Raw genomic sequence first — 144,179 nt, forward strand, 5'->3', positions numbered from 1 at the left:
CAAAAATTTTATTTTTAAGAAAATATTTCCCCTGGAGTTGTCTTCTAAAAATTAGTACATATCAAATATTGCAGAGGAAAATAGGGAACATGTCTTGAATAACACCAGTTTCTTCTCATTTGTGTTTTACCCTTAAATGTAATGCCCTCTGACACTATTGGCTTTGAACTGTATTTCTGTAGTATACAGAAATGGTAGAAAAGTTATTTTGTGATGAAAGTTTAAGCTGCCTTGTGAAAAAAGACTATTTTCATGAAATTGAGGGGGGTCTTTAAAGGTGAAGGTTAGAAGGATACTGTGTTATGTTCCAGAATAATCAATAACCTTAATTCTTACCATTTTAGCGCAGATCTTGAGAATCTTACACTGTCCTCCCCATTCCCTCTTCTCAAAATTTCTCCTTCATGTGAGCTTCAGAGTCCTGCTGTGCTTTATCTTCTACATTATGCATTTTCCCCACAAAATTCTGTCCCAGCATTTACTTCAAATGTATAAGCTTATTTTCAGAACATAATTAATAAAGTATAAAAAATAACATCCTGACAGTCACGTGCTGTCAGCCAATTCGAGGAAAAACTTTACCTCCAATATACGGCTAAAAGCCCACTACCATTTTCCTACAATTTGTGGCAAGTCTCCTCTCTTTTGGATGGTCTCAACTCCTGACCTTCTGTCTCCCCCATGAAAATTCAAACTGAAACAGTCGTTGTCATTAGTCATTGTCACTTTCTGATGTGAAAGGGCCCATGGAGGAGTGAAGCATTCCATGGTGACCTAAATAGAAAGCCAAGATGTCAGTTCTTGTAAAAGAAATTCCTGGAGTTCCCACTTCACATGGAGTTAATGTTTTGCAGGGGAAAAGGTGCACACACCGTCCAGAACGGGGACCAGTTCCTGAGGTGAATTATTATTATTATTCACCTTTGCTTGCCTTCGCTGAAAATCCTTGCTTGATGGCCGCTGGCACCTACACAGAGGAAGAATGTAGGGCAAGACCTAATTCAGCCACCCCTTTTCAGATCAGGAGTGCTTGAGGCCGTTGGGAAGAGCAGACCTCTGTCGACAGCTACAGAAAATGGAACAGAATCTTTAGTGCCCCTTTTTCTGGGCAGGCTATTCTCTTCCAATGAGGTGATCTGTGTGACAAGTCTCTTCCAGTTGTCAGCTCCTCATGTGTCAGAGGCACTACCACACTTGCATTGGTGTAGGATTTGGGCTGCCCTCTTTGAGCTGATGCTTTTCAGGAACAGGTATTTATTTGTGGAATATTCACTAGACTCGGTGAAAATCCAAAACTGTCACTGCCTTCAACATCTGCACTGAAATGCTGCTTTCCTCTGTAGCCTAGTTTCTACATGAAAATGTCTGATGAGACTGAAAACACTCAAATCCTCAAAACACATACTAAAACCTGAAACGCATATCACAAATTGAAAGGAGAATGGGTTTTTGTTGTTATCCTTTTACTGATTGCCAAACTCCATAGTTAACCTAATTTAGACAATTCTTGTCTTACTCTGAAGGCCACCAGAAGAAATTTTTGAGCACTAGTCAGTCGTGACTTCTCCTGAAAATCTGTGGTGAAGTAATGCTGGGAAAAGAGGCTACCCATAAAATAAAAATACTTTATCGACTCTTTTAGGTAAAGAAAGATGGATTTTTATGCCATGGAATTCTTTCTAAAATCAGTGGCTGTTTGAGAAACACAAAGATTTTATTGTGTTTCAATATGAAGAGTCCCAAGGCTCCACTTGAGAAAGGAGGACACTTCTTTTCTGAATGTTGCTCCGCTTTGGGTCCCTATTAATCAGTAAGGAGAAATGCAGCACTTTTCACATATGTTTCATTAAAAATTGTTACCAAGATTTCTGGAGGGATGCTTTTTATCTCTGTCACATCAGTAGCTTTTGCTGCCCATGTGCTGTATTGATCTTCTCCTGAGAATTGTTATGGTATGTTTGATATGACATTTCACTGCACAGATTTTGAGGATAATAAATATTTGTTTTGTTGGGTAACCAAGGTTGAACAGCTTGATGGTCATACTAGGATTGAGAGATAATCTGATTTAATGTGCTGAGTGATAATTTTCTACATATTACCTAACATTTTGTCACTCATGTTCTTTGATAAAAAGAAAATATAGTATTTTTGAGACAGTGAAAATTACATTTTCTGTATCAGTTTAGTGTGTTTTGTGAAACTAGAAGGATTCAAAAGTTATCAGTCTACTAAGCAATAGTAATCAATTAATTTAATCCAGAAAGATAACTGGTTGCATTCAAAGAGCAGTTAACAAAATGAAAACATCTTAAATAAGGATTTGAATAGCCAAAATTGCCATTATAGAGTTGGCTGCAGAAAAAGGGGTGAATGAGTAAAATAAGTATGTATAAAATATAATAGAGCCACAAGGTAAATTTGAAAAGTGGATTGAAAAGACTAGTGAAACACAGTCGGTGAATAAGACAAAGATTTTATATGAACCTGTTTCTTTTTACTTTGGTTTTGCACATAAACCCCACAGCTGATTAGTTTTCATTTGGTGATCAAAAGCAGACCTTGTACGACTTTCACAGTGATTTTGTCCTCTCAGTTGCAGACATGGTACTAAGTGATGTTTTTAGCTTTCATAAGGGAATTTGCCTTGATAGATCCAAGCCTTTTTAGTGTAACCCATTTTCTTTTCAAGCCTGACAACCTTTGAGACATGACAGAACATTTTCCATTAAAAAACCCAAAACAATACAAAAAGAAACAAACAAACAAACAAAACCAAACAAAACCCAGAACTCATTCCTTTTTTGGAAGATGGATTTTTATGTTTACTGTACTTCAGGAGCACAAGGTGGATATCACACCAAGAACTGGCTTTGTTAACTTCACGAGAAAGTTCCAGTGGTGCACTGCCAGGGCAAACTGCACAGGAGAGCTTTTTCTCCAAATTAAATAAAACTGGAGGACAATGTCAGGCCACCAGGGCTGACCCCTTCACCTGCCAGAGAGTTACGCAGCGCAGAAATGATCAGTGATCTCCAGCCAAAGCATGTCAGCTCTTTAAAAGAAGGCCTGCCAGTGCTGTTGATAGACCAGGAAAGATGAAACCTGAAAGCCATGGAATACCAGGAGTTCATTTGAGACATGCCAGGATAATCTCGGAAAGGCTACTGCATAAAAACCAAGAGGAAATCAGTAGCTCCCTAGATATTCCAAAGATATTTAGATATTTCTCTGTCGTATTTATTCCTCAGTGTCTGCTCCAGTGTCTTTCACAGAGCAAATTCTCACTGCTGAACACAGCTTGTGCCATGGCATTAACCCTGCTGCCCCAAACCCGTGGAAGATTAATGCCTTTAACGCTACAGTTTTTCCTGCCATTTCAGTAAAATTAGCCAACAGTTTCTGAGATTATTGGAGGGAAAAAACCAGACATGATTATATGAACCTTGCTCTCCTAGGAAAGCGGATTAAAACATTTTTAAAGGTGCCTGACACTCTGACCTGCAGAAAAAAATTATAGCCCAGGCATCCAATATCACCGTGAACATATTAGTAAGGCATGAAAAGCAGTGGAGAGGAGCCTCTGTCCCACCTCCCACCTTGCTTGGGATTCACTGTGTGATCCACAACTCTAAGAAATCTTGAGTGTTTCAGAGAAGGAAAATTATAAATAAAAATGCCAGAAACCAAGTTAGTATGAGAGGAAGGATTGTCTCAGGCATCTGACTGAAGTCCTGATACATGACAATTAATTGTAGCCATTATTTCAATGTGGAGACATCACTCTGCAGCCCCAAGATACTGATAGGCTCTTCTGAGATCAAACCCCCACCATTCTCCCTTGTCCTATTGTAAAATATCTCATATCTTCATAATTAAAGACATCTACCTATATTAAAACTCTCTACAGCCTTATTGACTTATCTATTGAAAAATAATACAAACGGAATTCTATAAATCCACATGGTTTGTTTTCTGCCTAATCTGTGTAGCCCTTTGTTTAAATTCCCTACTTTCTATTAAGTTCCATTTCACACAGAAACCAGAACTCAGCAGTGTTTGTCTCTAAAAATTCCATATGTGTTCATTCCAGGATGGCAACCAATGTTTTTCCCAGAGCATTGATGTGATTACCTACAATTTATTAAAAAAAAAAAAAAATCACCAAAATGCACAGCCTAAACCAGACCAAATATTTCCACACACCCTTTTGCATAGTTTAGCACTGCAGTTTTATAATCTGGTTTAAGTAATTCACGTGAGACATTCTTGTTCAGACAAGCCCTTCTCAGGACCGTGATTTCAGAACAATATAAGTGAAACAAATAACAAACTGAAGCAAGATTTAAACCTGCACAAAGGATGTCTGCTAGCACCAATCCATTTCTCACCACCAGCAGGTTCCCCTCCAAGGCAGCACACCTGATTTTCAGTTATGGAATTCTATAATCTTTACAGCACCCACCAGATTCAAATCCCACTGGAGAGCCTGAACTTTATTCTGCCATGTGTTGTACTGAAATCAATCTGTTTCCAGGACACACACTTTCAAGAAGAAAATGTATGGAAATGAAATTGAACGAATTAAATACATGTTGAATACTTTTGCATTCAACAAAGTATTTCTATATGAGAAAATTTTGTAATATTTTTAAACGTTCATTCCTCTGTTTGGAATCTATCCCAGCTACTTGCACACATTCACTGTGTCAGAATTTCTTGGCTGAGTCATTTCAAATTTCTATATATTTTCCTAGTTGCAGTCACTTGATCTTCTTGACACTTACAGTAAGTACAGCAATCCAGCTACGTGGATTTACTGTCCTAGTTGAATCTAGTTTTCTAAGAATTATCACAACCAATTAAATGTGTCTTCCCCTTAGTCTCAGGGGTTGTCCAGCTTTGGTAGCTGGAATGGAAGGCTAGAAAGAGAGGAGACTGCAAGCTGAGCTCCTTGCTGGTGGAGGGATTTCATGCAGTGAGGCCCAAGAATGTGGTAAAATACAGAGTTATGTATTTTGCTTTAGAAAATGAGGATGTACACATGCCAAATAAATAGAACAGCTCTGCTGTTACCAGTGAAAAGAATGTCTATGCAATCTGAGTTGAATATGTTGTAATAACGTAATAGAGATTTGTTAGTTCATCCAGTGCTGCATTCTCTAACTCACCCACATTCCTCTTTACCCACTTGGAAAATGCAAGTTCTAATGTCAGTGAAAATCCAATATCCTGTCTCATAAGATCATATCCCATCAAACTTTTCAGGTCTTAGTTGATTTTCCCCTTTGTGCAGTTATTTCCTATATCTTCTGTATAGTAGTAGTGATCTTATCCACAACACACAGCACTGCATTGTTAGTTCCATAACATTTCCCTCTTGATTTGGAGAGCATCTAGGGAAACCCTGAACACAGAAAATACCTTTATCTTCATTCTCACTTTTAATCCTACTCAGATCATGGTTCTGCACTGTCTCTGCACCTTCCCCCTCAGTAAAAAGAATAACTACTTAATAATAACATTTCTATATTTTTGCAATGTTAATACAAACTATAAAGACAGAAACTCGTGTAATTTGCATCACAAGAACAATTTTTGGAGTTAGTACATAACTTGCCTTTATTTTATGCTATCCACTACTACTTCCTAATTTTTACCTTTTTTATTTCCTGAATCCTTAATACCTTTTTTCAAAGATGTTATGTTTCCTATAGTCTAATAGCAAGGCTCCATTCCTGCAATTCATCAGCCTCCATCAGACACTCACGATTTGGGTTTCTGGTTTCCTCGCAGGAAGCAGTGATGAAGGAGTAAAACCTCTGAGGAGAAGGAGTAAAACCAAACCCTCGAGCAGGTGCATATAAGGCAGTGCTTCACCCATGTTTATCTAAGCAGCTTTTAAAAATTCACCTGTTGGGCTCTTGCTGTGTATCAGCTTTGACAGAGCAGGCTCTTTGGTTTCTCTGCAGTCTTGTACAATGTCTGAGGAACTTTCCCTGCCTCAGGAATGCCGTTCATCCATTATTTGTCATTTTTAAAATTGAGAAATATGTACTAGGCAATTGCTTCATTTAATTTAAAACCACAATGTTGACAAAGAAAATAAAAGAAAGAAAATAATTAGTCTTAAAAGTGTGAGGTTTTTCATTGAACACCTGTAACCACCACCCCTCCAAAAAAATAAACCTGAACATGAGATCAATCAGAACTTTATTTTATATTTAAGCCAGAGCAGTTGTAGTAGATTGAGAAATTAGTATAAGTGTTGGTTCAAGTCATGTGCAGAAAGTCAACAACAAGCCTAAACACGATTTTCTCCAGCAACATCCCCAGAGATACTCTCAAACAAATGCATTGATTAATCCTTTGTGAATTCTATATGAAAATTAACAGTGGCAGAAGCCTGAAAGAGTCCTATGTGCCACTGATTTTTCATCAAAACAAATGAAGGAATGTAGAAATAATTTCACCTGCTGCTGTGTTGTTGTTTCTCATCATAAAGGTCCAACAAGTAAAAAGAGGTTTCCTGTGAAACAATACAATGTGCAAAAAGGATAATCCACTGAGTGGACACTGCCAACAAAAGCAGTTTGCTGGAAGTAACCACAGCCTCAGGAAACCATAATTAACATAAACTGTCTAGACTTAAATACAGCCTGATCAACTCTGCATCTCCCCACAAATTTAATTTAGAGAAAATACTTGCTCGTTATATTTACTTCAGGTTATTAATTTATGCAGAGCAGCCAGCCAGGAAGTCTAAAGAGCTGCATTTCTCACAAGGAAAAATCCACCTTTTTTATTCTTTCCCCTTGAAGCTCTGTTTCCTTTTTGGTTTAGACAGGCTGGGTAGAGATGGAGGAAACTCCATGAGGAGTGTTATTTCAACCACAGAAATATCCAGAGCTGGAATTTAAACGGGATATTTTAATATCCACCATGTCTTTTCTGCTGGCATTGTCTGTGGGGTGGAAAAGCAATTATTGTTTTATAACTGGCATGGAAAGGCAGTGTTACTGGAGTGAAGGCCAGCTCTGACAGCACTTACTGTCAGCTCGACATGAGGCCACAGCCAGCCCTAGGACATCTGCACTCTGACACTCTCAGAGTCTCTAATTCCTGCCTGTACTCCTTAGAGCTCATGGAAGGTCTCAAGCTGCACTCAGGCACTGCATTTTCAGCTCAGACTGAAAAGCTTATTATTTCAAGAGGATTAATTTGGTATTAGGACCACGATTACTCCTTGGATAGTTTTCCTTTTTAGTATGCTGAGTATATTTGTGGATTAACCTGATTCTTTATTATTATTGTTTGCTATGGGCAGCACTATTTAATTATTTTTATTAAGTCTCCACCTGAAAACCTCAGAGAATACTGCAATAAAGAAATGACACAATAATAGTAAATCCATATACAGTTGGGAGTACATGATACAAGTTTGGTTTATGTCAGAACAATTAGTAAGAACAATTCAATTCTGAGCTTCTTTCATAGTAGTTTCAGGAAAACTATTAAAAATGGAGTTAAATTATAAAGACAATTACCACACTTTGTGTATTTCACTTCGTACAAGTTACAGTTGGCATCTCACAGCCCAATCCTGGTTTACACAGTTTGGTGCTCTTTGATGGAGACACTCTCAAATTTATCCTGAAATCATCCTTTCCTGCACGGAAAAGTCATCACCTCACTCTGATGAAAGGACTCCTGAATTTGGTGTACTTATGTCACACCAATTCTCTGTAGTTTTTTAATCTTTTTTTACCTTTCAAAAAATTTTAAGGGAATGGGCAGGGAAAATTCAGCAGTATTAGTTATTTGGGTTATTTATGCTCTTTCTGGGAATTTTTACATCTAGTCAGTCTCTTCACTGTGGAAATCCACCCTGTAAGTGCTTTAAAAAGAAGTGGAAAGCTCTGTGATACCAAAGAAAGTGCCTGTCAAACAATTACCAATTAGTTTGGCTTGTGGCTAGACAGAAAGTCATACACAGGCAGGGTGGTGGTCTTTGCCATGGACTCATTACCATGGTTATATAAAAAAACCCCAAATTCCTTCAATTCCCAACTCACAGATTAGGGAAGCGGTTTTGAGAGGTTAAATCTAATATGTGTCACTTTCAAAACAAATGTTTTGAAAACAAAAACTTACAGAAGAATTGCAATATTTCCTTTTATCACAAAACGTCAAGGCAGACTGGAAAAGAAGATCATCCCAGTTTTGGATATTTTGACCAAACTTCAAACCTGGCCTGAAAATCCATTTTGTTTTAGTATCATTTCTGCAGGCATTTTGGTACAAGGGGTCTCTCTTCAGTGAGCTTAATTTTCATTTGGAATGCAAAGAAAGATCTTAATTTCTGAGCAGTGTCAGCAGGAGTTATCACAATACAAATTAAAGTGTCTGACTTATCTTAGGGGAAGAATGGCGGAATATTCCTCTGGAGTTCACACAATGGTTTATTGAATGCTGGCACATCTGAAACTCAGAACCAAAGAGTTTCCAGCTGGGCACTGCTCAGACCTAGCTACAGAGAGAGGGATTTTTTACAGTAGTTCCCTTATGTGGATTCCACAGACACTTGTATCAAACTTGATTGACCATCGTGTAGCCAGTTATCCCATATATCTCCAGAGGTTTGGCTATGGCTTACATTAGCAGAATCTCTATGTCCACAGATTCTGTGATTTCTGAATTTGCTTATTTGACTCCTGAGAAATTACACCATACTCTCAATAAAAATCCTAGTTCCAGAAAAATAAATTAAAGGGAAAATTCTATATGGCAAATGAAAAGCCAGGATTTGCAGCTGATAAAAGACAGAAAATGCTGCCCTGAGGATTGGATGGGACTGCAAGCAGCCTGGTCTAGTAAAATAGATGTCCTTGCCCGTGGCACAGGGATTGGGAGAAGATGGTCTTTAAGGTCCCCTTCCAACCCAGAGCACTCTATGACTCAATGAAGCTGCAGCTGACACAGAACACAAAACACTGTGGGAAATCAAGTGGAGTAAAAGGTCCCAAAGACAGCACTGACATTACAAATTGTCAAAACGTGGCACCCTCACTGCACAAAAGCATTAGTTGCCCAAGTGAAAAACTTTCCCTGCTGGCAGGTGATTTCCTAAAGCACACATTAGCGTCTCATAAAGACAGAGTCCTTTTCCAATCACCTTTCTTATCTTCTTCCCTCTTACTAGAATTCTGCTAAATCACTAAGGGTGTGGGGAGGCAGGAAGAAAACAGTCAAGAGAATGCACTTGTCATATATACCCTTACCTTTCCTTTTTACCTTTGGACAGCACTAATAAAAGAATGTTTGTCATTGCTGCAATAACAGCAGCACTGCAGAGCAGTATCCAATGGTTCTGCTTAGTCAGGTGGAATGTACTGACATTCTAAAGACTGTCTGGACACAGGTCCCCACATAATCTTTGATAATGCTCTCCATTCCATACAGGCCACTAAGACTTGATTGTTAATGCATAGAATCTTCAAAGACAGTGTTTCTTAACTAAAAATATTTAACCATTTATCTTATTGTGTGGTTTGATCTCTGCTGGTCACTCTTCCCATCCTTACTCCCAAGGAAAGTCATTGAAAGGCATGATAAGTTCACTTTTCAGCTATTAAAGTAAAAGTTTAGATCTTGTTGCCTTTACCAAATTTGTATGCAGATTTTATTCAATAAGGTCACTTATACATTTGTCCACCAGAAGAAAATCTGAAACAAGAATTAAATAGAGCAGAGGATTCCCTGTATAGAAACTCCTACTTCATTGAAAACTGTTCTGCTTTTGCCTGTTTTTTTTTTTTTTTTTTTTTTTGTTTTACTGATTTGAAACAAAAGTGGCTTATAACGAGGATCTGTCACAGCCTTTAAAAAGGCTGTCTGTGTTAGTTAAAGCACTTTTTGAATCATGTCCAGCAATACAACCTGTGCAGGAATAAATGCTTGGGAGGGCTTGTTTGACAGTGAATGTGGCACCTGAGGCCAAGAGCGTATCAGCTATCACACTTTCAGCAGCATCAGGAAGCTGGTTCTGTCTGTGAGCATGCTGAGGCTTGCACTCACATTAACAACATAACTGGTGAGGGAAGTTTTGTTCCACCAACAACTCGCTGCTCTGACAAGCTGGTAGGCTCCTATTTTGTCCTGTCCTGGGATCTGATTTCTTTTCTCTGGCATGCACGGGTGCTAAAAATGCCTTGATTGCTTTGTGCCGTGCTAGGTTTACGCACTGACCTCCCTCAGTGCAGACCAACAGGGAGGGGGAATCAGGGGCATCCACAGAAGAAGTTGCACTTGCATTCTACAAGGAAACATTGCCATTTGCTGATTATAGGGCTTATGCACTGAGGAGTAATAAAAAAACCACATAAAGAATGCAGCAGGATCACATTTAAAACAAAATCCAACTTAAATTGTTTATTCAGAAAAGCTGTCAGGAAATAAAACATTTAGCAGTGTGCACCATTAGCAGATACCTTTTCAGCAGCTCCAGCTGACAGCAGCTATAGAACACCAGGGGTATTTTTGTTGCCATTGTTTACTCCCTTTAGGGAGCCAGTAAGCTCAGAATACACCCTGGCCCAGTCTTTCTCCACTTATCCCCCAGAAAACCAGAGTTTGCAATATATTTTTTTAGCTTTGGGCATCTGTGTAGCAACATGGAATATGACCTCCAGTGATACATTTTCCCCTCCAACATCTTGCCCAGGCCATTCTGCTGTAGCTCATTTGTTTCCTGAGAGATTCGCTGTCCACAGCATTCCAGGAAAATTCAGGCAGATGATATCAGGAAAATCTTTCCAAGATTAAACACTGGAAGTCACAGGGAAAATCTGACTGGATTTTTGGGGGGCAGAGGAAGGATGCATTGTTTTCCCTTCTGTCTGACATCTCAATGGTGTGCCAGCAGGTTAAATATCACTCAGGAGTGAAAGGAGGGAGATGGGCTCTGTAAGCCCCCAGTTTTCTATGGTTCAGTATGCTCCCTCACCAAAATGAGAAGTTATTTAAGGATAATTCACAGCTGCTTAAGAAGAATAAAAATTGGTTCTATCTGCAAAACTCAGATCCACGATTCACATACTAGCAAGAGCTAGAGGTAACATGGACAAAGATTCAGAAATCTTTTCCAGGATCCTGCCCTAAGAAAACTTTGTTGGTATATAATATGAACTCCTACAAATACTGGTGTCAGTTCAGTGAAAAACCTGAAAGTTGCAGGTAGTGGATGTGTATTTATGGCTCAGAACCAAGTAGGCAGAGAAATCAAACTATTCCCAGTGCTCCTAGATATAAACAATGAATGAGCTGTACTAATTAGCTTTCACTTACAAGTGCAAAGCAGGTTAATTAAAAATAAACTTTACTACATTACAGCACTGAAGACATCCCTTACCCTAATTCAAGTACAGATGAATGGATACAGCAAATTGGATCTATATGTGTTCACTGGGTTAATTAAAAGTCACGCACGCATCTGCAGAACCAGACAGAATTTTTTATTTCTACAACGGCTGCTGGCAACTTGGGATTAAGAAAAAGATGAAGAAAAAAAGCATCTGGTATCTGTTGAAGTTGAAAGATCCTTTACAACAGGAAATCTAAAACACTGCTGACATGAGAAATGTTGACTCAAGCAAAGCCTTCCACACCCTATCCTCTGCACTGCCTTTTTTTTCCTATGGAAACTGCTGTGTCTATAGCATGATAAAAGCCTGAAGGCATGAACTCATTCTGAATTAGTTTACTGTCAGCCTCTTATTTAGAAATGTCAGCAGCACTGAAAGCAAAATGACTAAGAAAATCTCTAATCCTTAGGATGATCTTGTTGGCAGAGGCTTTAAATACACCTTCAGCAGTATCGGATTCTCCCTCACCTTTCCTGGAATATTCTTTGAAGAGATCACGAATTACGCATTCCTTAATGTGGTATATAATCTCTTCATATGGGAACCATGTGTCAGAAGAAAGTGTTGAGCAGATCCCTTCTGTGTGGGGAAGCCCATAAATGACCTCATTCATCAAGAATTCAAGCACAGCCGTGTCCCGCCCTGCCTCACAGAGGCAGCAATTTTATTGTACTTAATATTCCTCCTCCATCCCCCTTCAGTGGCACGAAATAATGATTTAGATGCAAGAAAACACAGTGTGTATGAGGAAATTATTGTCAAGAATGCTTCCTTCAAAACACTTTTGGCATACAAATGGTTGTGCTTCCACACCGGTGGCCCCCAAGGCAGCACCAAGCAGGATATTGGAATACCTGCCTTGCAGGACAAGGAGGCTGAAGGTGGGAGGACAAACATTTTTACTGCTCAGGGACCCCTCAGTCACCTTCAGTCCAAGGAACCCAATGCAGCACCAAAATGGCATTCACACACTCACACATAGTCAGTTCTTGCTGGATTTCTGCCATCATAATGTGAAAGGACCATCAATGTCCACGAGAACTGCAGGAGCTGAATCCAGCCCGAGAGTAAGAAGCGGGCACTTGTAAACTCCGTGCCAATCTTGGTTTTTCCAGTGACCTATGAAATACAGGTGATGAGGCTTCTCTTCCAACAAAGCTAAAAAGTCTGTGCTGGCTTATTCATAAAGCTGAAGTAATTAAGCAGTAATTCCACTGATATTTCAGCTGCTACTTTTCCTGTAAAACCTGCTGAGAAATATAACATACCCCAGAATGAAAAAAACCCAAACCCGACAGTGAAAATGTGCTTCTTTAAAGTTGCACTCTTCACTTAAAAGAAAACTGTTGGAGAGTATAAAACTAATTCTAAGTACTATCACAAGTATAAGAGAAGAGTAAACTTTATTTATCTCACTGTTATAGTTTTCAATAAAGATTTATTAGCAATCAGTTCCAAATGACAGCAGTTTGAAATCTTCCAATGCTGAACTTAGGAAGAGGAAATATAAAATCTGTTTGATTCCAAGGGAAAGAAGATATTTTTAAACAAAACCACAGGTGCAAAATACCCAGCATAGTCACAAATTGAATCTTTCTGAAATGAAATAATAATAAAAAGGCATGTATAAAACAAAATAATCTAAATAGAGGTGTTACCTCTCAAAGTATCACCAAGGATTTTGCTATTATTAAGGCACTAGAAAAGGGTTCAATATGATTTCAGATAGCTGGTTCGGAAAAGCAAAAGGAAATTTATTTTTAACTCCTCCCATTACTGTCTCTTTCCCAAATGGTTTGATCTTAGTGAAATGGTTGGAGTTGTCCTCCTAAATCATATGCTGGGGGCAATGTCATAAGGTCAAATGAGAATCCTCATGGGAAAAAATCTTTCTTCCCCTCAAGTTCCTCTGTGCAGCACACAGACCCACCTGGTACCTCAGCTCTGCTGCAGCACTTGGGGGAAAGAGTGGGGTGTACTTTCAGATGGCAGAACAGCAAAGATTCAGCACAGGCCATCAGAGTGGGGTGTGCTTTCAGATGGCAGAACAGCAAAGATTCAGCACAGGCCATCAGAGTGGGCTGTGCTTTCACATGCAGAATAGCAAAGATTCAGCACAAGCCATCAGAGTGGGCTGTGCTTTCACATGGCAGAACAGCAAAGATTCAGCACAGGCCATCAGAGTGGGCTGTGCTTTCAGATGGCAGAACGGCAAAGATTCAGCACAGGCCATCAGAGTGGGCTGTGCTTTCAGATGCAGAATAGCAAAGATTCAGCACGGGCCATCAGAGTGGGCTGTGCTTTCAGATGGCAGAACAGCAAAGATTCAGCACAGGCCATCAGAGTGGGCTGTGCTTTCAGATGGCAGAACAGCAAAGATTCAGCACAAGCCATCCGAATTCCCCTTACAGAGCCACTGCTGGAGCAGAGAGGACAGACAGACGAGCAGCACTGCCCTCCTCTGAAAAGGAAGCAGTCAAGGAAAAGGCAGAGAACAAACAGGCAGCTTGCTTTCGAATGCTCTTTTACATTCTGCAAGTGGATTTTTAAAACAGAAAGAGAATTAAAGGTACTCCCTTTCACATGCTACTAGGTTACAAAATAAAGGATTCTGAAGTTGTGAAGGTCCTGATTTTTCCTCGCAGAGTTGCCATCCCTGGCTGTGCTGCACAAGCAGGTCTGATGCAATCCCTCTTGGAAATAGCAATTCCCTGCTGAAATGATCTATGCTCTGAGGCCATGGGCACAGCACAATCCCCTCAGGGACCCCATCCTGACCTTGCCATGGCTCTGAGGGGAGCCTGTTGTCTTCTCTCCAAATACTCACCACAGCAGTAGTGGGAAGACCCTGTGCAACAAGTTTCACTTGAGAGAGCTGATTTCTTTCCTTTTTATTTTCTTCCTTTTTTAAATGGATCTCCTGTTCAGCTCAGCCTGTCAAGATGGAGCCTTTGCTTAGTGGAGGATTTGCCTCAACTGGCTGATCAATGGCAGCTTCCTCAGGAGGAAAACCACCATCACAACACCAGCTCCTCGAGGAGAAGGCCTCACGCCTGTCTTGGCCTCACTGGGTGTCCCTAGGGCTCCTGCAGCCCCTCCACAGGCCTCTGACACAATTCGGAAGAGCGGCCTTCCTCAAAGATACTCTTCAGAGTTTCCCAAAGGACCCCCTCACACCTTCCAGAGGGTTCTGCTGTCCCTGCAGTGAGACAGCCCCGAGGAGCTGTGGCAGGAGGCTCACAGACACCTGTGCTGGCCTGCAGGGTGCCCCCACCGTGGACAGTAACACAGAACTCTGGAAAACCCTCCCTGGAAATTAACTTACCAAGATTCACCAAACACGCTGGTTTTCTGGATGTTAACAACACTCCTGCCTGCCCATGTGTGATGCTGATGATGAAGAATGTCTCTGTGAGGAATTGAGGGAAGTGTCTCTGTGAGGAATTGAGGGAAGTGCTTCAACTGACGGTTTTTCTCCATGGTGGTGCTTCCTCTGGCCCCAGACCCAAGGAGATCTGTTGTTCCCCCTGTCAGAGGGTTTACACTCAGGGCTGCTTTCGTTAGTGGTTACACCTGAAATGTGTCTTGAAGGGCTGCCAGAGAAACAAAAACCCCAACCCTACCTCTACGAAACCCAACCCTTCTACAGTCCCAAGATGTTTAATATTCCCAAGGAGAATTGATTTTGTTTGGAATGATTGCTAGACCCGTCTGTTTGAGTAGCTAATTCTGTTGCAATGACTGAGAAGTAGGTGCCATTAAAAGAGCTTTTTTGGAAGTGCTGACTATTCACTATTCCACTGACAGGCAGCAACTTCTGAAGAGAGAATCGCCCCATTTATCTTTCTTCCTTCAAGACAAAGGGAAGCCATTTTGGCAAGGAGGAGACCAAGGGGTATTTGGGGCAGCCAATGTATTGCTGTATATTTGAATGCCATTGCTTTTTATAGCCATGCAGATGTGAAAACTGCCAGCAAATTTTTTGTCAGCACTGCTGTGATTATTCTGTGATTTCAGTGCAAGTCGCAGCAACTCCTTACATTTCCTCCAAGCTCAGAGAAGCACGTCTCTGCAGAGAGGAATTCAGGATATGGTATTCAAGCTGCTGCTTTATTTGTCAGCCTAATCTCACAATCCAGATGCTTAAAGCAATGTGGCTGTTGGTTCTTTCCCTTGAAATAGCAGTCTTGCATCCCCCTTCCACTGCTGCTCCAGCCACAGGGCTGCCAGGTATTCCACTGATGGCCATACCTGCTGTGCTGTCAGCCTTGCTTTCAATAACAATGATTTCTAACCTTTCCAAGTTAAAAAGCTTGACCTTATGGCTCAGCACAGGCTTTGCTATTGAATTAGCCCAGAGAGAGAGAGAGAGCACACTAAGCCCCTACATGTAGCTGAAAAGTATTTTATTTACCTTTCATTTCAAAACTTCCTTTCACCAAGTAAAAAACTAGATAAGCAATTTGACCAATAGCCAGCTTTCAATATTACAGTCTTGTCTGCAAATAGATTGAGGGCTACAGTCATAAATTACTTACTTTTAATGTCACTGCAGAGTAAATGTTGCTGCTGGCTAAATTCAAGATGCGCTGCTTGATTATTAAAAAGGATTTTTGGTACTGAATTTTGGCAGACTGGCAACATAGTACAGACATATCGAGACAACCCCATGTTCACTTCCTTAAAACAGCATTTATCTTGCTTTTCCACACCTTGAGCATTCTTGAAAAAGCTTTTCTAACACATCTTAGGCTTCTCTGTATTTTTTTAACAACAGCTTTATTTTCCTTTCCTCAGCTGAACAACACTGACAGCTGGCAGCTGCTATGACTAGGATTCAGAAATCCTAACTTAGGCTATAGGTGTCTAATTTAAACTGCTTTTCAGAGCTCCCTATTTAGTCCCTTCCTAACTTAGATAAAGACTAATATCTTTAGAGGACAGGTCACACATTCCTTAAAGAATTGGATTGATGATGTTTCTGGCTGTGGCCATTTTTCTCCTGGGAATGTAAATGACAATTAGACTAAATATAGACAACAGAAGTGACATATAAACCAAGTCTCCACTTTAACATAAAATCCTTGATTATATATTTCAACCTGCTGTTTTTGAATTGCCTGTCCTAAAACTAAGGACTACCTGACATGAACCTAGCATGAACTTGTGGGATTCACATTCTCTGAACAGAGAGAGACAATTATCTCTCTCAGGCTTTTTCCTGGAGAAGGACAGAGGGAAAACAGTTCTTATCTCATGTGCTGCTCCTGTTGTTTTGTGAACGTGTGGAATGTGTTGGAAGATTATTTACCTGAAGGAATGTGGTAATAGGATTCTTGTGTGAGTGTTTTGTTTTCTTTACCAATCTTTGCAAGCTGAGTCTGGATGGTTGGTCAGGAGACAGTCACAAGATTTTGCTCCGTGGAGTTCTTGTTCAGTTTCAGTTTAGATGTAGTGTAATATAGTATAGAATAATAGTATAATAAAGTAATTAATTAGCCTGCTGATATCATGGAGTCCCCCTCATCATCCCTCCTGCCAATGGGGAGAAATTTCCCTGATATGAGCTAAGCTGCACAAGTGCTCCTTCCTTTACCTAAAGGCTTCACCCATTTCCCATGCTGTATAGCTTTGGGTTCACTAGGCAGTACTGGATAAAATACCCACTTCTGGTGAAGAAGAGCCCATGAGAAGGCTTGCAGTGATTCCTCCGCATCCCCCTGAGGAGTCTGTATGCACATGTGGGTATCAGTCACAGTCACAGTCTCTGAGAAGGACTGAACATCCAATGGCCTTTGGATTTGTATTGCTCTCAGGTATATGGGGTTATTTGGCCATACTTTATGAAGCATGGAGGAGTTCATTATTTCTTCTGGTCTCAAGTCCTAGGAAACTCTATTGAATAAAGAAATAGGATCTGACATGCCATAGACCGGCACAACTAATTTTTCCCATATCCATCTATTTGGACCATTGTTTCTCTGGTTCTCTTTGTTATAGTAAGTTCAGATATAAATAACTTGTTATAAAAGTCTTTACAGGGAAAAGGAAGTGAATAAGTTATCAACTACCTATAAACATACGAAAAAATGTGAAATTATAATAAAGACCCATCTTAGTAAGAACATGTCATTTTAAAATGTGGTAGTCTTAATGATAGCTAATTTATCAATGAGAGAAATGCAAAGGTTTAATTTTCTTTTGGAAAACATTTTGATGTGGAATTTATCACAATTCCTCCAGCAGGTTAAATGAAATAAGGCAGCATTAAATTCAGATTGCAGTCTCAGAACTGTGATGGCAATGTGTTACATCTTGCATCATTTGCAAAATCTCAATGCAGTTAGCAACTCAGAAAACTGTGATCCGTTCCATTTTCACTGCTGAAGAATGTATCACTACAGTGATGGTAATTTGCTGTAGAATAAAGTAGAGAGACAAAAAGTGTTATGTCTGTATTCCCGCTGGTGCACAATATATATATATATATATATTTATATATATATATATATATATTTATATATATATATACACTCATTGTTATGAAGAGAAATACATATTACTGTGCACTACACCTTTTTCCCTTTTGTTTTATGTCCTTTTCTAGACAGTGGAAGAGGATGAAGATTATCAGCCAATAAAAACTGTAGCAAACACCAGGCAAAGAGATAGAGGAGTTTGACATACAGCCAGCATCCCAAGGTCAAGCTCCTGGGACATGGATTGCTGCAGGGAAGCACAGAGTAAGAAAATAAGTATGAACATCCAGCTGCCTCAAACAAGAATAGATATAAAACTCTCCTATCTGCTTTGTGTGCTGATCTGGAATTTAAGTTGCCTTAATTGCTATTAGTCTTCATTTTGCTGTTTCAATAACACACTAGAGAAATGGGAGATATTATGACACATTTTCTGTCAAACCTAGTCATGAACTGAGCAGTACACTGGGAGAAAATGATTGAGGAAACTGTTGAAGTGGAATAAAGCTTTTAGTACCATGCAAGAGGGCTGCAACTTCTCAAGTTACCAGATGAGCAATGAAAGCAGGAAGCTAGATTGTAAAACAAAATTCTGGCAGAGGAAAACTAAGTACTAGAAGCTTCCTGTGGTGTCATAGATCTATATTGCTGATAGTGGCAGGGATTTATTGACACAGAGATGATTCAGATCGAGACTCACCAGAGTATTTAATCCATAGAAGGAACTTCTCATGTGTCTGGTTATCTTTTGTAGTATCTTCTTTGAGGACATGAACTCATATCTACTTATGTAGGTTATTCATTAAATCATGAATTGCTAATTAGATCATAACTTAAAAAGGAGATAGGAGGTGCTAGAGCAAAACAAAAGGCCAGCATATTTAGTAGGTCACAGGATTATGACAGTATTTATGATCCATGAGAGTGCAATCACAAACCATGAAAATATCTGAAGGCCATTTGATCCACACAGTTCCCTTCTTAGCTAAGGTGCATCCACCCTTCTCCCTAACACTAAGCAGTGCTCAGCTGAAAAAAGAATCCGTAATTCGGAAATGTGCCTTTCAGAACACTAATCATAGAAAAGAGTTTTGAATTAATGTCATATTGTAATGAAAAGAAAAATCAATTGACTCAGCCCCAAAATGTTCCATTTAAAACCTGTCACATCATAGCAGTCTTCTTCTCCAGACACCTAACAGGTATGGGGGCTGCACCTCAAGCACAGAAATTAGTGGGAGTATTCTGTAATGCTGGCTTTGCAAAAGTCAGGATCCTGTGTTTTGTGTGCTTCATGCTCTTGAACATAGCAGCGATATTTTCTTAACTCTACAATTTTCCCTTGTGCAAATGGCTGTTTGCGTGTCTGTTTGTGTGTGTGAGTGCAGACAATTAATAACTTGACAGGAATTTCAGTGCCTTAGTAGCACTAGAAGTTGTTATATTTTCATTTTAATGGTGTCCAAACAAATTATCTGTTAAAAATAAACTGCATGGTAGCACAATGGGAAGCAGAATTTAGCAGGCGGAAGATCAAAAGGAATTAAGTTCCAGAACTCTAGCCTATGTGCTTGTAAAAATTGATTTGACTTAATAAGTTTAATGCAAAAGCGAATTGCATAGTGTGCACTGCTTTCCTGTTGATTTTTAAAAAGTGTGGGATCACATCTCCCCTGCTGATGTCCATTAACCATGCCATTGAATATGTGAATATAAACTGGGTGCTCCACTTTTTTGTTTTTTGAACTCTTACTCAGTATTTTATACCTAAGTACACTAACTGGATTCACACACAAAAAACCTGCTAACACCTACTACTTCCCACCCATGAAATGATCACTTCTATTTCCCATACTGATATTAAAAAAGCAAAAACCCTGATTTAATTTTTTTTAATTAATTCTTTCTTTCAACAAAGCATGGAGGTGGTGTATCGTGAGGAGGTAAAGGTAGTCATTAAAAGTATTCATTTATACTAGATGATGTTATTTTGTGAGTTTGGGAGTTGTTTTTAATTCCTGCTGAAAATTACCTTGATATGTATCAAATATTCCCGTTGAACAGTATAAATAATTAACCTATTTAAACTTAATTAAAAGTACTTAGAAGCAAGTAATTTATATTTACATTAGGACTTGCAATCAACCTCTAAAATTCTCTTTATCTTTTCTTTATCTAAAATGCTTTGTAACCTTTGGATGTGACTACAATTTTTATCTATCATAAAAAAAGCATTAAACCTTGATGCATTGTTACACTCCTTACCTCCTCAGCGGAGCACTGTCCTCTTCCCTTGCTGTTGGCAGAATGTGCAAAGTGGAACAACCATTTTTCCCTCAAAATCAAGCTCTTGCCTAGCAGAAGCAGCATTTGTGAACACATTCTGTTACAGGCAGCAATGGTCAGCCCAGTGTGGAACCCTGCAGACTGTGGTTCAGAAATATTATGTCACATACTCAAGCATGCTCTGAAGTAACACTGGAAAGGGAATCAGTGAAAACATATTTTTGCTATCATATTATTCTATCATCTCACTTCAGCTGTAGGTTCTTTCTCCTTTTCTGTCTTACATCGTTGTGAGAAGAAAGCGGCTCCCAGTTTACGAGGAAAATAAAATCCATAAACATGCAAAGTGAGACAAAGTAATTTAAAAATACTTTCACTTTTATTACTAAGAGACAAAACTCCTAGGCTCCTGTTAGCTGAATGCTAACAGCTTTTTAATTTATTTCCAAAGAAGCACCAATTCCCAGTGTTTTCTAAAGGTTATCAAGAACTCTGCAAGTAGTTAAAATCTCACTAAATATATTTTAGTAAAACTAAAAATGCTAACATATAAACAGAGATACTAAATTATGCAACCACCTTCTACTCGTAGTACTGACAGTACAGATGAGCCACATTTTATCATATACCCGAACAGAAGATCTGTTTGCTACATTTCAGCCAGCCATGGGGAACTTACCTTTCATTGTGGTGAGAGATCATATAATAAATCCGGATTCCAACAGAAACTCAAGAAAACAGCACAGAAGCAATCCATAATTATTTCCCAAGGAAATAATTTGCTGAGATGGTGAAGATGTGATACCAGACAAAGCATGACACATCACCTTTTTAAAAGTCTTCATTACGAAAAGCCTTGATCCCACCTGAATTAAAGATCAACAGTTATGTGAAAGGGATCTCCTTATGGGCATTGGAATGTTTTGTTTGCTTTGAACTAGAAAACGCATGACCCACCTGGTTCTGAGATGAAAGTTATGGTAAGACTAAGAAGAATATGAACTATAAATTTTTGCCCATTGCCGGCTTTTAAATGTTATTTCAGAACTTTTCTTAAATCCTTGCTCCTAGAGGTGATGAGACCTGTGAGTGGGCTTCCCCCAACTGCTTCAGGAGGGAACACACTCTCATCAGCATGGACAATCCTCCCTCTGGGCAACGCCACCGCAATGACAATGAAAAATGAATAACGAACAGAAAAGTCAGAAACATAAAAAATAAACATTAAATTTATTTAAATAAAAATATACACATAGTGTACAATGGACATGGCTTACAGACAGCAATGAAACAAAACTGATAAACCCTGAAATATAAAAAGCATTGAATTCCTATAGTTGTGCTTTGTTTCTCTGGACACACACATGCTGCGGACTGAGGTCCTGTTAATGTTACTGATACACAGCCCTGTGTGCTCCAGAATGTAAGACAGGAACATCACAAGGAACAGCTACACAAAAGGAAAACAAGTACCAAAGTAATTTGGGATTTTAGAAGTTTTAAAGTCAGGCCATTCATAAACAGAAGTGCTGAAAACTTTCAAGGCACTTTGCATGCAAGGAAGGAGTAACCAAACACCACTGCAGCGTGGTTGAATTCTCACTGCTCTGAACCTGGCATGGCCAGGGCACTCTGTTAGCACAGACTCCAACTGTAACCTTTTTTCCCAGCCAGCACACAAATCCTGTGCCTTATGTTTCAGCTCTTTGGAATAGGGAGACGCTGGTTCACAAGTGTCTTACAGTTCATTTATCCTGAAGTATTTGCTCATATCTGAGCAAATGTAAGTTTTTAACTTGGATCGTGAGTATCATGCTGATAGTCACGGCTGTTATATTACTTATTCAGCAGATGCTATGAAAGAAAGAAAATAAATGTTTGAGTCCTGCAGAGTGCAAGCCAAATGCTTGGCAGCACAACAGTTGAGGTGTTGTACGGCTAAGGGAAAACCCCAGTGTTTTAAGGACTGAAATCTGTGATTTTTTTTCTCTCTAAAAAGCATTTGTATGATTTTTTTTTTTGTAAACACACAATATACAAGGTAAGTTTGTGTTTTCGAGAACAGCAAATTACTTTAAAGCATTTCCACTGTAAACATCTGCTTTTAAGCTGCAAGGAAGTGAAAAGCAAGATGCAAACATGCCTCATGGCACTACCTATACAGCGCAGTTCTTTATAATAAAAAAGAGCATAAATATAAATATCAATAGTTTCAAGTTTACAACATAACCAACTGGCACAATGTACGTATAAGACTGTTAAGTGATTACATACATTAACTCACACAAGTAATTTTGCTGCATAGTTTTCAATGCAATTCCTTTCTTTATTACACTGGTGGATGTTCAGTGCATTTCATGCTTTTTTTTAAATGGACCAAAGGATTTCTTGGAACTTGTGTTTAATCTAGAAATAAAAATAATTTTTTCCTGAAACTTTTAATAGGCATATTATAGAGTAGGCTTCAGAACGGAGTGTTGCACTTCTTTATACCAAAATTACTAATGAAGATTTAGAATATCATTACAAGTTATTCCACTGCAACTAAGTGAATTTTCATCAGGAGAGATTGATTTAGACACAAAATTGTTTGTTCATTTCCTCATTTCACTTACGTAATGGCAAAATTCAGACAGAAAAAAATTAAAATTGCATTGCAAAGGGCTTCCTTAAGGCTACTTCCCAGTTAATATTTTGTTTCAGCTGTCCTCCTAAATTATTTTTTTTTATAACACAGACATTGCTAGGATTCCATCAAAATACATAGCTTCACATAGACAAAAATCACACAACATGATTAAAAATTTTTGCTTTCTAATTGCTCCATAAAAGCCAAAGTATGAACATTAATCAGAATGCATTTTAAATTCCTCAGAAGACTTAAAAAAAAAATACCCTGCCTGCTTAATGTCAGTCATAAACATGTATTATAAACAATAGATAATATAATGTCACTCATAGACATGTATTATAACAATATTACAATCATTTCTGGGGAAAAATACTTTAACATTCCTTTCCTTATGTTTTTAGTTATTTTAGGCTAGCTCTCTATTTAGTCACTACTCTGTGGTACAAAACCCCCATGGAAGTGTGTGATGCATTGTACAAATATTGAAAGCTAGAAGCCCTTATTTCAGGATTCCTCGAGACAGATCCTGATTAGATTTCTACAAATAATATCATCTCTAAGACAAGATTTGGCTTTAGATGCCAGATGTATTTTTGAATTTTCATCTTCTAGCCCTTAAGAACTGCCCTCCTCTAAAAGCAGATTATTTTATACCTTACAAAAGTTTTAAGACAGCATTTATGGAACAGTTTTTGTGGAGCCACCATCAAAATCACTCTGCTTATGTTATCCCTCTGCAAGACAAAAAATGTAGTTTGCTCATAAAAATTAAGTAGTGCACTGAAATGCACAGTGAGCTAGAAGATAATGTGCAAGACCCCAGGGATGATTTAACTCCTCTGTCAGACACTCAAACAACCCACAGGGCTGGGAGCAGCTGCTACAAAGAGTAAATGTACTCCATGTAGCACAACCATCAACCTGCAGCAAGCCCCTCTTTGTTTCTCCATAAAAGGCAAACCAGAAAACCCCAAAATTTTGAATCCATGGCCAGCTGACGGCACAGCCTTTGCCCACAGGGACCACAGTAGCCCCAGCAGGCACTGACCAAACAACAAAATCTTTGGGCCTGTTTTGCTACTGAAGCAACGAGGTTTTTCCAGGACACTTGGAGCGCTTGTGCAGGTTTTACAAAGCTCTCCAGACCTACAACAAGATGTTCCAATCCAAATATCAGTGAGAAAAATTTCAGCACTATTTAGCACAGAGCTCAGGCAACTCTTCTGTAATGGCCCAAGCACGAGGCTTCACGGCAGCTGACTGATGTATTTGTGGTTTTGTCTAATTATCTTTAGCAAATAAGGGATTTATTTAATTTCACAAGAACATACTGTGAATGGTTGCTAAAACAAAAAGGATAGCAATCCAGTGCCATTTTTTCTTTCTCCTCATCAAATCCATGGCTTCAGCGTGAAAAACAATTTCAACGCAAAAATAACATGGTAGTGATAACAGCAATTTAGAGCCTGGGCAGGGCTAAAATGCTGAGGCACAATCTTGAAATACTATTTTCCTGGCAAGAAAATCTAGAATAATTTCACATTTTAATGTGACAGAATGCCAATGGGACTCAGATAAAGAAGTCTAGGTACCTATAGCACCCAGCAAAGAGCACCATCTCCACTGAGATTTTTACAGACAGTTTCAGAATTACTGTGCAATGGTTGGCATTCTCTACTGCATGCCTGGAGGTTATTTCAGAGACCCATAAGGAATTTATCACTATCTCTAAACTGCATATGTAGGGGTTCTTTAAGCTAATAATAAACATGTATATAGTGAGGGTTAGTGCAGCAGCCTGACACAAGAAAAATTACTTTTCTAGGAAAGATTATGTTCCATAAATTCAGAAGAAAGTTTCACACAGATCAGCTACATTATATTAATAGACAAACACTAATTTATGCACATATCCAGCCACCCAATGAGTATTGTCCCCTTCTACTGGTACATGACAAGAAGAAATCAAGGCATTATGTTCTCATGAGTCTGAGCTTATCTGTGATGCATTGTCAACTCTTCTGACATATACTGAATACATTCCAAGAAAAAGGAAGCAATTAATGACAGCATATTATATAATAGAAATAAAAAACTAATGCACCAAAACACTACTTACATTATCTACTTTTCTTGGAAAAAATAGTTCCAATTAGCTAATGTATTGTATAGGTGAATTTCTGGCTCCACTGAAGTCAATGAGTATTAGAACAAGAATCTCTTTCTGATGTTTTCCTACAAACTCCAAAGCCTGATCTTGCAAATACACAAGATGGATTTAATTTTAGGCAAATGATAGATCAGTTCCATGGATCACCCAAATAGAATTTGCAGAATCAGGCTCTTAAATTCTATTATAGTTACAGATTTATACCCAGTAATGAATATTAATGGATTAAAAAGAACTAATTAAAAGTCACGGTGTATAGAGATTTCTTTGACTTCCATAGGAGTAAGCAAACGTCTACTTCTTTATCCATGGCAATTACAATTTCCTACAGATGCTCAAATTCCCAGGGTAGTTTCATTAGGCTACATTTCTCATACTTCTGCTCTAGATATAAAAAGAAGGCATTGCATAAAGGTCAGTAACCAGTGAATACTTGGGAATTTTAAATTGTATTCCTCTCTGGGAGGCAGAAGAAGGTAAATAGAAGTAAATAGACACAATTAGAAAACACAAATGTTCTTTGCAAGACAAATTTCAGGATTAACACCAGCTGGCAGAACATTAACATTCATTTTTAAAGCTGATAGCTCTTCATCCTAGAGTGTCTACCTGCAGCATTACAAATTTGATATAAATCAGCTGCTGTGGCTAACTAGTCCTAGTACAGCAGTTTACTCATAACATTTATTTTAGGCTTTCTAATAACATACAAGTTTTCAGAGTCTAAAGATACATTAACTCCTGTATATACAACTTATTTTCCCTAGCACTAAAGAAAATTTGCTTTTAAGGGTTTACACTAAAGAGGAGGTGAAATTCAAGTCACATGACTTGTGGAATTAATCGCCCTGATTTCAGTGTGATCTATGTGAAAGTGAAATAAGTGGTATTTGGCTGGGGTACAGAAAACCAAGAGTGATACATCCAAATGAACCGCAGGGAATCAAAATGGAATTACTGAAATTACAGTCTGCAATTACTAAAAACACATTATGAAGTTACCACGCTTATGTAAAGAAGCTAATTGTAATTACCAAAATTATATTTAGCCCAGGTATTATCATTAGCATCTTTCATAAACATTTCTGTGAAGGGTTTAATCCTTAGTGATCAAGACCTCAGTGCTCTGCTGGTTACAGAAAACACCTTTTCCAGCAGTAAGATACCCCTTAAATCAAATCTCAGGGTTTGGTTTGGAGTCAGAATGCCACCTTCCAGATTACTCATCTCTGTTCCTACAGCAAATGCCATTTCCCTTTTTAATCTTCAATCAAATGACCCCAGAAACTAATTCCAGCTGGCTTATGAGTCATACTAAGCTTCAATTTCACAAAGATAAGTTGAGTATATTTGATTTTCAGAATATCCAGTCCATTGCTTTTTCATGGTTTTATTTCATGACTAATCAGATTCATTTCAGTGTAAAGTGATAAAACCTGCTAAAAATAACACCTCCACTGGTCATACATTCCCAATTCATATGTCATAAACAGCAGTTGTTATATTCACTAATTAGCATGATACATGCTCCTGATTACACTTTTGTTAAACTTAGGTGTCAGCTTTTCCATATGTCCCCTCTGGAGGTCTGTAGTACTTTGGGAAAGCCATCAGCTGTATCATGTTGAATGCATACTTTCTGCATTTGACATTCTTCAGAACATTCTCTATGCGGCATCCTTCTCTAGTGAAAGGGGGAAAAAGTACAACTTCATGAAACATAGAATAAATAAATATGCTTTATTTGTTCATTGCAGAGTTTCAGCAACAGTTGAAGTAAAAATAACAAGGATTCAACTCTACATTTTTGTTTTCCATGAGTGATGATACATCTTACAGAATTAAATCCAAGGCCAGGCCCAGTACACTTATTGCCCTCAGAAATAGGGGATAAGATTTTCCATCCCCCTAATATATCTGCCCTTGAGGTTTAAAGTTCAGTAAAAAAATTTAATACCTTTAATGATACATTTTGTTCTAATTCCAGAAATATATTTGCCTTTTAAACCTTTTCATACCTTTCTTTTTCAATTGATTTGCTATATATGTGTGAGTATACATTGCCCTAAAATGCACATTCTAGGAATAAGGAATTTTATTAAGTCTGGCCCTAGAGATTCGTGAAGGAAAGTTTCATCTCTGCTTCATTTGCTGTATGTTCAGCTTTGCAATGAAAAAAAGAGAGAATGGCTTTTCAAACAGCCCAATCCACCTCTCTGCTTTATAAAGGAAGGATGTTCGTTCACATACAGTACAAAAGTCACAAGTGCCAAAGTGGTGCATCAAGACATAAACAGGACTTTGTTAAAAAGAATATAAAAGTGTACTGAAAGCAAAAGCAACTAAAGCAACAATTACAAACAGGCTAATTTCATTACAAAACAGAACTTAGTATATTCTATTTACTCTACAGAAAAGGGTTAGTTGTAGCAAAGTAATAATAATTTATTAAACGAAAACAATCCCGTCAGCTAGTTACAATGAAAAAACACAACGGAAGGTAAGTCTCACAAACCATTGCCCTGCCATATTTGTCTAGGGGTTAGTTTGTGTTGTGCAAATTTTTTTTTTTTTTTTTTTTTTTTTTTTTTTTTTTTTTTTTTGTCAGACTAATTACTCTGGAAAGAGGGATTCAAGCATTCAGGATTCCACAACTTCTATACAGTGACAGCATTGTAAGTGGGCTTTCTTTGCGCTAATTACAGTGGGAAAGCTTTACCATGAACAGAAAGAGCAAATCAATTCACTCAATGCATAGTATACTTCTCGGAGTTCAGAAAAAAAGAATGAAAACACAGTACATTTCAGACATGGGAATCTTAAAGATGAATCCTTGGGGTCTGAGACTGTAGAAATATTACAACATGATTCTTTTTTCTAGAGTTAGTTCGTTGCTGTTTGTAGAAAAGAAAGGAACACAAGTAAAGTTTATTGATATTTGGCTAATAGCAAAGCAAGACTTAAAATAAGCCACACAACCAGCAGGTGTGAGCTGACAAGCAGCAAGGCGACAGGATAGAAGTGTCGAGCAGTTGGCTTGTTATCAGTTAGACAGCCTGTTTCGGGATCATCCGAGTCAGTCAGTGCTCCCTGGGTCTGTCTGCTGTTAAACAGGGAAGTTAGGAACAGATAGAACAGCATTTCAGCAGCAAAGAAAGCCAACACGCAGGCATTTTGACAAAATGAAAGTACAGAGCCATTTTGAGGAAATAGATTTATCTAAGTACTTCCAGTATAACTTTTGTGTTCTACAGCTGACACAGGAAGCACCATCACTGGGCGGCTACTAGCATACTAATGCTACTAGGTGCCTTGGAGTAGTATTCACAAGTGAACATTAAATCACTTCCACAATGAACTACACCATCACTAAAATCAACACACACACTGAACAGAAATGAAATAAGGAGGTTGAAAAAAAAAGTTAAGGAAGCAAAGAAAAAAAGATCATGAGTACGTCATAATGCAACACTGAACAAATGATGTCTCCATGGTGCTCACAGGCTTTTCAGTCCTGCTTCAGTATCTATTAGGAAGTTTATTGGCAGAAATGAAAAGGCCTAACAGCTATTCTAAAATAGTATTAAATGATGGTAAACTGACTTCAAAAATTCATCACTGCTGGTGACTCAAAGTCCATAGCAGTTCTTTTTATTCAAAGGCTCGCACCTGCATTCCTGTAAGTAAATCACCTTGTATCTTTATCAGTCAACACAGGGAGGAGCTAATCTACTTAGAAGGAAGTTCTACTGAATCACGCTGGATTGTGTGGTCCTTGTCCTACCAGAGCAACAGGGACACTTCCACTGCCAGGCTTGCCTTTTGTATTCTTGACAGATTCTCTGTAAGTACAATTACTCACACTGCAACCACACTTCTTCAATTCCTCTGAAGCTTACTTGCATACACTCAGGAGTCCTGTTTATAGACTTCCTTTGGGCAGCAAGGACTGGCAAGATTTTTTTTTTTTTTCTATTTACTATGAATATCCTGTGATGAAAAGATAACTTGCCGTTTTTTAATGTGGACTTGAGAATATCCAAATATATCAGATGACAATGCAGTGCCCTTTCAGAAGGACAGGTCACAAGTATGCTCTTGCTTTCAAGAGAGAAAAAGCTGGCAGACATTATCTTTACTGTCCCACAGCTGCAGGTAAGATGAAGAGGATACTCTGAAAACAGCAGCAGCCACATCACCTTACAGAAAGCCTGCCTTCTGACTCGTGTGTTAAAGGGCAGTGCTACATTTCCTAAGCTTGGATAGCAAGAGAGGTGCAAGAGCTGCGTTTGCAGGTGGAACCCTAGGCAAGGGGGGGTTGATCAAAACCTTTCCTTGCCCAATTTCTCTTTTGAACAAGCCTTCCATAATAAGTTCTTAGTCTTAGTCTTTGCTTTGAACTTCAGTCTGTATGTTACACTAATAAAGGGATCAATACATACTATTTTGAATAGCAAAATAAGAGATAAAAAAATAAAACCCCTGCTATTTTCATCTAGGTCAAAGTAATTGCTGGTGGCAGGGTGTTTGCTGCTTTTGTTCTACAGATCTCAAGTGTCCATGGATGGAACTTGGGCAGAACTGAGACTTTGCTGTAGACATTATCTCAGAAACTATCAAGAAATTAAGCTGATTGCATGGTTTATTGGCCTTGTCAGCACTGAAATAAGTAATTCTGTGTTTCTCTATCAGACTGCTCCAGCTATGCCTCTGTCCTAGGGCCCACCTACAGAACTGCCTTCCTCTTCTGCTCACAGTGACATTACTATTTGTGATCAGCTGGGAGGACTAACTTTATTGTTCCCAGTTAATGTTGTCCTCCATTATGTATTTCTATATACTTTTTTAAGAACCTGCTGCTTGCTGGTTTTCCTTTTCTTTTTTTAATCTCCACAGCATCCCACAGGTTTGTCCCTTTGACCCTGTCCCCTTACTCCCTTCCAACTCCTCAAGGTGAGCCTGCAGGTTTCAGCTTACTCCCCTTATGCCCACAACTCACGAGAAGTCCAGCTCAACCCTCCCAGTCCCATCTCTTCCTTCCCAGTCACAGAGTCCGGGTGATTTTTGTTTGCCCTGCATCCCTTCCATCACAGACATCACGTGTGCTCCTATGCACACACCAAACTTTTTTCTTCTGGAGAAATCCATCTGGGCAGCAGTGAAGTTGAGCATTCAGTAGGGTGCACAGCCACTGCATTAATCAGATTGATTGTTTACACCAATCTGGAGAGCCCTGGCTTTGCACACCAATGGTTCATTCCAAGCAGGCTGAGTCACACACTTGCAGGTTGTTCCTACAGGGATGAACCCTCCTGCTTCTGTGGTGTGCCTTGCTCTGTTGGACTCCACATCTCAACAGTGTCTGGCTTTCATCTGCACTGCTACAAGTCACATTAGCTTCAGTGAGATTTATGCGGGAGTAATGATGGAAATACAGATAAAAGCCATTTGTTCTCTTTTTTTTTTTTTTTTCCAACAGAAAAGCCTACAGTACATTTGTTCTTTGATATGCTGAAAAGAATGATCGGTGTCTTTTAACATAAAAAGTTTATCTTCCCCCCAGGAAAGCAACCGTGAACAGCTGATGCACAGGCACTCTGTTCCACAAATTAGTCACATCATTCAATGCATGATTCAATAAGATGTCCCCAAAATAGAGCAAGAGGATCCAAGTCCATTATTAGCTTCCTAAGAACAAGCTGAGCAGAATAGCTACGCATGCTTTTAATTGAGGAGGAATATTTGATCAGGGTCAGATGCCTTGCTATAGCGTGTGCCAACATTTCTCAGTGCAGTGCAGTGACAGTGCCTTCCAACACACCCCAAAGTGTCCTCTGCAGTGACTATTGAACAAAGCAAAGACCTACACCCAGCTGTCAGCACCATAACATTGCTTCCCCTGGCTCACCCCACCCTGGAGGAGTTTCACTGCAAACAGCAGAAATCCCACTAGTGCCCTGTCAGCTGGATTCATGTGGCTTCTGACTGACAGCACAACCAGAACAGAGCGCTAAGGGTGCTACATGCTCAGGTGTGAAGGTACAGCCATAGTTTCAGACGTTATCTCCATCACAAATTGAACTTTAACAGCAAAAGGAAGGAAGAAAACTTGAAAAATAACCAGCAAGTTTCTATTTTACAAATAATTTAAACAGAAGTAGTGAAACCACCTAAGTTCGCAACATCTGGAGTCATGAACACCCCACTAACCTATCATACAATTTTTATTCATTTACTCTCAAATTGTTCATTTGAGACCTCCGGCACAGCACAAACACATTGTAGCAGCCAAGGGTTCTGTAAGTTAATGACAATATAACCATTTCAGCCTGCCTTCTATCTCATTTGATGTTTTATCATCCTAAACTCCTGTTAGGAGTTGCTACATGCTTATCAAATGAGGCAAAGGCAAAACAGCAGGTATTTTTTGTTCTTTTCAAATTCAGCTGATAAATTATTTGGACCTCAAAGTAGTGAAGCAGAGATGATGAAAATGGTGTGAGGAAAAAGCCTCTCAAGTCCTTAAGAGAGTCAAGCACACACATGAGGGCACATTCTGGCTTTCGATTGTCAGTCACACTGATGTCCCTGAGCAACGTTTTTGGAGGAGATGATTTTCACATTTTGGGATGTATGCTTCTTTTTTAGAACTTTTCCAGCTACAGTTATTAGCAACACTGGAAACGTTGAACTCTTCTACACGATTTCTTCAGGTGGAATAAACAGGCAGCTTTCTATTAACAGGTGTCCCACGTGCTAGTGGTGACTACCGTTTGAATTCATGTCCTACTGCACTTGTACTTTATGGGAATTTCCCTTTTTTTTTTTGTAGACAGATTCAAGCAAGGTTTTTCTGGTCCTGATGTGTTTTTCTTCTTAAACTTCGGTGCTGACACAGAAAATAGCAAAAGTAAGTTGCTTCTCTAGAGTGCCATCTGGTAATAGTAGAGACATTTCTTCAAATAGAAAGGATGGCTAACAGTTCTCAGTCTTACACAATTTTGATAACTTACCTATTCCTTTTATTTCAAGACAGTCAAGTTCATAAGCAGCTTTCAAGAAGCAGCTTCTCTTAAGAAGTTTTTGGAACGAAAGCATCCTAATTTCTACATGATACATGTTACTGGGATTGACTGAAACACTTCAGAGAATAATCACCTGTATCAATGTACAGCACTACAGTTCAAGAAGGCAGCCTTAACTTTTTCAAAGAGAAAATGTGGGATCCTTGTGAACATCTCCTAGCCATTACCAAGCTGCTGCACTAGCACATCTAGAAGAATAAAACATCATGCAGAAGGAAATAAACAGGTATCAGCCTAGTCCTGAAGGATTTCAGTATCAGAGCAGAACTCAGATAAAACATATAAAGGAACATCGGGAAACAAAATTTTATTTTGAAATATGAAGTTGATGCAATAAACCTCCAACAATTTTTAAGAACAAAAAATGGTTCTGCATTGTTTCAAAATGGAAGCTAAGGGAGGGGAATCAGCAGAGACATCTTTTGTATCAATGATCTTTAAAATTATTCTTTTTCTGATACGCATTTAATAACTTAAATTTTTTCCCTCAAATCCACATGGCACTAAATAAAGTAGAAGATGCTAGAAATCAATTTTTGCTGCTTACATGATCCTATAATCTCAGCTCAAAACAACGAGAATTGCTGAAACTGATAAGCAGTCTTAGATCCAAGAATACTGAGAAATTCAGTCAGTGATTTAGGAAGCTGCTATTTAAACATACACAAAAACCCCAGACTGTTTATCAGATCTGTTTTATCAAATTGTCACACTAAACTCCCTCCTCCTGTTTTAACCTTTTGTAATGCAAGTTTTTCCCTACTCTTGTTGCTAGAATAGAAATCCTCTATTTCCCCACTCCTTTCTTCTCTCCTTGCTTGGTTATAACACACGACTTTTCTAATGCAATATTTAGGAAATAGAAAGGAAAGTAGATCATACAATATGAGGCTTGACCACTGAGTTGGACCATGCAGCAGATTCATGGTGCAGTCATGATGATAGGACACCTAGATCTTGAAAATCAGCTATTGTGAAGTAACTGTGGGGTTTGGGCTCAAAACCATTACGGAGTTTCAGTCTGTACAGAGCTAAAAATTCAATTTTGAGGAGGTGGTCAGAGACAGCAAGCTACTGGAGGCTCAGTGCTGGACAGGGTACAGGTTTTCAGCACTATTATGAACAGGCCTTAACAGTTCAGTACAGAGCAAGAGATTAATAAAGAAACCCTCTTGCAGCAATATTTAATAACAGGCAAGGAGACACTTGGTCCCACAGCCACACAACCACATCCGGGAAAACCCTGTTGTCTTATGTGCTGACATGGACAGGGATCCTTTGGAAGGAATGCTGAAGTCAAAACTCAATTTACACAGTTGCTCTTTTGCTCTGCTGTGTATGTGTTCTCCTTGAAGTCAAAATAATTATAAATGTGCAAATTTATGACCTATTTTATCAGCTTAGCTGTGTTTGGATTTCCCAGAGCAAGTGAAAGAGGCACACACCCTGCACTGCAGGCAACAAAACAGCACAACTCACTCCAGCTTTGGGCCATGGAAACATCTCCCGAATTGCTGGTTCACACAGAGCAACACCCCTATATTTGTCTATGTTTACTTTTTAACATACAATTAACTCCAAAGAATAGACGGGAAAAGGGCAGTTTCAAGCTTGATATCTAATATGCATAAAACATGCTACTGGGTAATATACATCTCTACCAGTGTTCATCTTAGCACTTTAGAAATCTCTGCTGATTGCAGAAGAATTCATATTTTCCTTTTTGACTGATACAGAATGCCTTCAAGAATGGTTTTCCCTCAATGTTAAAGAGTATCTATGTGGTAAAAAAGTAACATTGACAAACTTATTATAGTGAAAATACAAGAAACATTAAGAAAAAATTCCAGTTAGAATCACAATTTTTGTCACTGGTGCATTTAGGACACCTCCATTAGCAGGCTAAATTCACCCTCAGCATCTGAACAGCAAAGCCAAGTTGACTTTCTGTGCCTGTGTCCCTTAATCTGCCAAAATGGACAGCAGATGCTGCCCCATGGGCACAGTATCCTGGTCATGCCAACTCCCAAAGTGCCCTGGAATCACTTGAGAGCACACTTAATCTGCCAAAACTGCATCCGGAAACATTTAATAATTTCACTGTATAAAATGACTGAGATCATGTTCTAGCATCTGTCCCCAGAGGTTTTCAATTTACAGCTGTGGCCAGAAGCTTCAAGTCCTGCAAAGTCATTGTGGTGACTGTGTGAGAGATTAGCTTCAGAACTGGAAAGTGATGGGTTTGCAGAGGAGATTCTTCTTTACCTGTCGAGACAGCAGAGCAGTTTCTGAAACATGATTTTCACCTCTACTGTACTCCAAGGAAAGGATTTGCTATTTCATTCTGCTTTTTACTGATAGTCCTCTGTAGTATTACACATCAATTTTACAAAGGTTTCTCTGTCTATCAAAAAGTATGGTTCTAATAATCTTCCTAGACACTCTTCTATAAAGTATTAGGATTACATGTGTATGGGAATTTCTCAGGTCAAAGTTGCGAAATCTTTCCTGACAAATTTCTCTTACAAGGTGTCAAATTCAGTCTAATGTACGACCAACACTAAAGCCAATGTGGTCTGCATCTCTGTGCAGGAAAACAACCAAGCAAAACCCCACGGGTTTGACATTCACTTGAGCTCTGAACAGATCCAACATTTCCCTTCCGTAAGGGTAGGGCACTGGCATAATTGGTTAGCGAGTCACACTTGTTTCCAGACTGTTTCTGTCACAGCAAGAGAGTTTTACTGAAGATGTAGTTACACATTTAGCTCACATAGCACAGTGAAACATAAATCCATGATAAATTCTTTCATATGTCTAATCAGGTTTAAATACTTTCTGTTGGCCATGAAAATAAATCTTTGTGAGTCATCCCTTTTCTTTTGGCAAAAATTTTTTTAGTCTTTTTCCCCATGCTGAGGACAAAGTAGCAAAGCTGATTTAAGAGGCAGAAAGGGCTTCCTACACTAGTTAACAGACACGTGTGAAAGATGAAGCTTAAAATCTGTTATTCATTTCGAGATGTCCAAATCTATGGGTAGGATGACAGAATTAAGGTCAGAGAACTGCTGGTGTAAACAGAACATCATTTAATCTATGTTGCATCCCTAATTTAGGTATTTTAAGGGAGGAGGGTGCTGAACAGAAGGAATTCTAAATTTGAATGTTGTGACTTGCTGGGTTTTCACTTTGAGATATATGAAAGGAGGAATGCAACTGCTTTTCATTAATGACACCAAGAGACATAGTCTCTTCATGGGATTAACCAAAGTGTGAGTCATAAACTGCAGACAACTGCTAGTCTCTAAATAATTCAGCTAAATAATGTCAGTTCATTAAAAAAACTTTCACCTAACACACTGATACATTTTTTAAAAACCACAAAACCAGTTTGAGATTTTATCTGTTCTGATCCCAGCTGTTCTTTCAGCAGCACACAGTCTGGGGGTATATTTATACAAGGTGAATTTGTGCACATATAGATTCCCCAGCCACAAAGAAAAATGCATCTAAATCTGATTTTAGCTGCCACCAGGAAAAAAAATGCAGCCCTGTTTTGGTTAGGTAGGGAGCTAACCAAAACAACCTATCCAAAAAATGCATAGGCTGGGATGCACACTGCAGCAACCTGAAAATTGTGTCCCAACATTACTACCAATAAACCATCTTCTCCTCTCTTCAGCAGGTAGATTGTTAGAGAACTTTGGAAAATGCAAGGAAAACTCCATTTGAATCAGAAACACACAATTTTTCCATGTACTTCCTTCAGGGCAAATGACAAGGCTGGATAAAATTCTAATTTAAATGCCTTGAATGCATTTGTCATCTTTTCTGTTAATAGGTACAATGTGGAGACTTAGAGAAATAAACCTTTCTATGAGAAATTAGGAGTGAATGTAATTCTTTCATCTTACTTGTTTTGTTTCAGTATCTTTTTAGAAGATGGCTGAAATTTTGGAGTCTGTTCTTCACTCAAGTACCAAGGAGGAGAACTGAAACTGAAATCTTTTAAACAATATTGAATACAAGCATTTTCTCTTTGGTTGTTAAGCTGCATTTGTAAGGAAATCTTTATTTGAATGCTACTGCAGATTTGTTAAGAAGTTCATTGTATCTCACAAAGACAATATTAGCACAGATTCACTTTTTAAGCAAAAATACCACTGCACTGAAAGGGAAAATAAAGAGATGAAAGCCCATACTATTTTTCCCCCAGTATCAAGAAAAAAAAAAAGGACTTTCAGAAGATTTGAGATCACTAAAGACTAAAAATTCAATAAGCCATTTATTTACCTTCTGCATTCCTAAATCTTTGCTGGCAGAAAGGAGTAAATAATTTATAACACAGGTGCAAATACCTTCCTCTCTGCAATAACACTACATTTTTCTCACTGTTACAAAGAGCTGAAGGACGTGGTTTTGCTCAGTGCAGTAACAGTAATTGTCAGTTTGCCAAAGATCAAAGACGCAGTTCTCAGGATAAGCTCTATGAACTATGCTCAAGACTCCCTGAGCTCAAGAGGAGTTCACTGCACTGTCAGCAGCACTTAACCATGAGCTAAGTCTCTGACAGATGAAAAAAATGGCCATTTATTTCCTGACCTGGACTGAACTATCAGATACATATGAAGTTTCTTATAAAGTCAGTCTTTCCTGCGTTGCAGACTGTGTTCCCTCAAGCGCATGACCAGTGGTGCTGAAACATTATCACCAGAGTTTAAACTACAATGCCTTGGGACCTTCTACAGAACCTGCCAATTCCTGAAACTTTGGAGTCTCTGGGTTTGAGATATTTTAAGTATGAATGTTCCCAAGCACATGTTTAGCAAGCCACATATGCAACTGCCAAGCAGAACAGCAATGGGGCTTTCCACATTTGGTGGCAATTGCAATCACGGGGAAAAGAGGGTGTTTTCCTGTGAGAAATCCAAAACATTAAAAAAAAAAAAAAAGGAACCATCCAAGATTTTGTGGGAAACATTCATCCATTATTATTTTCTTCTGAAGAAGCAGCATGCCAATAGCAATGTTGGAGTATTCCTTCCTTCCTTCCTTCCCCAGGATGGGACACAGAAGGTAGCAAGTGGGTACAAATGTCTCACTGGGATGGTGGAGAGTGACCTTTGTCTGCAGTGCATTTTCCTACTCTATTATATGCACTGCTTATTATGTGCACTGGAAGGAAAACAGCTCAAGGTACATTTCAGAGTTTCATCATCTCACGGTGCTCCGACTTTAGCTAAACACTGCTCCAATTTTCCAGAAAAACCCTGTATTTTGAAATAACTACAAAATATTAGACTACACAGATTGAGGTTGTGCTGGAGGCAATGCCAGTGCCTCTGATTTTACACTCTCTTTATAAGAATACAGTTCTCAACTATATTCTTATACGTATATAAGATTACATTCTTATTACATTTGTATTACATTCATATATTCTGGTATGCTTATGTTTCTGGCCATGCCTTCTTCAGTCACTAGGAAAACCAATAACACTTATTCATATGCTTCAGGTGTTTGGATCAAATAAATATGAGCCAGAGGCCAGGTGTTCATACAGAAAAACCTACAGTGCAGCCAAAAAGCACACAGGTTGTTAATGAGAAACATTTCATCCTCTCCAAATGCCTGTAATGTCAGGCCTTAAGGAATTCCGCTTTCTTTTCAATTTCTAATAAATGCTAATGTCCTTCAATTATATTGCAACTCACTCCACATTAACCTCATTAGGAATAATGCTGCCTTTCCAGGTGAGTGAGGGATGTCAGCACTCACAGTCCTCTCTAGCACTTGCTCGTGGCCAGGGGACTACGAAAAAGGGCAGCCACCCTCCAAAAACATCTGAGCAGGCTGATTCTGTCCCTGGTTTTTAGATAATCCTGAGCTTCTATGTCTGTTGGACAGCACTTACAGGCTTCTGGTAACTAAACAATTTCGGTTTGGTTATTTTTTAAAGATCTCAACAATTCTTATAGCTTTATTCTCAATTACCCTTTATTAAAAACTTATTATCAGTTAACATCATCTTGTCAGAGCCTGGTTTACACATGGAAATTAGTCCACTTGTCCCTTTTTATTAATATTCAATTCTGTGTTAAATGCACTATTAATGTACAGCTACTGATAGCTTAAATAAAATCTATAAAACACAAAAGCTGCAATTAAACAGCAAAAGCAATTTTAAAAAAATTATCTTTGCAGAGCTACAGGCATCTCTTGTTATCTCATTAATGTACACATGGGACAGGGCTTGTGCTCTCTTTGTTGTTCATAATATCCTTCCTACTCTCTTAGAACACTGGAGTTGGTTAAAGCAAGCACTCTGAATTCCTTGAACTATTTCCTTTGCTTTTCCTGCTTGCATGAATAGCTAATGATGGCAGATATGAGATGCAAATAAAGCTAAAGATATGTGAGTGCAGGCCAGCAGCTGCACTTGTCAGACAAGAAGGCTCATCAATGCAGACAGAGTATTTTGATGTATGAAATAATAAATGACATTTTCCCATGTATGGTGCACAGTAATGAAGCACATGCAGAACACTACAGAATATGAAAAATATTATAATCCTCCCCAAGATGGAATTGCTCACAGATAATGGAAATTTCAATGGAAAAGTAATGGGTTTAGATTTGACCAATAATGTTCTCTCGAGTGCAGAGGAATTCAACAACCGAAGAAGCAACAGACAACCTGAGGGCAAGGAAAGAGCTCTCTACCAAACACTTGCTTCCATAAACAGGACATACTTTATTTAGAAAGCTTCCTCACCCTCCCATTCATTCAAATTATTAGCTGCATATTTTTATTAAGGAACACTGATTATAAGTTCTTTTTCAAAAATAAACACATCAAATCACAATGGTAGAAAAACTAGAGCAACATCTAACGAAATACTGAAAAAGTGTTCTTCAGTATAGAAGTATAACTTCTGCACATGTATCTACTCAAAATGGCTAAATATCTGCAGAATTTGTAATGTTGCTGAAGTTATGCAAGCTAAAATAACTTTGTCTGGAAGAGTTATCAAATAAAGTTTTTCTATGAAAATAAACAAGAATTTAGCATAAGGGCACTATAACTACATCACTTGATGGCTACTGCTCTCTATGTAAACAAGGAAAGTAACCAAAGTGGACTTCTACCCTTATTGCAAAGCATGCAGTAGTTATCATATGAATTGAGCAAACAAGCAGCCTATATCTTGTAGCAGCTAAAGTTTAAAGAGTAACTTAACAGTACACATTTCGTTTCTTACCCATTTCTTCTTTCTAATAACTCCTGGCTTCCTTGACCTCATGATAATAAATAAATTAGTGTCTAGTGACAAGCATATGTTTAAAAGCCCATCAGGTTCTGATGTCAGCAAAATTTTCCTCAAGCTAAGTTTTGCCCTCATACCTTTATTTCACCTTCAGGTATTTACCATGACAACTACAGAATACACTTCTGAGACCTGATCCAACTCCTTTAAAAGGCAACATTCCCTAACCATGAGTGGCAAGTCTTTGGGTGCCAAATTTAACAGCCCAGGCTTCCTCTAGTTCTACAGAGCATCCCCAGGATGATTCAGGGCCCCTAAATCAGGCTACTAACCATCCTCCCCAGGACAGTATTGGGAACCTGAGTCCTTAGCTGGGATACAATAGCTATCTAAAGTTTTATGATAGAAATAGCTTGATTATAAGTGTTGCACTGAATTCAGTGGTCTTTGGAAATAACTTCTCCAATGCCAATCGCCCAAATGTTTTTTCCCTCTCATCTTCAAAGAGCTTCATAATCTCCAGTCCATACTTGCACTGCCACTGTATCCCCTAAAATATGAAGCTCACAAGCCTAGATTTTATCTCCAGCACCATAAACATAGTCAAACATGATGGATAACAACATAAACTTTCAAGCTCACTTGACGACAGAGTACTTTTGAAGGACAGACTTGATTTTTGTCTGTAGTGTAAATAAAAGAAAAACCAAGAGATTTATGAGCCAGGAATTGTCAGGTTTGGGCTACATTATGATGTGGTACAGAACATTAGGCTTTGCAACAAGATGAAATGTATTATTTCTCTTTTGGCATTCCATACCCAATGGAGTATGGATAGCGAGCTTCAAGTTTTTATTTTTGCCATATAAGATCATTTGACTTTTTCCACTCCATTGTAGTATATTTTTAATTTAATAAAACTTATAATTAAAAAACCCCTTCTAGTTTATTCAAGGATTACAATTCAGAGGGGGTTCATTTAATTCCAATAGTTTTAACATCTGTGGTTTAAGTTGCAGAAAGCTTCAAAAGTAGCTATTGAAGTAATGTATTGCTTCATTTACAAAGGAAATTGGATGCCTAATGCATTTTGTGGTGCAATAATAACGAAGCTGTAGTATTTGCATAAAGCAGCCCACAGTAGTACCAGGTGTAGGTCCTGTCTGAAGAAAGGCTTTTAGACTTTTCCTAGCCCAGTGTGGACACATTATTCCATCGGGTTACACATTAGCATAGAGTTTTGCATTCCAAATGGCTTTGATTGGTCTGATCAGAGGATCAGCCTCTTCATCTCAACAACCTATTATTTGCTACAAGGATCTCATCCTGATAATCATGAGCCATACTTCTTCTGGGTATGAATTTATGTAGACCTAATTCAAACCTAGGAGGTGAACTCCAAACGGTGTTACCGTATTCGCTGCAACAACAAGCAAAGCAGAAAATGTCAGGGTTTAATCTGCTCAAGAGAGAAACACTCTCAGAAGAGAACTATGTCTCAAAAATATCTGTCTTGTGTTTGAACATCTGTGTAAGCATGCAGGAGGTAATCTGTACTAAGTTCAAGTTCATTACCACCTCATTGCAAGTTTTTCAGATTGGAATTAAGTTAAGACTGAAATGAGGTTTTTTTAATCCCTATTGTGCTGCACCAAAGAAGATGCTTTGTGACAGCAGGAAGAACGATTGCCTTTAGGATAGAAAATATAAAATTTGAGATACATCTGTCACAAAAAGATTTTTAAATAGTCTGCTAAGCCTACAAATACTTTTCTACACTACTGTACCCAGCATTGTCTTGCCAGTGAATACCCTTGGTGTAAAAGTAAGAAAATGTGTCTGATTTGAAAAATGTTACTGCACTCAAGTTTCTCTGAAAACCAAGAACAAGAGCTTGATCACATTGTATGAAATGCCTACATTTTCCTAGAGCTTCTATCCCACCAAAATTTTCATTTACAAACAAAGATCATCACATGAAGATAATAAATCTGGCAGCACATCTTGGGCTCCTTGCACGGCACAGGAGAGAAAATAAACAGCATCATAGTCGTCTGATATGTGCCAAATTACTTGAAAAATAAATTCAAAAAGCGTCTTCACACGGCAAATGAACGTCAAACTAACTTTAATGTGGTTATCTACAAATTTGCTGATAATATCACTGTGATAGCAAATTTTTACAGAGAAAGGTGACATAGGGAGCAGCCTTCTCCCTGAGGCTACCACACAGCAGGAAAGCCAGAGAGGATTTTATTCAGGATGATGTTGAGGGAAGATTATCCATCAGCACTCAAAAGCTTAAACACCAGTTCAGCAGTGTCCAGAAGGCAGAGAGCCTTGAATTGTGCAGCCAGCATTGCTGCATTTGCTATGTCAGCATGAACCCAAGTAGCAAGGAGGAGTGTGAAAACAGAATTAGTACTATGCAGAAAAGTGAATGTCAGTAAGGTAATGAACATTATTTACAAGCTTTGCTATTGCACACTCAAGTACAGCAACAGGACTCTTATTTAAAGCAAAACAGTCTATGAGAAGAGGCCCTTTTAAAGAAAAAGTAGATTCAAATGAAATTTCAAACAAAGGAAGGACTATGATGTCATAAAGGACTTGGCACCTCTGTACTAGTTTTCTCCCACTTTAAAATTGAAAGAGATCCAAGAGCATTTCTTTCTCTTGCCCTTTGGTTGTCAATTATAAGCTTTTTAAATCAAAAAACATTTGACTTTAAAAAGTGCAAGTGGAATAAATACTCAAACCAGTTATAGCCAATATTATCAAAGCAGTCTCTTGTGGATTTTAAGAATAATTTAATGGATCTTTGAGAATGAGATATTGTTGTAGCTGCTTGCCTCTGCCTGATGCTACTTTGATCACTTCAAAACCAGCCAATAATGCCTCTGCCACAGTGCCAGTTTACCCATTTTCATTTGCTTTCCTGAGGCTTTCAATGTAACAACCATTTAGGAGAAATAAACTTAGAACAGAGACCATGCCAGTCTTGGTTAAACACCATGAGCTAAAACCCTAAAGAAACCAAACCAAAACCATATGAAAAACACTCCACAACAAACTACTCTGGACCCTCACATATTTTACTTACTACACACCACAAGGCAGTTTGTTGGAAGCTGCAAACCTTTCTGAGCTGATTACTTTGTATTCTGTAGATGCTCTGCTATCAACAGTTATGAAAGAATTATAAAGGAATTTAAATTAAAAAACCACCAACTTTGGAACGATGGTTGCAAATCAAATATAAAAGCCAACACTATTTTGACAGGAATTATGTATTTTCATCAGATTTTCAGTTCACCCAGGACACAAACTATTAACCAGATGATCCTACAACGGGGTTTTATAAAATACATGACTGTGTGATCAGATTGCACCTCAGTCTTTTCAATGTTTCAGTAATCTAAACAAGTTCCTCAAATCGGAAAAATGCTGAGTGGAGAGGGGCTGAGGAGTAAATATATATATTTTTTAAAGTCAGGTGTATCTCAGTGATCTATTGCAGATAATATGATGCCTTTTTAGCCTGTCTTTCTCTAGAAAGCAAAGGGCACATGCTAGCTCTCGGTGTGAGGGGAAGGAACAGCAATGTGTACATATCCTCTTTGGGCACAAGGACTGAGTTCAGCTAAACTGAAATGTGGGATAAGAAGGCTCACACATTACAGTGTTCCCACAAGGGTAAGGAGACGTGCAGCCAAGGGGAGGCTGTAGCATGAAATTAAAGCTGATGATACATCAGAAAACCCATAGGATGAATGAGAGGGACACAAAAGAAGGTTTCTTATCTATGTACTACACAACAATTTCACGGAGCAGTAAGTGAAGTTCCTGAGCAGCACACACAGAGGCATTGTCTCCCTCAGCAAGAGGCAACCTAACAAAAGAGGCTGGTTCACATACCAAAGGATGTCATCCCTTAACAGAAGAGAGAGGGAGCAGTGATTCCCTTCCCACGCGCTGATCTCCGTGGTCTAAGGGACTGTAGATCTTGGCTAAGCCTTGTCTGGAATCACAAGACTCTGCAGAGGCAGAAACGCGCTCTGGCACCTTCCTGGGGCATTAGGAGCATCTCCAACAGAGCAGAAAAGCCAAGGGCTTTTCCCACTGCTGGAAGACAACACACACATGGCAACTTGCAGGCTGGGGAGAGGAGACAGGCTGGCAGGGAAGTAAACCCAGACCAGGGCACGGGAACAGCACTGCAGATGCACAGCCAAACCAGTGCCCAGGGATTGTGGCATTAGGGGTTTGGTTAGACCCACAGGACAACTGCAGCACCACTAAGTCCCAGGGCTGCAGAAACTACTTTAACTGTTCTATCATTAGGAGTCAGCTGTGGAGCAGGCTGTGCACTTTGGCAGGACTCCAACATTTCCTGTGCATTAACTTCCTTACAAACATGTGCTTTCTATTCATACAAATTATAGCAGAGACCTCCACTACTAAGAATGCAAATTCCCCAAACTATCTCCCAGCTTTATCTCTGGATGATCTAGAGAATAGGATAGCAATATAATACTGCTGTCTCCATTCCTGGGTTTAGTTCCAGCTGACTGCAGACAACATCATGAAAGTAGGAAATACATAATAGGTACATAATGATCCAAATGGAAACTCCTCTGGTCACTGCCCTGCAAACAGCTACCAGGACTTGTATTGCAGGTTAATACTGAGAAACAACTTGTTGCTGCCAGGGATTCCAGTGAAAGGTCACCAGTGGCTGCTGTAATGGTAAGGACACGCTTACAAAATGTCACTCACCAAACCAGAGCTGCCACAGAAAGCAACAAGTAGAAACTACTGCTAAAACTAAGCTGAGAAAAGCCACTGTCAGAAGAGTTTCTATAAAAATACCACACACTAAGATGTTACTGCAAGAGAGTAAGAAACAGGGAAATGCTCATTGGAAAAAGAAAAAGCAGCAGGCTGAAGGGAGAAAACCCCCATACATCAAAGACAGTTCCTCAAATTATGGTTATAAAATACGGGGGCTGATGATGACACACAATTACATCTCTCCTTTTATTTTGGTATCCAATATGATTTTAGATTCCTTCCCTAAAGAACCTGAGATAGAAAAATTCAGATCCAGTGTCTGAAGCTGAATAGGACCCTAATTATTTGAAAGCACAATTGTATAACAGAATGTGCCTGGTCACCTTATGAATGCATCATAATAAAAAATGGAAAAAGATAATGTGGAGATTGAATGCTGAATTCTCTCATGTCATGTACATCTTAAGCACTAGGCTAGCCCCCAGAGATGGTGGCTGGCCCTGAGCCAGTGTTCCATCCCAAAGGATGGGACTCAGGGAAAAAAAACCTGAAACCAGGCTGCTGGACAAGAAAAGATGATTATCTGAGCCAGAGAGCATTCCTACAATAGGAAACTAAGTTTATGAAGGGATCAAGGGAGTCTAAAATGAGAGGAAAGATAAACCTAGAAATGTATTTAGCTGCTTCCTTTACAAGGCAGCCAGAGCTATAGCCTGACACTCCGTCACCTTTCTCCTGAAGGAATGCAGGATCTGCTATCACAAAACCACCTTGTCTGGAAGAGCAGCTGGTTGCTTCATCCTTGTGTGCCCCCTCCCACCTTTGGACAGTCTGTAGGTTGCTGGGACTGCAGACAGGAAGTTATGAGCCCTCCCTGTCCAAGTTATATCACTCTGAGAAGAACACTGGTTTAGAGGCCAGTAACTTCTAGAAGAAATTTCATGTTTGATAGCTTTAACTCGCTGTTGTATGCTACTACTGCCCTCTTACTCTCATTTCCTGCTTCTTTCTTATCTACATTTTAGACTTGGCAGTGTTGTTCTTCCTGAGATTTAGCTGAACATGGCCAAAGCCATGGTAATTCAGCTGTAGGAACTGGATTTTCAATAGCTAATGAACATGCATACAGGACTTTTCCCACACACTCTTCCAGGAAATCTTAATCAAAGTGAAATATAACAGGAAGAAACCTGGTATTACTCAGTCTGGTGATTATAAACATCTGGTTGTTGATTTCTGCTAAGACCGAGTTTTTCATGGAAGCTCTTAATAAGCAATAAAGCACTAGATGAATGAGAAAATTAATGAAGTTTTCCATAAGCAACTAGAAAAACCTCAAAAGTGAACACCAAACAATATTTTACAATAATCTAACTACTTGCATGCTAGCTTTGTCTAATCACAACAGGTGAATTAACTTTTAGAAAACAAGATGGATGGCAGTTCAAAGCACCAAAACTGGACCTTACTGTTACTTAATGCCCAGGCTCCTATCAGCACATCAGGTGATGCAAATCATCTACAGCTTCCACCTCCAAATAGAGATGTTAAGTTTCTAAAGAGCCATAGAATGATGTAAAAATCTATACTGGAAGTCAGGCTTGCCTTTCGAAAGTTTTGTTTGCACTGTGCTTATACTTTTAAAAGAAAAAAGAAAAGGTGGTGGAGGTCAGATATTCCTCCTCCTCAACTCACTCATTTTTAATGTCCTCAAACAGCTCTTTAAAAAAGGAGATATTTTCTTTATAATTGGCTCATCAAAAGCCCAATACTTGTTGTCCAGATCATTCATTCTTTGAACTCGTGCTTCAGGGAGATTTTTGATAGGCACTTTATCTAAGACACCCTGAAATATCCTTAACCGTTTCAAGTGGAAACAGTGTGTGCCACACTGAGTCAAATTTTGTATTCAATGTCAGAAACACGTGACAGGTGTTGTGCCCAGCTCAGAACGATGATAAGGCTGACAGCATGGAGGATTCACCATAGACAGTGGATTTGTCATGGCCTTTGTTACTGCTTTGAGGCTTTATTGGAAACATGCCCAATGACAGGAGATCCTGAGGTTATTCATGACCTACAGCCTCCAAAAGGGATCCTGTCACTGAAACAATAAAGCTAAATAGAGTCAGAAAAGAAATAAATTTTAAAAAGGGAAAAAAATCTATTTTTTTTTACAGAGCTACTTCATTATGCATTGCCCACCAGTCCATCCTCCCTTAACAGCAGTCAGCTCTAAAGACCAAAAAAATAGAACCATGTGACAGATACTGCAATGAACTCAGGCAAACCAGTTTTGTGCCTCTCTGTCTCTTGGAATAGACTTAACACTGAATGATAGGAAACATTCAGGTATGGGTGAAGGGAAAAATAAGAATATTGATGCCTGCAAAAAGAGACTTGGAAGTGGCAGAGACATTATAAACAGGGTTTTAATACGATGTGAATTACAAGCACTTGATACAGAGGGGATGATATATTGATTTTCCTCATTCTGAGCTATGCCTGTCACTAAGATCAATGGAAGTCACAAACCTATATCAAGGAAATTATAATATGTGGAATTATTTATAGAATGGCTGCTCCAGGTACACATCAATTGCAGCATCATAATGGCCCGACTTATGACTGAGGACAAAGCCATCTATTACATATTGTAAATGAGAAAGTGTGCATTGCCATCATTGCTTCATTTTCCACATTTTTCATAAGTGAAAGGAAGAACTAATAGAAGCATTCTTGTACAGCCTTTTTTTATAAAGAAGCAACAAACATTGTAGAGTTTATCACTAAACGACAACAATTCCACTTACAAACTAAGTCATTAAAAGAACAGCTACAGGCAGTATTTTCCAAAACAGAGTTATGCAATGTACACCAAGGCAAATACGCTGAAACTTTGGGAATCACTTCTGGATTGCTCAAAATTCTGGGCACCCTGAAGAAGCTGAAAAGCAGCAGCACACAGGAGGGCAGCATCTCCAAGCTGCTGGTGGCAAGGAAGCATGAACCTGTAAACGCATGCTTCCTTTTTCCACTGCAAAAGCTCTGTCACCACTGGCAGACAAAGAAAAAGTCTAATGGCTACACAGGCACCTTTATAATTTTCATATCTCAAAATTATGGCATTTCCAATAAAGTCTGCTTTTGAATCGCCATTTACTTCTACAGTTCACTTAGTTTCACAGCAGTCTCTACCTCCCACTGTTAACTCTTAAAAGAAGCCTTTCAAAGGTCAACCCAAACTGTTAGGATTCTAGATGGTAAAACTGAATTTTTCATGTCTACTTGTTCTTCTGAAAGGCTTAAAAGCAATTTGTGGCAATCAGCACAAAGGGATTTGATTGACAAACTTTAACAAAGTGATCTAGAGAAGATTCATTGGGAAAAAAACTGCTAAAATTGCAAATTAAATGGCAAATAGTTTTTCTCTGTCTGCCCTTGAAGGAAAATAGGTTCTCTTCTTAGACGTGAAAATTTTGAATTCGGGGGGGAAAAAGAGGAATTTGGCTGGGTTTTTTTTGTATTTTATTTTTAAACCTCTAGTATTGTGTTAGACTGATAGCAACCAGCATAGTTAGAAGATTTATTTCTTTACTATCCTGATGGTGCAAATTATTTTGTATGCTACTGCCACTACTGCAAAGCCTTTGCTTTAGTCCTCAGACAATCCTATTACCCAAGTCAAAGTAACTCATTTTTCACCTACTTTAATTCAGTTCTGAAATTCATATACAGGGCAAGAGCAGGATAAAGCTTTTGTCTGTTTGAAAGTACAGCATAACTGATAGATTTTACATTTTTGTAATGGTGCTTCAACCTCATATACCCATTTGCTTGTTTAATTTTTAAGTATTATTCTGATTTTTTTGCCTTTACAACATTCTTCTGTGACTTCAAATTACTGTTGCCTGCAAATATAACTAATGTGTTAATCTTCTCAACTTTCAAATCACTCACATGACATAAACCCACTCAAAACCATTTATATTTTGATCTACAAAAACCTACTACATTTTTTTACTAACAAGTTCAGGTTTTTTAAAATTATATTTATGTCTGTGAAAATTTTCCAATCTCCTACTCTACTCAAAGCTATTCTAACATTATGGCGATTTTATGTAATTAAATTATTTTCCTGTCTGGTAACTTACTGTAGTTTACATACTTTTGTATTTATTGGAGACATACCAGAAAAAAAAAAAAAAAGCATTTGAAATGCCAAAAAACAAAATTTAACACAGAAAACTCAGAATTCATTAATGATAAAATATGTAGTTATGAAAGACTGCACAAAACTCATTCACTCACTGAATCACTACAGAGACTGAGGGATTTATGCAAGGTGCAATACATCCAAAACAATACAGCTCAGTTCAACACACCACATCTCACTGCATTAGTAGCACTTGTCAACTAAACCTACAGCTAAGCCATCTCAGCTCATTTACTCTTTATAAAATTACCTTTTCTCTTCAGAGCAGCTATCTTTGCCAAAGGACAAAGGGTTTATGTGGGCAAACCTACAGTATTAGTCTACACATTAAGCACCTATTCTGGCAATAATAAATATGAAGGTCCAGAATTACCCATTACAGACCGTAAACATGCTTGTTTACTTATTAGGATCTTTATAAAGCCACCATACAAACAATTTGTGTTTAAGAAAAGTCCAAGATATGATTCAGTTACTTCTTTGCAGGCTGACCAAAATATTTTCTATTAGTTTTGCAGTGACCTTTGTTATATGTTATTCTAGTGTCGGGGATACACATTTTAAAACTCCTCTTGACAATGTGATTAGAACTGTTACTATATGATTAAAACTATATGATTAAGCTCATTAAAACCAATGATGAAAGTTTCTTTAGATAATCTAGCATGTGGATTAATTTTATGATTGACATTTGTTTGCTCAAGAAGGTTTTTTTATTCATCAAAGACTCAGGTAATGAAAAATCTTTACATCTTTTAATTACACATTCCTGATAATATCAGCCTCAATTTCTGCATAGTTGCAATTTAGAATAAAACATGTTTTAATTCACTTCTTCTAAAGCGCAGTAAAGATTTCATCAGGTATTAGTGGCAAACACCACCAGTTCAAACCTACTTGGATGTTTCTTTTCAATAACGTGACTAGTAAGAATTGCCATGCGTAACAAATTTTTCTTTTGCTTTCTCAGTGTTTGTGTAGATGTCGAACAAAAAATTTAATGACTGCGCAAATGGTTTTTAAAATACCCTCAAAATTGAAAGATAACTTTTTTTAAAAGCAACTGCTGCTCAGACTACTGCTCATATTCTACAGTCGGTGAGCTGACCCTTGCAAGATTTCACATATCTGTCTCACAAACTGTTAATGACAGATAAAACACACTGCTGCAAAGAGCCTGCCCTGAGGTGACCCAGCAGCAGTCAGGCTGCTGCTCAGGCAGGCCTGGGCTCTGCTGGGCACTCAGAACCAGCCTCAGACCCTGTGCAGGCAGGCCTGGGCTCTGCTGGGCACTCAGAACCAGCCTCAGACCCTGTGCAGGCAGGCCTGGGCTCTGCTGGGCACTCAGAACCAGCCTGGGCTCTGCTGGGCACTCAGAACCAGCCTCAGACCCTGTGCAGGCAGGCCTGGGCTCTGCTGGGCCCTCAGAACCAGCCTCAGACCCTGTGTGCCCGTGGCCCTGGGCTCTGCTGGGCACTCAGCACCAGCCTGGGCTCTGCTGGGCACTCAGAACCAGCCTCAGACCCTGTGTGCCCGTGGCCCTGGGCACTCAGAACCAGCCTGGGCTCTGCTGGGCACTCAGCACCAGCCTGGGCTCTGCTGGGCACTCAGAACCAGCCTCAGACCCTGTGTGCCCGTGGCCCTGGGCTCTGCTGGGCACTCAGCACCAGTCTGGGCTCTGCTGGGCACTCAGAACCAGCCTCAGACCCTGTGTGCCCGTGGCCCTGGGCACTCAGAACCAGCCTGGGCTCTGCTGGGCACTCAGCACCAGCCTGGGCTCTGCTGGGCACTCAGAACCAGCCTCAGACCCTGTGTGCCCGTGGCCCTGGGCTCTGCTGGGCACTCAGCACCAGTCTGGGCTCTGCTGGGCACTCAGAACCAGCCTCAGACCCTGTGTGCCCGTGGCCCTGGGCACTCAGAACCAGCCTGGGCTCTGCTGGGCACTCAGCACCAGCCTGGGCTCTGCTGGGCACTCAGAACCAGCCTCAGACCCTGTGTGCCCGTGGCCCTGGGCTCTGCTGGGCACTCAGCACCAGCCTGGGCTCTGCTAGGCACTCAGAACCAGCCTCAGACCCTGTGCAGGCAGGCCTGGGCTCTGCTGGGCCCTCAGAACCAGCCTCAGACCCTGTGTGCCCGTGGCCCTGGGCTCTGCTGGGCACTCAGCACCAGCCTGGGCTCTGCTGGGCACTCAAAACCAGCCTGGGCTCTGCTGGGCACTCAGAACCAGCCTCAGACCCTGTGTGCCCGTGGCCCTGGGCTCTGCTGGGCACTCAGAACCAGCCTCAGGCTCTGCTGGGCACTCAGAACCACCCTCAGACCCTGTGTGCCCGTGGCCCTGGGCTCTGCTGGGCACTCAGAACCTGCCTCAGGCTCTGCTGGGCCCTCAGAACCAGCCTCAGGCCCTGTTCGCTGGCAGCCCTGGCCTGGCTCAGAGTTCCATGGAGCCCCACGTACCTCCTCATGCAATCCAGCGCCCGGATGAAGAAGTCTTTGTGCAGCTGGTGCTCGTCCCTCAGGATGGAGCACTGCTCCAGCGTCACTGACATGGATGTCCTGTCTTTGGCACTCTTGCAGCAGGTGAAGCGCACTCCGTTCAGCTTGCGGCAAATCTGAAACACGGGCAGGCCCCACAGGTCAGCCCTTCCTTCCTACCAGGCTGCGCAGCCCTACAGCTCTGCAAGCCCAGCGAGGGCTTCCAGACAGCTACAGCACTTCTCAAGAAGAAAACATCTTCTGGAAGTTAGTACCAGTACACTGAATTCCTGAATTTGACATGGGACTTTCATAACTATAAAAGAAGCAGTTCCTTCACCGTTTCCTCACTGAATGCAGCAGCTGCCCTGTTCAATGAAAGCTAAATTGTCTGAATATCTGATGAATGAAGATATGGTGAGTCTTAACTCACAAACATGAATGTAGCAGACTAACTTCTTGTGAAGGTATGGAGTCAGACACATCTAACTTACATAGTTTTTATTTTCAACAGGTGAACTGTTCAATGTATGGCTCACAATTAATAAAGTTTAACAAATTGCTGCCATGGATTGTCTACTTTCACTTATACTTTGAAAAAGTTATAACACATAAAGGAAACATGACATTTTGGAGGATGATTCCTCCTCTTAGGAATCAATCTGTGGTTGTATCATTCCATTAGTTTATACTATTGTTTCAAATGATATTTTACTAGAAAAAGAAAAATTGAAGGAGAGCTTCTGTGCCCAAATCTACCATTTCCCAGATATAACCTGTCCTGAGAAAAGGTAATACTTTGCTTACACCTATCCCTGGGGAATCACAGCTGTAATGGTACAAAACCTCAAAATGTTTGTGAGAATGCAGCAAGGCAATAAACTACAGCAGGAATCACAAAAAGAAACTTCCCGCATTGGCTATCATGGGAGAGCTCGCAGGATGAACTGGAACATGAACTGAAACATGACCAGTGTCAGTCCAGCAAATAAGTGTTTCTTCATCTAATGCTAATTGCATTCTTAGAAATTCTATTAAACAATAAATACTATTAAATTCTATAAAAATCAGAAAATACTTAGAGCCTTTAAGTTCTTTGTGATACCATGGTGAGGACAATCTCAAAAGTTTAATTTAGGGAACCAATTAAGGGAATCTTACTTAGAATCCAAAGAGGTACAGGATAGTGAAGGAGAACCTATGAGTGTTTCTTCCATCATATAATTGAAAATTTTAAAAGTTAAATCTGTTTAAAAATTTGAACAGTTGCACTGGGATTTAAAACAAGTACTATATGATAATCTGCTTAAATAATTATGTGAAAGAACTGTTTCATTGAAGAGATTAATTCTCTTTGCACTAGTATCTTTGGAAGCCCCCGATTCATTGGGGCTATTCGATGTGAATGAGTCCTAAAAAAATTTTAAAATATTAAAAAATCATTTATAAAATAAAGTAAAAAAATCCCAGGTAATTATTCTGGATGAGTGATGGGCTCATATGTGGAATCTTGTACTTCCACTGCAATAAAAAAGTGATATTGCACAGCTACTGCACTGACAAAGTTTTCTTCTTACATCTTTTTCAATAAATAAATGGAATATAGAATAACAGTGTGTAGATCACTAGGACCAGAAATACACATTTCAGAAAGTTAAAGTAAGGGAACCAAGCAATCGTGTCCCACATCATACCTCAAGGACACTAAAAAATTATTTTGAGTAATTTTATATTATCAAAGAATGGATATCAAACAAATCACTCAAATTCTAGCAGGTTCTACCAGTTTAAAAAGTGAGAAAAAGAAATTGTCTGCAAAAAACTATTACAGCACATCTGCCTCCTTTAACCAGTGAGTTTTCCAGTCATTTCCTTAAAATCCATTGCAGTTACAAAGTCAGCAAGCTTATGAAAATGAGTTTATGGTTAGTTCATCAATTTCTTTGAAACAAGAGAGCTCACCGTTGCAGCCAGCCACATGATTTCTACATTCTTTCTCTTTTTGGCCTGGATATTTTGATGAAGACTTTCTAGCAATCCCTTTAAATCATTTTGTTCTTGAAAATGTGGTAAACCTGGGAAAAAAGGACGAAAAAAGTTGCTCATTTTGATAAGGTTGGTGATATGATTGTCCCGACTAAAGAATGCTCATGGTAAAGAACAGGTCTATTATTTACAGCCTTGTTTTGGAACACAGGATAGAAATTACCAGCTAAATATTTAAGGAATAAGCAAACCTTATGTCTTTTGAGTATTGCCTTGTCCTCCCTAAGATCTTCACGTGGAAATTTGAAGTATCTTCAACCTTTATCTTATAAATGGATGGTGAAAAACAAAACCAAATCTCTGCTGTAGTTCTGTTCATCAGCTATTACAGACATTCAAAAGAAATCAGAAAAATAAAAAAAAAACTGAGTGTATTACAACCTGCTTTGATGGGATGATTATTTTTTAAAATTAAAGTAAAAAATTAGGGTTTTGTTTTCAAATTGAAACATCTAGTTTTTGTTTTAAAATATGCCTTAGATTTTTCTATAATGTAAGATAAGGGTTAAACAGCACTTAGTATCCCCTCTAAAAAGTAACAAAGTATATTTCTCCTGAAATTAAGTGGGGCTTTATTTTGAAGTAGAAAATAATTTCAAGTTTGCTTAAAATCCAAAAATTTACCTGCTTGTTCTGGGTATGGAATTTAAGTTGAAGTTTAATTTATCCTACATCTCCAGCAAAAATTCAAGAGTAGGCAATTTAATTTCCCCCTCTGTTTCATATGTATATAGAGGAGGGATTTTTCTAATGTTGCATTTATCCTTGCTAGTTCTGAAAATCAATAAAAACATGCAGAATCTGTTTTTTGAAATTATTTCTTCTCATGGTGGCAAAGTAAAAAGAATTTAAATCATAGTTATCACCAAATAAAGGGGCCAGAATCAAGTGGAACAAAGTGAAACTAAATTGATCAATGGATTTCTTCAAGCAGAGAAAGTAAATTATCCATCCAGTGAGGGGAAAAAACCCCACAACCCAAGCCCCAAACCCAAGCCCAAAAACTTATACTCAATTGGAAGAAAAAAAATGAGGGAAGTATTAATGAAGGTCAATATCCATTCTCCTAACGTGATCCAAGTTGGAATGATCCCTCTCATCAACAGGCTTTTACCTTTTACATCTAATAAATTCTGTAGTTTCCCTTATCCATGATTCATAGGAAGAAGTACTTTAAATCTATTCAAAAAGAACTAAGTTGCTCCAGTCATACTGTGCTGTCTAAAAAAACTCACAAACAAACAAGAAAAAAAGAAAAAGGGAGGAAAACGTACATCCAGAATCTGTTTTGCAATAATTTTAATGTGGATTGTTTTACCTCTGTATCACAAGCTCTGATTGTACATTAGATAATGTAGAGCACATAAAACCACATCACACTCTGCTAGACTATTACACTTATGGGTGCATCTGTTTCTTTAAAACAGAGAGCACAAAATGGCAAAGATGCTTTGAGATGATGCAAATGTATCACTAAACATTCTATTGCTCCCAGTAGCTTTCCTTTGGGTCACAGCAGAAAACGTGACATCTCAGAGGGATGACTTCAGCACAGGTACAGCAAGAGTCTCCTAATTCACAGTACTGCCAAAGGGGTTGCACCTTGACTGGAAATGATCGATGGCCTAAACTCCTTGGGTCCCCCACAGTACCAAACCACCAAATCAGGCTGATAAGGGGGAGAAGCCTGGAAATACCAAACAGCCTTTTTGTTTTCAGGTACTTACGTACTACTAAACAACTATCTTACGTTTTTGGACCCTTACTGTCTTAGTATTTCTATAAAAGCAGTACCATTTTGAGCTATATTTGGTCAGCATTTTTGGTAGGAACCTTGCTGGAAACATGCTCTTATTTTCAGTTTCTGCTAAAAGAATTTAAGAAGTTAACAAATGGGTAAATGACGAAGTGTATGTTCATCCTAAAGACAGAAAGTCAGTGGATGCTTAGTTACAAGCAAGACTATTATTGCCAAGGAGAAATACAGACACAAGAGGAAAACTAACAGCGAAGGTGGCAATACCTTTCAGGGAGTGGGAAATTGAATTCTTTGAAAGGGAATATATGAATGAGGCAGCAGGCCAGGGAGGCTACCAAGGGTGGATCCAACAGCCTGGCAAATAGGGCTGCAAATGCTCAAATTCTGTTGGGCTTTTTGAGCACTGTTTGGAACTGACAGCTTTGGGAACACAGTCCTGCATTGATTTTGTAGCACAGATTTGGCATTATAGGAAATTATCTGGATAGGTGGGACAAAACCATCAAAAAGCCATCAATATTGAATGCCTCTCACGTGGCCCCAGCACCAGGGTTGCTGCCAGCCTTGTATGGAGGTTTGTCTTCCAGACGAGGGGGAACAGGAGTGGGATTAAGTCCTGCCACAAATGAACAAGTTTGAGAGCTTCCCTTTTTTCCCAGGGGGCTGGTTTAAAAGGCACATTTCTCCAAGGCAAAAGACTGACTCTGTATACTGGCAGGGAGCTACTGGGAAGGGCAGTGGAACCAAAAGATGCTTTATGTTCCACAAAAAATTGTATAAAGAAGAGACTGAGTTCTTAAAGGTAAAGAAAAAAAGCAAGAAAGTTATAATAACCAGAAAATACACGATGAACTAGACACAATTAGTTCTCAAAAGCCTTCACAGTCTGAAAGAAGTCCAGGAACTGTGTGGCTCACTAATAATCCTTCAGGAAGGCAGTACAAGTTTAAATTGTGTTAATGAAAAGTAGCCAATACTGTCTGCATGCAGTATTTTATAAAATAAAATCCATTTATGAGGTAGCAGATCTACCTTAGTCCTAACCTGCATGAGGTTAGTTTTTCGAGGATGTTTTCTTAGCAACATTCCCCTCAATTAATCACCCAACTTATTGTATGAGTTTCTCTGTAGACATCCTGGAAATAAATACTAGGTCTGTGGGGGGATGGATGGGCATCCTGCCCATCATTTAGGAAGGGCTTTTGTTTCTGTCAAAATGATTAACAAATTAAAATCCTCCTGATATAAGAGATAAACATGTATACATACGCATGTGATGTATTAAAGTTTTACATAGCATTTAAACATCAGGCAGTTAAATCTCCCACATTTGGGACTATAGTTTGGGCATTAAAACTAACAGGATTCGATTGATGCAGATGTTTTCTTCAGTCCTTGCTTCTGGCAATCAGAGTAACAGCATTGTAATGCTTATGTTTATAATACAGAAGTTCTACAGAAGTGGAATACAGGGCCTATTCCAATGAAACCTTGTCGTTCATATAATGATGATGTGGCTCATTGCTTGTATTTGATCTGCAGATTTCTCCATGGTTCACCAAACCTCAACATATTTTCAGAATAAGAACAGAGAGTATGACTGAAGCTGATGAAATTGCCCACCAAGTATTTATGTAAAAATACAGTAGGTACAGACTGTCCTCTACATGAAATATTAACAAACTTATTATTTTAATAACTTAAAATAGCTGTTCAGTTCATCATTCCTCTGTTTCATTTTCTCTGTAGTTTCTGCTGTGGCACAAGGCCTGAAATCACTCCTGAGACCAGCAGGGTCATGTACAGGTACAAAATGTTTAAATTTATGGAACAAGTTATGGGATTCTGCTAATATTACTGTCTTATAACCTTCTACCTACTCAAAGCTTTTCAAACCGATTTGGACATTGCATTATTTTGTACTCACAATCAGGAGGCATTTTTTCTGTAAATAACTTGTAATATTCTTTGAGAAGCTCTAAGTTTTCCTGGTTAATGTTTTCCTGCAAAGTGGTATCTCCAAACCTATGAAAATACACAATAAATTATGAAAAAAACCCAAAACCCACAAACAACAACAAAAGATAAATTATCCTTCATAGTTATTTCTTTGCATAAAGAAATAACTTTGGTGCTAAATGCATTAGATTTTGTCAAACATGCAGTAGTTAAGTTCTTGTATGCTTTGGAATTAATTTTTGGAAACGAGATCATCGCTGATGCATACTTCTTCCAAAAGTTTATTAACAAAGCAATCTATTTACAAACATGCAATAAGGCACTTATTCTTTTCCCCTCACAAATCGTGAATAAATGGAAAGGCACTTTGGGGGAATTCCAATTCCAAAAATTGGGTACCACAGGCAGAGAACACCAACTCTCCATCTCTTAGTGCTGCTACTGCTTAAGCATACCAATTTCTGTAAGAGCTGGATAATATGGAAGTGACACAAGATGGAAGAGAAGCTTATCTACAAAATAACTGTAGCTATAAAAACAAATATCTTTCTCTCTGAGACCAAGATTTCTACAACAGCCACATTTCACATGCCAAGAAACTAAATCTCACGGTACTACAAGAGATATGATTGTAAAGACACGAATGTCCCCATGACAATTAGGGCCAAAGTTTTGAAATTCATCTTCAGAATAGATTTGAAACGGGAATGGAGGAGTACAGGAAGAGAGGCATGGGCAGATAAGTGAGAAACTCAGAGAGAAGGGGACACAGATCAGAAGATACCAAATATGCTGCTAAATTGGGAACAAGGGAAGCAAATATTTCAACAGGCCACAGGGAGAAGATGTAACTACTTCCTTAGTAGCCATTGCTGCACTGTCACATGAGAACATTTCTTTTAAATCGGAAACATTCTCAAGTGTATTCTATCAAAAAACAAATTAAAAGATTTTTTTTCTAATACAGTAACATTTCCTAGAAATTTGCCACGAAAGTGTTTTTATATTCTCAGGTTCTTTATCCCACAAACCCCTCCATGTTTTTAGCCATAAATCGTGTGTGGTGTTTTCAGTCTCAAAAACAAATGTACAACTTTAGGAGTTAAGCAGCATTTTGAATTAAGACAAAAGCAGACTGTAACTGCATGCATTAAAGCTGCTTCTGCATTGAACTTATTTTCTTGGCAGATATTAGTACATATCCATATTTATAAATATGCAGTTATTTTGTTTTCTCCTATGGCTTTCTTTGCACACAATGTAAAATGACCACTGGGAACAACACTTCCTGCCACTTCACTTGCAAGCCAGGCATCTTTTCATACCAACTCCTCTACAAGCCCCCAGGTAATGAGGCTATTTCTAAATGTTGTCAAATTTTTCCTCAGACTATTCATAACTCAGTCCTTCCTGCCTATCTCACTCGTGTAAGCTCCCACCAGCCTGCTTCTTGCTTACCACATCATGTCTTACCTCTTATTTTTTGAGTGTCCCACTCAGAACTGTCATGACTGATTTTGTTGGTTTTGCACATTATGAGTTTGGCCACGTCACTCCTCTCAGCACTTTTCTCTTTATGTCATCAGAATAACCTATTTTCATTTTCAAGAAGTTTCCAAGTTCTCTAACCAGCTATCCAGCTCTTTCACAGTAAAATGCCAGATTTTACTGTCTTTAGATTCAGTCTATGTCTCCCATTTCAACTTTCTGCCTAAATTTTCTCACATACCACCACTCAACTTGGAGAAGTGTCCCATAAACATTCACAAAGCTACCTGATGACATTCTTTAGTAGACTTCTTTAAAAGACTGGGTTTACTTGGCTGTCTACAGTGAACAGGAGATAAAATCCTGTGGTGTTTAACTTCTTGCCTATTACCCAGGTTAAGGATTTTCACTGTCTCCCTCCATTACTCCAGCTACAGCTTTGCTATAAGCTTTTGGCTTAGAGCAAATGCAACCTCAAGATAAGCATTAGGTATTTTGGACGCTCTGTTAATAAAAGCAGCTAAAAGAAAAGAAGTTTTAACAAAGTAGCTGTCTGTATTGACATCTTGACTTCTACTTTGCAGTTTTAGCCCTGCACAAATGTGGTAATTTAACATGACTGACAGATACCCTTCTCTTGGAAGAGAAAATTAATACGTTGGTGAATCCATGACTATTTTTATACTAATTAATTAGTTTCCAGCAATCTGTTGCAGAGGAGTACTAATTTCTCTAGCTTATCACTTGTTTGGTCTCTTCAAACCCATCTTCAAGATGTAAGAATTTTGAATTTTCAAACTTGTGTGAGAATTTCAGAGTACTGCATACAACCAAAATTCTGCATCTGAAATAGAAATCCATTTTGCACCTGTATCCAAGAGAAACATGGCACCAACTCTGTGAAACGGAGCCCTGCTTATGATCTTATCTTCATCTGGACTTTTTCACTGTTCTACATTGCTTCATAGCTTGTGTTTATTTCCTTTAATACCTTTGAAAATACACACTGAGTCAATGTGAGATTGTCTAAGAGCAAATAACAAAGAAGATTTGTTTCTAATCCTGAGAGATAGCCTGTACCAGCATGGAGTACTTGGACAGAAAATGCAACGTGACTTTTCCTTACCTCTCTGCCAGTGTTTGCTGCTCATTGATTCCAACATTAAAGAGCACTGGATACATGCGAAGCAGCTTTCCCTCTTTAATCTCTTGTGGCAGCAGCTCAAACATCTTTGCTGGGAGCTGGACCTCTATAATGTAATGTTCACTAGCAACAATGAAAACAAGAGTGAGGATGGGGTTCTTGAATGTCAGGAAAAGTTTCTTCAGCCAGAGAATGGTTGAGCAGGTTGAACTGGCTCCCCTGGGAAGTGTCACAGCACCAAGCCTCACAGAGTTCAAGAAGCATCTGAACTCTCAGGCACGGGGTGTGATTCTTGGGAAGCCCTGTGCAAGGCCAGGAGTTGCACTTGATGATGCATATGGGTCCCTTCTAACTCAAAATATTCTGTGATTCTGTAAAGAATGTTCCAAAAGCGCCTCTAATAAAAGAATGGCCTCTAATAAAAGCATGTGAGCTCCTGAACAGAATTTCACCTCCCCTGGGTGGCTGGTATCTACCACCCACACCAGATGATCAGTGCACTGCTAGACAGTGCCACACACTTTGGATTGATTTGTTTGTGCACACAGAATGTCAGGTTTAAGCACTTTCCTAGAAAAAACAATTACAAGTAAATATGCTGACTCTTCAAGATAAGAATTTGTAGTTTGATTTTTCTGTCTTGCATTTCTACAGTCTTTCACTCTCATTTATTGAGCCATACCATATAACAACCAAAATAAAAATGGAGGGTTTCTAAAAAAATTATTAGAAAATAACTAGATTTTCACCTTTTCATCTTTTCTTTTTACGGTTCACTTCCAATGCTGTTTGATAGGAGCAGTCTTATCACAGCTCTAAGAGGAATGGCACTCCTCCACATAAACCTTGTAGATTTTATTTTTAAAATTTTTTTAATTTTAATTATTCCCATTGTATTGCCTATCATATTCCAGCCTTCCTGTTATTTATTCAATCCCTTCTCAGAAAGCCCATATGATGAGAGTGAATCATCCAGATTAATTAAGTAAATCAGTGGTGAAAGCCCCCTTCAGAGGAAACATATATTTTCTAAAAGTTCCTGCTTTTAGCTGAATTTAATTTACAGTCATCTTAAGAGCAATGATACTATTAAGGAAGTGATTTTTGCAAAATAAAACTATTTGGAGCTTCAGACTAGAATAATAATAAAGATGAAAAATCCATTCCAATCTTGTTAACCCTCAAATAGCCAAAATAAACGGAGTATTGCAGTATATGTCCTGACATTCAGCAGTACTCACGTGAGATTCATAAAGGATAAGTGATTTTGTGCAAGGATTTCTGAGACTGCCTATGTCCTGTGTGATTTTCAGCAGCTAAAAAAGGCTTCCATTTTTAAAAGTGACTACTAAGTTTTTAATACTAAGTGGCATCGGAGTTTTTTGGTTTCCATCTTAAAAACAATCAAGGCCTAACTCTTGGAACTGCAGTTTCATTTCTCATGCTGAAATACAAATTCAGGACATTCAAAAGCAAAGTTTCTCAGTTAGAGACCACATTTGTAAACAATGGCCTTGTCACTTGTCCAGGGTTCAGTATCCATGTGTGAATAATGCACCAGCAGCTCTGCACAACACAGACGCTGCTCAGATTAATCTGTATTAGTAACTGGAACTTCAGCTTTTTATCAGGAGAGTAACCCAGAGCCTACTGGCTTTTAGAATCCCTACTAACTCACCTTCTAAAAAGTAAAACAATGCACTTTCAATAAAACAGAACTCAGCAACAAGAAAACCATTAGACGGGTTTCATGGGCTACAGATTAAAACTGCAGCTCAGTTTCCTGGGCTCCAAGAAACAAAGTTCTTACCGCCTTCCACTTATAATAGGCAAAAAATCTTCTGACTTGGCTTCAATTACTCTAAACATTACTTTCTGCAAATCTGAAATGCCCACAGCCATGTCTTCGAGCATCCCTGCTTCTTCACCTACATGAAAAGATTAAAGAGACTATTAACAGAGTTGGCAGATCAGTCACTGTATAGGTCAGGGCAAAGCAATATATTTTCCAGTCTGTGCATCTAAAAATCACAGTTCTAAATCCACATTACAGTAACCTACATAAAACCAGACTCATTTCTTGAACTGCTGACAATTCTGTGCCCTAAATGGTAACCATGAGTATTAAGCAATTCTGAAAATCAGCCTGCTCTATATAGACATAAAATAACCTCAGAAAAGCCATTTTTGTCTATTCTGAAAGTTTTCAAAAGGCTTTCCTGCTGATGGAGGACAAAGGTTTTGAGAATAAAAACAAGCATCATGTAAAATGAAGAAGACAGCTATCTCCAAATGAGCAACTGCATAATAAAGCTGCACAAATGCTAAATTCCTCTACTTTAGTCAAAATCTCTGATTCAGGGAATGATTCCAATAGATCTAGTTCAAAGTTTGAAACATAAGGCAATTTCTCCCTCCAAATTTCCTTTTTAATACATATCAAATAATGGCATGTATAACAAACTATGAAACTGTTTTCAGGCTATCTTCACATTATCAGCACTGGGGATCAGGGCCGAGGCTGATAAAAGCAGTAAGTGTTTAAATCTTCCGTTTGCATTAGTTTTATAAACCTGCTATTTTGGGTCAGGTCTGCATGGAACAATAAGCAGGCCGTGTTCTCTGAGGAACTCAGAATGAAACAGATTAATAACTTTTGCTGCAGAATTAACAACACAGTGTCAATGACTTCAGCTGTGCTATTATGTGCAAGTCTACTGTCTTGTAAGGACAAGATTTGATTCAGCAAGCCAAATAAGAGGCTTGCTGAGGTTAAAATAAGAACTTCCTGGGTAACTTCTGGGCAGGGAACATAAGGAACTTTGTCCAAGAGCAATACTTACTGTATGTGCTAAGGAGTCCTTCATACTGCACCAGCAATCCAACAGTGTGAAGCTGTTGTAAAAATCCTTGATCATGTAAACCTGTGTGCAATTTGATTGCAAAACCACAGACCAATCCAGCGAGTTGTAAAGATAATTAAAACATGTGCAAGAGTGTTACAAGACAAACAGATACAAGACATTTCAACTGTTACAAGACAAACAGTTAAAATGAGGCTTGCCATCATTATACACAACAGAGGTAGCACCTACATATTTGAGAAATCAGCATAGGTATTTCTGTTTAGTGACTAAGTACATGATTTCATAATAATGTATTTTGATGGGTTTTTTGGGGGTGTATAAAGTAGTGAAATATTCTGTTAAGGTATATTAGATAAGCTTAATTTGTTTTGTATCATTGTGTGTTATTTACACTGACATAAATAAGACCAGAACCTCACTTGTCAGGCTTCAAACATGCAAGACTGTGAATTAAACATGTGAATTCTGATGGATTTGAAAGTGGTTCAACATCTAATGTAACTGAATCTCCTAGGCAGCTGCCAACTTAAGAGAGAAATTAAGTGAAATGTTTAGAAAAAAAATCTATCTGAAAAAAACATGATATACAGGAGAAGACATAAAGAGCTTCAGTTATTTGCCAAGAAAAGACAGTTCTAAGGAAAGACATGCTAATAGTATTTAAACACTTAAAACACTGCCACAAACTGAAAACAAATTGTCTTCTCCCTATTTCCAAGGTGACCAGGAGAAAAAAATCTCCCTGGCTTGGATGCTGCCTAGCCAGTACCATGGATTTCTACTTCCTATTTAATTTCTTACCACATTATAAATTATTTAGGTGAATATAATGGAAAATAAATGAAAAAGCTGTATCAAATTGTAAGGAAAAAAAAAAAACCCAATGAGAAAGAAACCCACAAACACTGGCATGAAGAGTATGCTTATAATTAGAGCAAGAGAAGGAAGTGAGCGACACAAGACAACCTACTGCTTGGCTGAAGACGATGTCTCTCCTCAGGGTCAGCATCAGGCACTGGGGCAAGCCACAGGCAAGTTCCTGGAGCAGGACAAAGGCCATGGACTGCTTGGCCCTGGTCACCACCTCTGCCATGCAGGCCTTCAGCGTGACCACCAGCGGGTACAGCTGCTCGTACCAGTCACCTACAACACGACAGGTCATCTGCTCCAGACTGGAAAACTCGCAGTGAAAAACCCTTCTTCACTAGGAAGGATGGCAGGAGCAGCTGTGCACATCACCCTTCCCTTTAAAACAACCCCTGCAGCTCTCCCCAGACCACTGTGGGACCACAAATGCCACTGGAGAACATACTTATAAGCAGGATTCCATCTTACCACTGGGAATGGGGTTAAATCCCTGGCCTGAATCCAACTGCACTCTGAAACAATGGCCTTTTCCAACAGTCCCAGCATCCCTGTAAAACTGGTATTCAAGTGTCACAAACAGAGTACACAGGGAAACACATAAAACCTCATTTAGCACACAGAGATTAATACAGTGGCGATGGAGTCTCCTTTCAGGACTCAGAACTGGCTATGTAAGAAATGAAATAGCATCAAAAATGCAAAACCAGAGAGAATAACCAAATATTTAAGAAAAGGTGGGTGCTGGAGGGTAAAACACAATAACAAATAGGTAATCTACAGGCTGGAAATATAAAAAGCTTCAGACCATATTCCTTTTTTTTTAGATTCTATGTTGTTCTCTTTAAACATTTAGAGATTTTGAACTCATTTTAGCTATTTCTATCAGAGAGATGCAGAGTATTTTGAAACATGTTTTTCTCTATGAAAATACACGCTAGGCATATTAAAAAAAACACTCATGAAATGATTGAAAAATGTGATTCCTTAATACATTACAAATGAAACAGTGATAACTAGGAATGGAGGAGAATTGGAACACCTTACACAAACTTGCCCAATAATCCCAGCTACTCCTGAATTTTATATGATTTAATAAAATCAGACCTGCCTGGTAGTTGCATATGGCTTTGCCTACCCCTAAGTTGAGCAAATAATAAAAACAAATAAATAAATCCCCCTCCTTCAGAATCTACATCTCAGTTTGATTGTACAGTTTGAAATGAGGGAAATCAACACTCTAGAAGAATCTATATAAAAGTTGGGAATGCAACTGACAATGCAACAGTCTATAATTGGCTCATATTTTCTGTAGGTCAGTGTAATTAAGAATCAATGATAATTAAAATCTGTTGTAATTAGGTGCAAGACAGCAGCGTGTTGTTTCAGGTAACATTCTGAGTCAGGCCAGTAAAACCTCATTAGAACTGAGGAAGTTCTTGAGGCAGAAGACAGCTGCCTGTTGCCAGTCAATTTGGCTGAGCTCCAGAAAAACACACAAATTAATAAAACTGCAGCCAAGAAGACTGCAGAGAGCTTTGAAAGCTGGGAGAAATTAGAGAAAGCAAGGAGCAGGAAAGGGGAACAAGGACAGAGCATGCACAGAGAATCGGATGAGCTCTTTGTTAACTTTGTGGTCAGACAACATGAGTTTTACCACAGTCATACATATTTAACCATGAGTAAGTAACACAGACTGAGGAAGCATTCCCTGGAAAAAAGCAGTTCTGAAGCGAGTGTCATCCTGACAAAACAGACCATGAGCCACCCCCAGGCACAAGCTCCAGGTGATTTTATACATGTCATTGGCTAACAGAGTGATGACACGCTGTGTGCCAAACGCTGGTGTACACGTTTTAGAGAGGCTGCTGGAAAAATGGAGAGCTTGCAGCGCAGAGCTACCAAGATTTAATCTCCTTAAGCTGATGAAAAAGACTGAGCAGCAACTTGATTTCCCCTCTTCCTGAGGAGAAAATAACAAGAACTAACTGTGGTGTTTATTCCAGGGAATAAAAGCAAAAGAACAACCAGAGGCTGCTGCAAAACACAGACGAGTTTAGAAATAAGGTAGACAAAAAAGTGTAATGTACTGGAAGCCAGTGTAGACAGATCAGGCAATCTAAAGTCTCAGTCAAATTACAATCCTTTATTAATTTAAGCAATATACATATGCCAATAAAAGCATCAGCAGCAAAGTAAGCTCAAAGTCTAAAGTCTAAGAGTTCTCTTAGAGTGACTCAGTAAATCATATTGTATACATTTTAGAATAAGATATTTTTCAGAATACCTTTGTAGAATCACTTCAGGAAAGGAATAATACAAATGATTGCTTTTAACACATTCATGGACTCACACACATTGAGCCTTCGGATCTCAACTTTCTTTTAAATTAAAATCACAGCAGAAAATTGTTTGAAGAAGGGGTGAAGAATTAACTGAATGAGTGACCATCTAAAAAAAGGAGATTAGAAGCAAGAACAGAAGCGACAAGGAGACTCCGGGATGACTGGCAGGTTGCTAAAATGACATGGGCAGCCTGTCAGTTTGGAACACTTAGCATCCAGAAGAACTGTCAGAGTCTCCGGATAAAGCAAAGAAACTCAGCACAAAAATAGAGCTAGTCAGCCACGGGAAACTAAAACAAGGCATGAAAACCAAACATATTAAATTAAAAAATTAAAGGATGAAACTAAAAGGACAGTACCACCGCTATGCAGTTAGAATGAGATTAAAACAAAAGTGCATGTTCCACAAAGCACTGAGTAAATATTCCATGTTCATTGCCAAGAGAGTGATGGCAGCTCAGTCTGTGACAGGATTTGCCCTTTGGTTACTGGAAAACGCCCTTCAGCCCCATGTTCCTGTAATCAACAGGCTGTGCAGGCAAATGACCTGCTTAGCACCCAGCTAGTCAGTTCTGCGTGCTCATATCCAAGTTGCAATATGTCAAACCACATGTTAAATTTTATAAACTTTGGCAGAAAAGCAAGCTTCTGGTCTTTTCAAAGTCAGGCCCACTGAAATGCTCATTAAAATATGCTGGTAACCAAAAAGGATGCTTCAGCATAGTACTCCTATCTCCTTTAGCCCTAGCAACAGATTAAAAAAGCCAATTTTGTCACTGCTATTTGTGCCACCTAAAATCCATAAATTGCTTTAAGTCACTTCAAAACTTGAATGGTATGAAGTTAAAAAACCAAACCTTAAAGAAAAAGCAGAAGAATGCATAATGTTGTGCCCTTAAAGCAAAGGGGGGCACTACAGCCACACAAATGTAAGAAATACAAATATAAATGTGACGTATAAATGTAACAGCAGATACCCACGAGGTAACGTTTCACTTAAATTAATCACTCGCTACCTGATCATAAAAATATTCCATGACAGAATTGAAATAATTAGAGGTAAAAAAACATAAATGAGTTGTCTTTATATCACAAAGTGATCATTAGACAAACTCTGTTTTAATGAAAAAGGCAGGCAAATCAAACCAACCAACCAACACAGCAGCAGTAAATCCCTAAAATCAGCATGAAATAATTAACCCAGAATTTGATTTTACTGACTTAGGAAAGGAACAGTCTTTGAATTAATGTTTTTTTTTTTTTTAAGGGAGGTTTAAAAAGACAGAAGATTGCACATATTCAACTTTGCACCATAAAAAGGTCAGTGCCTTATTTCTTTATTTTGCCACGCAGCTCTTGGAGCTCAGCTGAACTGTAGCTGAGGGCTAAGCTCTTTGAAAAAGGAGGAGGCTTTGTACTCATAATGCTGCAGCAGTTCTTGCAGGAACAATAAAAACCTGAATAAGATTTCCTGGTGTTCCTGCACTTGAAGGTAGCAGTTTGCTTTGCACAGTTTGGGTGTCCAGAAATTTGGAATTCTTGGGATTTATTATTCCACTGCAACCATCCAAGATTTTCTCCACTGTCACATGGATTAATAGCTAAACCCAAAACCATCCAATAATACCTACATGAGCATCTCAGCATGCTTAGTCAGAGTGAAAACAGAAAGAGAGGACAAAGGTAATAAAAGACAAAGCTAAGAAAATCTAATACACTTTAAGCATAGGAAGGTTCTGTGAATGCTGTGCAACTAAATATTCTTATATCTTGTTTTAGTTTGTTGATTCAGTTAAACAGTCTTTCCCTTACATATTTTTCAGCTTCTGTTTTTAGCCAAAGTACTTAGAGAAAGTACTGCTGAAGGGGATTGTCTTGTATTCCTGGGCTACATTCAGCCCAGATAAGGATCCTATCAAAAAGAAAAGGATGACACAGAAGAGAGGGGAAAAGGGGAAAAAAAAGCATAAGTAAAACTTTTGTAAATACAAGCTTCAAAGAAAAGGAAGGAAAAATGTGAGGAAGAGGAAGGAAAGAGAAAGCTTTTCACATGTGACTGCTCTAAATAAATTATGTCTGCTGCTCAAGGACACAGACCACAGAAAAATTTTTCATCTTCATGACTAAACAATATTTTATAATAAAAGCTTTTCTGAAGATTCCAATAAAACTAGAGCACGGCTTTATTTCCCACAGAACATAGCTTTATTTCCCACTTCTACCAGCCTGCATTGGAAGGGATGCAACGAAAGATGTAGTCCCCATCCCCAGGGCAATGAAAGTCCGAAATTTTGAATCTAAACTTATATAGTCCCCAACAGGTATGAGATAATACAAGAAAAATAAACCCACATGTGTCTGTAGCAATGTGAGTATGAACAGAGGTCTCCTGTAATTCCAGCTAGGAAATGTGGCAATGTTCCCCAGGTGCTCTTTGCAAACCTATGCTGAAGGTTATCAAGGGCCAGTTCACAGAGCTCATGATTCCATAATTCACTTAAAGGCAAAATCCAGGTGCAATCACACTGGCAACTCAAATTGTTTGTGATGCTAGGTGGATCCTGTGTGTATCAAATGGGGGAGTCCTCACGCAGAGGCAGCGAGGGAACGGCTGGGTGGGAGCTCTGACAGGAGGCACGAGCAGCAGACAGAAACAGCAGCCACATGCAGCAGCCAAGCACAGACATCTGTCGGGGCTGTGCCAGCACCAGAGCCAACGCTGTGTTCCACTGGCACCTCTAATGCTGCAGGACAGGCTTTCACATCACAACTCTCACGGAAAACGAAAAGGCAAAAGTGAAAAGAATTTAATGTTGTCACATATTTCTCCAAGGCAAACCAGACTAGAGTCAGAAGAACAACAAAAAAGCCCTCTCCTTAAAAATCCTTCTACTCTTCCTGATTTATCCTGCAGAGGATTCATAATCCTGCGACTGATGAAACCATAGCATGTTACCTTGGTAACTGTAACTCAAATTCAGTCTTTAGAATACACTCAAAGGTCAGACTGCATGAAAAGTTAAGGCTAAGGAAGGTATAATTCACATTGAAAGGCAGAGTACAGCAAAAAAAAGTGCTCCAGTATCTCCAATTACAAAGATTCCAAACAACAAATATAAACAAGTTTGAAAAAAGAGAGTAAGATCACACAATGCCATAGTCACTGAGACTGCAAATATCAATCTACTTTAGGAAACTCTGAATATATGTTACAACAATATCTAAATTCATATGAAAATGCTATTGCATCAAAATATTGTCATAATATTTTCTATCATCTAAAATGAACAGATGTGCATTTTTTGAAAGGTCTTTCATTGCTATATGCTACAAAAAACCAGTCAGGTTCACTAAATAAGCAAAAATTTAATCTCATACTTCAAGGCTTATTTGTTATTATTTTGTTCAAAACTCTGCATTCTTTTTCTTACAAAAGCAGCCCAATTTCTCTGAGTATCAACTAAAGCAGTTTCAGACTTAAAGATCAACCTGTGCCATATATTTGCAGTATTAATGAAATACATTATGCTCAAATATGCTCAAATTATGTATAATATATAAGCAAGATGTGGCAAGCTTTTCATTTATGTCACGTTTGTGAATTTTAAGTAGTGCAAAAGTCTGTTATTTTAGAAATGTATCTATGGGCGTACACAGTGTGATTTTGTATCTAGGAAAATGCTGTGAACTCATAATCAGGCTTCAAGTTTAAAATGAAGCAGAATTAAAGCCAAATTTGTAACTGTAAACTTGGAATCTCAACCTCTGTGTAGTTGCTTCACAGTGCAGCCTTAGGGTTTCACGTTAAATTTCAGAGAGGGAGATGCAGAGAAAAACAAACATCTACACCCACACTCTCATAGAGAAGTCAAGCATGAAAAATTCTGGCCCCAAAGTTTTGAAAATCATTAGGGAACCAACTTTGACACACACCTGGAAAGCTCTTCGGAAAGCTCCATCTTTCAAGTTAGTCCTATAAAAGAAAGCAATTTTAAAACGTCTCCATCTCTATGTGACCTTGAAAGTCCTATAAACTGTCCAAGGCATTCCTAAAACGATGTCTTACTCAAAAAGGACATGAAAACACAGCAGTTTGCCCCACAGATCTCTGCAGCTCTCATGCGAGGGAGTGTTAGAGAACTTTCAGGACAGCTCAACAAAAGCACTGCTCTCACTGAAGGACACCTGTACTTATTCAAGAGAAATAGGGATGGCTCTGAAATGAAGAAAAAAGCAAGGATTTATTCCAGCATCATAGCAGTTGGATATTTTTTGTGTCTTTGGCCCACCAGCTCCAGAAGACAACCTCTCAGCTGGATGAAGCTCATCTAAAATTTTCTAACCATCACTATTATCATTATTGCTAAGCAAGAGCTACCTTTCATTCTACTTGATGACTTGATGGCTGCCTTATTACAGTACTTTAAATGATGCAACTTTGCTTTTTCCTTTTTTGTTTTTGGCTTGTGACCTAAAAGTTGTAACCAATATTTCATTTGCCTGTGCTGGTTAAATCCATAACACGGCGTATAGCAGAGGAGATACTCAGGGGGTTGAAGAGAGCGAAGGAAATTAGGGAAAAGTCTGTAAAAGTCTGTAAAAGGCCCACCATCTAAGGATTCTCCCAAGTTCAAAACTACACCTACCTAGCTGTTGAATATTTGTACTTTCTCTGAGGAAGGCGGGAAAGGTGTAGAAAGCTGTGTTGATATTTTTCACCTGCAAGCCTTCACTAGAGAGCAGAGATTATATCACCCTCCTGTCTAACATTACATGCCTGGTAGACAGAAACTTAGAGAACCAAACAGATAAGGAATAAGCTGCTCTCTGAACAAATCACACAAAATCAAGTCCAACACATCTTGCACTGAAAACAAGGATGCCAGGACTCCAGCATAAACCTCTCACACTGGTAAAATGCAGATGTTACAGCTGCATTAAAAATCAATACTACAACCAGAATTCACAGATCTCACCAGTACTACACAAATGACATAAAACTTTAAAAGTGATTTTAATTCTTGTTGTGTAAGAAATAAATTACAAGTGAGTACTGATAACTTTAAAAGTCTTTATATAAAATGATGTAATTAAATTCCGTGGAGAACATGTAAGGGAAGACACAGGATAAAATGCACAATGAAAAAAAAGAAAATTGAAACTATACAAAACTGTACAAAATAAAGCAGTTGTGTTGGTTTGTTGTTTTGTATGGGGAGTTGATTTATTTAGCCAAAGAGTGGCACAAAGGTTGGCTCTGATGTCCTTCCATTAGGACTACTACCACCATCACTAAGGATCTGTTTCATTTATTGCAACACACTTTCAGACTAGAAAATCCCATTAGACTTATTAAGCAGATATAATCTATGCATCAAGAATGCAAACATGAATCATAGGAGAAGATCAGAAGAAGATCAGAAGATGAGAAGGAGAAGATCAGAAGGTGACAAGGACCCTTGTCACAAAATTTTCTTTACATCATCCCACTGAATTATTCCATTTGACCTTTTGACACAGGCTGACAGGTATATCCAGGTAAACATGAATTTTATCAAATCAGAAAATAAAACTCAGTATATCACCTCAGAAAAGCAGAAGCATTTGCAGGAGAATGACACTGATTCAGAATGTTCACCTTTCCTTACAAATTTTCTATAGGGTAAGACACAGTCCAATTTTTTTTTTCCTCAAAATACTACACGCAAGTAAAATCTAGAGTAAATTAAATTACATCAGCCTACAAAAAGAAAAGACTGTAGTTTCAAAAGGTTTACACTCTAGCACAAACAACTGCACATGGCAAGCAGTCTGAGCACACATTAAAGCTGTACTTTGATAAATAACCTCCCACAAATGTGTAAACCTTGCCATTAGCACTCTCATCAAAGATACTATGGAGTCTTCTCTAGATGACTTTTCTGTAGCTGTGCAAATTTTTCTTTACTCTTGTCAATGACTAAAAAAAAAAAAATTAGGGGAGGTTGCTTACCGCCTGTATGCAACACCTTGCAATCTTCTGCTGAAGGCTCATTTTCACCCTCTTTGATGTTGCTGATGTTGTCCTTTTCAAGCAGCCTGTCCACCATGGCAATAAGGCAGTTCAAACTCTTTGCCACGTTGGCCCAGACCCTGTCCTGAAAAGACCAGAATTATCACTGCATGTTACTGCAGAAAAAAAACCAAAAAGGGACAATAGTAAGTTATTCATGATGTTAGCCTACGACTGCTCCTCTCATCCTTCAGCCTATTACCAACCTGAGCCTTTTTCATGGAGATTCTCTTGCAGCGTAAATGAACCCAAACTTTTATGGTTTTAGACACTGTGCACAAGCGCTTCAAACTCGACATAATGCAGACAAAGTTTCAGGTCTAATAGCAAGGAACTGAGCAGCTTGTCTATTTAAATGATACCTTAAGAGTACAGACACACTCAAAGCTTGACAAATGAAACCTTGTGTGGGCCAGTTTTGTCACAGTGTTTAATAACCTCTTTTTGATAATTTAACATATCCTGTATTTTATCACATCAGTTACTCTGCTGAAGAAAATGTTAATTCAAGGACTAAAATGAGAAACTTGCTGTCATGGCATATTTATTAGCTAACACAATTTCAGTTTTGTTCCTCACCTCTCACACAAACTGCAACCATCACACTTAACTGAGTTTACAATAGGAGAATTAGGGAAGTAATAGGTACAAAAAGTTCTGTACAAGCAGAGAGGAAAAGAAATCATGTGGAGCATAAGAAAGAGCTGTTATGGATCAGAGATATAGGGAGGGTCCTTCAGGTGCTGGATGCTGCAGAAATCAAAGCTTTTGCACCTACTTTTGCAGCACTGAATAAGAAGGAAGAAACCAAGCCATACAAGTAATGAGGCTGTTCACAAGACAAGCAATCAGACTAAAACCAAACCATAACAAACCCACAGAAACCACCCTTCCCTCTCCAAGTATATGTTTCAATGCTGAGTCATTCTGAAAGTATTGCAGAGCAACCAGAGTTTGCTTGAGGGTTAAAAATGGGAATTTAACATCACTGCTTTGTTTTGTATTTTACAGAGCCAGAAGCATTATGTATTTGTCAGGTCTTCAGGCAGAAAAATGAAGTTGCAAAAATACCAAGAGAGAAGGTTAAAGAAAACTGAGAACTCAGAGAAATAGCATAGTTCCGTTTAAATGGCAACCCTTGGATTTTGAGTGGAGGCAAATCTAGAGCCACTGCTAAGGCAAACATTTAAATCTAATGTCGCTTTTCAACTATATGCCTCGCTTCAGCCTGACTAGAGGGATCTTATCTTATGCCCTGCTCCCTCCTCCTGAGGACACAAAAGACTGAGGGCAGGTATAGATTCCTTCAAAAGTTTCCTCCTCTATGCACTTCAAGCAATCCTGAAAAAACATTTACAATATGTGTGAAACTACTGATTTTTACCGCCCACAAGCATAATTCTGGGGAGAAGGATTCTATGAAGAATCCTCCAGAGTATAAGGGAGCTTCAGAGCTTTCAGTCACTGAAGTTGCTGAGGAATATGCAAGTGAGGTTGCTCAGAGAAGTTGGAGCAATCTAATTTCCCTTTTCTTTTGTGTGATGGGGGAACTTAATTCCTGCACAAAAAAAGCATTAAGCTCTTAAAGAGCATCTGGAGTTATTGCACAAGCAACACAAATATGAGCCCTTGTTTCACATCGGAAAGAGCACTTTTTTCAAACCAACTATTAACCCAGCATTGAGATGATTTCTATACAATATTCCCACAAACATTCCCTGAGGGTTTAGAAGCGAAATTCATAAACATCTGTTGACAGAAAGCTCACTCTTATTATCATGTATCTGGCTTTTTTATATACAAGCAACTGAGAGGGAGCAAGGGCCTGTTTCACAGCCCCTTTTCTCCACACAGGAGGCTCCTGGGATTGTGGGCAGATAGAAAATGTAGAGGCATCTATTTATCATTCATTGAGATGTTATTCTGTCTGCACCAAAGGCAGTCACGTTTATCTAAGAAGGCTGTTGAAATTCTGCAGTTTGGCAGGAACAATTTTCAAGTAAAACTGCAGTTTCCCATCACTGAAAATCAAGTGGCTTCTATGATTCTCCATGAGAAGAAATTAATCCGTTTCTTTGTTGGAGAATTTTGCTCAGACATGGCTTGAAGGAAAAAAGGCCATGAAAATATACAGCTGATTGAAAAGTAAAAGGCAGCTGTAAACAGCAAAGTTCTCAGGCTTGTTTTTAATAACAAGTAAATACCTTGTCCTTGGGTAGTGATGGGAAAGCAGTGACAAACATGGAGGCCTTGAGAACAGTTAATAACAGGATGAGAAACACAAGTTTTGGTCTCAATAACAAACCACAGGTATTGAAAACAAGAGGAGGGGTTGCTGTGTAATCTGTAGCCAATGATGAGCTCGGGTTTTGCAATATGTATGAACTTAATTAACACGGTTATAAAAATGTGCATGTTAGATCAATAAATTGGAGTTCGATGCTGATCAATTAAGATGGGCCGTCTCCCTTCACTTCGTCACTTCTTATTGTCATCTTTTACTACTTCCAGAATATTTTCCTGTAGCCTAGCACTGACCTTTCATCTTCTTAAGCAGATGAAAAGATGGAAAGGCAGGCCTTGGCATCAGTGAAAGCTGGGCACCTCTCCTAGGACAATTAAAAATGAGCCTGTAAAATAATTCTCTTTCATTCATCCAACTGAAAAAATTGTAATTAAGTTCCATCTGATCAGAAAGTATCATTAAAAACTAAGACACCTTCCTCATTTCAGAGAGCAGGAATGGACACTCCTTTCTGTCACTGCACCTGACTGGATGTCTTCCTTCTAAACACTGCCAGCCAGTGGAGTCCCAGAGGCTGTTTCTGTTTTTAAAGGATTCTCAGCCTTTCCGAATTCACCACAGAGCTCCTCAGTCACTTCTTGTCCCTCCATACACACCACTTCAGCTGTGTGCTTTGCTTGTGCCATGTATGGCACAGCATCTGCACGTCCAAGCACTCTGAAGATGCTGTGTCGCCTTCATTTCAGTGGATATTCAGATAATTCCTTAAGGCCTTTTTGAGCTCTGCTCAGAGATTAACACCCTCGTGGGCTGCTTCAAGGGTCAGCTTAAAGAGTTGTTTAAGGATGTAGATTTCAGGCAAAACTAAAGTTCCAACTGCAAAATGTAACACTAGTACTTATAATAGTACTTATAACACTTAGTACTGATAATAGTGAGGAAAAAACCTACAACAGCAAAGAAGGATAGAGCATTGTGCATACAAAGCAACATATATTAAAGTTTTTCCCTTTATAGTTGTGTTTCACAGTGGATTAAGTGTTTTTTCAAATTTTACATGCCTTTATTCTTTCTCTTTCCATCGTGCTAATCACAATTTGATTATTAAAACTCATATCACCTCTACTGACAGAAATAACTGAAAAGTTTAACCATTCAAATCCAGAAAAAATCACAAAATTTCTCCAAAATTTATACTGTCTCAAGTTTGACAATGACTCTGACTCAGCTCAATTCAGAAAACAGTGAAAGATACATTTAATTTGAATCAAGATTACTAATTCAGCAGAAAAAAATGAATGCTGTTTAAAATGACCCACTTATGCAGTTTAATAGGTGAGGACCAAGCACCTGGCGGCTTTTAGTTATGAATTACAGCAAAGCTATCTTCTCTTCAGAGATGCTGAACTGCAGTACTAAATTAAAATGCAGCTTTCACAAATGCCACTTTTTCCAGTGCAAAATTTATCTCTTTTACAAAAACTATTGTGTTATTTATATCTCTAAATGTTTCAACAGCTAAAAACAAACATTTTGGCTTTAGTTCAAGCAAAGAGCACCATTCCAGCCCCTCAGGTTGTTGAGAAAACAAGAAAAAGTGAATTAAAGGCTCTAAAACTGGAGGACAAATGAAATAATGAGTTATTTATTGTTTAAATCTCACGAATACTTAATGCATGGGGCTGGAAATAATTGCCTTTCTTCTAGAAGAAATATATTCTTCTTCCTTTATTTTTGGTGTGGAAAAAATTACAGGTTAGGTGGAATACCATAGCTCACACAAGTTATTAATTATTTACAATAGAGATGAATATGCTGACATCCTTTACGTCTATGAGAATACAGTGATGAACTCAAAGCATGAGCCTGGACTGAATAAAAATAGCTTGAGTACGTATGAAATAAAGTAACAGACCTATTAAAGAAGACATCCACCAAAATAATTGATTTATAACATTTCAGCCATATAAATAATACATATCTTTGAAAGATATGCTAAGAATGTTAAAATCCAAACACTGTATTTAATTCTTTTACAGAACCTCAGACAGTTTCTAAGAACAGAGTCTAGGGGCAATGGGCTGAGGGTTAATTCAGTGTATTTAAAATGATTACAGCCTGAGGGCTGGAGAGGGGTGTTGCAGGGGGTGGGGAACAAAAAAACCATTTCCCTGTGAACAGCATATACTGTTCCAGTCCTTAAATCTGCCCAACTAGCAAAACCAACCCAAGTAAGAACAAAGACTATTCTTGTGTCTGGGCAAGAATACACTCAACACCTTCACTGTTCTATGCACAACTAGGCAGTCTCAGAGCAGCACACTGTACTTAGGCAAAGCCTTGCAATTTAGCTTCAAAATCTGCATATCTGCGATGCATCTGAGAAGCACAATTTTACAGTTTTGCACCCCTTTGCCCCCTGCAACGGCATGTGACAAGGACACTGAGGGCCTGAGGTGGCTTATGCTAATTTGTAGGGTTTCACTGGCCAAGGGTTTCTGTCCACTTACCCACTCCTCCTCATCATACTCAGAATGATGGGGTATGGAGTCCTGCCTTTTGACGTGAGCAGGATGGTCCTGGTGCTGTGCATCAGCCCCTTCCTCTGCACTGCTCCTGGGCACAGCTGGTTTCTTGAGCACACAGCCAGGCCGGGCCGTGTACAGCGCTAGAAGGGCACTTCTCACCAGCTGGTCCTTGAACGTGTGCACAAATAACTCCGTCTAGGGAAAAAACCAAACCAATGGAAAGGTTAGAGCAAAGAATGTGGTATGGCAGCAAAGCTGTGTAACAATGAATTATCCTTAGGCAGAGCGGCTATTTGTTTCAGGCCTGCCTGGGAGGCAGAAAACAAAGTAGGCCAACAAATAATGAGGAAAATTTCAAGAGTTTTAGAGATCACATTCTACAATCCCAGTGTTCTAAGCATTAACACAGGAGCACATTATCTGTCAGAGATCACAATCTTTTCACATTTTATTTGAATTCCAAATTTCACCTCAGAGGCAAGCCTCAACAAGAACCACTTCCAAGAGTAACCAACCACAGCACAATGATTTCTGAATAAGTGTAACATAAAACACAATTAACCAGTTCAATAATCTCTCTAAATAAAACCCACCACTCTACAATGCTGAAATAGCAGTATCTGCAAAAGCAGTATTTCCACAGATAAATTTTACTACTGGTAGGTGTCAACCCAGATATCATGGTAGGTGACACCTGATTTCAAGCTTGATTTTTTTGTATATTTTAAAGAAAGGAAACTCTGAAGTTGTCTTCTCGGGTCTTCTGAAGATGCTATTCAATCTCTGCATCATTTTTCTATGTTGACTGTTACAGCTGGCATTTTACCGTATTTTTTAAATCCTTCAACCTCCCTGCATTATTCATCTCCCTTCCACCTCAACAAGGAAAGTATGCCTTTGTGCAGACAATCTTAATTAAACAGGGATGTGGGAAGGTATGTAGATAAGAGTCAGAGGATCCAGCCTCAACCAGCAGGAAATGCCAAAAATGAGGGCTGCCCAGCCAAGCTCTCTTCAGCCCTTATGTGCTGCTTATGCAAAAACTGGAGGGAAAAGTAGCCAAAAAAACCCCAAAACAAACAAGTGCCAAGTGCCAGCACCTCCCTGGAACTCCTGAGAAGATTCCTGGAAGTCTTTTCTCCCAGTTTCTGCATTTCTTATCCTATCCCTTTCTTCATGCTACCTGTTCCTCTTTTGCACCCACTCCTACTCAACTTCTTTTTCTTGCCTTCCTGTCTCAAGACCCTCTCAAAAGTTTACAGATATTTAAGACAGAAAGGCTCTAAAAAATTAACGGTTTTCTTAAGGCTCCAGCTGCTAGGTGAGGTACTTAAATGAGAAGTTTCTGCCTTTCCCATTTTCATTATGTTTACCAAAAAAATGCTTTCTGAATTGTTTCACATGGACGGGCTGAAAATTTTACTCCAAATAAATCTCTACAGTTCTAAAAATAAGAACTGCAGGCACATCTAAGAAAAATTATTGATTTTTTAAAACCAAAATCAGACCTGACTTGGGATTCTTTAGACTTGGCAACGCTACTCATCTCCCTGGCGATATTACCAGACCCATTCCTTCTCCTCATTACCAACTTGGTGCCTGAGGGAAAGGCCATTTTTTAACAGTTTTCTCAGGACTGTCTCCTCGTTGTCCTGAATTGCTCTGCAGGACAATTGCAGTTTTCTACATTTCCAACCCAGATGGTGCATGCCTGGAGAATGACTTAGTCTCTGGGGAATAGTGCTATCACACCCCACCATTCTTTGCCTTACCATGGCACAATGAGATTTGAGGGGTTGTGTGGTAACAGCAAAGCTCCTCTTCAACACTTCTACAGTTCCATAGCAAGAGAGTTGAAACTCCATTACTTGTCTACCCTTAAAAACAGCAATATCATGGTTTTGCTGAGGTTTAATATCTACCTTCCCCACAATGTCTGTTTGAGAAAATTTCACGTTTCTGGTTCAGAATAACGCTCAAAAAAACTTTACATTTCAAAAAATTAGGAGAATTGGATAGCTTGATGTAAATAATGCCCACTAGGACTGCAAAGTTTAAGTAATATAATTGAATAGAAATATTTTATAGGGAAATTTAGTTTTTAAAAGAAAATCAGTACAGAAGTGTGACTCCATTTTTCATGCAGCAACTCAAATAATTCTGTAATTAAATTCCATTCAGAGATCCCATTGGTTTTACAGCAGTCTATGTTTTAACTTCACTTTTTAACAGCTCAGTACAGCTAAATTTGCAGAACATCACTATTTATGAAACTGCACTGAAATCACAAAACCAGTCTATACAAAGAAATAAAAACTCTGCAAATTATTTCAGATACTCTACTAAAGAGTATTTCTGCAAACAAAGATAGGCATAGCTGGAAAATTAATTTATCAAGCCTGCTGCAAGCTGCAAATGCTGATACACTTGTCGATAGCTAAAGGCTTCCTTAATCAACTAACAAAAAGGGATGATAAAAGGTTAGTCTCAGGAAAACACTACAGGAAACTGTAAATTATATATGGAGATGCTTAACAGGAGAAAATAAGCTCCTTTTAAGAAGCAGCAGTGGAATTATTTGATTTAATTTTCCACTTTCAATCCATGCAGCCAGTCCTTCCATTTCCAACATGAACACTTTAATGTAATTCACATTATTGATAATTCAGATTTACTCACTGCTACCTAATAATTATAGAAAGAATTCTTATATATACCAAGTGATATGTTTTTTAATAAACTTGCAGAATTTAATCACCAGGCAAATAATTTTTATGGCTTCAAACAGATGTTTACTTTCTAAATATCTATCCAGTTAAAACATCAGAGCATTTATTTTTTACATACAAAAAGTGCAGGAAAGATGGAATAGCAAAGCACTACATATGCCTCAGGAGCACAAGCAGATATCATGTCATTATACTCAGCAGAGCATGTGCTACTCTGTGTTAAATGCAAGCAGGAACACTCTGGTAGTCTTGGTTCTCCAGTACTGTACCAGACTATACAGACAGAATATTTCAAGACAGCAATATAAGGCTTTGAATTAAACATGAGGGATCTAATTTCAGTATTGTGTGGGTTCACTGAGTTTAGGCCTTTGAAATTGTATTTCTCTTTCCTGAAGCTGTTTCTTGGTCTCTCTTCCCCATCTCTCCTCCCCTCTTTACAAGCAGCTGTCCCAGCACACTTGCTTCCTCAGCAATCCACCCTATTTCTCTATTGTCCACCTTTTCCTAGGAGTGCATTTGGTAATAGACAGGGAAGCAGGTATTGAACCACTCCTGCTGCAGTTGTTCAGACAACTGGATTTGTCTCTTCCAAGCAAAAGGTGGAGGCTAGACAGACATCCAAGGAGTACATGGGGTGAGACTCCTTCTTCTGGGAACCTGAGCTCATGCACTAACAGCAATTTAATCCTGGTCCTGAAAAGCTGATATGAACACACTCAACTAAGCCACCAGCTATAAATGTAAAATACCTAAGGCTTTAGCAAACTGAATGAATTGTCTTTTTTGTCCCCTTTTTATAGCCAGAGTCTCTAGCGAGCCATGGTTCAAGCAGTACTTTAGTACCATGGCTCCTGCCTCTGAAATCATCCCCTCCTCCTGTCCAGAGGCCAATGGCAGAGAAAATGCACATTGCTCAGCAACCACCCCTTGGATCTTCAGAACAAACCCTTCTTTGCCTGATTGGCTTTGCCTGTGCATACAGATTTCTTTGAACTAACCTCTAACAGAGCAGCTTCACTCTTCTATGCACAGCTAAAAATGCCCTCCTGCATCCAGAGGTACACCATAATCACTACAGTCCCCCTCCTTAAATTCCTCTGTTTCATTTCCAGGCTGAATTCTGCCTTCTTCCATCACCCCTGACGCTCAGAGCGACTCCACATTCTCAGAGCGAGTGTGGATTCACACATCTGCCGCTGAGAGCGATGTTCCTCTCCCTAGTGCTCTTCTGGAATGCCTTCCCAGCAAGTGGCCAAGCTCAATATCAATATTTGAAACCCTCCTATGGCACGAGGAGCTGCTGGGGTAATGGTGCTCAACAGACCAACAGGGCTGTCACTTCCCAATAGCTGAAGATGCATGGAAATGGTTACTGATCGTGTTATTGAGCCATACTGGGATCATACTGATGAAGGGATGGCCCGTGGAGAAATGGGAAACTCTTCACAAGCTCTCGGGTCACAGGGTTCATATTGTTATTCATATAAGGGCTCATATTTTTATAGGGTAACATATGCTGGGAAGCACTACAGGCTTCAGCTAATCTCCATTATCAGTCTGTGAGACCAGCGGCGAACATTATCTTCTCTAATTTAGAACTAAAGGAACTAAAATGAGGAAGAGGTTACAGCTACAGACAGATATAATAGGAAAAAGAGAAATAAACTTTGAGATCTCCTAGAGCAAATTTCCCAGCTTCTCCTTCCAGGCTGCATCACCATTTCTGATCATGCTGTTATTCTAAACCTTATACACCAACCTGGCTTGAACTACCTCCCATAACCAGCAGCTTGAAATATCATAGAAAGAGAATGAAAAAAAAAGACTTCTCATACTACAAAATTATTTATAATTGTTGATATTTTCATAAACTCCACTATGTAGCCACTAGAGGATGAAGAAGCTACATGAAATTAAATTAATTACACTTTTTAATAAAGCAATCTTTATAGATTTCATTAATTTTCTATACGGAAGGCCTACAGAAATGCTAAATAACATTATTTTTCTAATAACAACATTTTGATGCTTATTTTAGCTGAGTTTATTTAACATTTCCTGATGCTGTGAAAGTCAAATGATGCAGAAACCCCCCCCCCCTTCCTCCCCAGCAGTTAGAGAGACTTGGTTACTCCATTTTCCATTGCAGTGAGGATTTGAATCTTACTTTTTCTGAAAGCATCTTTAAAGAGTTCTTCAAGCTGTCTGGAGAACGCTGGCTTGCAGAACTGAGCAGCAGGTCTGCATGGCTTGATATGAGAGGCTGCAGATGACTGATGTTGCTGAGAACTTCTTTTGCCTTGGCTGTGTTTTCAGGTGAATAGTAAATACACTGGTATCCAGTGCTGTGATAACAGAGAGTCACATCATGTCAAATTCATTTCTGCCATTAACAGCAATGCTTATGGTGCTAAAAATCTTACCACTACTTTTGCAAAAAACAAAAAAGCCAGATGCCTGAACTTCACAGACACCACTGATCCTGCATTTAAGGGTAAAAACAAACCTTTCCTCGAACAGTAAAAGCATAAATGGCATGAAACAGCCCACCACCACATGCTCCAAGTAATACAGTGCAAAATTCCTTTGAGTGGGTGATCTGAACATAAACCCCCATGTTTTTATGTGTTTCTTTTAAACACTGTAATTCTAGAGACAGAAAATATTTGACAAAGTCAGGTAATAATATCAAAGAGCATAAGGCTCCTTATTCTTCCAACTGAGCTCCCCAAAAGAGAATTGACTGCCTCACCGAGTCTTTCCAAGTGGGCCATTAAGGTTGAATTGATCAGTGGCCCACACTGTGTTTTGATTGGCCTCAATGATGTCCAGGAAGAGACGATAAACAGAGTTATCTCCAATAAAGAACAGGCATCTGATTTGCAAGAAGAGACCCAGCAATGGGTGCGGAAGTGAATTACTTCAAAACCACACAAATGCACACTGCAAACTTCCTACTGTCCACTGTTCAAACTACTGCAATTATTTTGCAGGACTTCTCCTATCCCTCTTTCTTCTTTTCCTCCCTACAAATTATGCAATATCCTCTTACACCACTGTTCTCAAACACCACTTCAGACAGCATGCACACACCCACTGGCTCTTGCCTGCAGCCCACAGCTCCTCACCTGAACCTCTGGTACGTAACCCTTCCTTTTATAAAGCCCTGGTTTAGTCTTTCAGAGAAACTAACCAAAATCTTCTGCAGCTTCAGATTAAAACAGGAAAAAAAGAACCCAAGCCCCTCCTGGCACATCACCAATGCCAGAGGAATGTACATGCTACTCCCAGCTGGTACTGTTTGTATCTCCCTTCTCTCCTTTTTGTCTGAAGTATTTCAGTCCCTTCAGCCATTTCACCACTTTCTTTCTTTCTTAATTTGGCATACCAAGACCAAATACTGACACTTGTTCAATCCTCTGAACTTTATGCATTCGCTTTCATTTCAGTCTTTGTCCAGATCTCTTCCCTACCCCCAGTTCCCCTTTGTGCCTTTTATTGAGTGAATTCTAGTTCCTTCTCTTTAGTTTTCTACAAATTAGAAACTAAATCTTGATCAGTCCCTTCCAATTCAGCATTTTCTATGATTCTGGCAAATAAGGATAGCTTCAAGCAGTTTTAAAATGAAGGCTCTTGCTTACATATTTTGCTGAGGTATACTCTCAATACCCAATTCTAATTTTCTATTCCCCAATATCCATTCTATTTTTCTGTCTTTCACCAATGTCTTCATTCCTAGATACAATTCTTTGTAGAAGCAATCAGGATTAATGGCATATAGCTGCCATTACTACCAGCCACATCTAAATTACGACGCATCTCCAACTTACATGAGCTACTCATGTCTACTAGACCCATGTCTAGTAGAAATCATAATTCTGAGTATTTCAGCAAAGTGAATAATATAAACTGTCCCTCCTAATGAATTAGGAAAAACAAGCAAACCTCTGTCCCTCTGAGTAATCAAGAAACTGCCACAGTTCTGCCTTTGAGGTGGAGAGCCTGTTAGTGAGATGACTTCCAGAGTCAGATCTGGCACTACATCCACTGGAACCCTCAAGCAGCAGGCTCAGGGGATAGGGCAGGGACAAAGAGCAACAGTCTATGTTAATTGCAGTGAAGACATAGTCTTAAAAGTCTTGACACTTCTCTAATTCCCCATCAGGCTTTTCCCTCCCTTTATCAAAAAGTCCTTTTTGCAGGCTGAATCTGGCTAATGCTGTTATCAAGTTCACTCCTTTCTGGGATTTCCCTCAGTCTTTAAATCCTAGATAGTTTTCACTGATCTCCCACAGCTCTAGGCTTCACTGAATATTGCAGCAGAAAAGCTACAGACACCACTTGTAAGAAAGAGGGCAGTGACACCAAAGGTGTGGGCAGTTCTCATTGCAATTAAGTAAATCATAGCTTTTAAGTAAAGGAATTAGTGAAGAGAGAATGACTCTTCAGAATGAAGTGCACTACCAGACTGGTAATTATTTGGACAATTTAAACATTTTCAGAACCCTAGAAAGCACGACACAACTTCAAATATTTAGTTCCTCTCATAATTTGAGAGCAACTTTCTCAATCCCCCTAGAAGAATGTGTAATTATTTTTCAGAAACAACACGTTTGAAGTTTCTAACTGTTGTGTTCACACTGCTGCATGTATGACTAGCTGAGGTTTTCTCTGGCCTTAGCCTTCACAAACAGATATTCCCACTCACAAGTAAGCGACATTCCCTCCTCTGCAGCTACTTTTAAAGCTTAGTGCTGCATGCAGCTCTGGTATGTAAGCACTGTTAGGCAGAAGAGAAACTTTTCACAGGTGTCCTAAGGCACAAACTGCATGAAACTTCTGCATTAGGGTAAAGGCCGCATGGGTAGGTCCAGTGCAGAATAGCAGCAGCATAATGAAAACATACCTCTCATATGTAAATTATGACTCAGGTACCTTTTGAAAACTGTATTATAATGCTTTCTGGGAAAAGTTTGAAAGCTTTCACTAAGCATATAAAACCACACTTGACCATTTCCATATATTGGCGCCATCATTAACCATAACCACATGACTGTCAGCGGTCATTTCAGTCCTAAACTTGCTTTATGGACATTCTTCAGATCACATACCAGAAACTTTTCACTTAAAAGAAAAGCCTTTCTTGCTCTCATTTCAGGTCCTATTTTTTTTTTATAATGTGCCTTTTATAAAAATTGGATATGACATTCCTGATGGTAATAAATGAGAGAAGAATTGCAAAGCCACTGCATTTTTGTAAATATTATTATACAGGACTTTCCCTTTGTGTCTGCACAAAGATTGATATTCTGTGTAATAGAAAAGACGCCAGAACTATCTTCACATACACATTTTCCACATTCTTCTGCTTGATAAACTTTCACAAAACATATGTCTCAGTCTTGTTTTTGTTTTGCAACTGCAAATGCTACCAGATAACTGTTTCTCTTTGTCTGCAAATTCCACAAGTCTAAGACTGCGCAAGAAATATATTGCAATATGCTGACACTGTTGAATATTTTGATAAACTGCTCTAATAATCAGACTGAAGGTCAAAAACACGCAAGGCAATTCTGTCACATCTAGACAGCTGCTAGGATTGGCTGAGAACTAGTCTCTTCCCACGTCCTGCATTAGGTCTTCAGCTCAGTTAGCCTAGAGAAAACGGCTGCTGAATCTGCATTTTTCCTGTTCGTTCTGTATTCTGACTGATATCGCAAGGTGTCACTTCTTCCTTCAACAAAATCTTCAGAAAATCTAGCCCCATCATAAAACAGGAAATTCAAATTGCAGAAGGTGCCCCGGGGGACACAAGGTGTCCTCAAAACACCTTTATCCAGCAAAATAAACAGGTGCATGCAAAGTAGCACTGTTGTCGCCAGAGTGAAATAAATTTGTCCATTATAAGATTGAGAATGTAGTAAGAAATGGTTCATTTTCTGAAAGGTGAGCACTGTGAGAACTGTAATGCTACTTTATATCATATAACTTTAAAGGATTATGTCTATTATATTATTTATATCTAGCGGCTTCAGTTATAAATTTTTATGATAAAAACCCACAAATCACTATTGCAACTGCATTAATCAGATAGTAAAGGAGAAAATACTTTAAGAAGTGTCTTCAGACATTTTCTTCAACAGAAAACATGTACTTTCTAGGCCCTCATATGATGGGGATGAGGCTGCCCATACCAGTTTGCTGACAGCAGAATATTAACACCGAGTTTCTCGATGCGTCTTATGTGATCAACATGATGTACGTGTTTCATTGGCAGGTTTCAGCATCAGAGGTGGTCAGGGAAATGAAAGCTTTTTGAAGATTTAACAGGGTTTTTATACTGTGTAGGGCAAGCAAGACCCCCTCAATAATACAGCTTTCAAAGCAACTAGATCTGCTGGGTTTTGTTTGATGTTAATATTAATGCCAGCTCCTATTCAACCTAGAAGTCAACAGAAGAATTGAATAATTTCCCTTTTATTCTCTATGATATTTTATCCATGAAACTTTTTTGAGCATTGACTATAATGGAATTAATTTGCTGTGGACTGTCATGGTAATTTAGATCAGAGCACTCCCTCCCTGCTTTCCCTTTGGAATGCTGTAACACTGCAGTTGGCACCATCAGCTGGAGCACTGAGCAGTCACAACTACTGAAAAAATCTGAACAGCCACAGCAACAAACACAAATACATCCAATTCTTAGGAAAAGATGTGACTAACACTTTGGCGCATGTTCAACAGTGAACAAAGCATTTGAGCTCCACAATAAACTGAAACCTTTATTTTTGATTAGTCTTATTTTGGCTTTCTGAAGAATAAGAGTAGTTTGTTTTTTCACAGCGTACTAAAAATACTTCTACCTTAGCATACACCCAGGCCTGTCAGAAATAAAGCTGCTACCTTAAGTTACAATTTCTGTATTTAAAAATTGTCTACAGATACATTCCTCTTAGCACAAGAATTGCCAAAGAGATCGCTCATTCTGAACAGCAGGTTTTCAAGTACTGATATACCTCCAGCTTCCTAAAATACAAGGAAAAAAAATCATAATTTTGAACCATTAAGGTTGCAGAGGACCTCCAAGATCATCGAGTCCAACCTTTGACAGAACAACCGCAGCACCGAGTGCCGAGTCCTGCCTTTTCTTGAGCACTTCCAGGGATGATGACTCCACCACAAGTCCCAATGCACAAAAACCCTTTACATGAAGAAATCCTCCCAACCTGAACACCCTGCAGCACAGCTTGAGGTAATTTCCTGTGTTTACTCAAAATTGGTCTTAACACAAGAAGTAGAGCGTGTTTCAATTTTCATCAAAGCAGGGGAAAAAAGGGGAATATTTTATGAATGCAGTGTTCAATCCTACCAGATTTTAATCTTCCATTCATTCAGCAGGATAAACTGTTTTGTTATTCAGTGAGCTTATAGCATTTTAATGCAACCTTAATGGTATTTTCCCAGCTGCTGGAAAGAATACTTACTTTCGTCTTTCAGCCTCAAATTTACTCAGCAGTTTCCGGAGACCACCATTCTTAAATCCTTGGAAATGTGCTTCTGGGGCTCCCACAGTGATAACATCATACAGAGCATCTGGAATGGGAACAGAGGAACACAGACATCTGAATGCTTCTATCCCTAAATCATGGAAACACTATGACATCTATTCCACAAAAAGTAAGGACAAGTCTATATAATTTCCAGGGAATAATTGATAATCCATGTCCCAAGAAGGCCCAAGAGCTAATCAATCTTTCTATACAGCCACTGCACACTTTAAAAAGTTCATTTGATTTATGGCTATATGTAAATTATGTGCCACTGAGTAGAAGAATATTCCAGCTCTGCAGTTTACAAAGCTGACAAGTAAATTGGCCCATTGCGTATTCCACTCTATTGCCCCTTTCATTATTTAACTTGTAGTCATGTTCAAGCATTTTAGAGTCAAAAGAGACCATTTTGATGGAATAGTCTGACTGAATAATAGAGACTACTGAATCACAGCTAATAATTCCTGCATCAAGCTTGTCTCTTGGTTGAGTGAAGGCATCTCTTTGTTTAGGCATCTAATCTTGATTAAAAGATTTCAAATGACAACAAACTCACTGCATTCCCAGAGAAGTCAATTAGGCTAGTAAAAATCCCTATTCCTTTTCTAGCTTCAATTTGTTCGGATGTAATGCTACTGTACTTTCAGATATAATGGTGTTTAATGCTGAATTGGTGAGCCCTGCTCTAGGATATACACTTCTTATATATGTTTATAAACACAAAGTCAGTTGAGAAGCTACCAGAATAGGAAATAAATCATACTAATGAAATGCTTGCTGAGAAAACAATCTGTTGTCTCTTTCTGTATATACCTGGTGCCTTATGACATAGGGGATGAATTCTTTTTGTGGATATATGCTTACAGAACTGGAGGTGAAACATCATTTTTCAAAGAGCTCGTGATTGATTCTCAGGGTGGAGATGAAGATTTAATTACATCCCACACCACATAACTATTTTTTTCTAAGTTTAAAAATTTACATTTACAGTAAGTACCTGTTTTGTACCTGAACTTACTGGAGGTACAAAAGTGCAGTTCCGAATGCCTCATCTTTAAAATGCATTTCTAAAGGAAACGTTACAGGATGTTTTTTGAGAACTGTTTTATTCCTCAAAGAAGTTTCCCATGTAAATTAAAATCTAGACCTCTCCTAAAATAGAACTTGCATTGTGATGATAAATATGCCCAGAAGCATGAGCACTGTACAAATGATTCACAGTTAATGAACTATGCCTTACTTCCTGAGCTGAATCTCAGAACACATTTGCTCAAATTGATTTGAGCTCTAATGAGTTGGTGACTCTTCAATATCCACTTAAAAGGAGAAGTGACATAATTTCATTTGCCTAAGGTGAGCCTCAAGGTTCTTAAATAGCCCATTCTTTTAGGTCTTTATACAGATTATCACTAATACATATTCTTCAGCTATTAGGACTCCACTGATACTTGACAATAAGGAGGAGGAGGAGGCAGTCAGTGTCTTAAACTGGCCAGATGCAAAACAAAAACCACTTCAGTTCACCAAATCTATTTAAAACAAGCACATATTGCAAACAGAAACAAAAGCAAAGCTATGTCAATATACAGATTTAAGTTCTCTAGTATGATGAACAGAGCACAATGTGGGGTTTATCAAATGGATAAGGATACCATTGACCCATAGGAAAACAGTATTTTTCCTCAAAGCTACTCCTACTGAAAGCTTAAGCACACTTTCTCTTCCATTTCAGTACTCAATGACAACCCAAACAAAAGTTCAGGAAAAGCAAACCTATTATTATACATGTCAAACACAAAAAAACCCACATACCAATGTGTATATGCAATAGATGGGATAAAAACCTATCTTGCATTCCCAAAATTAAGATATCTGATAGTGTAAGGGCTAATGACACCTCCATGGATCATTAGCTTGTTTAAATGCCACCTCCATGAATTTTTATTCTTCCCCTTCCAGTATCATTCTCCTGGTTATATTCCAGGTGTCCTTTGATATATGCCAAGCAAAGCATGAGCTGAGAAAGACCAACTTCATATCGAAGTGCTGCCTATTCCAGATCAATTAGCAATTGCTGCAAACTGCTTAGCCTGCATATATCTAATACAAGACACAGGGAAGAACATCAGTTAACTAACAGAGGCAGAGTTTTATAATTTGAAGATCCAAATTTGGAAGACAACTAGAACAATTCTAACATTTATCTCTTCCTGTACTCTTTTTGATTATCAATTAATGATGTGTGCAAAGCAAAATGGTTTTGGAGAAGAAGGGAGAAAATTCATTAAAAAGCAAAACAAAACTCCAGTACTGTAAAAGTTGTGGGTGCTTAAGTAAGTCACAGATTTCACTCAAATTCTCTTTTTATTTAGCAAATAGAACAGTGTCCTGTTCACAAAGAGGTTTTGTTGAAAAGACAACGTTAAGCTTCTGGCCCCCATTACAAACCTAAAAATCCTTTTCAGTTAATTAATTAACTTGAAAACATTAAATTAAAATCTGTGTTATCACATTATGTCACTATAAATCCCCATCTTGTTGAAATATTTGGAGGCACAGTTTTTTAGTAAAACAAATAACAAAATATTGAACCAACAAGTATCTAACAGATAATTGGAAGCCCCTGTGTCCCAATTTAGAAGTGGATGTATACTCACACAGTACAAAACAGGAAATTTACCACTGTTTTTATTTCCTGTTTTACAATCTTAGATGCAGAGTGTATTAATAAGGCAAAAACCGTATCAGAATGTAATTTCTGTGTTTGTAGTTACAGCAAATTTATCAGATCTCAATTGATCAACAAATTATTCACTGTGCCATTTGGTCATATATATGTATCAATATGATCTTTGATCTGTAAAGGAAGCTGCTAAAATCATATGCAAGTGGCAACAACAGAATTCTGTGTTAAAAAGAACCACAGACCATGTTAGAGAAAGTTATCCCCCTTTCCAGGAGATGTTGGAAGTTTGCAGTATTTTCACTCAACACTGAGCCAAAATAGCACATATTCTCCATTTACTTATTTGCTTGAAGTGTCATAGGAACAACATGAGCACATTCTTGGAATCTGTTTTTAGAAAAGAACTTGGAAGAAATTTAGTTAACCAGCCCCTAGTTTTCCAAGATGTGCAGTAATTGTCCACAACTTGTGGCATCAGAAGACGAGGCAGGGAAATTCCTTGCAGAGCTTTGACTTTGGATGTGATTTCTAGATTGCAGTGAAACTGTGTTTCAAAGCACACTTAGTCATACTTGGGGAATTTCTTTACCTTTCAATCGAGGACTATGCACATGCATTCTTTGCAGATGAAGATTTATTGGGATGAATTCTAGTGTTTTTTCTCCTTTGCTACAGCTTGATTTAAAGGAAGAACCTGAAAAACAAAAGTTTAAAGAATCATTGTCTTAACCACCCAGATGTTTTTGTATTCCTTTTAAAGGGAGACAATACTTGTATGTGAGGAGTTGTCTTTAATTTACCTTCAATGGATAATTATATATTAGGAGATGAAATGTTCACTGAGTCTCAGCATGTATCCATACTGGAAGCAGCAAAGCAGCATTTAATTCACAGAGCAATCTAACTGTTTTATTCTGGGAGACAGATACTCTTCCCTGCTGTCTGAAATCAGTCTGTAGTCTGCTGGAGACAACGCAGCAGTTAATGTGCATTGTGTATATTCTGTGCTAAAACTGCGAGGTTACAGAGCTATGATGGCACTGCATTTTTCCAAGTAAGATTATTTTCTTTGAAGAAAAGTATTGTATTGAATAGGCTATGCGTTCTTCCTAGAAAGGTCAAATAAAGAAACACAAACTATCTTAAGAAAAGCTATATATTTGTTCAGAGGAGGCATGATGCCTTGGAAAAACAAAACAAAACAAATTAATATGGCTGTATATTTCCAAAACATTAGAATTTGAGTAGTTTTTTGGTAGCGTAAAGAAAAATAATTAAAGTCCGACAGCATGAAAATATAATTTACCTGAACACATTTAATACAGAATCTGTATAAAATAAAAGGGTGTAGATTAGGAAAGAGAGGTGGCCTTGTCTTCTAACTCAGGCAGCCCAACGTTCACCTAGGCCACTTTTCCAACGTTCTATCATTTCGCCAACTATTAATTACTAGAACTAAAATTCCTCTCACTCAGATGGAATTTTTAAAGAAGTTTTGCCAAGGTTCAGCCTTTTTTTGAAGCAAACACATAAAAAGATAAAGAAAATATTTTAAATTGTTTTTTGCTTGCCCAATCAAGACTTGCTAGTGTTTATCTGTTGAAACTGCCACAGGACTGAGCACTGAGCCTCCCAATATAAACCACTCTGCCAGAGGGCACCAACGATGCTCCAGACCAGCCAAGCATGCTCAGGCTGCTCCCTAAGTTAGGAACTTAAAATTATAATTTAATACAGATGAAGAGCACAGCCAGGAGTCAAAATTTTAGATTAGACAGGAAATCCCATGATGCAGATTGAAACAAACAAATAATTTTCAAAGTTCCACTCCCTCCCAATATCACCAAATCTGTGCTTTAGAGTTACCTGAAATTACTGGGCTTTTTGTTTCCTAACACTTATATCTTCCTGGTATATTTCCTTACAATAAAATGCTTTACATTCTCTCAAATTCTCCCATAACTGAGGATAAAAGTGTTTGCCAAAACAACTCAAATCTGAAATAGTTTTAACTTTCTTAAACATCCATTTTCAATAAATATGCTGGTAAACCAAAATTGCTTTCTAACACTAATGTGGCTTCCTCATACTTCCACAGCAATCTCTCAACTTCAAAAAGAAATTAGGTGGTCTCCTAACAGCCTTCTCCACTAAATTCCCAAATAGTTTGGTTGAGTTCAAGTGGGTATCACTCAAAAAGCCCAACGTGAGATTATTGTGCTGGGGAAGCATGAGCATATTTTGGAGAAATTTTATTTGCAGGTGCCATCTGCCCTTCTGAACAATTCAACACAAACTCAGGCGATGTTTTAGGATGAAGAAAGACACCTGCACTGGCTACACTGAACAGCAAAATGGTTTTTGGCATGCCTTGAAATATGTTGACCTGAAAAGTCTGAATTAAAATTGTACTCACATCCCTAATCTTAGCAATTTCTACTTCATAAGTACTTGAATTTCAACGTGCTCCCAACGTAACTATTTGTTCAACTACAGTATTAAATCAAATCTATGTCTGGCTCGCTTTTCTGATCTTGTATACAATCTTGTATTAGACTGCTTTGTTTTCTGATTAATGTCCCTTTCTCTTTTACATGTGCTGATTTGCTCCTCCCGGATGACCTCAGTTTCCCAGGACCACATTATTTCTCTCAAGACCCAATTAAGATGGGTCCTTTAACATTATAAACCCTTTAGAAAGCCACTTTGCACAACACAGGTCTTGCAGGGTTTATGTTTAAGAGATTATATTGTCTGTTTTTTAAAATCTCAAAATGTCCCCTCAATATCTTCCTGAATGTTATAATTATTACATTGGATCTGTCATTATCTGTATTTATTGGCTTGTTTACGACACTTTATGGAGCGCTTTCAAGATTAATTAGGCAAAGATTGAAAATACATATAGATACTATTTAAAACAGAATCAGGAAGTGCCATACTGGGCTAGACAGTAGATGCCAAAATTGGAACTGGGATATTCTGATGATGACAAACAATCATAAATACAAGAAACGTCACTTCTGCCAACAAAATGGAAATAATTATACAACATTTAGTGCAACACAAGAGCTTTTTCCCCCACCAAATATTTAAGCAGCTGACCGACTGCTTTCAAAAAGGTGACTTTCAGTTAGAGACTGGTTTTTTTTAATACACTCAAATCGGATTTCTCCTTTTCTGTGACCAAGATCTCTGCATCCAGCTCTGGGCTCCCAGCGCAGGAGGGACACAGACCTGCTGGAGTGAGTCCAGAGGAGGCCACAGAGATGCTGATTGGAACAGTTCAGCTTGGGAAAGAGATTTCAGGCTGATGCAATTGCAACCTTACTGCCTCAGTACCTGGAGGGAGCTTACAATAAAAGCTGGAGCGGGACTTTCTACAAGATCATGTGATGACAGGACAAGGGGATTCAAACTTAAATGAGGAGATCTGGATTAGACATAAGGAAGAAATTCTTTAATGTGGAGGGAGGTGAGACACTGGAACAGGCTGCCCAGAGGAGCTGGGGATGCCCCATTGCTGGAAGTATTCAAGGCCAGGCTGGATGGGAGTTTGAGTAACCTGGTCCAGGTGGGCTAGAACTTGATAATCTTTAAGGTCCCTTCCAATCCAAACCATCCTTTGATTCTAAGACTTTTATGTATTTTATTCCCACTGAATATGCCAGTATTTTATAGCTAACAATCTAGTAAGCTCTGAAAGGTTCCAGATAAAATCACAGATTCCCACCTGTATGCTTCCCAAGCTCTGCCAGAGTGTCCTGGTACATGCTCAGCAACTGATCACAGTGAGCAATTACACTTTTGCGCATGTTGTCCCAGTGAGGAGCAAGCTCTCCCAGGTCTTTAAGCTCCTGATTCCTGTACCAAAAAGCAAAAAGGGAAGGCGCTAATTAACTCATTAATCTATCAAGGTTCATCCAAATTAATCTAAAACAAGTTTGCTACAAAACATCAGAAAGATTTCTAATTGAAATAAAATCCGTTTTCGGACTGCTTGTGAGATCTGCTTTTCATCTCTCTTTTACAAGTAAACAATAAATTATGTCAGTAGATAATGCAGTAACTTTTGTGCTCAAAACTCATCTGGTATAAATGCAGTAACCTTCAAAATGAAATACCACTTCTTTCATGAAGGAAAGAAGGCTTCCAGGCTCCAGAGAGTTGTGCTCAGAGCAAGTAACTTTATCTCAAGAGATATTAAACAACATTGGAAAGAATATAAAGTTTCTTTTTCCTGCAAAACTTTCAGTATGGTTGTTTTGATGCACTACTCTTTGTATACTTTCATAAACATTTCATAAACACATATTTCTAGCAGTGTTTCTACAAATTCAGTTTAATCAACACATCAGCTCTCACCACATTTCTTCAGGATTCAAAACAAAATATACACAAAAAATCCCAACACCTGCTCCCTAAAATGTCATGTCCAGTGTTCATCAGGTCAAAAAAGTACTGCTGTGGTAACCAAACAGGTCACTGGAAATCCAAAAGGAAATCCTTTAGTAAATTATCAGTTTTCCTGTACACTCCTGAGAGCTGACCTGAGTGAAATAGAGATCATCTGAATTTCCTGCACAAACAAGCTTAGTATTTTGGGCTTTCTGTTTGGTTTTTCCTCTTGCGGAGGAAGTTTCTCCTGTATCTCTCCCAAAGCCATTTTGTGGGACCTGCTTTTAAGGAAAATAAAAGATCTTCAGTCAGTCTTCAAACATCTGGAATTTAACAGGAGAAAATGTTTGCAACACAACCAGTTTTCATTATTTTCCTTGGAGCATCAAGAAGAGTGTTCCACTGTAATTCTTGGAAGTCTCCAAAAAGTCTTCCAGAAGACAGTTCTTGCATACAGAAAAATTATGTAAGAAAAAGCAAAAATAGGGTAGAAGAGGTGGAAAGAGGGAGGAAAGGACCAGTGAGCTTGCAGTGCAGGAACACAGAGCTCACTTATGTGAGCAGCAGATCTGACCATTAGTCAAAAAAGCCTTAAAATGACTTCTTAAATGGAACAGCAACACACTGGTGGTGCTTTCCCCATCATTATTAGCTTTGCATTAGTGTGAGCAGTGCAGTCAGAACAAGCTCCATAGGCAGACCTCTGCTCCTGGTGTAGGTGACAATCAAAACCAGAGAGACTGCACTGGAAGCGGAATTAAACCATTGCATTTGTACATGTTCTTGAAAATATCAACATGGAAACAGAGACACAACACATGGACTTGCTGACAGTCTATGTTAACGATATTATTACTTTCTGCCATTTAATTGCTCCTGAAGCTGAACCAATTAAACTTTCCTCCAGCAATACAAACTGGTAATGCTGTAGCATAAGAACAATCTGTCACGAAGGGATTTGAGAGGATAAACCAAACATTCTCAGGGACCATTTTCTTTGCCAGTTTTTAGCAGTATAACATGAGGTTCCCTTTCAATTAAAATCTTAGGGCTTCCTTCTCAGCAAAGTGTGTAAAATTTGTCAGGGTATGCAATTTTGTTTATGTGCAGCGATAATGTTTTGGCCCTTAATATTTATGGTGTCTGATTTAATAGTTTTAGCAACAATGTTTGGACTTGGCTGGCTTCCAAAACTTTACTACTCCTTCTGTATAGGAATAGAGTATTCTATCCAAGAACTACATCCCTGCCTCCATCTAAGCTCATGCCTGGAGCTGCTGGTCTCAAACTGAAGTTTGAGAGTTAACTCCACTGACATCAATAGCAATGGGAATATTAATTTTAATAGGTCTTCAAGAAATATCAAATCCTGTCCCCATTACTGGTGACAAGGTTGGTATTTGTTTCTCCTCAGAAACATGTACAAATCAATGAAGTAAAAATTCAGTCTTCAATATGTGGCAAAAAAAGACACATCAACAATGCTTAAAGTGAGAGTACAGCGCTATAGCAATCTAGAGCATACACAGCGTGGAAATTTTAAAGACTACGATTTCTGAATTTATTTGCATTTTAAACTCCAGCAAAATCAAAACCATTAGAAAACAGGATTATATGGAGAAAACAGTCTCATAGCCTCACTTTATATCTATTTCTTTTTCTAATGAAATTATAGAAGACAGAGCATTTAAATTGGATTTATGTCTCGTGGTCTTTTTACAGTTTATCACTGCTGTTGTTGACTCCATAAAATTCTGAGTTATGAATGAAAAAAGAGTTGTCTTTTCTATATCTAAACTCCATCAACAATACTCCACAGTACCAAGCTTTATTATTATTACATGAAAGGCCTTTTCTAAAAGTACACAGAGTGGAAAAACCATAATATTTTCCATTTTTGAAAAAGTTTACAGTTCACACTAATACAATTGTTGAAATTTTTAATAATATTTTAATACTTTAATGGTAACTTATTTCATTGAATAACTTTAAAAATCCACTTCAACCAGTAACTGTGTCAAACAACAATTGTGCTATTAAAAAGCACATAAGCTGAAAATGCTGTATGAAGGCCAAGTAGCAATTTTTTATACATACAGCTTCAAAAATCTAATGATGTGTTTCCTAGTAAAGCAAACATGACAAATTCAAAACCTAGAAGACTAAGTGATTTTGGCCTCCGCTAAGCAAAATGAGCTTCTGAAATCTACTTTTGCAAAACATCAGTGCGCGAGGGCGTACACGGCCCTAAGTCCGGCTAGCTGAAGGGGTAAAGCGGCCGACGCCCCTGCGCATCTGAGGCCAGCCCCCCTTGGCGTCCTGGCCTCGGGCTGGGCTGGATTGCGGACTTGGGTTCGCGCTGGACGAGACAAGAGAGGAGGCGACCACTTGCTGGGGGTAAAACGTCGGTTTATTGAAGAGCCCACATGCAGCACAGGGCAAACCAACAGGTGGAAAAACCCACAGCAAAAATGGCCCCGAACATGGGGGGAGACAGAGTTTTACAGGGAAGGGGTGGAGACGGGAGGGGAAGCCCAGCTAACCAATAGGGGAACATATGGGGAGGTACATAAGAAAACTGACACAAGAACTTATCCAATAAGGAGGGGCCCTGGGACGCCAGCCAACTATGACCCCCAGAGAGAAGAATGTTCTCGAAAGCAGGGAGGAGTGGGGGGTGATTGACTGGGCCCAGGGAGGAGGAAAACTTTACTTATATGGTGGGATAAGGGAGGAGCAGTTATGTAACTTGAGAGATTGACAAATAAGGGGGACAGGGGTAACCGTGGTAACATAACTGCCAAAGACTCTGTGGCGGGAAAACTGGAGGGGGAAGAACCATCTTACAAAGAACAGGAAGAGAATAATACCTAAAATGGGGGAACAAAACAAGAAACTTAAAAACACACTACAACATCTCCCCGTTTCTTAACAAATAAAATAAAAAGAACGGGAAGTCCACAGAAACTTAAAATTCAGGATCTCGCGGCTGGTCCGACCAGGCCTCGCTTTCTTCGAGCTGGAATCCGCCCGCCCCTGGGTGGTCGAAGGACGGTGCGGTCGCCCCTTCCTCATCTGTAGCTTCTTCGGCCTCCGAGGAGAGGTCTTCCAGCTCGATGGGCTTGTCCGACGGGACTGCGGCATGGTTGACAGATGCTGAGGTATCTCTGACCATTAGTCTCTGAACCAAACCGCGGATCAAAATAATGAAAACTAAAAGTACTAATTAACTCAGAACAACCTTGCAAACAGATTCTATTATGGAACCGGCCCACCCGCTGAGGCCCCAACCCTTGAAAATGTCCCCCAGCCAGTCAGAGGTTTCTTGCTTGACCTGATGGACAAGGTCTTGCAGCCTCTTGATGGAATGTCTGGCGTCCTCGGCTCGAGAGGATAGGTTCAGGCAGCAGAGGCCCTCAAACTCCTCACAGTGATGATGATGGAGCAGCAATAGAAAATCTATTGCTGCTCTGTTTTGGAGTGTCGCCTTCCTTGTTATTTCCTCGTCTGTGAGGAGGTCGTAGAGCGCGGCTGAAGTAAAATTTGCTTGTTTAGCCACCCAACACTCTAGACAGCCCAATTCACCTAGAGCCTTCGCCACCGATACCCAAGGCAACAAGATAGTAAAGGCGATGGATTTTGAGTGTGACCAATGAGTAATTTCATCATCACAATCCTCAATGAGATCCTTGAGATCTCTTTTAGGTCTAGCCAATTTAGATGTGATGTTTGTCTTCTTCCAATTGATAATTTGAGTGACGTTGGGGGTAAACAGTGTCAGCCGGCCAAAAGTGCACGGCCCTTCCGACCAGGCCAGAGGGGATGCCTGCCCACGCCCGGTCGCCACAATTAAAAACACGCCTCGGGGAAGGGAGTAAGGGGTCCGTCTGGTAGTGGTGGGGCCGAGGATCTTTAGGACAGCCTTACACCACTGCTTAGCTTGGTATTCTAACTTGGACTGTAGCACTACCTCACTACCCCTCTCGACGGGGGTGATTGTATAATCAAACTGAAAGCAAATTGATGCATTGGTCGAACCGAGGAAATGTAACTCTGTGGGCTCGGAGGGTGCAGGATCTAGCCTGCTCACTCCGTCTCTCCAGGCGTTGGAGGAATCACAACTGGGGAGGATAGTGAGGCTCTGGGCTAGGATAGCATTAAAGGCACTTTAGAAGGCAGGGAGAAACTCGCCTGGAGAGAAAGGGATCCCCACAAGGCGACATCGGGTCCTCTGCTGCGTCGGTGTCTAGGCATATACTGTCCTGTCCTAACGATTGAGCCAAGGCACGCCAGACGTTGACTTTCGGCTGGGGGATGACCCACGGCTCCGAAGGTGGCAAAAGGAGTCCGCAGGTCGTCATGATCGCCATTAGCAGGCTAGGGTTGGGAGTCAGCGATGTTGAAACGGGGGCCATGGGGGAGATGTAACTGAAATGAGATAAGATAGTAAAAGTATGACGAATTCACAAAAATGGTTCTTCTCCAAACAACCAGTTTAAGTAAAACATACAGGGGGTAAGAGCTGGAGCAGGGGGTGAATGGGAGGAAACATGACATAGGAGGTCAAGGGGTGGAGGAGAAGCTGGAGCAGAGGGCTCTTCTGTAACTGGGGGAAGATCCGGAAAGAAAGACAAAGACTGATGGTGTGGTTTCCTCCGCCAACGCCAACAAGCTTGCCGGACTTGTGGTACTGCCTCCTTCTTAGTCCTCTGTTTCGGGACGAAGGGCCTGACCCACTTAGATGGAATCCACCTGGGGCCTGAGGGAGTGGACACGCAGGCATATCCCCTCCCCCAGGTCACCAGGTCAAAGGGGCCCTCCGTCCGCCAGGTCTCCGGATCTTTTACAAGAACCGGTGGCCTGGCTTTAGGCTGCAGCTGCTGGTGACTGCCAAAGTGCCGGACCACTGGAGGATTTTGGCTGTCAAAAGAGCAATTTAGAAAGTTAAGCGTGTACAATGCCCTTGACAGCCGGACGTGGGGGGTCTCCACCTTCATCGCCGGTTGTTGCCGGGATAAGATCTTCTTAAAGCTCTGGTGGGCCCTCTCCACCATGGCTTGGCCTGTTGGGGAATAGGGGATGCCAGTCGTATGGACTACTCCCCATTGCTGCAGGAAGCTCCGCAGCTCCTTGGAGGTATACGCAGGGCCATTATCTGTTTTTAGGGCCCTAAGGATGCCCAAGACAGCGAATGCCTGAAGCAGATGCTTCTGCACATCCGCTGCCTTTTCACCTGTGTGGGCAGAAGCATAGATAGCCCCAGAGAAGGTATCAACTGAGACATGGACGTAACACAATCGACCAAAAGATGGGACATGCGTCACGTCCATCTGCCACACTTCGCAGCTCGCCAAACCTCGGGGATTGGCCCCTGAGGCCACAGTAGGCATCTGATCTTGTTGGCATTGGGGACATGTGGCCACTATCGCCTTGGCCTGATCCTGTGTCAGATTGAACTGCCGGACCAGGCCAGGCGCATTCTGATGGAAAAGTTGGTGACTGATCTTAGCCTGGCCGAACACGTCTGGGAGAGGGGCCTGCGTAACAGCAGCCGCGGCCAGAGAGTCGGCGCAACGGTTGCCTTCCGCAATAAACCCGGGCAGATCAGTATGTGATCTCACATGCATAACATAAAAAGGGTGCTTGCGGTGGGAGACTAGCTCGACGAGCCTGTTAAGCAACTCAAATAATCTTTTGCTGGTGACCTCTTGAAGAACCGCAGACTCAGCTTGAGACACTACACCTGCGACATATGCAGAATCTGTAACCAAATTAGAAGGCCCAGGGAACCTCTGGAATGCCCTGACGACTGCGTCCAACTCAGCAACTTGTGGAGAGCCCTCCACAACAACAACATCAGTCTCCCACTGCTGAGTCTGAGGATCTTTCCAAGTCATTACTGACTTGTGGGATGCTCCAGACGCGTCTGTGAAAACTGTCAAGGCATCCAGCAGCTTCCTGCTCTGAACCTTTTTCAGCGATAATTTAAACTCCGAATTGAATAATTTGTGGGCCAGCCGATCTACTGCGATGCGCCCGGTGTAGCTGTCGAGTGCAAACTGAAGATATTCATTAGTTTGCAGCAGTTCTTCAAAGATCTTTAATTTGAGTTGTCCTGATTCTAATTTAATTGGGATATGTATACATGCGAAATCACACCCCGCCAGCTCCCTGATCCTCGATCTTGCTTTGAGGATCAGTTCGGCTACCAACTCCTGTGGCCGTGTCATTCTTTTGGACCGATGGTGGCTGAGAAACACCCACTCTATAATTAAGAGGGGGTCACCCAGCCCCTGGTCCTTTACACTGGTGTCCCACTGGTGTATCACGCCATGGAGATGTGGCAATTTTCTCAGTATAATAAATTTGAAGGGCAGGCCCGGATGGTAACGGTGGGCCTGCCTGGCCAAAATAACTTTCTGTATCTTCTCCAAAGCCACCCCTGCCTCTGGGGTGAGAGCCCTAGGGGAACTCAGCCCCTCTCCCCCTTTCAACAAATTGAAAAGGGGGGCTAGGTCTTCAGTTGAAATGCCTAGCCAGGGTCTCACCCAATTTAAAGACCCACACAGCTGATGGACATCCGCTAGGATCTGGACTTTTGTCCTAATAGCCAATTTCTGCGGAACAATGGTCCGCTTTGTGATTTCGAGGCCCAGGTATTTCCAAGGTGGCATCCGCTGAATTTTGTCCTGCTGGAGCTCGAACCCTGCAGCAACCAACGCATTGGTTGTCAGGTCAAGCGCATGGGCAAGCAGACTGTGGTCGGGTGCACACACGAGGATGTCGTCCATGTAATGGTGAATGATGACGGCATCCCTGAGGGCTGTACGTATGGGTGACAGCAGCAAAGCGACATACCATTGGCAGATCACAGGGCTGTTCTTTAGGCCTTGCGGAAGCATTCGCCAATGATAGCGCTTGGCTGGGGACTCACGATTGATGGATGGAACCGTGAACGCAAAGCGCGGGGCATCGTCTGGGTGCAGGGGAATCTGGAAAAAACCATCTTTTATATCTATAACTGCCAAATTCCAGTTTTGGGGGAGCATTGCTGGGGAAGGCATCCCTGGCTGAAGAGGACCCATGTCCATTATTTGTTCGTTAATTTGGCGGAGGTCGGTCAGGAGCCGCCACTTGTCCTTATTAGGCTTCTTAATGACAAACACTGGGGAGTTCCAAGGTGACATTGTCTCCACCAGGTGGCCTTTCAGTAACTGCTCCTGAATGAGCTCATTGAGCGCTTTTAATTTTTGCTTGTTGAGTGGCCACTGCAAGACCTGTACTGGTTTATCTGACAGCCAATTCAGCTTCCAGGTCTGGCGCTCCTCAGTGGCCACTGCCCGAAAAACCTGGGGAGCCTTTGGGAGGTCAATTCTGGCTCCCCACTGGGCTAGTAGGTCCCTTCCCCAGAGAGGCTCGGTATAATCTAAAACGAACGGGCGTATAGAGGCCAATTGCCCATCGGGCCCCTTAATTTGCACAATGCTCTTAGATTGATTGGCCAATTGAAGGCCCCCAACACCTGAGATTGTGCCTGCAGCGCTTTGCAAGTCCCAATGTGACGGCCACTCCCGAGAGGGAATGATCGTCACATCCGCACCTGTGTCCAAAAGACCCCTCACGATCTTTCTGTCCCCTCCCAACGAGAGCTGACAAGTCAGGCGGGGCTTCTCCCTCCCCACCAGCTGTGCCCAGGCTACTGTCGGAGGCGATGTCCTCTCCACGGAGTTCTTCCAATTATCTTTATCTGGAACCGGAATAGCCTGGGCAATGATCTGTCCCTTAGGGAGGAAGAGTGGGGGTCGGACACAGTACAGCCCTACCGCGAAACGGTCCCGGTCGGTAGTTACTAGACCAGGGACGATGTGAATGTCTCGCGGTGTGTGCTTTGTGTCCCCGACGACTGTCCACCTGCAACGTCCAAGTTTCCTCCAGCGACCCGGGTGTTGCAGGTCGACAGACACCAGCTGCATGTCACTACTAGGGAGATAGAAGTCCCTAGTTAGCTGCAGCCTGTAGGGACAGAGGACATGGTGTCAAGCGCAGGTGTAGGCTGAATACCACAGGTATGTGTCAAGTCTGGTACTAAGTAAGACAAATCCGGCAGTGTGTACGGCAGCTCTCTGTCGTCTCCTCCCTCCCCGCTTGTTGTTAAGTGGCCTGCCGCATTTTTGTCTTCGCGCAGGGAGGGGCTGCGCTCCAGGCCTAGTTTTTTGTGCCCTTACTCTCCTCCTTTTCCCGCTTCCTTCTATACTCCAAATAATCTAATCGCATCTGGCATTGAGGCATCCAATGCCCTGTCTTGCCACAGAGGTGGCAGGGGTGGGTGGCTGTTGATCTTCTGCCGGACCCGGGTGTTGGGGGCCCGGCAACGGGGGCAGCTTCTATATCAAAGAAGTCCGGTTCGGGGTCCTCCGCAAAAGCCACTGAGGCTCTTTTAGGCCGCGATGGTAAGGATACCTGGCCTACCACGGCCTCTATCATGGCCTCCACCGTGGGCCGGGGACTTCGAGGGAGCCTCCTGATGGCCTTCCGACACTCTAGGTTGGCGTTGCTATACGCCATCCTCCAGAGCATCTTCTCCCTGTCGTCGTCCCCGGTCGCCTGCGCCTCCACGTATCTGTAGAGGCGCTCGATAAAAACCATGTAAGGCTCTTGCGGCCCCTGCCGGACTTCATCGTCCTCCCATTGGGAGGTCATCACCTCTAGCTTATAAAAGGCCCGCTCTGCTGCCTTAGCGGTCTCTACAAGCTGAGACGAGAACAAGGCCTTTGCTTGAGCTATCCCCTCTGCCCACTGTCCCTCGCCTAAAAGATATTCTTGGGAAATTGCCAAACCGTCCGCGTCATGAGACACTGAAGGATTCCCCCAAAGAATCGGGAGAACCTCCACTATCTCCCTCCTCCATTCCCCCACCCAGACCCTAAACTCCATGGGTCTTGTTAAACTAGAGAAAAGGGCCCTCAGGTCCGCCGGCACCAGATCTCCCTGTGCAAGGGCATTCCGGAGCATACCCCGGAAGTATTCAGAGCCGCGGGAGTAGTCCTTCTGCGCCTTGCACAGTTTCTTAATCCGGGCCTGTGCTAAAGGCACCCACTAGGCCTGAGAGCTCCCCTCCCCGCTGAGGTGGTACGTAACCGGAGCGGCTTCCAATAAAGGCGCCTGCCCCGGCTTCCAGTCATCCATCCCCCCCCACCCCGAACACAAGGCGTGAGAACCGGAAGGGGGAGCGTGGGAACCGGAGTTGGAGGAGGTTGAGGCGGAGTCTGGCAATGGGGCAGGGCGAGGGAGTGGGCGCGGCACACCGCCCCTCTCCGCCCCCTGGGTGGAGTTCGGAGGCGGAGCAGAGTATGAAGGTGGAGCAGGGGAGGAGTAAACAGGGGGCTGAACTGGGGGAGGAACCTGGGGAGGAGCCGACGGAGGATCGGAGGGCGGAGAAATGGAAGGAGCAGAGGAAAGAGATGGGGGAGGGACAACCGAAAAAGAGGTTCGGTCCAGGGGAAGGAAAGGGTTAGCATTAGGGAGGAAAGGGTTAGGAGGAGAAGAAAGAGCCCTGGCGGGAGCGGCCGCGTGGCCGCCGCCATCTCGGGCACCAAGGGACCCCTTTTGAGGGTCGTCGCAAAACCGAACAACTTTGGGGTTTGGAACCGGGGACTTGGGGACCGGGGTAGAGGGTAAGGGAAGAGAAGGAGCCTGGCCAGGGCTCCTCGAAGGGGGAGGCCGAGCCGGTCGAGGGGGAGCAGGGGCAGGATGGACCCCCTGCCTCTGGTCGGCCCTCAAAATCCCCCTCGAGGGCTCATGCCTACGGGACGAGGGAAAGGTTTGGGGGACAAGGGCAACTGAACGAGGAGAACGAGGGGACAAACCAGAAACCGCGGGACATTTCTTAGGCTCCACAGGCACGCCGAGTGTCGCATGAACTCTGCGCGCGCAATACGCCACGGTGGCTAGTTTTGTCTCCCCGGAATTTATGGCCTCTTCTAATTTTGCCACAACGGCTGCCCAAAACCGCGGCTCTTTTACGCGTTCCGGGGAGACCTCGGGAAACCTAGAAAATACCCACTTAACTAAACATTTTAACTCCTGCTTGCGGGCTTTCTGACCACCCCCAAGCAACAAACCCTTCACAACATAATAAACCTCCTTCTGGGATTTTCCCAAGCCGGCACCCATTGCGCCTTTCTAGAGCAGAAACTGCTACCGCTAGAAAGGGGGAAAATCCTCTGATGACGCAACCGCACGCCCGGGAAACAACGAGAACTTAAACAATGAGCCGCCTGCCGCCGGCCCCTGCCCCCCCCACTGCCCCAAAGTCTGGGTAAACAGCCGGAGGGAAAAAGAGATCGGGTGATGGGTGCGGCCCCACGTCTGGGGAAATCCGGCACCCAAAGGGAAGAGAAAACAAAAACGGCGCGGGGACGAGGAAAAACCTCAAGGAGAGAAGGCGGGGGGGTAGGTCCCCAACGCAGGGCATATACTCCTAGGGAAAGTTAAAAAGGCAGAGGGGAAGCCGGAGAGTCCCCAGGACGGGGCCCGAACTCACCAATCCTGCTGCGGCGACAAAGAAAAAACCAGGCGAAGGTCACTCGTCTCGGGGAGTCGTCCTCTGAGGGTGCGAGGAGTCCCGACTCCCTTCCGCCGGGGAGCGCTGCTTCTAAAACGAAGCCTGCTACTACCCGGGGTAGTCTGGCGTCCAGAGGGTAAGTAAATCCCAACTCCGCAGGGTCCAGTCCGTGGTCAAAAGTCCACTTCGTCGGCCCCCACGTTGTAAGGCAAACTGCGCGAGGGCGTACACGGCCCTAAGTCCGGCTAGCTGAAGGGGTAAAGCGGCCGACGCCCCTGCGCATCTGAGGCCAGCCCCCCTTGGCGTCCTGGCCTCGGGCTGGGCTGGATTGCGGACTTGGGTTCGCGCTGGACGAGACGAGAGAGGAGGCGACCACTTGCTGGGGGTAAAACGTCGGTTTATTGAAGAGCCCACAGGCAGCACAGAGCAAACCAACAAGTGGAAAAACCCACAGCAAAATGGCCCCGAACACGGGGGGAGACAGAGTTTTACAGGGAAGGGGTGGAGACGGGAGGGGAAGCCCAGCTAACCAATAGGGGAACATATGGGGAGGTACATAAGAAAACTGACACAAGAACTTATCCAATAAACATAGAACAAAGGAGGGGCCCTGGGACGCCAGCCAACTATGACCCCCAGAGAGAAGAATGTTCTCGAAAGCAGGGAGGAGTGGGGGGTGATTGACTGGGCCCAGGGAGGAGGAAAACTTTACTTATATGGTGGGATAAGGGAGGAGCAGTTATGTAACTTGGGAGATTGACAAATAAGGGGGGCAGGGGTAACCGTGGTAACATAACTGCCAAAGACTCTGTGGCGGGAAAACTGGAGGGGGAAGAACCATCTTACAAAGAACAGGGGGAGAATAATACCTAAAATGGGGGAAAAAAACAAGAAACTTAAAAACACACTACAACACATCAGAAGCAAAGAGCTTAGCAGGATTCAAAACAAGAGGGGACATTTCTGCAGATTATATTTGCAAAACTTCTGTAATATTGTAACAGCTTAAAAATTCTGAATATTTATCAAACAGCAGCTTTGGAGTAAATATAAACTATAGCTTTGGGATATGACTCAATCATTCATACATAATGGAAGTTTAGAAGCTTCTAAGGAAAGGAGCACAGGAATTATTCTTCCTAACAAAGTTCACTTTAAAATGTATGGATAACCACTTCAATTTTTTTTTTTTTTTTTAAAGAACAGAATCAGATAAAATTACTCTCATTTTTCTTTGCTACAAGATATGCTTCTGTGATATATAGGCAATAAACTCCAGACAAACAATATAACATTCCCTCCAGAAATAAAATACTCATAGCTTTTTCACTCTGTTGTTTCCAAACCAGGCAAATAATTATTATGGAGGAGTCAATAAGAAAAAAAAAAAGAAAAAAAAGAAAAAAAAAAAGGCATGTTTTTCTTTCTCTACTAATAATCTCATTTTAGACTCTCTTGAAAACAGTTGCAATTTTTGTCTCCTTACAGAATTTCCCAAAATTATTTCAAGTTTTGGTGAGCCTGACCCGACAGGCAACTAAAAACTTCAATGTGAGTTGTGCTTACCTTTGCATGCCCTGAACAGTTGTTTCGAAACAGAAAAAGAGAAAACAAAGCAGAAAAAAGAGACAAAAGAAACCCCACCAGAACCCCATGAGCAAACTACCCACCCCAAAAATGGCAACAAATACATTTAAAATTATTTTAAAGCCTCTTTTCCTATGCATGTGAGGAGAATAGACTGGGATTTGCAAAGCCATGATACGATTTTATATGGTTCCTAAGAGATGAAAACTTTAAGTTCCTTTTAAATTTCTATCCACTACACTTTTTATTATACAAAAGTGTAGACAATTATAAGCTAAATTTAACTTGTTTCTCCCTTCCTACTTTAAGATCATTTTGCTTCCATTCCTGCTTTAAATTCTTTCCCTTAAAGTTAAAATAAAGTCAAATACTGTTAGAAGTTACAAATTTCAAAGCATCATGTCAATAAATGAAAGGGTTTGGTTAACAATGAACACTGAAGTTTTATCAAGAGACAATCAATCTCAAGATGGTGAGAAAAGGGAATTTAAACTACAATTTTTAATGAATACTGAATAGCATTAACACTTACTGGCACATTTTTATAGATAATTGCTTCAGGCCTGACTATATTGAAGCCACAATAAAAAAAATGAAACAGGCTGAGTATGATAAGTGGCTTCTGAGACAGAAATATTTATCCTTTTATACTAACAGAGGGGAAAAGACACAGAGAAGAATACTTGAGCCCACACCGAATATAGCAGCATCCTCCTCACACGTTCTACTAGACTACAAGTGTAAGGACTCCACAAGAACACACATCTCCACAATTGCTTTTCTTGAAAAAGAAAGGCCAGACAAAGCAGAAGCTCCAACTCACACTCTTATATGATGGTAGATGACACAGATGCTCCTGTTCCCACCATCTGCTGGTATTCTACATAGTGTTGCTCATTTTGGTTAGTCTTATCTCCTCCTCCAGACTGCATCAATCACTTGGTCTCTTTCTTTCACACCCACACTTTCAACTAGGCTTGAACAGCTCAACCACACCGGCAGTCAGGAAAATCAGAGGCACTTATCTCAATCTTTGTGCCACTGTTACTTCTGTTTCTTTTTCAAATCTTTATTTTGGTGAAGAGAAAACCCCACCATGGTGAATTCTTACTAGGAGTTTGTCCAGGGAGGTGAATTCTATAATATGATACAACAACAAGGGCTATTACTTGTATTATGCCTTTGGAGAGAATAATGCAGAAGTAGTAAAAGTGGTTCAAGTAATCCTCTAACATTTAAAAGGCACTTACCCATGAGGCAAATGAAAATATGGGAAGTGCATGAACTGTGAGACTCAGTATAATCTATTTTTATTGCTTACTGCAAAAACCTTGCCCATAAGTATTCTCAAACAAGATGAGGCCATAAATGCCTAAACACAGTACTAAATGAATAAAATAAACTATTATAACAATTCATAGGAATTTTATAACCCATCATCACCATGCATAAGGATGTATCAGTCCAGTGACTTTATTAAAATCAAGATTCCAGCCTCCCACATGCTGTTCTATTGGCATATAAACATCACAGGGAAGCAACAGATGGGGTAAATAAAAAAAGGAAAAGAAGCTTGATACTGCAGAACAAACAGCCACAACAGGTTGTTTTGGGATGTGACACAACAGGAAGGAATTGCCTCAAAGCGCACAGGATGGCTTTGGAATGCAGCACTGGGTCCCAGCATCACTCTTACACATGAGACCAGCTGCCCATCTATGTGTTAAGTAACTTGCATGAGGAAGGAGGCAATATCTTCTACATCATCCATTATCGCTGGAAGAAGAAGGAGGCACTGTCTTCAGGGTAGCCCTGGGTTACTTAAAAAGATGTTTCCCCAAATTTTATCAGCACAGCTTACAAGGGTTCAAGGACAGGCTCCATTTTAATCACTGCAATGGCAAATTGGACATTCAAAGGCTTTTGGGACACCTGTGTTCTCTATTCTCCTTTTTCTCCAGGCCATACACATTGTTATGATTCTCAGATATCTCTCTGGGTTATGAGGCCAAACGTTAGGGTTTCAAACAAACATTACTTTGGAATCCTTTTCTTATGCCAACTAATTTAGATTAGCTAAAGGAATGTCCATTTTATCCTCATTGCTCCTTTATTCACTATAAACTTGTCATTTTTCATGGCATAATGTTTGTCTATGTTATTAACTCTACCCAGACACATAGCCAAACACAGCACAATGTTGCTCAGCCCCCTGTCATTTTCTGATCCTTTATAAAATGCTAATGTTCCAGAATATTTAAATTGTTAATCAAACGGTGGTGCTAACAGGTTTAAAGCCATGACTGCACTTTAGCACAGTTCATTGCTCAGAACTTATGAGGTCACTGGAGTCCTATTGAGCAATCAATTCTGTTCAGTTACAGCTGTAAATTCTTAGCAGCTATAAAAGTGCCCATTTCATACTACAAATAAATATATTTTAGCTCCTCGTCTGCATGATTCAAAGTCAGAAAAATATAATTTATATTGCTGCCTCTTCCTTACCTTCTCATGTCCTCCTTTATGTGCAGATTTATTAGTTCTTTAGGAACGTGGAAGGAGAGGGTGGTCTCAGCCATCTGCTCCCGGATCCGCATCCACTTGTTGTCAGAAGTAGGGAATCTATACAACTTACAAACAGGGTTTCTCAACACTGCAAAGAGCAAAAATAATATCATTGCTTTCATGTGCTTATATGAGTCCAAACATTTATGACAATAACCTGCATAATTATTATATTATTTCCCCCTAGCTTACAAAATTAATTTTAGTATCATTAAAATTCCACTAAAAACATTTAATATCTATTTCATTTTTATACCAGCATGTGGAGGGCAAAGTATTACTAGTACATCAATAAATCGCATTTTACCAGCAGAGTAGCTAACTTTTGAATTTAGGTCTTCAAAGTAGTGAGAATGTCAATCAGACTCTCTTTTCTTGCATTTCAGCTGGAGTTAGGAAAACCAGAGAGCACAAATGAACAATGAACTCAGTACAGCCACCACCACAGCTTGCCAGCACCACTCACAATTCCAATAAATTGCACAGGACTCAGGGTTCAGCTGCATCTTCCCCTGGACATGCACACACAAATCATTAATGCAAATTGGAGGTGTGCTTCTGCATTAAAGGAAACTTGAACATATTAGAGTTACCTGGAACTTTGATGGGGTCAAGACACTGCCACTACATAGAAATAAATATAACAGCCCTGTCGATATGTTACACACACAGTTTTCAGATCACTATTGCAATGTGACATAAGAACATCACTTGACTTGGAATGAGTGACAGCTACTAACAGTGACAGCTACTAACAGACATTTCACAGACACCATTAATGTTTATGTAGTCTGATTTATAGAGAATTAAAAATAAAAGGTACCCAAACTGCCTTGTCTATCTAAGCAATCAGGATTTTTAACAAATATCCTTTAGGAAAGGCCTAAAAGAAGACCAGAGATTTAAATACACTGATAATAAACCCACTGCTTGCAACCCGAAGAAAGGAGCAATGTTTAAGTGGTCGCACTGCTCTATATTCCCATCACTCCACTGAGATGTCTTTCATCAGCAATCTTGGATGAAAAACTGTTGTTGGATTATGCCCTTTTCTGATCCAGAGATGGAGCAACCGAGTCTTAAAAAACTTTTATTCTATTTTCAATCTCTTGGGAAGGGTGAGACAATACAGATGTTATAATTTACGCCTTTACAATCAGAAGCCAACTATTTCTTAATTACAGTACATTATAAGCACTTCTTGCCATTTTATTGTCATTTTATGAGCCTTTTTAGAGTAATTTTGCCTTTAGTTCTTAGTGATTTTACTTTCAAAAACTAAATTTTCACTCAGTATTGTGAAATAAGCGAAAGAGATGCTTAATTTCTCTGACATATTAAAAAGAGCAATTTTTCTTTACTATCAATACCCAAAATATCTCAATGTTCAAACCTCAGGAAACTAAGGGCTAATTCAAGGGCTAATTCAAGTCTGGCCTTAAACAGAAAACTGCCAAACCAGATGATAATTTTGAGTTGGTACTGTTTTTTCTGTTGTGCCCCCCGATCAGCATATTACCTGGACATTTTAAATGATGATGCCCCTGACACAAAAGATTCTTTATTTTACCTTTTTATATCTACTTCCTAAGGAGTTTATCAAGGGATTTTTTCCAAGAGCAGCCCTTAAATTCACACTCAGAATCGACTACACTGAAAAATGCACATTAATCTGTGAGAACCTAATGCAAATATGTATCTGAAAAATCTCTTTCCTCCCATCTCCCCAATGTTGCCACCATCACAAAGTAAAACAAAGCCCAGAAAACCCATCACAACTGCACCAAGGGACAAAGAACACTAAAAATATGGATTCAAAGTTGTGACTTTTATTGTGGCTAGAATTATTAAACTCCTCTCCAGGTACTGGCTTCATCTTCAGGTCTTTGATTCAGGTCTGAATTTTCAGATGGGGATAATCTCAAGTGTGTTGTAAGTTTTTTAAATGGTCAAATCCATGGGTTTAAGAAGAAAATTTCATTTACAAAGTCAAAAAAAGCCTGGGCATTTTTCCCAAATAATCCCAATATGCAGTATTGCTAAAGCTTAAGATTTAAGGCCAATAAAAGCTGCATAAGTACTTGATGTTTTTTCCTTATAAACAGAACTACTGAAGGCATGCAACTCCATAAAAATCTCAGAAGTATCTTCCCCTCCAACTGCAACAATAATTAATTTCTACCTGTAACAAGTTGTCTAGAACCAAATTCTAGAGGGCATGTACAATAAGAAGGGTGAGACTAGAATTGGTTTTCATAAAAAGTAGTGATTAAAATGAGTGGAAGTTTCATAAAGATAATCCTTGCTGTACTCAGACAGTGATCATGAGAGGCATTGAAGAAAACCCAAAATCCACATGAACTGCAGTGGTTAAAAAAGAGAAAACTCTGTTTTAAAAGCTTTTCTCCACAGCATCAAGCCTGAAAGCCAATGCCATATATTTACCCATGAATATTTTTGGACATTGTCATTTTTAATATGAAGAACCTCTGTGCTTTTTATTCCATGCAATATCCTTCACATTGCTTCCCCTGAAAGTACAATAAAAATAATAAAAGATTGAATACTCTGGTTTTATTTTCATTCCCTATTGAACACAGATCAAAGCATATCTTTGCCATATATTAATTTGCTAACAGTGTTCCTATTTATATCTTTCTTTGTAGCATAGGAATATGATGTGTATTACCTCAGGAATAATAATTAAAGCTTTCCTAATTTTGCTTAATTTCAATTACTTTTCTTATCTTTCTTTTTTAATTTAGAATGCAATTTGTTTACATGTAAACAACTGGCAAACTCTCCAGCATTATAAATAAGTAACTGAATTTTGAGACGTAAATTCAGTCTCTGGAGGTATAGAAGCAATAGTGATAAGGCTCTGAAACACACTGCTTATTCCCACTCGCTCAACAAGCATCTCATAACTCACTGGAGGGCTGAGAGTTCCCTATCCTAGGATTTAAATTTCACAAGAATGCCAGCATGCTTCTATGCCTACAAGCTTAAGGATTCACAGAGGCAGCTTTTTTTTTCAGTTTCATCATTTTGAAGGCCTGATAAACAACAAGAAAATACCAGAAAGCTTTACAGCAGCATACACGTGAACTAAATATGAATGTATATGGAAAACATACTGTTCTGGGGGCAGTTCTGTATGAGCACAGCATGTCAGCAGGAAAGTGGAGGTGATGCTGCACGAGAAGAGAAAGTCACAAATACAGGAAACAGACTGAAGACTAATTATTTATCTGAGAAAAACTTCCTGTGAGTGCAAACTCTTCCCAATAGCCTACATGCTGTCATTTCTTGCATATGCACCTCTTTCCCCTCAATTCTTTAAAAAAAGCCTGACAACCCAAAAAATGACAAAAAAAAAAAAAAAAAAAAGCTCTTCAAGGTGTGTTTGACTTTATAACTTTATAAACCCGAGTAGTGTTGGGTGGGCTTTGGTTTTATATTGTGTTTGTATATGACAATAACAAATGTGAAAACGCTGCCTAGATACACTGTAGAATCACATGGAAATATTCTTGACAAATTGATCGAGACTTCAATATTCCTAAAACTGACATCTACCTTGGAAGTTCCAACAAAACATATTCACAACCTACAGCATTTTCCTATACAAAAGAAGTCAACAAAAAACCCCAATCAGACCTATACAAGGGAGGCAACAAACAGAAAACAATCTGTTGTGAATCAGCATCGTTCTCTGGCAGAAATGTCATTTCTTCAAGTCTCACTAATCTGGATGACATACAGAATCACAACCAAAGAACTGCACTGGGCTAGATGAAATCCTTCACCTGGCCTCTGTATCTTGTGCCCAAGAAAAGCCATAAATACACACCTGGAGACACAGGATACCCTCCATGCCTCCAGCTATTTCCAGTTCAAGAATTTCTGGAGCCGGATGTAGCTCCGGCACATTCAGAAATTCTCAATTAACATCTTTCTCACTTTGAATTGATGAAAATAAATGGTATTTCTCTAGAACATATTTTTTCTGATTCTGATCTAATCTCAACAACTCACAGAAAAAAAATGCAATATTCACACACATATGGAAGAACTTAATTTTTGGCAGTTTTTAGGGCTTCCTTCAGACTGCAAAGCAGATTCAGAAAGTCTGCCCTATCAGAGAAATCAGATTAAAAAGTTTCAAGAAAGATTTTAAAAAGTTGTAAAAGTTTGGTAACATTCCTCCTCAACGGTATGTAGCAAACACAGAATTCTTGACAGTGCTGTGGTTTTAGATGACCCATATAACTTATTTGTGACATTGTTATTGCCGAGTAATGGAGATTCATAAACTCGGGCTAATAAAGGTTTTATGGCACAGCACATCAGCATGTAATACTCCTCAGATAATGAAAGAAAAACAGATCTAGTTTAACACCATGCACTCAAGCCCAAGCTGGCCTAGAATTGAGAATGCCTTGCCAACAGCTCCCTTCATTCTAGGACAGACAGTTTCCAGATCAATCTGAAACTGCCACTTCACCAGTTATGAATGAGAGAGATTGATTGTCCTGGGTATTCACTTACAAATAATGCAGAATTATTTTACAGAATGCCGTGCAATGACACAACAGAAACTAATGATGGTAATTCCATGCCCATGGAAGTCACTGACAGTGATTTTTAGTCACTGAAAATCACTGAACAGTAAAGATGCAGGAGATGGAGATTTCAGCACTGCTTCAGAAAGCGCAATTGACACACACTTATTCAAACTTCTCCGTGAAATGATAATGCCAAACATGTATAAAACACTAAAATATTGAACTTGAACATCTGTGCAGCATTTGAAGAGACATTGATGAGCTCTGCCACGAATCTGTGTGATTTCTACAGGACCAGAGGTGGAGTTGCAAGAGCTGTCTCTTACAGATATTGGAATTCTTACCTGCATTTAAGGAAGGCAGGTTGTCCTTCCCACTTATGCCCTCAGTGGCTGTACACTCACGAACCAATGCACACTGCAAAAAAATACAATACAGATGTGACACATTCAGGGGGTCTGAGATAAATCCATGGCAGTTTATAAAAGGTAGGCTGAAAACCATGAGTGATAATAATACAAACTTCCAAAGTCTTACTTAGAATTTACATTTTTCTTTATATTTCTGTTCCAAGATACTGAAACACAATCAGAATTATAGCCAAGAAAATGAAAAAAATATGATCAGCCGTTCCATAACAAAACAGAAATGTTTCCTACCAGTATTATGGCAGAAATGTTGAGAGATAGTAATAGTTTAGCTTAATACGTTTTACTATAAAAATAAGGCACTTTAGTTTAAAACCATTTTTGACAAGTTCCATACTTTCGAAGAGGTTTCTTTAGACAAAGCAGTTTTCACATGCACAGTGCAAGAAAACCCTTCATTAATTTTTAAACAAGGGAAAAGCAGGAAGCACAAAAAAGTCCTTAAAATGTGCTCAGATTTTGTGATTCACCAGTTCAAAACTTATTTATTTTTTATTAATTCAATGACTCACCATTCTCACAATTGCATCCTCACTATCAACATATAATCCAAGACTGTGTTGCCACTGATTTGTACAAACCAAGGACTCCTTTAAAGACCATACATTGGTCATGAGTCTGGTCTCTCTTTACAAGTATTAGAAACCCCTAGAAAGCTGCTATTAAAGCCTTCTGTGTCCCCCAGGCCCAACAGAGCTCAGTAACTACATCTCCAATAACTGCAAGGAGTCTCATTCCACATTCTGCAGTGGAAGAAAAGCCAAATAAAAGAGAAGGCTGAAAAAAACAGCTCATGTTGCCTATATTGTGCAAGTTTTACGGGTCAAAGTCAGGAAGATTTCACAGCATTTGTTGCTTTTTTGGAACTGGTCACACTCATCTAAGGCATTGAAGTTCTCTGAGATAAGCAGTGAAAAAAAAGTGTGAAATTTACCCTCAGACTGATTTTGCTATGCAGAAAAGATACTGAAAATAATGTCCTCTGCTCAAAAAATAGTTTTATATGTAACTTCCAAACAAAAAAATCCTGCATTCCCTGTAGCAATATTTCCTTTTATTCAGGAAGAACAGGATACACCACAGTGTTAAGCAGTGAACTGTTGTATTCTGGCTGCAAAAATTGTGTGCTCCCATTTAATGCAGATGAACCTGCCCCTTTGCAAGGGAATTTACCTCTTCTTTGCTTTGCCTGTCTGTCATTCTTCCAGCTTTTCAGTATTGTGGGCACAGATTGCACATAAAAATCAACATAAACAGGACTTCAAGGGCAGAAACCAGACCAGCTGTCCAAGGAAAAAAGAAGCTGTATTTATGGCATCTCTCTGGACAGTTTTTATCAGAAGTGATCAAATATATTCAGTTGAGATAAAAATAAGCTATTTTTTTCTTCAAGAAGGAGAGGGCCTAGGAAACTCAGGTTAGGATATTACTCTGTACATCTTCATGAATTTGGTTTTTTTGGATGAGGGAGATAAGTTTACACAGCACTTGCGCCACAAATTTTGTTTTAAGTTCTTAACCCAATTTGGTAATTAGTATTTTAGACATCTGGTACAACAGATCATTCTAATTAACTTTGTGCAATAAACTGAGTTTCTACCTTTTGATCCTGAGCATCTGCTGTGATGTGGTCTGTTTCCCCCTCATCCAGCTCTCCCATCTTCATAAGATTGACTTCAATGGTACCAACTGTCTTTCCACCATCAGATGTCCTGGGAAAAAAACCAACCCATGACACCGGGTCACTTGCAGCATCAAATCCTTTCAATTAGAATAACATCAGTAAATATTTAGTGCCCTCTCCATTCTGTAAAGTGCAGCCACCGCTACTGAGCTGGCTATTTACCATCACAAACCAAATGTTAACAACAATGAGGCAACTTCTTCAGGACAATGAAAGCTCTCATCACAACACTGAGGACAGGTAAGTGCTATGAATGGTGCATGAATCCATGAACACTGCCAGGTTCTCATTCTAGACCTTATCCTCTTTGTGGACCATTGGATAAAGGGCTGTAACACTGCACCAATATTCCACTTAGGATCTGCAATCCCAATGCAGAGTACATGGCTTTGTTTCCTAACAATCTGCAAAGAAAGGACAGAGTGTATTAACAGAATCCCTGCAAAACCAAAACAGTGAAGCTAATCTGAATATCACGTTTCCCTTTGTAATCCCTCCACAGAGAAATTATTCAGAATCCATCCCATTTCTTGAACTATATGGGAATGGTAGTATAGTTACAGGTGAATTCCTTCATTATCATCCCCATAAATAGTTTACTTTCAATTAATCAAAAACAAATAATTTAGATGTACATCACTGAGAGAAGAGCATTGCTGACTTCCTTTAGGAAGAAACAAGGATTTAAACTCCTGAAAGATACCAAATGCTTTTTCAGCTTTCACTGGCAGCACAGCACCAAGTTTATCTCCCTGACTTCTTCTGAACAGCTAGATTTTTTTTTTTAAAGGAAGGAAAGAAGAGTAACTGATAGTTTCATAATAATGAGGAAAGGGTAACAAAAGGCACCAAGCAAAAATAGGCAAAAAGGAAATGACGAGAATAAGTTCAGCACAATTACAAAAACACAGCGAGGAAGGAGAATCAAAACAAATACGTGTGGGGCAATACTGTGTCTTTTCTGAGCAGTGGAAATGAAGAGTGATGAATCAAGAAAAAAGAATACATAGAAAACTTCAATGTCATAAAATCATTAAACCACAGAATTATTGAATATGCTGAGTTGGAAGGGACCCATTAAACAAGTTCAGCTCGTACAGTAAAGTCTCAAAAAATAGTTACCCCCAAGCTTTCAAATTAAATAATTATCTTCCTTGAAAACCATTAGGCTTTACTATGCACTCAGTAGAATACACTCATCTTGCAACTACACAAATCTGGTCTTCTATAAAACCTTGCAAAATAAACATAATTCTTCATATTTTACATGTGTAAAACTTCATCTGCTCTAAGCCAAATTAATTACTGACAATAAAGAGACTATTAAAAATGAACCAGTTCCAGATATTTTTGCAATTGAAGAAGCCTGTATTAATTTAAGAAGTATCCAGAAGAAAAGCAGTAAGGGTTCAGTGTCCAAATTATGAGCAGAAATACATAATAATATTGAAAGGGCCTTCTGAATGAAGAACTTTCCCTGGAGTTGCTACAGCCGTGTGGCTTGACTGCTCCTTCTTGTGTCAAACCAGCACCCAAACTAGGCTCTGTCAACAAATGCACTGCAGCATCCCCAGCAGAAAGGGAATACAGCAGATGTCAGCAAATCACATATCTTTAGAAGCCAAAGTGTGTGGTTATGAGACTGACAATTTTTCAGGAGCTTAAGGTGTTCCGATCAAAGTGCCAAGCAAATGAACTGATCCAAACCAACAGGGCCTGTTGCTCCAGTAAAATGGAAATGCTAACTACACTTTCTCATCCTTGTCTCCTGTTCTTTAGAATCCTAAATATTTCCCTTGGTGCTATTATTAAAAGCTTGGCCTCAGTATGATAGCGAGCATTGCACTGTTTGCCTGCACAAGGAGCAATATGTATTTTGTATGGGTTTAAAAACAGTGATTGATATAATTCCACTTTTATATATTTTTTTATTATTATTTTCTTCTCAAAATCACTCCTGTTCTGGTCTAATACATATTTAATACTACAATCTGTTACAGGTGTTACCTGTAAGAGAAGGTAATGCAACACAATAAAACTAAACAGTGGGACTTGTTGCACTGTAGTTGCACTCCTTTCTCCAGTTCTTATCTTCCCACACAGAAATACGAAGACACATTTTAACGAAAAAGGCAACAACAACAAAATCAACAAATCCCAAACCCAAAGTTTCTTTTGAATGCTACAGGCATACAAATCAACAAAGAGCTCTGTAAATGCCCAGGGTAAAACTGTCAGACTGATTTTAAAACACCAGCAGTGCTTGAGAGTCTTCAGCTACTTGAAAACACGCATTTCAAACTTTCCAGCAATACCATGAGATTAAAATTTCATTTGAAAGAAAATTTAAAAAGAGAAACAGAAGTGACGGAGTGGGAAAAAAAAAAAAAAGCTTAGTGATCATACCTTAGTAGGATAAAACCCTGCATAATTTTACTTTGCACTAACAGTATTGAGCACACACACACATTATGTATACACCTCATGTCCTTTGCTTGTAGAGATGTAAAAAGTCTCACACAGACACACTGTTCAACACAGCACCAGATAAGGAATCAATTGGTTTTAGGATACTTCACAATGCATTAGAATGAGATCAGCTTATTTGCTGTAGTTTAATAAAGCTGAGAAGGGCACTCTGCACTCACACGGTGCAGTGAAGACGGTCCCTGCACCAAATTGCTTTCAGTCATGAGTGAGGAGACACATCCCCACAAAACAAAGGACTGCACCTTGACAACCTGCTTAGGGCGAGTTGGGATGGGGAATCTGGCCAAGAGAATAAACTCAGCATCAACATAAGAAGCCCATACACGGGACAAAACCCACCTGGCTTATGGAGATGGAAAATTGCTGATATTTTTTGGCACCCTGGGACAAGGATCAGCACTCATCTGATACCTGTCAGCAGAGCACCTGCATTTGAAACAGATTTCTCTACTATCCCAGGTCCTTAAGGATCCCCAGGTCAGTATTAGTTCCCCCAAATGTGAGGGAAGGAGATAGCCAGTAACACCACGAGCAGCAGGAATCTGTGCCCACCTTACTCCTTCTGGCCATAAAATGCTGACCAAGGCATCCAGGGAGAAAAAAGGTAACAAGCTAGTGATGGAAAAGTAAGTGAACAAGATGGACTGAGAACAGCAGGCATTTGCCTCCAATCTTCTAAAAAAAAAAAAAAAAAAAATCAGCTTTTATTGCTAAATTAGCAACCAGTATACCTAGCTCTTATTTAGAAAGGAAAAAAAAAAGTGTGATTTTATTTTTTTCATCAGACACACTGTATCATACACTCAATATTAAGAAACATTCTCCTACTGAAAAATACTTCTGTTGCATTCAACAGCCCATTTTTTGCCATTCATCATCACAACTGTATGAGAAAGCTGGAAGCAAGTGACATTGCGTTATCACTGCAAAATGAAACATGCAAGTCTATAGAAAACCTCTCTCTTCTTATAAATTCCATATTGAAAACTGCAATCCCAAATCTCTAATAACTAAATTCCTCTCCCAACACCTGTTGTGTACACTGAAGTAATTCTGCAAATCAATCTTTTTGTGTTTTGATGATTACTGCATAGATCTACCAGAAACACTCAGCCACCAGTTTAGGACACCTTTATGGAGAAGAAAGGACAATCAAAATAAAAACTTCTTTTGCAGAGGTTTTGTAACTTGTGTCCCTAATCACTATTAGGGCACAATGATAGAAAAAAAGGGAAGTAGAGCACTGTGTGTCAGCAGTAAGAATTTGTAGACACAAGCCAGCTCTCCACAAAATAACAGAAAAACACAAGAATGCTCCTTTGAAAACACTTTTATATTGTTCCATTGTACCTCAGAAAGATAAAGGAAAAACATAACTAAAAAAAAGGAAAAGAAAAAGAAAACTCAGTTAAAAATTAAGCAGATTCTATAATTACACCAATCTTTACAGGGCACACCACAGAGCTATTTCTGGGTCCTTAAATCTCTACTTTAAATCTAACAAAGGAGTATCTCAATCACAGGCATGCCCTGACAAACTCCTATCCAAAGAATATCAACAAGAATTAAATAGAATTTATTGCTCTGACAAGTCCCTTGATATATCCTCTATCCTCCTGAGAGGTACTAATATTGCAGGGTAATTAGAGGAAAGCAAGCTTAAATAAGTAGACTGCTCTGGTTAAATTGCCATCAAAGAAATGTGGATCATTTCTACTGACATTCTGCTGCCCAATAGTCATAACCAGAAAACAAACCCACTTTTGAAAGGTTAGGATGTTTTTCTTAAAAAATATCCAACTGACTAAACCCTACCATTTAATGTGTCTGCAAATTAAATTTCATTGGTACATTTGTATTTTAGTGTTAGCTGAACAAAGAGGGCAACCAAGACTAAAAATATTAATGAAAACCAATTTTTTCATCTATTTCTTATGAGTTTTCCATCTTAACTTTTTGCTTACAAATTGGATGGCTGAGATACAAAATATTTACTCTGAAACCGAAGCTTTCCGTTCTGTCAATTACTGTGCCACCTGTTGGAGACAATCTTCCAGATCAAATTTTCAGTATGTCAGTTAGGGAAACCAAATTTATCCCAAAGAGCTGAAGACAACTTGAATTCCTGTAAGAACAGATTCTTACGATCACTAAGCTGGAGTTCATCAACCTAGGTCTGTACCCTGTCACTGATTAGAGTTCTGTATCACACCCCCTGCAGTCTCAGTGTAGCTGCATACAACGAGTTCAGGAGACCACAAGCATTTTCATGTGGGAGACACCTTCAATAATTAGGACCACCTTCTTTAAACGTGCCTAAAAAAACCTGTACACTGCTAATTCTTTAAACCACACACACCAAACAAAACTGACAATTTTATGCTCCTTTCTAAAGGAAACTTTGAATGAATATTCCCTATGCCAAGTTCTCTACAATTCTTCCATAGGTTATCATGGTATAAAATGACCTTTTCTAATCTGGCACATGGGAAGCTCACTTGCTACCTCTTGGGAGAAGAGACCAACCTGCATTTCTCAACATGGCCTTTCAGTTAACTGTGGAGGGTGACAGGGTCTGGCTGAGCCTCCTTTTCTGCAGGATGAACATGCCAGCTCCCTCAGCCATTCCTTGTTCGACTCGTGCTGCAGACCCTTCCCTATCTCTGCTGCCATTCTTTGGATGAGAAATGCCAAAGGTTAGTACTTAGAAAAACCCTGATTTACAACACTTACCTGAGGGTGAGGGTCAACTGCTGCTCCTTTGACTTTACCAGATCACCCACTCTAAAAGTTGCACAGCCCAGGAAGCTTCGCTACAAATCAAAGCAGAAAGAAAAGATAACATATTCATTCATTTTTGTTATTTCTTTTGCTCACACACTTGAAAATCTTTCTTTGCTACAAAGAAAAATATTGCATTTCAATATAACAGTTTGATACTTAATCCTCTAGAATTTTTTTTGTGCAGCATGATTATCAGTAAACTGTTAAAAACTTTGGTTTTATGGGCAGGAACCTTTCTCATTTCCATTAAGAACAGTCTAACAACCTGACAAAATAACAGGTTGTAAGATGTACAGCCACAGGAAGATTTTCATTCAGTACCAGTATTTGCATTTTGCATCTGTTCCTTCCTATTTTTCTAATTTCTGGATTACAAGAAGTGCTAAGTTTTCAGTGTTATACCAAAGTTGTTCTTGTTATGGTTTTTCCTCAAGCCATTGGCACTACCATCCACGTATTCAAAATATGAATGTATGTGCTAGGAAGGCATTCTTAAATTGAGTTCAGCACAAGTTTATTAATAGAAATGTTTTATTTCTCTAGTTCTTGGCAATGTTTTAAGTAGTGTTTTCCTCTATTTCCATTGTAAGGTGAACTTATTTACTGCATTAAAATTGCAGAGAAATGTGGTAATGTAACTAGAATGCCTAAAGTTAAATTAGGCTACACCACTGTATCTTTTTCTTCTATAAAAATCACTCTTCACGCATAACAAAGTACAAAGAGGAAAAAGGGTTAAATCTTCTCTTGCACTTGGGCTATTTTTTAACCTCTGCTCATATCCTGCTGAGATCCCATTTTGTCAATTTGGCCAGCAGTAGTATTCTTGCCTTGGGAACAATGGGCAAGAAACTAACAGCCATCTTCTACCAATTTATCTTTCAAATGTACAACACAACATCACTTGCTCTAAATAAATTGTAAGAAGATCATGACATTATGTTTAATTTTTAGCAAAAAAACAATAAGAAGGGCACAAAGTTTGGTTTTTCTTACATAACACTAAGTTTACTGTTGGAATGGCAAATTAGAATTCCAGGCTAAATTATATACATTCTTGGCTATACAAATGAAAGAAGAATCAAGTTGCTCTGAGTCAACAGAGGCTGCCTACAGAGAGCAATGTTCTCTTCAAGGAAAACAGAAAAGAATTTGTCACTGCTGAGAAGAGTTACTTCTCTGGTAAAAAAAAAAACAAACCTTCAGCCTGCTTTCTTTCAGGAAAGCCAGCAGGATGTTGTGTGCTTGAATGCAAACAATAAAGCTTTACACTAAGATAAGTTTTCTTCCATACACAACGTACAGTTCAAACACCAACTCTGAAATTGGGCAAGCACCCACAGTGCAGTTAGTAAACTGCAAACTGCATGTCTGCAGTTCAATAAACTGAGTCATGAGGTAAGGCTTGTTCCCATAAATGGCACAGCCTTAGATTTCCTAAGCAGCATGTAAGCAGCAATGGAACAAGGACACGAGTGTCTAGGGCAGGCTGGAAAAACATTGAATTTGGGAAGCGATGAACAGGAAGAAAGGAAGAAAAATAACACAGCCACACAAGCAAAGAGCACAGTTAGTTTTCAATGCCAAAATTAAAGGCACTTCTACAAAAAAAGACATCCAGGTGCAACACATGGTGATGCACAGCCTTGCTGGAGTGAACACACAGGTGGTTCTGTCTTCCTTTGGATGAGTCAGTGTGAGAGTGTTTCCACACTAAAACTCTGTGGTCACACACACTTAGCCCAGATTATTCATCTTCCAAGAGCATATCCTTCTCCATGCTGCAAGAACGCATTCCACAGCACTGTCTCTCCACAGCAGCCTTTATTCTGGCATTTCATGACATTTGAGTGTTTGTATTTGAAACCTGACCGCTTGGAAAGGGGAAGAGGGCTATTTGGAATGAAACTGATATAAGGTTTGGTCACCTGGGGCTTCTTTCTGCAGCAAAATAGAACCATAAATATATTTAAGAATCCTAAGTCAGAATCCTCAAGTGACCAGGGCCAAGAGACAACTACACTGCTCTCTCATAAAGCCAAAGAGCTTTGGTCATTGTACCCACTAAACATGTCTGAGCATCAGATCTACTTCTTCTGTGTCATGAAATTAAAGGTGAATGATTTTATCGGCTTAAAATGTTCTACTTAGTTCTCTGTTTCATATTCATATGCTTATTTAGAAAAAAAGAAATTCTTTGCTTGACAGCACAGAGCTATGTGCAAAATCAAATAAAATTTCAAATGATCCCATGACCCAAATTAAGAGAGTTATGCTAATGTTCAAGGGGTCTAATATCAAACTGGAGAATACTTTTTCTATACTGATTCAGATACCAATAGTCCACCCTGGGGCCTGAACTGGCAGTCTACAAACCAATTTAACTTTGCCCACATGACTTGGAAAGGCTTGAAAAGTAGGCTTTAGAACAAAATTTGTGCTGTAATCCTAATCGCAGAGTAATGCTCCTTCGGAATTTTGCTAGTGTTCCAGACACAAATCTAAAGACACTCGCCTTGAGTAGTTTGATGAATAATCTCAACTAGCCAAAGAGAAAAGTCTCTATAATAGCTATATGGAAAGCTAAAACACACTGATTATTTCACTAAGATTGAACTTGCTGCCAAGCTACAGGTTTTTCAAACACTAGCTGAAGTCTTGAAAACCATGCCAAGGAAGCCCTTGTAAGGCAGAAAAGTCAAACCCTTAGGCTAAAAAATTGAAGCCTCCAGGCATTTTCCATATTTGCAGACAGATCTGACACCTGCACCAGGTGAGCTTTGTTCTTCTACTCAGCTCGAGCAGGACCAACCTTTCCCACTCCCACCAGGGGCCCATATTATCCATGAGGTTTTAGCCCTCTCAGAAAATGACTTCCCATCCAGACTGCTTGCTTGATATTAGCAAGGACTTTACAGGGTTATGCTGGTCTCAGGATAGCTTCAGTTGAAAGAGGTTTTCAAAAAGATGTGAATGGGATGACATCAATCCATGAGACTGCCACTCCTGCCTTGATTATTTTATTCATTCCACCAAAAACTTTCGCTATTAAAAAAGCTTTTCAGCTCCTGTTGAGCACTGAGTGTTAGTGCCTTCCAATGAGATGGAAAAAAAAAAATCAATTACTGAAAATGATTTCTTACCCCAACATCTGCTCTTGGTTCCTTGTGGTCAGGTAGGACACTGGTGTGGACCTGAGAGAAGGGAGGGGAAAAAAAGGCAAGAAATAATCAAACTCCTTCTGTAAATCTCTCTGCAAAAGACTCATTTTTTTTTCCCATGCCCTCAAAAGTGACCCTCAATTCTTCTATTCTAGCTGCAACTTAGTGCACAAAAAGAAACACTCCTTTAATGTAAAGATAATTTAATTGTCTGTTTGTTATTCTAAATACATGTTGTTATAAAGCACCAATATAAAGGCTACCACAAAGACTTGACAAAGCAGAACCACAGCTTTTCTCAGCCAGCTCTTATCCCTTGATTTCCTACAGTGAGAACTTTGATTTTTCCACAAAAGCCTGGAGATAGTAAAAAAAATGCTATAATTAATTTATTAAGGGACAGCATACTTTAGAAATCTGTGGGAGTCCTCATATGGATGCAATTTTACATTTCGATTTTCCACACTAATACATTAGCAACTCCAAAGCATTTGGAAATCTACAGAAAGCTAGTATAAAATGTTCAATCATGATATTTTTATCTAAAATTAACCTTTAAATGCTTCACGCCCTGAATGAAAATGAAATTACTGGCATTTTCTTGTTGGTGATACCCATCTTTCCCTTTTGAAGCTGAGGAAATAACTTAGAGCAATCTGTTTCTTAAAAGAAAGATGGAGTATCAACACCAAACCAAAAATGCTGTGTCATTTTAAGATGCTAAAAAGCTGCTCTATGTGCCAGCCTCAAAGAAGTGACATCTGGCCCAACAACTGAGGTATTTATATTTTCTAATTATTATTATGGCTATTTATTCAAGAGAAATAAACTAATAATGTAAGAATTAACACTCCTTTTCATAATTTACTTACGTATTTGTAACCCAACAGCAGTTCATATTTTTAACAGTGTATGCGTTTTTATATGAGACTACGTTGTATTTCACAGCAAGAGAAAGCTAATGTTTCTTTTACACATACTGAAATCAAGGAAATTCAACCTTAATTTAGAATCAAAGAATATTAATTCCTTCTTTTGCTGGATAAAATATCAATTCAGGAGAACATATTTCAGCTTTTCTGACCCAACACAGGAGCAGAAAGGGATGTCAACACCTGACTAACCTAGAGTCTTCCATATAATAAAAGCATATTCCTGAATTTCAAATGGACTTAAAATACAGAAAAAACTTCTGCTGCATTTTGCAATACTTTTTGGTTCAGCTATGTTTATTTGTTTTCATTGGGTTTTAACCCCTTTAAATTAGACTGTACATTAGACCGTACCTCTCTTCTTCCCAAAGTATATTTTGTTTGAAATTAAATCTAGTGCCTTGATCCAAGTGTGTGCAAATATCTGCAATTTCGGAAGCAGTTTTACTATTTGACATTTATCAAAAGAGAAGCCACATATGTGTATGTAAATACATACATGGGTGGTACAGGCTGAACACTATCAGGCTGTCTGTTGGTTGAGTTCCCGAACAAACTCTCTGAATGCTGCAATTACTGGGGTATCATTATGGGGTGTTCACACAGGCCTCATTATAAACATCAGGTCAGCTCATAAAAACTTATAAAACATAAGAAACGAGTCAGTTTTAGTCCCAGTCCACAAAATGGAAGAGAAAAAATGGGAGATAAATACAGAGGATTTGACAGGTCAAATATCCTCCCAGCGCATTTCTTGATTAAACAAACTGCCACACTTTTTAAAACCACGTCATAAATCAACTTTTCCCCTCTGGCCCCATCCAGAACAACTATAAAATCTAAAAGCAAACAGAAAGTCAGATTTTATTCCCAAACCTCCACTACTCTGTTAGAATTTCAGTTTTCCCATTACTCTCTCTAGGTTTTCCTGTGCAAAATGCAAACCTCTGAGTGGGGAGGTCATTCACAACCGGGGTAAGCCCATGCCTGCAGGGAATAGCACCACTACTGCTTTACCTTTGTGACACAAAGAGATCACAAAGGCACACAAGAAACACAGCTTGTGACCTGGACTAAATGCAGCAAAGGTTTTGGCATCTATCCATTCCTGTAATTTTGTGTGTAGAACAACACAGTTACCTTTTTACACCACAGTGGAGGCCTGTGAACCCACTGGGAAAAGGGCAGTGTGATGAAGGTTCGTGCAAGTGAAAGATGCACAAGAGTAGAGTTAGTTTTCAATGCCAAACACATCAGAGTCCAGGAGTTATGACTCCCTGGAATTTCCCAGTCAAACAAATTGCAGCTTCGTGTGTTTGTGCTGGGTGAGCCTAAAATGCCAAAACTGTTATGGGGTTCTGCCACAAAACCAATCAGTTTTTCCTACAGTCCATATAAAACAAAAGAGAAAATCTTTTCAAAATGGACATGCACGTGGTATTGCGGGATTCTACAGTTCCAATGGAAAACCTGATAGGCAGCGAAACTAATAAATGTTAAAACTTCATTAAAGATGAAAACTAATAAAGGGAATATAAGATTTATCAAATTACTGCAACATTGCATAATAACTGCATGATTTTTATTATATATTAATTAGTTTAAACTTACAAAATATTTATATATATATATATATATATATATATATATGTGCCTGTGTGTGTATATATATATATATATATATATTTCCTACTACAGATAGTAGGGAAAATATGTATGCCCCTATCACTTGCTGTATAGCAACTGATATGGCACGAGAGAAGAATCACGAGATCCCCCAAGCAAAGAATGAGTTTAACATAAATCTAAATAATTTTAATATGTTTTTAGTGTATGCAACGAAAAAAATGGAAGGAAGGAAGAGTTTATTTACCTTCTTAACACAGCACACAGCGTGAGACTGGATTCAATTTTTTAAACCAATTTGAAACAGCATTTTTTCTGCAGAGAAAGCTTTGTCACGTAAGGTTATGCCACAGATAAAAAGTGACAAAGAAAAACGTGTATAACTGTGACAGGGACACTCAGGCATCCCAGTGCCCCACAGTGATGAGTGCTGACTGGCACAGACCCACTGGGGTTTTTTTAAGCAGTTGAATTTTTGCAATCCATGACCACTGGTAGCAAGCTAATGAGCCACAGGCTTTTTCTGCCATTTTTCAGGCTTTTTTGAACAAAGCCCAATGATGCAAAGTAGCCTTCTAAAGTCTTAATAGGTACTGAATATTCTAAGCATTTGGTCAGTTATAATTTTAATGAAATAGAGCAGAAAATCACATTTAAGTCTGTAGCTGTTACAATCAGCCAGTTAGCCTTGCCTCCTCCCCATAATAATTCCCAGGAATGAACCTGTTGAAGTCTGTTTTATGCTGGGAACAATCTGCAAAATTTGAAGAGTAAAAATACCCTTCAAAGTGCTTGTGGTGCCTCCTCTTTCCAGCTTTCTTCCACTGTGAAATAAAATTCACAAAAAGCAAATTCTGGCTTCTGTCAGCAAGTTACAGCTGGAGCATTCCTAAGCTCTTCTGGCTCTTCATTTACATGGAGCAGGCAATGGGGACCTGTGTTCCCAGATCCAAACACCTCAGCCTAGTCACTGCAATGGCACTATTCAAAAATCCCCGAGACAGACTCCACAGTCCAAACAAGGCAGCAGCTAATGGCAGCCAAAGAAATCCAGATGTTCTGACAAATTATATCCCAAAAAATACTCACTCTAGTGCGATGAAGGAAATAGGAAACTTGAGAGGATGCAAGCCCAAGCTGGTAAAAAGCTCCTACAGTTGTCTGATGAACACTCAGGTCAGCTCCACCTCGCTTCAGTGTATGGCAGACAACATGAATTAAAGCAAGTATTACTGGAGTGATCAGATGAGCTCAATGGCATAACAAAATTTCCAGAACATGATCTTCTGCCTAAAAACTTCAGCAAAATTTAAAATTTGACTGTGAATATCTGACAAAATAAACTGAAATCCTATATTTTGATTTACTGAATAAACAGCCTTTTTTGAATATGCTAAAGTCCACGTTTCATAATTTGCATCTATTACCATAGAAGCTGCAGTAAGAAATCTTAGTATAAATTAAGCATGATGCCATTTCCACTGACGAACCAGTTACAAGAAACAAGATTGATTTTATTCATTTTTTAGAGGTATATCCAAGTGTTCCAGTTCCTTACCAGATTGCAACATCTACTCAAGTGACAAAAGATTATTCACATATTAAACACAGAAAAAAAGTCTTGCTGCCTTAAACAAGTCCAGACCCTTCAAGACTCCACACAAAATACCCCTGTCTTCTGACTCATGGCAGAAGCTGAAATGAAGAACTCAGAATTTAACTTGCTGGAGCAGTCCATGAACCTCCAAAGTTCCCTTGAGGAGCTTGTATTATCCCTCTGCCAAGAAGACCTAAGTGCATTTCCAGCTGGGGGCCTTGAGTTCAATATTTTGAAAGAGTTATTTTCATGTGAGGTACCAAACTAACCAAATATAGAAGCAAACAGTGGTTTTAAGATCACCCCCAAAAAACAGTGAAGATTTTATCCCCCACTCCATGTTTTATGGTAACTTTTTAACATAAATTTTTAGATTCTAAAGTGAACACTTTCTAACTACACATTGAAATTATTTTAATTTCCTATTTCCTCTGCCTCTCTTCTGACTGGAAGGTCATTCAAAACACAGGATTGCAATGATAGCTCAGAGTCCTTTCCTAATCTACAGCCCATCATTATTCATGGCAAGTTTATACTCCTTTGCTCTTCTGCCAACATGGTGTCTTAGATAAGTAATTCTTTTCTGTTCCTCATACTGGTCTCCTGATGAATCAATGAGAAAGGAATCATATGCCCTCTTGTACTTCATTTTGTTAGGATAATAAGCCAATCTTTTCCAGTACACTGTCATACCATAAGCTCTGCATTCCCCAAATCACATCATCTGCTCCAGTCCTATGTCACACTTTGAACAACTAATTTACCTTTTTTTTTCCTTCACACCATTTGTTTCTGATGTATTAAGTCTTTGTTCACCCAAAAAACTTCATGTTATTAGAAAAGCACAGAGGCATGTACTGAGAGTCTACTTTATTTCATCCTGTTTGCATTGTTCCAGCTGGCAAACGCTTTTTTTTTAGGAGAACTAAGGGAAATTTCTGCACACACCAAACTTTTCTCTAACACATAGAAGCTGAAGGACTCTCGCACAAACATCCACAAAAGCAAAGAAAATTATATTTGCCAAGAAGGATTTTTCTTTTCTTCTCCTGACAGTTTGTGATAATGTTTAAAAAACAGCTGAGGCTGAGGTCTGGTGCTAGCATTACCTAATGGATAGGATTTCACTTCTCCTTTACAGAATTAGGGGTAAAATTGCTCATCAGATTTACTGTGGCAGAAGGTGTATTTTAGACAGATGAGAGGGAGTAGGAAAATATTCGGGGCTTCCTACAAGCTCTGGTTTTTTTTGCCTTCATAGACAGGATCTATTTATTCACAAAAGTCTGTTCTAGCAAGATTATAGCTGCACTTCCATAGTGAATGTCCCTTCCAGCCTGTGGAACTGCAGCATGAGAATTCATGAGAATTACTGCTCTGTCCAGGGCTCCCACATGCTCCGTCCACATTTCTAACAATCCGCGCTCGAGGGGAGCAAGGAATTTTCTCTAAAGAGCCTCCAGAAGATCCTGGGAAAATAAATGTTGCCAGCTATCCAAATATAAACACTCCCAACTACCCAAATATAAACATTTCTAAAGCTATCTAAAAAGAAAAAATGTACAATTTTTTTTTTTTCATTTGAGAAAGCATTTTTTCTTGGGTTAAAACAGTTAAACCTGCATAGCAAGAATTAAATTCTTAAGTACACAAACACTAAAACCCATAACCTCCTGATCAGCTATCTTTAAATAGTTTTTGCTAGTGCTCTGCCCTTTGCTCCCTGTCTTCTGAGATGAGAAACTGAAAGGAGTTTTATTTATTTATTTATCAAATAAATTCACTGCTGGCTTTGGAAGAAGTTTCCAGACAAATGTGTCATCTGTCCCACAATCTAAATTAGTTTCTGTTTTAAAGGAAGGAGGAGGTATCACTGGGAACAAGTATCTCTGTGGGACTATTTCACTATGCAGCAACCCAAAAGAAACTTTGTGCCTACAAGCGAAGGTAAAAAGCAGTTTTCACACAGCACCTTCTCTCTCCTGTACCAGACACAGGTTTGTGTGAAGAGAAGTTCATTTTCCCATCAGTGATACTGTATTCATGGCTACATCCCCATTAAACACACGTGATTTTGCTCTCCAAACCATTTCACAGGAAGAGCAGCTTTCCTCACCAGAGTGTGCGTCATTGTGCCTGACTGCCACACAAAGATAAACCCTTTCCCTCCTCTACAGCGTCAATTCTACTTTTTTTAAAGCACAACTGCAATCTGCAAGACATGGTAATCCTCTTCTGCAAGCATGATCAAGCTCTTGCAGAGATGTTACTTAAAACCAGGTAAGAAATGAGCTCCCTACTTTCAGACTGATAAGCAGGCTCAGGAAAGTTCATAGTCACAGCTGCCTGAGATAAGTAATTAAACTCTGATTCTTACGAAGCACAAGGTGTGAATAAAGACATTAGGTGTATGTTTTTAAGCAATCATTTTGCCTCTTTCAGAATTAATGCAGAAAGATGCTAAGGCTCAGAGAGCCAAATATATTTCAATATTTTCACTGCTTAGAAAAAACAAAATAAGAGTTTTTTCAGAACCTGAAAAGTGGCCTTTTTTTGGGGAACTGTTTCAGTGATGCTTTTTCTGCAAATAAAAGGATCTATTAGGAACAATATTGTTGGCAAAGCTGCTTAGGTCTGAAATTTGACCACCACACTTCTATTTCTAGAAATTACTTACAGATTCTTTCTTCCTTTTTATATTGCATCTTCTTATTTGGAAATTCAGCATGACATTGTTTTCTGGGAAAGATAGGATCTGTTATCAGACAAGCTGATGTAAGATGGAAACAGGCACTTTTTTCTTGGCCCAAGGTTCCTTCAGGAACTAAAGAAAGCTCGTGCTTCTGAAAATTTCTGTGTTTTCTCCATCATACCGCAAGAATAGGGGTTGAAAAAAGCACGTGCACATTTCCACAGCAAGGATTTTATGTAATCTAAATTAGATGACAGAGTTGATTTCTCTCTAAATAAAGTGAAAGGAACAGATACATTTTGCCGTAGACAAATCTAAATTTACATAACTTGAAATGGGTCACTACAGATAATGCAACATCTTGAGGAGGGACTTCTGAAAAACAGTGAGAGATTCTATCCGTTTAATAAACCACATAGTCTGTGCTTCCAAAAATGTGTTGGTGGCCTCATGTATCATAAGGCCACAGGCCACAAGTTGTAGGTATCATAATTCAGCCAAGTACAGAGCAGCTTCACTCCTTCCACATGGAGCAGAACCTCCTTCCCTGACAAAGGGAGTCATTATTTGTAAAAGAAAACCATTTTAACACATGATGGATGATATGAACAGTAACTTTACATGTGAAAATATGGTAACCTCCTCAGCCTGAGGACAGCTGGTGATATAGCATCCCCAATAGCACAGCATCCCATGTGCTGGCAGGATAATGGTAGTTCTGGAAAATTAATGTTTAAAGGCTTCCCCTTCCACAACTCAACTAAAAGGGAAAAAGATATATGCAACAAGGAAGAGCTTATATGTGAAATAATGTTGTATTCACAGAACATCGCACAACTCATGCCATAAATTCTCTGTAAATTATTGCAGACCCACATTGCATCCAATATTACTATTATGGTGGAATCATAGAATCATCAGTGTTGGAAAAGCCCTCCAAAAGGAGTCCTCCAACTCAACCATCTTACAGATGGGTCCTTCTGACAAAAATCAAAAGCAAGACAAAACTCCATTAGATAAAAATGCATTCATTTTTATCTAATTAATTCCAGGAAACATTTCAAGATATTAACTAAGCTAGCATGAATGCCAAGGGTCACGTGCCCAGTTTTCTAATAAAACCCATTCAATTTCCAATGTTAAAAAAGCCATATCCAGCAGCTGAATTGTCCAAGTTAATTCAGAATCAAACCCCAAAAATACAACCCCAAAAACACAACCCAAAACACCTCCTACACACAGATTTATGACTTTTATTTGTCATACCACAAATAAAGAGTCCAAGTCCTCATCCACAACAGCAACAGCCACACTGAAAAATGACAAACAAAACATGAGGATGTAATGAGGTCAATGAACACTGGAGATGAGTAGAGAGTCTAACCTTAAAGGGAGACAGACAGTGTCTGTTTCACACACATCATTTGAAACACCCCATATAAAAGTTTATCACATCTTTCTGAAGACAGAAAAATCCCATTCTCACATATATGCCCCAACTTAGTCATTATTTTGTACAGTACCAGTATCATCAGAATTATTTTGAAATTAATCCTGAGTCTTCTCTCCATCTTTAAAACTTCCATAAAGTTGGCCAAAATTAATTTTGTCACTTCTAGCTTATTTCACAAAGGAAAGAATAAAAAGGCTCAAAATGCTTTTCAATATTTTGGCTAGCAAATCAAAAAAATATTTTTAAAATCTAAGAAGCTAATAATTTAACTTTAAAAAGAACCAAACACCAGCAAAATCACAATAAGTATTTCCATACACATCTCCTAGAATTCGCTACAATTTCCTCTATTTGCACATAAATATTAGCACCATTAAAAACCATCTTTATTCAGATGTACAAGAACGAAAATGGGCAGTTAAACCAAAGTATACCAATTGTTTATTTATGCACCTTCAATAGACATGGCCTAAACGAGAATAATTTCTTTTTGTTGCAGTCTGTGATTTCATTAAGTCACTCTGCTCAGCTTTAAGCACTAAAGATCTTGAAATAATACCTAATTTAATACTGCTGCAAGAACCTTAACTCCAAAGCTATCAGCACAGACCTCATCAGAGAGCCATTAATAAAATGCTCTTTATTGAAGTCTATCTTTTGGTTTTGAAAAGATCAGAGTGGAATAAAACCCACATTAATGATCTTCAGTAATCATTCCCTGCAAAAACTAAAACATGCTTGGACTTGAAAGCACACATTTAAAAATAATAGCTGAGCATTCTTTTAAAAGGAAGGCCCAGCACTGATCTAAATTTCATGTGAGGCTTCAGCTCAAGATTATGTTAGGATTAACAAAGTGTGCATGACAGGTGTGATTTAAAGACTGCAGCTTAAAATTCTCCTCCTTCCACACAAATCTCATGGCACAGAAAGGCAGTGATTTATGTACCACTCTCTACCACAAACCTTTGAGCAATCCACAATTGCAAATACCTTGAGAGGGACAGTTTCAGGGCATGTGAAGGTCCTCAAAAACGCCAAGAATTCTCAAGGTTGGTCTGAGTTAACAATACTTCCCTTTTCCCTTGTGCATGTAAGAATAAACCAAGAGCCCTTGAATGAAGCCCATGAAGAACGTTTTGCAAACACAAGAGTGACAGACTTGCAGACCTCTGCAGGAAGGTTGATTGTGTGAAATAGCAAGCTCAAAAGCTAGACATTTATGGAAGCCGTTTTCTGGTCAATATTCATCTCATAAAAGCCATCCATGTCTATGTAAAACTAAATGCCTTTGTCCTGCAGAATGGAGGACCTAAGATGCTGGAGCCAGGACATCAATTCTCTGCTCCACCTGTCCTCTCGTTTCTGTCATGGTAGTTTTTGTTTCCCCTACCCCAATTTAATTCAACTGTTAATTTATTTTCTACCTAGCATCTTTGTCCTTAGCACACAGCAATTCCTTCCATGCTGCCACAGTGAAACACGTCCTTCCTGAGGCAGCACTTCCCTTAATTCCTCACCATGACTCACAACAGGACAAAGAATGACATTTTCAGCCTCTGTCAGAGGGAAGTCAGACTGCACAGCACTCAGCACCCAGACCCTTCTTTTCTTCAAAAGCCATGTGCCAACCCAGGCGTATTTTCTCCTGAGATATTTCTCTCCTGGAAGAGAGAATTGCTTTTCCTGCCTAACAGTGAGCTGAACACAGTGATCTACAAAGCCCTGCTGAGGAAAGCTGGTATTTAACACCTCAACCTGGACAGCACCAGGATGGATCACATGTCATAAGCATCCTTCCAGGATTCCTGGACTCCCATGATCAGAAACTTCTATTTGCTGGTAGGCCAAACTTCTACTCCTTTCCATTCTTCACTACCAAGAATTTGATAATAAAGTTTGCTGCAGAAGTTTCCTTTTCATGTAAGTCATTATGACGTTTTACCACTGGCATATGAAACAAAAGTTAAGTTGGTTACTCTTTTTTATTTTATGGACATAAAAAGGAAACTCATGCAAATAAATGCCTTCATTTAAAAAAATTACCATTCCCTCTTTTTAAGTTTCATTTGTGAACATAGCTGGTAGAAGCCTTGGGAAAAGGCACACAGCTGCTGAAGGACTACTTTTTGGCACATGTCTCTTCCAAGTTCTTCCAAATGACAGAACCCATTTTACTCCTAACTTCAGTTTCTACTTAAAAATACCATACCAGTTATCCATAACATATAATCACAGAAACTTGGTTCTTCCAAAGACAACATTAAGAAGCAGCAGCTGGAAATGTCAGCATCATGAGAAGTATTATTAGTCTCACGGCCAAAAAATTCCTGTTGGTTCTTCTGGTTTGCCATGTATTGATGATCATTTTACAATCATGCACTTCACCTGCCTACACACAAGAGAGCTCCTGCCAGTACTATAGCTACCACAACCCCACAAATCCAAGTGAAGTCTGGAAGATATTTTTTTTTCCCTGCTAAAAAGTGATCTTCAAATGACAAAGAATTATTCAAGGTTTAACCTTTTTGTTCATCTACTGTGTTGTGGATGCTAAAGATCTCTCAAGGGCAGAGCTACTGTTCTTGTTCCATTTCACCAAAGACATAAGCACAGTGTCATCCCAGCAAACTACACTTTCCAGGAAAGAACGTCTGTAGGCTGGCTTCCATTTTGTCTTGCATATTTCTCTGTAAAGATAAGCACCAGTGCCTGGTGAACATCGTTTAAGAACACCAAACTTCCTGAGCAGATGCTCAGTTTGCTTCCAGCACTGCCTCCATATAGCAAAGCAACGACAAAAGCCACTTCCAGTTATGCAGCTCAATTGTATTAACAGCAGTATTTCTTCCTCTCCCTTTTTTTCTCCCCTAAATTTCCCACATCCTGTGCTGATAATAAACAGCTCCAATGCATTCTGTATAAATCCTGCTCTGTTGGCAACCCATGAATCATGTGGCAGTATAATTCCTCGTGCCTGCAGGGCACAGATAAAGGCTGCCCCGTGGCACGGGGCCAGTGCAGCACATTCACTGGTTCCAGACACCAGGAGTCGGCATGGTCACGCTGAACCCAGAAAAGGGTTTTACTCTTTTCTCTGTATATCTTATTCTTTTGTTAGTAACCACAAATCAAACTAGGCTCTGTGCTTGACTCGGAGCAACCAGCTCACTGGCCACCAAGTTTGCATCACAAAGGAAAGTCATCTCTGCTTTTCTAAACTCCCACATTCACAGCCTTTTTATATTAAGGCCTTAACAAACTCCATCTGCAAAGTTTCAAATTCAAAATTATCAAAGTTCGCATACATGTCTTTTAACTTTCACTTACATGTCTTTTAACTTTCTTTTAATCCTTACCGTAACATTGGCAAATATATTCCTGGGTGTGATCTACTAGCATTTATAATAGGATTTCACAGAAATTTTTTCTTGTACAAATATTTTAATATACACCACTTTCCATGAGGAGACACACACACATTAGACTGCACTAAACAACTGTTCGGTTATCTACTCCTGACTTTCCTGCTCTTTATTTTCTGAGAATAAGATTTGCTCTCTCCATATATGAAAGAAAATTATTCATAAACGGTCTCATGCTCCTGCAAACTTCAGTAATTTCTGTACAACAGTAGATCAGTAGATCAGAAAAACCTGACACCCACATTTCAAATTTTAAAGAAACAAACAAAAAACCTCTCCACTTGTTTGCATATTAAAACAAGCAACACCACCATACTCAAAATAAGTGAAAACAAGCTGCAGTGAATAGTCAGGGTGAAGCCCCCAGAGGCTGACTGGCAGCCAAGCAGGACAACACAAAATATTTCAGCAAAGGTTACACACAGTAACATTTAAGTTAAAGGCAGCTCAGTCGGGTAACTAAACGAAATGCCAGCTCAAATCACATTCCTGACCATCACACACAGTAATATTCCATGGAACTCACTCCAGTGTATCTGCAGCTGCAAAAAAGGGTTAATAAACCAAGAAGCTATGGAAAAGCTTTGGATCCCTATTCATTTCAGGTAGACAGATGAACTCTAGCTACAAAAGCATTAAAAGAAAAAAATCTGTTTCTATTACCTTGATTGCTGTGTATTTATATACCTTTGTGAAAGAAAAAGAAGGAAAAAAGAAACACACTATAGGTTTTTTACTTGGTTTAGCTGTTCAGAAACTGTTTTAAATTATGGCACTCTTCCTCCATTCTGGTCAGAATTCACCACACAAAAGAGTTTGGGCTGAAATGAGTAACTTTGCCTTCTCCCACAGCCCAAGACCCCCAGAGATAAAATGAATTACTTATGAGGAATTTACCTGCAGAAAACTAAAACCATTCCTCTCCACGAGTGATACTTTCACAAGGGGCATGAATAATACTGCTTCAGAACTCCTCACTGGAGTCAGGAACTGCCTTTGGCAGTGGAATGCACGCTGGTTTGGGGAAGAGGTGAAAAAATTATGCGCAAACAAGTTGTTGCACCAGGATGGAAAATAAATTCTAAAGCCGCTGGTAGCCCCCTGGCATCCCAAGGAAGAAACTCAACTTTTCTACTTAGTTAGAATGCAGATGGCTAATATCAGTAGAGTCTAAAAGCTGGGGTAGTCTTTAACCAAAAGCAAAGAACTGAAGCTTTTGGAACATCCCAAACACTATGCCACAGCACGTGGGGACACCCAAACCAGACAGATAGCAGTGTATTAAAGACTCCAAGCAGGTCTAAGTTTCTCAGCATCCCTCTATGTAGAACTAGTGACAAGAAAAGTGGCAGAACCTTACTAGAAAAAGTGAACTTCCTTGCATCCAAATGCAAATAGATAAAAATAGATACAAGTCACTGTTTAGAGACTGAATAATACCAAAATAATTTAAACAAGAGATCCCCTTGTGACTCAGCATAATTATTTTTCTTTCAGAAAAGATTAGTTTTGAACCTAACTGAATCCTATCTTCCAAATGACCATATCTTCAAATGTAATTGAAAAATTGCAAATTCCTTTTGGGCTGTAATCCTCTTGAATTCTTTTGGGCACTCCATGACTGCTGCTATGCTTGCACTGCCCTGGGGACCATGACTGCTATTCTGGGCCACAGGAGACACACTCAGCTAAGAATCTGGCACAGTTTTAACCACCTGGCGTGGATTCAGTGGCACAGGCACAAAGCACCCAAAATTCCTGTTTTGTCCTGAGGTGTGTAAAAGAGTAGAGAGCATTGCCTTGCTTAAAATAGTGACAGTATTGTTGTCCTAATTACATACATCCAGCTGCTCCTTCGCGCAAAGACGATTCTGCCGCTCACAGTGCTCTGCGGTGTGTGTCTTCTGCTGAAAGAGGCCCGGGAGCGGTGCTTAGCTCTGCAGAGCACCGTACCTGCGTCTTTACCCTCTCTTCTCGTCTACATCTTAGCAAAAAGCTTTTCCACTCTGTCTGGCAAGGAGAAACTGTGCCAGAACAAAAAACATCGCCCATCGTGTTCTAGAGGCTGCACGGAGGTCTGCCGAGTGTTTTGCAAGAAGAGAAAGAAAGTTGTCCAAAACAGCTTGCAATCGAATGTTCATGTGAATAGAAAAGGCAGGAGAGTGGTCACGTACTCTTTTCTCTCAGTTGGCAAGCTGCGCACACAATCGCAGTGTTGTACAGCTTGTTTCATCACCTTTGCGAAGTTGCCGCTCTCTCCGGCTCCCGGAGACGAAGAAGCTGCTTCTTCGCGCAAAGACGATTCTGCCGCTCACAGTGCTCTGCAGTGTGTGTCTTCTGCCGAAAGAGGCCCGGGAGCGGTGCTTAGCTCTGCAGAGCACCGTACCTTCGTCTTTAGCCTCTATTCTCGTCTACATCTTAGCAAAAAGCTTTTCCACTCTGTCTGGCAAGGAGAAACTGTGCCAGCACAGAAAACATCTCCCATCGTGTTCTAGAGGCTGCACGGAGGTCTGCCGAGTGTTTTGCAAGAAGAGAAAGAAAGTTGTCCAAAACAGCTTCCAATCGAATGTTCATGTGAATAGAAAAGGCAGGAGAGTGGTCAGGTACTGTTTTATCTCAGTTGGCAAGCTACGCACACAATCGCAGTGTTGTACAGCTTGTTTCATCACCTTTGCGAAGCTGCCGCTCTCTCCGGCTCCCGGAGACGAAGAAGCTGCTTCTTCGCGCAAAGACGATTCTGCCGCTCACAGTGCTCTCCGGTGTGCGGCTTCTGCCGAAAGAGGCCCGGGAGCGGTGCTTAGCTCTGCAGAGCACCGTACCTGCGTCTTTAGCCTCTCTTCTCGTCTACATCTTAGCAAAAAGCTTTTCCACTCTGTCTGGCAAGGAGAAACTGTGCCAGCACAAAAAACATCTCCCATCATGTTCTAGAGGCTGCACGGAGGTCTGCCGAGTGTTTTGCAAGAAGAGAAAGAAAGTTGTCCAAAACAGCTTCCAATCGAATGTTCATGTGAATAGAAAAGGCAGGAGAGTGGTCAGGTACTGTTTTCTCTCAGTTGGCAAGCCGCCGAGCACAATCGCAGTGTTGTACAGCTTGTTTCATCACCTTTGCGAAGTTGCCGCTCTCTCCGGCTCCCGGAGACGAAGAAGCTGCTTCTTCGCGCAAAGACGATTCTGCCGCTCATAGTGCTCTGCGATGTGCGGCTTCTGCCGAAAGAGGCCCGGGAGCTGTGCTTAGCTCTGCAGAGCACCGTACCTCCGTCTTTAGCCTCTCTTCTCGTCTACATCTTAGCAAAAAGCTTTTCCACTCTGTCTGGCAAGGAGAAACTGTGCCAGCACAGAAAACATCTCCCATCGTGTTCTAGAAGCTGCACGGAGGTCTGCCGAGTGTTTTGCAAGAAGAGAAAGAAAGTTGTCCAAAACAGCTTGCAATCGAATGTTCATGTGAATAGAAAAGGCAGGAGAGTGGTCAGGTACTGTTTTCTCTCAGTTGGCAAGCTGCGCACACAATCGCAGTGTTGTACAGCTTGTTTCATCACCTTTGCGAAGCTGCCGCTCTCTCCGGCTCCCGGAGACGAAGAAGCTGCTTCTTCGCGCAAAGACGATTCTGCCGCTCACAGTGCTCTCCGGTGTGCGGCTTCTGCCGAAAGAGGCCCGGGAGCGCTGCTTAGCTCTGCAGAGCACCGTACCTTCGTCTTTAGCCTCTCTTCTCGTCTACATCTTAGCAAAAAGCTTTTCCACTCTGTCTGGCAAGGAGAAACTGTGCCAGCACAAAAAACATCTCCCATCGTGTTCTAGAGGCTGCACGGAGGTCTGCCGAGTGTTTTGCAAGAAGAGCAAGAAAGTTGTCCAAAACAGCTTGCAATCGAATGTTCATGTGAATAGAAAAGGCAGGAGAGTGGTCAGGTACTGTTTTCTCTCAGTTGGCAAGCCGCCACGCACAATCGCAGTGTTGTACAGCTTGTTTCATCACCTTTGCGAAGTTGCCGCTCTCTCCGGCTCCCGGAGACGAAGAAGCTGCTTCTTCGCGCAAAGACGATTCTGCCGCTCATAGTGCTCTGCGGTGTGCGGCTTCTGCCGAAAGAGGCCCGGGAGCTGTGCTTAGCTCTGCAGAGCACCGTACCTCCGTCTTTAGCCTCTCTTCTCGTCTACATCTTAGCAAAAAGCTTTTCCACTCTGTCTGGCAAGGAGAAACTGTGCCAGCACAGAAAACATCTCCCATCGTCTTCTAGAAGCTGCACGGAGGTCTGCCGAGTGTTTTGCAAGAAGAGAAAGAAAGTTGTCCAAAACAGCTTCCAATCGAATGTTCATGGGAATAGAAAAGGCAGGAGAGTGGTCAGGTACTGTTTTCTCTCAGTTGGCAAACTGCGCACACAATCGCAGTGTTGTACAGCTTGTTTCATCACATTTGCGAAGCTGCCGCTCTCTCCGGCTCCCGGAGACGAAGAAGCTGCTTCTTCGCGCAAAGACGATTCTGCCGCTCACAGTGCTCTGCGGTGTGCGCCTTCTGCCGAAAGACGCCCGGGAGCGGTGCTTAGCTCTGCAGAGCACCGTACCTTCGTCTTTAGCCTCTCTTCTCGTCTACATCTTAGCAAAAAGCTTTTCCACTCTGCCTGGCAAGGAGAAACTGTGCCAGCACAAAAAACATCTCCCATCGTCTTCTAGAGGCTGCACGGAGGTCTGCCGAGTGTTTTGCAAGAAGAGAAAGAAAGTTGTCCAAAACAGCTTCCAATCGAATGTTCATGTGATTACAAAAGGCAGGAGAGTGGTCAGGTACTGTTTTCTCTCAGTTGGCAAGCTGCGCACACAATCGCAGTGTTGTACAGCTTGTTTCATCACCTTTGCGAAGCTGCCGCTCTCTCCGGCTCCCGGAGGCGAAGAAGCTGCTTCTTCGCGCAAAGACGATCCTGCCGCTCACAGTGCTCTGCAGTGTTTGTCTTCTGCCGAAAGAGGCCCGGGAGCGGTGCTTAGCTCTGCAGAGCACCGTACCTTCGTCTTTAGCCTCTCTTCTCGTCTACATCTTAGCAAAAAGCTTTTCCACTCTGTCTGGCAAGGAGAAACTCTGCCAGCACAAAAAACATCTCCCATCGTGTTCTAGAGGCTGCACGGAGGTCTGCCGAGTGTTTTGCAAGAAGAGAAAGAAAGTTGTCCAAAACAGCTTCCAATCGAATGTTCATGTGAATAGAAAAGGCAGGAGAGTGGTCAGGTACTGTTTTCTCTCAGTTGGCAAGCTGCGCACACAATCGCAGTGTTGTACAGCTTGTTTCATCACCTTTGCGAAGTTGCCGCTCTCTCCGGCTCCCAGAGACGAAGAAGCTGCTTCTTCGCGCAAAGACGATTCTGCCGCTCACAGTGCTCTGCAGTGTGTGTCTTCTGCCGAAAGACGCCCGGGAGCTGTGCTTAGCTCTGCAGAGCACCGTACCTTCGTATTTAGCCTCTCTTCTCGTCTACATCTTAGCAAAAAGCTTTTCCACTCTGTCTGGCAAGGAGAAACTGTGCCAGCCCAAAAAACATCTCCCATCGTGTTCTAGAGGCTGCACGGAGGTCTGCCGAGTGTTTTGCAAGAAGAGAAAGAAAGTTGTCCAAAACAGCTTCCAATCGAATGTTCATGTGAATAGAAAAGGCAGGAGAGTGGTCAGGTACTGTTTTCTCTCAGTTGGCAAGCTGCGCACACAATCGCAGTGTTGTACAGCTTGTTTCATCACCTTTGCGAAGTTGCCGCTCTCTCCGGCTCCCAGAGACGAAGAAGCTGCTTCTTCGCGCAAAGACGATTCTGCCGCTCACAGTGCTCTGCGGTGTGTGTCTTCTGCCGAAAGACGCCCGGGAGCAGTGCTTAGCTCTGCAGAGCACCGTACCTTCGTCTTTAGCCTCTCTTCTCGTCTACATCTTAGCAAAAAGCTTTTCCACTCTGTCTGGCAAGGAGAAACTGTGCCAGCACAAAAAACATCTCCCATCGTGTTCTAGAGGCTGCACGCAGGTCTGCCGAGTGTTTTGCAAGAAGAGAAAGAAAGTTGTCCAAAACAGCTTGCAATCGAATGTTCATGTGAATAGAAAAGGCAGGAGAGTGGTCACGTACTCTTTTCTCTCACTTGGCAAGCTGCGCACACAATCGCAGTGCAGTACAGCTTGTTTCATCACCTTTGCGAAGTTGCCGCTCTCTCCGGCTCCCGGAGACGAAGAAGCTGCTTCTTCGCGCAAAGACGATTCTGCCGCTCACAGTGCTCTGCGGTGTGCGCCTTCTGCCGAAAGAGGCCCGGGAGCGCTGCTTAGCTCTGCAGAGCAGCGTACCTTCGTCGTTAGCCTCTCTTCTCGTCTACATCTTAGGAAAAAGCTTTTCCACTCTGTCTGGCAAGGAGAAACTGTGCCAGCACAAAAAACATCTCCCATCGTGTTCTAGAGGCTGCACGGAGGTCTGCCGAGTGTTTTGCAAGAAGAGAAAGAAAGTTGTCCAAAACAGCTTGCAATCGAATGTTCATGTGAATAGAAAAGGCAGGAGAGTGGTCAGGTACTGTTTTCTCTCAGTTGGCAAGCTGCGCACACAATCGCAGTGTTGTACAGCTTGTTTCATCACCTTTGCGAAGTTGCCGCTCTCTCCGGCTCCCGGAGACAAAGAAGCGGCTTCTTCGCGCAAAGAGGATTCTGCCGCTCACAGTGCTCTGCTGTGTGTGTCTTCTGCCGAAAGAGGCCCGGGAGCGGTGCTTAGCTCTGCAGAGCACCGTACCTTCGTCTTCAGCCTCTCTTCTCGTCTACATCTTAGCAAAAAGCTTTTCCACTCTGTCTGGCAAGGAGAAACTGTGCCAGCACAAAAAACATCTCCCATCGTGTTCTAGAGGCTGCACGGAGGTCTGCCAAGTGTTTTGCAAGAAGAGAAAGAAAGTTGTCCAAAACAGCTTGCAATCGAATGTTCATGTGTATAGAAAAGGCAGGAGAGTGGTCAGGTACTGTTTTCTCTCAGTTGGCAAGCTGCGCACACAATCGCATTGTTGTACAGCTTGTTTCATCACCTTTGCGAAGGTGCCGCTCTCTCCGGCTCCCGGAGACGAAGAAGCTGCTTCTTCGCGCAAAGACGATTCTGCCGCTCACAGTGCTCTGCTGTCTGTGTCTTCTGCCGAAAGAGGCCCGGGAGCTGTGCTTAGCTCTGCAGAGCACCGTACCTTCGTCGTTAGCCTCTCTTCTCGTCTACATCTTAGCAAAAAGCTTTTCCACTCTGTCTGGCAAGGAGAAACTGTGCCAGCACAGAAAACATCTCCCATCGTGTTCTAGAGGCTGCACGGAGGTCTGCAGAGTGTTCTGCAAGAAGAGAAAGAAAGTTGTCCAAAACAGCTTGCAATCGAATGTTCATGTGAATAGAAAAGGCAGGAGAGTGGTCAGGTACTGTTTTCTCTCAGTTGGCAAGCTGCGCACACAATCGCAGTGTTGTACAGCATGTTTCATCACCTTTGCGAAGTTGCCGCTCTCTCCGGCTCCCGGAGACGAAGAAGCTGCTTCTTCGCGCAAAGACGATTCTGCCGCTCACAGTGCTCTGCGGTGTGCGCCTTCTGCCGAAAGACGCCCGGGAGCTGTGTTTAGCTCTGTAGAGCACCGTACATTCGTCTTTAGCCTCTCTTCTCGTCTACATCTTAGCAAAAAGCTCTTCCACTCTGTCTGGCAAGGAGAAACTGTGCCAGCACAGAAAACATCTGCCATCGTGTTCTAGAGGCTGCACAGAGGTCTGCCGAGTGTTTTGCAAGAAGAGAAAGAAAGTTGTCCAAAACAGCTTGCAATCGAATGTTCAAGTGAATAGAAAAGGCAGGAGAGTGGTCAGGTACTGTTTTCTCTCACTTGGCAAGCTGCGCACACAATCGCAGTGTTGTACAGCTTGTTTCATCACCTTTGCGAAGGTGCCGCTCTCTCCGGCTCCCGGAGACTAAGAAGCTGCTTCTTCGCGCAAAGACGATTCTGCCGCTCACAGTGCTCTGCAGTGTGCGCCTTCTGCCGAAAGAGGCCCGGGAGCGGTGCTTAGCTCTGTAGAGCACCGTACCTTCGTCTTTAGCCTCTCTTCTCGTCTACATCTTAGGAAAAAGCTCTTCCACTCTGTCTGGCAAGGAGAAACTGTGCCAGCACAGAAAACATCTCCCATCGTGTTCTAGAGGCTGCACGGAGGTCTGCCGAGTGTTTTGCAAGAAGAGAAAGAAAGTTGTCCAAAACAGCTTCCAATCGAATGTTCATGTGAATAGAAAAGGCAGGAGAGTGGTCAGGTACTGTTTTCTCTCACTTGGCAAGCTGCGCACACAATCGCAGTGTTGTACAGCTTGTTTCATCACCTTTGCGAAGTTGCCGCTCTCTCCGGCTCCTGGAGACGAAGAAGCTGCTTCTTCGCGCAAAGACGATTCTGCCGCTCACAGTGCTCTGCGGTGTGCGTCTTCTGCCGAAAGACACCCGGGAGCGGTGCTTAGCTCTGCAGAGCACCGTACCTTCGTCTTTAGCGTCTGTTCCAGTCTACATCTTAGCAAAAAGCTTTTCCACTCTGTCTGGCAAGGAGAAACTGTGGCAGCACAAAAAACATCTCCCATCGTGTTCTAGAGGCTGCACGGAGGTCTGCCGAGTGTTTTGCAAGAAGAGAAAGAAAGTTGTCCAAAACACCTTCCAATCGAATGTTCATGTGAATAGAAAGGCAGGAGAGTGGTCAGGTACTGTTTTCTCTCACTTGGGAAGCTGCGCTCACAATCGCAGTGTTGTACAGCTTGTTTCATCACCTTTGCGAAGTTGCCGCTCTCTCCGGCTCCCGGAGACTAAGAAGCTGCTTCTTCGCGCAAAGACGATTCTGCCGCTCACAGTGCTCTGCGGTGTGCGCCTTCTGCCGAAAGAGGTCCGGGAGCGGTGCTCAGCTCTGCAGAGCACCGTACCTTCGTCTTTAGCCTCTCTTCTCGTCTACATCTTAGCAAAAAGCTTTTCCACTCTGTCTGGCAAGGAGAAACTGTGCCAGCACAGAAAACATCTCCCATCGTCTTCTAGAAGCTGCACGGAGGTCTGCCGAGTGTTTTGCAAGAAGAGAAAGAAAGTTGTCCAAAACAGCTTCCAATCGAATGTTCATGTGTATAGAAAAGGCAGGAGAGTGGTCAGGTACTGTTTTCTCTCAGTTGGCAAGCTGCGCACACA

General features: G+C 40.0%; 1 protein-coding gene across 1 annotated transcript; it reads right to left on the bottom strand.

Annotated features, from left to right (window-relative positions):
* Positions 1-26,448: 26,448 nt before the first annotated feature.
* On the bottom strand, positions 26,449-108,209 carry LOC128949027 (inositol polyphosphate 4-phosphatase type II-like). Its single transcript, XM_054293825.1, has 15 exons — positions 108,145-108,209; positions 92,824-92,954; positions 89,680-89,784; positions 86,339-86,447; positions 81,022-81,199; positions 76,105-76,317; positions 71,290-71,434; positions 63,060-63,231; positions 62,065-62,189; positions 61,032-61,149; positions 59,204-59,344; positions 56,558-56,655; positions 52,788-52,900; positions 50,808-50,962; positions 26,449-26,674 (listed from the first exon to the last, which is right to left on the bottom strand). Exons 1-15 carry the CDS (start codon positions 108,150-108,152, stop codon positions 26,542-26,544), a joined length of 1,944 nt encoding a protein of 647 aa, XP_054149800.1. The 5' UTR covers positions 108,153-108,209; the 3' UTR covers positions 26,449-26,541.
* Positions 108,210-144,179: the final 35,970 nt, after the last annotated feature.

The sequence above is a fragment of the Melozone crissalis genome, unplaced genomic scaffold, assembly GCF_028551555.1.
Source record: "Melozone crissalis strain CALT ecotype California unplaced genomic scaffold, PUWL_Pcris_2 ptg000188l_1, whole genome shotgun sequence".
Taxonomy (NCBI): Eukaryota; Metazoa; Chordata; class Aves; order Passeriformes; family Passerellidae; genus Melozone; species Melozone crissalis.

What these genes read in the sequence shown, in the direction of transcription:
- LOC128949027 (XM_054293825.1), bottom strand. An exon ending in AGAAAAAATGCCTCCTGATT is followed by an intron (nt 52,901 to 56,557) that starts GTGAGTACAAAA and finishes CTTTTTTCCCAG; the next exon opens with GTTTACCACATTTTCAAGAA. An exon ending in GCGCTGGATTGCATGAGGAG is followed by an intron (nt 26,675 to 50,807) that starts GTACGTGGGGCT and finishes CCCTTTCACTAG; the next exon opens with AGAAGGATGCCGCATAGAGA.